We start from the raw sequence: 121,896 nt of genomic DNA, 5'->3' as shown, positions 1-121,896 counted from the left end.
TCCAACTATCCAGGAGGGGGCGCCAGTGCTTCATGCCTTGACAGGAGGGTGTGCTGACAGGCTTAACAGGAGGCACCTGAGGTTCATTACCATCTCCCAGGAGGAGGATATAAGCAGCGGGTTGCCAGCACTTCCCTGCCAGAGTGTTGCCTATAGTGGACCCCTACGAGAGACTCCAGAGAAGGCTTCTCAAGTTTTCTGGCCTAGGACCGTCTTGTGGAGGATCTCTCTCTAGTTGGCTGCCGCTCTGCCCCTCGGTCCTCGGAGCCTCCTACTTCGTCTACCTGTCCGCCCTCCAACACCAGCACCCTTCCTACGCCACCCCCCCCCCCCCCGGCGATACCCTTACCTGGAACCCACTCCTCTCTGCCGATCCTGAGCCTCAGCCTCCAACCATTCCGGATTTTCCTAAGACTTGTCATCACTCTTTTGCAATAACTTGTAAATTCTGTAAATAAACTATTGCATTTACTCCTCTCTGTGAGTGTTTTCTGCATGTGGGTTCGACTTTTAAAACCCACCATGACAATTATAATGTTATTATGAGATACTATCTTAATATAGTATCTCAATAACCTCATTATAAATATCTCGTTATAATGAGGTCATTAAAATTTCATTGTGAGAGAATTATAATAATCTAACTACTTAACACGAACAAGTTTGAAAAGACCTAAATGCTAACTAAATTTAAAATGAACTACTAAGTATAAAAAGACCTAACTAACCATTAACAATTATAAAAAGAACTAACTACTGAACATTAACAATTATAAAAAGATCTAACTAACCATTAACAATTATAAAAAGAACTAACTACTGAACATTAACAATTATAAAAAGAACTAACTACTGAACATTAACAATTATAAAAAAACCTAACTAACCATTAACAATTATAAAAAGAAGAACTAACTACTGAACATTAATAATTATAAAAAGACCTAACTAACCATTTACAATTATAAAAAGATCTAACTAACCATTAACAATTATAAAAAGAACTAACTATTGAACATTAACAATTATAAAAAGAAGAACTAACTACTGAACATTAATAATTATAAAAAGACCTAACTAACCATTTACAATTATAAAAAGACCTAACTAACCATTAACAATTATAAAAAAGACCTAACTACTAAGTATTAAAAAACCCTAACTACAAACTAAGTTTAACATGGCCTAACTACTAAGTTTAAAAAGAGCTAACTATTTAAATACTAAGTTAAAAAGAGCTAACTATTCTAATTTTTCCTAAGTGTTTCACTGGTCAAAGAGGCTGTTATTCACTCCGATCCACATTTAAAGCCTCTGCTGGTTTTTTCTCTGAGGGTTTTTTGTTGCTTACTTAAAAGCCTCTTTAATCAAAGTCAGCGGATTTCACTGAATAGTCTGAAGATTTGGACAGGTCTGTGGTGCGTTCAGTGGAGTCACCTTAGCTGAATGTTTCTGTGCAAATTTCCTGAAAAAGCTCTTGATGTTCCTCATCATAACTTTGAGCCTTGATTTTGGCTCAGCACTCGTCTTCTCCGTCTCTTTTTCTCCGTCTTCAGGCTGAACTGGGTTGTTGACAGTTACTGTCTTGGGTTCCTCATCGGATGTATGCAGTCTATCCATGAGGTCCTTAATGATCGACATTGATTCCTCAACCATATACCTGACTACGGCTTTCAGAGGTCCCTGGTCGGCATGATTCCTCGGAGGATCATCTGAGTCTGAGTCCAGGCTGTGATAGATTTGATGTAACAGATATTTCACAATTAGCCGGTTTAAATACTCTGCGTGCTCAGAGCGGTATTCTCCACCGACGCCCATAATTTCCACAAAGGTTTCTGGGACTTTGTTCCCCACGGCCGCCTCCAAGGACTCGATAGTAAATTGTTGTTTGTGGAGATTTCTCAGAACGTTGGACGTAAATATTTCTAAGATCTCTCCACAAATGTCCCCCAGAGTGCAGCTGGTGCTGGGTGCTGGGTTCCCAGCCTCCAGTCTCAGCCACTCCTCTGGGGTCATGTTGATGAAGAGGCGGTCGACCACGGCCTCCAGGGCTTCCACGGATACAGTCTCTACGGGTGCAGAACTGCTGGCCATGATTCCTCTGTTGGTGAGTTCAACTGCTAAGATAACTAGAACAAGAGATCTGAGCTTTACGACGAACAAGTGCAAAGTGAAGATGGAGACCAAGAATGAGCAACTATAGAGCCTGCTATGACGTCAGTTCACACGTCATAAGCATCAAGCGGCCCGAACTAGTCTTATGTCTTGCTGACGTAACAAGTCACGTTGCATCAGCAGCCTCTCTACTGCGCATGTCTCGTCCAGACTGTCTATTTCTGCGCGTCTGCAGCCATCAGGTTTTATTTCAGCGCCTGGTTTGTGCAGCTCATACTGCTTCCGGTTCAACCCCCTGCTGGTTCATTTCTCACAGTTTACAGTTTGTCTTCATGGATGCAACAGCATCTTCATTTTCCTCTGTTTGGGACCAAAAGAGGAAGAAACTATTTGTCCTTTTCCCGGTAACTATGAACTGCTGACTAGTCTGGTTTGGCTGAAGCAGTGGTCAGATTCGACCAGCAGGGGGAGTCTAGTGAAGAGCACCGGAACTTCCTCCTTCGAGCAAAAGCACCGTGTCCGGCTCTTTTCTTAAAATACTCCCCTTGTTCAGGTATGAGTATCTAAATATGTACACACTTGTAGATTGTAAATGAGTTTAACAACTTTCAGAAAGCTGTTAGTTCTTTTCGACGCTCCGAATGTTAATAAATTCCGTTGTTAGCTCTGCTGTTAGTGCCGTTGCTAAGATACCGCTGTCTGCACGTGCCTTTGCTAAGATACCGCTGTCTGCACGTGCTGTTGGTAAGATACCGCTGTCTCAACGTCTGTAAGCTAAATGGCTCTTTTTGGGGCCTGCCCTTAGCAATGCATGGAGGCACCTATTGTTCTTCACCTAATAGAATGTATTAATGTTAATGAATGTATTAACATTAGCACAAACATTAGCATTTCACTGTTCCCCACTAGGGCACTGCCGTGGACAGTGCAATAAGATCATTCTGCATGATCTTTTTCACTCAGTTAGAGCTCTGTCTTGCACAGCAAGGCAGAGCGTTAGCATTTTACCTTAAATGAGGTATTAGCTATTTCTCTTACTTATTACCCATGTTTAGTATACTGAATGCAGTAAGTCATGCTTGTGACAACAAGTCATGCTTTCTTTAGCATGGATGCTAATGTTTAGTATCAGAACGCTGGGTCCAAACCGACAGGCACACTTTGGAAGGCCGCGGTTAAATTTCTTCAGGAATTTTCTAGTTTTCACATCTATGCTTCCTTCTTACTTGAACAAATGTTGGTTTTCACTCAGTTTCTGTGTTCTCCGATCGACACAAAGGTTAGTTTTGAAGAATGTATAATGCCTAGTTGTACTATTAAGAGATTCTCCCATCTTAATGCTCTTGTTGAGCATTTTGGTCGGTTTGGAGCTATGCCATACTCTTCGTTTTCAGTTGATGAACGAAATGGCTTAACAAAATAAACCATCTCCCCATTTTGCCATGGAGTTTTTCAATGCTCAGTTTTGCTCAAAAACGTAAAACATTTTGAAAATTTTAAAGGTACCAATACTTGTGCAAGGTATCATGGATTCCAAAGTTTAGTCTGATGTTTTTGTAATTTGTCATGAGATTTATCCACATCCAGGGTTAATCAAAAATGAAGCTTCTGTCAATAAACTGGGGGATACATTTTATTTATGAGTGTCAGAATAAAGAGGGGCTGGATGTTATTGACATTTTTAAACTCATATATTTCTTAAATGTCAAAATGATTTAATACTCTGACTTATTGTCTAATTTAAATTGCATCAATACAAGAAAATAAATAAACCAATTGTTGTTGTTATTGCAGCATTCATTCTTTAAAGCAATAAAATGCATTTCTCCATTTCTATTTAATTAATGAATAATTAAAAAAAAGAAAAGAAAAACTTTATTGAAAATAAAACCCCCAGTATGTGGGGGGGAAGAAGTAAGACGACAGTTTGTGTTTCACATAAGTGGGGCATTGACCCACATTATTCCCATGGCTGTGAAAGACGCCTGCAGATCCCGGCGCTTCGCTGTGGATCCGGTGCCAACAACTCCAGCCACGTTTTTTCCTCACAGTCCTGCAAGCAGAAGGTGTGAAAACAAACAAAGCTGATGTATGGAGGATGGAGCATTTGGAAGAGGCATGTGTCTTTAAATGTAAGCTGTTGGAAAAGCGTGGGCTATAAATAGATTCATGCTTTTTTATTTTGTTTTATTATATATATTGTTTTCAACCCCCGTGGAGGATGAAGAATGCTGTTCAAATTAAAATTCCAGCCCGACTTGTTTCATAAATAACCTTCCACTCCAGTGTCAGGTTGGACTCTGCCTGGAAAATACGCGGTGACTCAGGCGGTGCATGTTCTCGTTAGGAGGAAACTAACGCTCGTATTCCCGCGACAGCATCAGCATCATCATCATCATCCCACATTAGTGGAGCTTCTCAGTCCTGCTCGGCAGCATCTCCGGGAGGCGCGCTGAGCCGCGCCACGAGAGGAGCGGAGCGGGCTTCCACCTGGACCCGCCGCCACGTCACATTAAATAAGAGAACAACAATAAGTGAGGACGCGTTTTTTTGTTTTTGCTTTAGGAGGAGCTAAGCCTCCACCGACTGGGGTGAAAAAAAAAAAAAAAAGAAAAAAAGGGATGCCATCCACGGATCGATCAGCTGGAGCGCGTAAGTTCTGCGTTTTCTACCCAAACAATGCGATGTGGTTCGTTTCCTGCGTGTCGGATGGCGACGTTTTAGTGAACAGAGTGCAGAGGGTGCGGGGTGGTGGTGGGTAAGGCCAGACGAGGGGTGCTTCCCACAGATCTGTTCATGTGGTATTACAACTGTAGCGATGTGTTTGCAGCGAGCATCGCTGATGGGGGGCGGAGGGAAAAGGGGGTCGGTCGATCTGGAAGCCGCTGTTTGCAACATCAGCACCAGTCTGAGCGATGCCCTGGCCGCAGGCTGGCGGCCAACCTTCAGCCTCCAACTCGGCGCTAACGGGAGAGCGGTCCGCAAGAGCCCTGGTTTCACCACAAAACACCGCAAGCGGCGTGAAATTCCACAACACAATTGCTTCATTTCTATGTCAACAGGATGTAGATGTCCGCGGACAAGACAGGTTACAGCAAGCCGCATGGAAACGCTCACACTGTTCAACTTATTCCATTTGGCAAAACACATAGAGAGAGATCAACCTGCCTGCGAGCGTCTGAGAAGTCCTGTAAAATGATCAGTAATTTTTTAGCTCATTTCATTTTTTTATTTTTTTATTTTTTCAAAGATCCTGGGGTGAGGAGCAGAGGATTTTTGCAGTGCCTTTGTTGAAGTTTGAAAGTTTTTACATTTTCTCGCAATATTTGCACAGCTGAAAATATATGTTGTGCACATAACTATATGAAGTGGTGGATACATGATGCTTTATCCTTTGCAGAACCGCCTCATGTAACAGTCACAGCTGCTTATGTTTCTATCAGCTCTGAAAATCTAAAGGCTAAAAATATTCGCAAAAAAAGCTGAAGCTTATCTACTGATGGGGAGATTTGGTGAAATTGGATTTGGATTCTCAATTGGATTTACGTCTGGACTTTGACAGAGCCAATCTAACAGATGAATATGGTTTGATCTAAGCAGTTTATCGTAGCTTTTGCTACATGTTCTGTTGAAAAATGGACCTCCAAATTTTTCAGAAGTCTTTTGGGATAGTTGCATGTTGTTGCCACTACCATAGCAGTTACTGCGTTCGAGAGACTTGCTACTGGCAGTCAAAGTACATAATGTCATCAAAGTATGGAAACCTGAACTTTTTTGATGAATATAGGTGTGAAGGATATGAAGGCAACTCATTCAACTGGCTTTAAAGCTTCAAATACAAAAATTCTTCAGTCAGCATTCGGTCTTATTTACATCTGATGTTGAAAAAAGTATATTTAAATCAAGCAACTGCCCACTGGCATTAATCTCTGTGTAATCTAACCAATGATTTGCATTATAAATCTGACAGCATTAACAAAGCCACACTTCCTTTCTTTTTGTCTGAGGACAATATGATTCAAAGGTTAACTTGTGTTTTTGTTGCTTGTTCAGAGGACAAAACAGAAATTACATCTTGCCCTTTTCACCAACAATGGAGAAGCCTGTTTGTTTGTGTACCTGTGCAGCTGAACAGCTTGTTTTGAAAGTCGAAGAAAAACAGTTGCGTGTTCACACATGGCTGAAAGTTTTAGCTGTGGCACAAATATGATGTTTTATAACTTTTTAAAATGTTTCAATAGTTTGCCAAAACTACTAATTTTGAAACTCCTTTTCTTTCAGTGTGGTTGCAATATTTAAGCAAGACACAGGCAGACATTGTGTTTACCCGGTCGAGTAAGTCTTCCCCTTGCTGCTGCCAGCGGCGATCAAGCTCTGCATTGTCGAAGTCATGAATCTCTCCTCCTCTAATTTAGATATTTACAGGCTGAAACCTTCTCTTTAGCAACTGAACCTCTCAGCTTGACGTCTTGAATGAGTCACAAAACTGTTGTATTAGTGATTATTTGCGCCTCATTTCCCATCGGCATGGGACGATGTGGTTTGGTACGCTATTTTAAGGTCCGTCATATTCAGAAAAACATTTCCACCATCAGTTCTACTGTCACCGGGTAAAACCCAAATGCCTCAAGTCATGTCATACCTGTACAATCACTGTACTGTGCTACGAGACAACAATTACTCTGTTTTAACCATACGATTGTCTTATGGACCTACGACTGAAGCGAACCAAAACCAGCCCCTGGGTTCAGTACAGGCTGGTTATATGGTTTGGTTTTACAATGGAAACAGACAAAATAGCATACCAAATGACATCGAATGGGGCATTGTGCTTTTGATTCTAGGTAACTACTGCTGACTCAAGAAGTTTATGTTGCCCCTTTTTATTGAGATTGTTAGGTGGAATAGAAGTGCTTGAGAAAAAGACGGTGTTGAATTCTGTTTGAACTGCATCAAAATGAAAACTTGTGGTTGTACTTAATTTCTGCTTGCAATATTGCTGCTATAACCGTAAACCAAAATTTTCTAATATCATATGGTATTATATCTACTTCTCTTCCCTTTTGGGACTGTGAATGAATGTATCACTGAAAATCTCTTTCTAATTTAGTTAAACATGCCAAACTTGTGTGCTGTGTCACTATCACCGTCAAATGCCCAAACACTCACATGCTCAATATCTCCCCTTTCAAAACACATGTATAAATAGGATGAAAATGGAAATAAACATTGGTTATTAATATCAACTATATTTTACTGAGGTGACCAATACCAATATTAATTACAATATTCTCTTCTTTCCTTGTTTGAATGTCTAAATGTGGTTGAAATGTTTCAGCATAATTTGAGGGACCTGTGTTGATGACGTGTCTGTACTAAACTGAAGTTAGTTCATTTTGTTAAGAAATTAAGTGATTTTTTTCTCCCAAGTTCTCATAGCTATTTGCAACAAATTGATTTGTATTATCTGTGAAATATTGTAAAACACAAAATTTCCGTCTCTGCAAAATGTAACATTTCTGTTATGGCCGAGCTTTTTCACCATGTCGGATATAGTAGAAGAGAACTAAAAGAAAATCAGCTTCTTTAGTCACGATTCTTTGTCAATGTGGGGGGATTTGTATTGATTGTTTTGACTGTGCCAGTCCATTTTCTACACATGAAAACAAAGAGTTTGTTAATCATGCGCAAACTCTGATCTATTTGAATCCAAATCAGTCATCCTCAGGGGGTTTGCTTGGAGTTTAATCTGTTTCAACGCTGTAGATCAGCCATGTGACGTTCTCTGCTTTATGGGAACCATGAATGAAGGCTAAAAAACACCAACAAATAAACAGTAAAAAAAAAAAAAAAAATCAAGTGAGGCTTTGATGAGGTCACGTTATGTCTATGTATGGTGAAAAAGAAGCCACAGACCTTCAGAGAGCCTGGAGCGTCATTGATCGAGACCACTTTAAGAGATTGCATGAAAAGTCTGGCTGCTTGGATCATGAGTAAACAGCTATGTGTTGCAGCACAGGCCCAGCAGACTCAGGGGTAAATAAGAAGAAACCACAAAAGAGGAGTAATTCAGCCCTCAATATTCATTGTACGTTTGTGAATCTCTGCAATCAAATAGACTTTTTAAAGAACTGAATATTTTAATGTGGCAGCAGCCTTTTACTGAGGTGAGCGGGTCACATGAAGAACCCCTCATTCTGAGCATCAATCTGCAGTTTCGTCACTTCAGTTGAACCATTCAGCCTCCTTTTCTGGTCCCCCGGGGGTCTCGTCAAAAGGAGCTAATTTAAGGTTGTGAATCATACCTTCGCCTCCTAATCACCAATCACTCAACAGACGTACCGCTCTTCAGTTTCCATATCGGGCCTGTGCTTGTTTTGCTGATTCTCTGCCTCTTTAATCTTGTTTATTTTCAACCTTGCACAGTTTTAAATTTGATTTCAGCAAACCCCTGTAAAGTTGAAGTTGGTGTAAAATGTTTTTTTTTTTTTATGGTGCTGATTGACATTCTGTGTGCATCTCTTTCAGAGATGCTCTGAAGCGAACATGTGCGTGATTTTGAATTGTCCAAGGACACAGTCCACATCAGCAGCGTGTGCTATGTTGAGTCTCTGTCGCTTTTATTTTTTATCGAAACGAGACAGGAAAGTGCTTTTATTATAGATGATTCACAGTCAGAAGCAAGCTCTTGCAGTGTTCTCTTGTGGAGACAATTAGAGCATGTTCAGTGGGGCTGAACTGTGCCAGCTGACCTTGACGAAAGCTGTTTTGGAATTACTCCGGTCTGAAGAGAGCGTATTCATCTGCGCTCGGAAAGGGGAGGTTATGCAATCAGACCGGGAACATTGGCACCTTTGACCGAACAGAGGAAGTGTTTTTTGTTGGCTCTTTAAACTGAATTATGTTGGTGTGAAATCTGGTATCTTTTTATTAAGATCTTATTTTGTGAACAAATAAGTACACATAAATGCTGTGGCAAAAGTAAATATGAGTACAGTTGTAAGTCTGTACGTTTCGAATGGCTTTGCACTTTTAGAGAGTCAATTTTCTATTCTTCTTGGATTGGATGTTTTCAGGTCTTCCCTCAGGTTCTTAGTTGGCTTTTGGAATGGACTTTGACTGGACCATTTTAACACATGAATGTGCCTTGATTCAAAGCATTGTATTGTAGGTTACCCTCAGTCTCTCATCTTTTGAAGTCTTTACTCCTAAGGCGTAAATCCAGAGAGAGTCGGGATGGGTCTGAATTGTCCCCCATGATATTTGTGCCTCAGAGGCAAAGGAATAATAAAACATTGACATTTCATTCCCTGGCAGCCACTTGATCATTCATTGTCAAAAAATTCTTCACACAACAGAAGTTACTAAATGATGATGGCTTAAAATGAAACCAACAAATAATATTGGCATTGAAAAATATAATTACAGCTGAAAATATTAACAATTACTCTGAAATAAATTTACTGAAAACTGTATTGATAGTAAAACAAACACATAAAAAACGCTTGAAAAACTACTTAGAACTCTAAATGTATTCTGTTGATTAAAATAACTGGCTTTCACACTGACAATTTTCTTTTCACTGACATTGCTATTGTTTTTTAGTGGTGCTATTTTTCAATTAAAATTTTCTCTGACTGTTTTGGTAGCGGAGGACACAGTTTAGTTATGCATATTATGTGCATGTGTTATATATTATACACACAGTGCTGAACCTCACACAAATCTTAGAAATATGACAGGACTTGAAATTTCTGTTAGTTTTGTTCACTTTTAGACGTAGCACGTTTTCCGAATCTGTATGAATGACAAGACACGTGTGAAAGCAGCTTATGGATGTGCATTTGGAGTGTCAGCAGGGGTAAAGTTTTTCTTATAGGTTATCTTTCTATGAACTTGACTACCTGTCACATCTGTAAATCTGAGAATAAAACTGTCTTATGAGACATTTAAAGAAAGGCAAAACAGCTTCAACTTCTTGTACCAAGAAATTCAACAGGCACTTATGGCACAACAGTTTAAGAAAATATTTAACAAGCTTTAGATTGAAGCTATTTAAGCTAAGAAAAGAAAAGAATCTGAATGCAATCATTCCTTATGTTCGTTGTAAAAACTGCAAAAATAATCTGTTTTCTCTATGCCTTGAGACCTTGGACTTTTAAGCCTTGCAGCTACTTTGTAAAAGATGTGCTCTACGAAAAGAAAAGTTAAATTGAAGAACTTCGAACACATACTTTCTCCTCCTTACGGTTACAAAATCATGTTCAGATGTTTCATTGTTCTCAGCAGTGTCACAGTGAAAATGGGTCAGCATGAATGAATCAGGTTTGGATCTGATGATGATTTGAAACTGTTGTTGGGAACATTATCATTTCCAAGTATTTGATTAGCAGTCGCTCCCGCCTGAAAAATAATGTTACTCAACAGAGCAGTGCATTTTTTAAAATGTGCTTGTACAATAAAGCTTTTGCTATCGTGCAAGCTCTGCTATCGTATAGTAGAGACAAAATGAGACAAACATATTTGGGGCTCATGCTTTGCTTTTCCTTATGCATACATAAAATGTGTGTGCATGGGGGTGCCAGTCTTTAAAGCTTAAAATGTGTTTGAATATTATACTGTCAGACAATGGCGTCACAATTGACTTTTCTTTATTTTCTTCTAATACTTTATACTTCAGTCAGTAGTTCATGGTTGACTTAATGAGTCCAAGGTGCATTAAATCCTGCAGGCTACAAAACAATCCCAGCTCACGATCCCTTCTTTACTTTGTTTGAGTGCTGGTTTGGGTTATATGTGCTGATATCTGTTCTGGTGTTGTGCATTAGTCTCATCTGTGGAAAAGGAGATTCTTCCATGAGGTTAGCGTTTTTTTTTTTTTTTTTTTGCAAAGGCAGCTTGTGGTGCCATGTTCTCATCAGAGAGCAAAGTCTCTTTTTCTGGCAAATTTTACCTGTTGAATACAAGACAGAGTTGGAGAAGAAATGCTTTTTAAATTTGCAGAGTAGTAATTCTCGAGGATTGGATTTCAGTACACCCATGTTGAAACATAAGTATGTACTTTTGATTAAATGACCAAAAGCCCTGTGTCTATAGAGGACACGCTCGACACAGGCCCTTCTCTTTATGTCGTTTGCATACTAAGGGGTAGCATAAATTGCTTCTGTAAGGTCATTGCTGATTTCTTTCCGTTTTGGCATTATGTTTCCCCATACATGTGAACTCCACAAAGTGCCTGCTTTCAAAGTGGGGTCACACCTGCTGATGACTGAGTCAGTCCTAATTTAGTGCCCCCTGACTTTTAGTTGGGCTAAATGTCTCAAGTGGTATGGTTATATCTGGTTAAAAAAAAACCCTGTTTTTGTCTATGTGATTTTTATATGGTTAAAATAGATTAAGTATGCTTCCTATGAAGGAACTTATTATTTTGACTTAGGAAATTTTTATTTGTTGCACTGATTCACATTTTTTAAAAATTATTATTCTTTCCAACCAACCATAATATTTTCTCATTAATCAGATTTTTTTTAGGTCAGGCTTTGCATAAAAAAAACAGACTATGTTCTCTCCACTGCTGGCTGGTGATGCTCTACCTGAGAGTCAGTAGCCACCACAGGAACAAGAGGTCATTTATCTTGCTTTGCAGTATCATTATTGGTGGGCAGCACACATTAGACACACACACACACATACAGCGTGTCCTGCCTGGAGACTGTGCTGACATAATTCACAGATTGATCATTTATGCAAAACCCTCGTTCACTCTCCTCCTGTGCGTTTTGCAACGCTTCCTTACTCACTTCTACGTTTCCTGCCTCCGGTTTTTGTCAAGTGACGCGCTACGATCATGGTCCTATGCATAAACACGGACGTTTATGTAACACACATACAGACTGAATCATTAAATGAAGAGGGTGGGCAAAGGCCCTGCTGGCTGATGGAATATTCATGGACGGCTTTCAAGGGTTGGAGGTGAAGCAAAGAGGAGACAGAGAGGAAAAAAAAAAGACAGAGTGACGCACTTCTCTGCCCCGGTCCTTTGAGGGAGTTGTACAACTGGTGTTTCCATTTGGTTCCTGAATAAGTCAAAGGACTGCAGCACCAGAAGCCACTATAGGTTTTATTTTCTAAATGACACATTTCTGTTTTAAGATTTATTCTTGGATTACTTTGTCTTTTAAGTACTAATATTTGACTTCATTTTAGACAAAAACTTCTTGGTTGACTAGAAATAAATGTAAACATAAATCTGCCAGAGGTATGAATATTTTTTGGCATAACTGAATAAACTGCAGATAGCTTCTCTTTTATTTTTTGTAGCTTCTAATGGGTAGCAACAGCAAGGCCAAATGGTTTGTTGTACATATGCAGACGATCAGGTATGCATGTATCTTTGTGTGGAGGTTTCCAACCTCCATCCATCATGGCTAAATGAGAGCGAGAGAACAGCCATGACAAGTTGCCACTCAGATTAGCGTCGTAATATAGGGAATTGATTAATTAGGAAGTTGGGTCTTGTTTTAATTATGTTTTTGTAAGGCGCTCACTATCAAAAGAGGCGTGGCGCTGGAGGTCAAATAGAGCAAAAAATATTTCCTGGAGGATGAAGAAAGAAAAAAAACTTTTTGGACTATGAACACTGATGAGCTCAGGCTGGCGAGTTGTTCTCTTTATAACCACTATCTGCATGTCTGACAATTCAACTCACTGTTGATAAAAACAAGCCTCTAACATCTGGATGTTTGATCCATGAAAAGAGTAATGGAAGATCAAAGTGGCTTTTAGTCTGAAAGGGGAGGGAAAAAAAAGATTTGTATTATTATTTATTTTTTTTACGTTTTATGAATGCTCCCATATTTATGTTGATAAATGAGAAAACATTTGGGAACCGCTGGCCTAACAGATGCCGTCAACGCCAAATGTTGTTGCTATTTATTAGATATCCATGACTTTCTGGTATAAATATGATGTGACAAGAACCCATATTTACTGTTGCACCATTTACAGTGAGTAGGAGGATAAAATACGTAAAAAGTTCACTGTTAGAGAAGTTCAGCTCTGAGTGGCATCTTGGGGTCACAAAGTCTGCATGACAGCCATTAGAAATTTTTTGCCTGCTGACTGTTTGTTTAAGGGGCATGCCAAGAAAAACCTTCTCCTTTCCTTTCAGCGCAGATCGAAACACGAGGTTGTTAGAGTCTGCCAGGACCTTAATTGGAACTGTTTGAAGATCACACTTTTTTGCATTAAACTCTCCAGGAAGGTATGTACTCCATTAAGCATGACATTGAAGATGCAAGGGGGCCAACTCGTCTTCCAAAAGTGTAGGAAACCCATGTTGGAGTGCATGGCGTGGCAAAGTCTTTGAAATGCCAGCATTTTTAGAATAAAAAATCCAAAAACTGAAAATGGGACATCATTCAGTCTTTTGAACAGGATAGGAATCTGAATCAAACATGAATCAACACAGAAATGACTCACCAGACAAAAACATTTGGCTATCTTCATCATGTCTTTTGTTGAATACTAGTGAAATTGTCTGCATGATGTGAACATTCACTCAAATATTTTCCTGCCTGGAATAGAGCTGAAAATACATTATGAATTGAAATATCTTGTTGCCTAACATGATTTTAGGCATTTCCAAATGAGCTTGACAGAAAAGGCAGATGGGTTCTGCCTTTTCTGAACTCAATAATTCAATAATTCTCTATCACCGTTTGTTCGTGATCTTGTAATTTTTGCGAAAATGTTGATGAGCTTTGCTTCGTACAATTTGATTACTTTATATTCTTCAACTGGGCTTGAATGATGCATAAAGTATACAGATGGATTATTCTGAATGCTCCAATCTAGAGAAATATTGGAGAACACTAAAGTAGGTTGTAAAAGCTTTACAAGCAGTGAAATTTATCCAGAAATAATATTTTGGAACACAGGCTGCTCCCACTGAGGTCTAGAGGTTAGAATTGTTTTGTATTTCTCAGTATGATAATGTGAAAGTAATTTATTGAAAGGATTTTTTTTTTTGTCAACTTGACAGTACATGTCTCAAGACAAAATCCATGATAGTTAGAAGTTCATACCAGACCTTCACATTCTGCAAAGTGAAAGCTATCCAAAACACTAAAATGTATATATATATATATATATTTTGTTGTTGTTGTGTTTACTGTTGTGGTAGACAACTACTCTGATTGAATATGCTTAGCATGTCTGGTTGTGAAGCTTCTTTTCTTTTTTTTGATACAGACATGATTTTGCTAATACTGTGTTCTCATTTATTCAGCTGTTTGTCACACTGAAAAATGCTTTGGTGCTTGAACAAAAGTAGTATCAGGAGCTGATTATTCTATAAAAAACAAATCTCTGCTCTTTCACTCATCTTTATTCCACTGGTAAAGTTTTTGTGGGCCAAGGGTGACCAAGTGAGGAAAATGAGAAATTCGATGGGCAGCACACCTGTATTCGTGTCCTACTCTAAACCAAGACTTTGGATTTTACGAGTCACTTAGCAGAAAAGAAAAAAAAGGCTTTCCAAACTCCTCTTTGCTGCTCCCAAAGGGAACAAACTCACACCTCCTACTGCACCGTCCCGGCTGTCTTCCATTGTTCAGTAGCAACCCCACTGACAGCGCCGAAGTCTTTCTGCAAGAGCAGAACTGAAGCACGACGGTTTGTTTGTAATGAAACCTTGAGCACTGCGTGACAACAGCAGAATAACATAACAGGGTGGTGGTTGCTGTTGGACACCTGCTGGACACCTGGTTGCTGGGGAAACTGGAAAAAAATGTGATGCAATGGCGATGCAACGCTCTACACCTACTCTAAACACAGTGCCGTCCAGTTCACGCTTATGTGCAGCATATGTCCAATACGTTAGTGATGGAGAATGGGAGTGTAGTACGTAAGGAATGGAAAGAGACAGCAGCTGTGTGAAAAAAAAAGAAAAAGAGGAAGAAAGTCCTTGTCGAATCCAGAGTCTTTGGACTCACTGGGGACTCGAGATTCCTTTTGTGTCACAGAAAAACCAGGTTACCCATTTGCTTGCCGCTCGTTACAGAACTGCTTAAACTCCCTGTGGTGCACCTAAAAATATCTGTTCACACACTCTGAAAATGGCCTACCTGTGTTTGGTGAGGAAATGTCTTGTTGACATATCCCAAATATATTTCTTTGTTGTTCCTGCAACTTCAAATTAATCTTGTGCTACTTTTGTTTTAAATTTCTAACCATAAAATGTGCAGAGGGTAATAAATGCCTTTATAGATATTTTTCTGTATCTTTGAGATAACACAAATAAAGTTGCACCAGTGAATCACTTCCACCATAGAACATGATTTCTGATATCCATATTTCTTTGGTTACAATTTTTGAAACGTTTTCATCATATTACAACCACGGTACTCGACAAACATATTGAACTTTTAAATATTTTGCCACATTACAAAACCAAATTTCAATGTGCAGGCCCAGGGTACTTTGGAGGAGCTGCAGAGATTTAAAGCTCTGGTGGGACAGTTGGTCGATAGTTGTAGAATCATGATATGTGCAAATACGCTGCGCAATACATCAAATTGCAATCACCAGCAGAAGTTTGCTTTCAATTTCAATATGCAATTTCCTAAGAACAGCTTAGAGGCAGTACAGTAGACGCAACTGGCTATATTGTTTCATGCAATATGGATTTCAAATCTACTTATCAATAATATATTTGAGCAGATGGATGCATTCTCATTGTCCTTTATTCCCAAATTTATATATTAAGAATTGTGATTAAGACATTAAATAATGAATGGGATTAAAAAAAATTTTAAAAAAAGCTAATAAATGCAGTGTACATCCATCAATATAAAAGAATAAAACAGTCTTTGTTTTTTTGGGTTGTAGGAGGATCCAGTACGTGTAAATGTGCAGTCAGATGATTCAGGTGTGTTGACGTCATCTATTGGAAGAAAAAAAGCCATCTTCTGTTTGCAATCTGACCTCGCTAACAACCTGTCACTGAACTGACTCAGGATACAAAGAATAAATTACATCTGCGGGATAATCCATGTGTTTGCAGCCGGGCCAGACTCGGCGCATGGATTTCCAATAAATAACGCAGCTGAAAAAACAGCGAGCTTCAGGCAGCGTGACACTCGAGACAGAAAGAGATCACTCAGGATCTGTCTGTGCTCTGTAAGCTGCTGCTTTTTCTACTGCAAAGCTAGATTTTTTCATCAACTCTTTGTTCTTCAGTTCAGTATATCCAGCTGCAAAAACCTTCCTTACTCCTTGAAACCAGAAGTCCGATCAAACAGTAGCAAGAGCAACAAAAGAATAAGCTCTGCCCTCGACAAACAAGCTGGTCGCCTTCCGTTTGCTAGTCTGACTTTGAGTTAACTCTGGTCTACATGCATGACGTGTGCAACATTGCATGACCTGGAACATATGGCTGCACCAGCCTAACAAGACTGCTGTGGAGCCTGTCTCTGGTAATTGGCTGTCAACGTCAGCTCTTCTTCATTTTCTGCTAAGTAGAAAGAACAGTCGACGGCAGCATGTGGACCTCTCTACTCAGATTCAGGCCTCAATCTGCTCTACCTGTTTGCAGTCCATCATCTCTGAGGAGATTTGCTGGAGCTGTTTCTTTTATCTTCCTTAGATGTTGCTGTTCCCCAGACTCCCAATTTTAATTGCTTGCTGTAGTTCTTTTACTCATAATTCTCATTCCATAGTTTGTGTTACCTTGCTTGCATTGCTTGAGTGTTCAATTTAAAATTTACTACTGCCTGGTACCATTGAAGGTCTTACAGCATGTATAGCACTATGTGCCTTTGAAATCCTCACTCATTTTGTAAATTTTTCTAACTACTTTCACATGCCTTCTACTTGAGTCATCTTGATTGTCACTCAAAATGCTTTTTTTTTTTTTTTGCAATATTTTTACACAAATTATGTTTTTTCATGTATAATTTACCATTTAACTGACTTTGTACAAAAAGAAAATTACATCAAAATCAGTTTTGCTGGCAATATTAAAACAAACAAGCTCAGATAACACCCACCCTGCCCCCACAAAATGCCTAATTTCATATTGACAGGAAAACATTTTCTGTTATTTTATCCACAATCAGCATTAGTTGTTATGTATGGGAAGGAATAAAGTTTAACACAATGTTGACACATATTTCTGACGAGCATTGTATTTGTATTCCAAGTGGCATCTAAGCCTCTTTATTTACACTGACGCACAGGGGGTAATCAAACTAAAACTAATCAGGACAAAAACCAGGAGACAACATTGGTAATCTCGTGGCGCAAAGTTGGTATGAATCTGCATGCACCGTGAGCCCATTTACATTTAGAACATGACATTTGCTCGTATCTGCTATTTTGCTAACTGACGGTCTCATCATAATTCCTGTAACATTTTGGTCTCTGTCCTGAAATCACCAAACATTTTGGTTCTGCTGTTGCTAACAAAGGCCATATAACAATAAACCTCCCAGCTGTCTGAGCTAACTTTCTGCTGCTTTTTCAGCCTCAGACATGTTTATATGTGCTTTCGCCTCTGTCTGAGCATCTCTCAGAGTATGACCTCTGTGCCAATGTGACATTCACATCATATCAAATATCTTACACATGGCTGAATTAATACCCTCAGGACAAAATTGGTGTTGGCTCTTCCATGACCTCCACTGTACATGCCGGTTTTATTATTTTCTCCGGCATCATGAAACCAGTCAGTGCTGGAGATGAAACGATTAGCTGGCAGTGAATTTGAAAACCAGGTAGGGAAAGAATATAAGAAAGTTCAGATCCACCTCCTAAAATGTGTGTTCTTTTATTTCCCTTGCTTTACTGTGTTGGGTTATTTTGAGAGCTCTGTCTTCTTGTTAAGTTATTCTTGGTCAGTTTCTGGATCAACAACACCATCTCTGTCAAAAACAAGTTTGTCTTTTAGCAGTTTATTGTTTAGTTTGTGGTTCCTGTGATATTTTCTATACAGAGGCAGTAAAAATCCAATTAATTCTTCTGCAATCATTTCATATGTATTTGATCAGCGAGCTTACAGATGCTACATAGAAGGAGCAATACCACCAGTAACTGGGGGGCACAGCTTAATGACCAGCAACAGGAATGAAGAAATAAGACAAAAACAGAAGTGATGGCCTTCGTCCATCCTTACGCCGCAATGTCGTTAATGGTTGCACAGACCGCCTCTGTCTACCTCTTTTTATCTCTCTGAGAATGATCACTGAAACTTTGCTGTCCGTTGCCTTAAAGGTAATGACAACTTAAATGGCTGTAGTATGAGTTTTCCAGGGACGCAATATAACAATCAAGTAACTATGTTACCTTTTGCTGTTATAAAATCGTTGTATATATCAAAATTTACTGAAAGAAACTTGGCTTCACAATTTGACTCCTTGAAAGTGGACCTGAGTGTCAAATCTCCTCCTTGTAGCACTCTGTCTTCAGCACGATGTCACAACAATGCTTCTTATTATGCAGTTGACAAGTGTTACAAGAGTTGGACTGAGAAATAGTTTGCATAAAGAGCTCCGCAGAGGAGCAATTCCAAGGAGGAGCTTTGTGGAAAAGGCAGCATTTTTTAGTCACCCCTGAATGGCTGCCACCAAAAAGTCAAGGATTCCTCAAAGATGCAACAAACAATCAAATCTTTTAACCTCATAAATGGGGCTGTGACTGCCAAATTGTCTTTACAGATTTAAATCCAGAATTATTTAATTCAGCCAAAAAGTTTTTCTTTTTCCAACTAGAAAAAACCTAAATTTTTCTAAGATCGCAAAAATAATATAACACTTGAACACACATCTTAGTACTTGAGGTCTTTCTTGTTATTACAAGCCTTCCTTAGAATAGACTTGGTTTTTGCATGTTTTCACTGATAATGCAACAATTATTGTTTGGTGGTGAGCTCCATGTCTTTGAGGTTGAACATCTTCTAGCTATCAAACTAATCTCTAGATCTCTCCATCAGATTCAAGTCAGGATTCCAGCTGGGCCACTCCAAAATGCTAATACTTATTCTGGGCAGAGGAAACATGTTTCCTCTGCCCAGAATAAGTTTAAGTAAGTTTGAGCTTAACTGTATCTATATTTTAAAGTATTCATATAGTTCAGCTGTTATGCAGAATCCAGCTGTCCACTTTGGAGCTGTGGAGCAACTCAAGTACTTTTTCAGTGCTCTTACTCCTTCCCCACCCCCTCAGTGTCTCTTCATTCCCTGAACACACACTCGCATACTCGCATATTACACACGCAGACAAAAAGACCCCTTCCTCATATAAAATGCAGCTTTCTGAAGATGATCATTCATAACACAAGTTTTAACTGTAGTGTGCCTCATTTTACATTTGCAAGACTTTCCTCAGGAGAATCAGATTCTGTTTCACACCTTTGTGTTTCACACTTTTTGGGTTAATGGATAGTCCTAATTTTCTCACCCTCGTCCAAACGGCTGTTTGAAGGTCATCAACTGAGAGGAGTTAGATGTTAGGGCATTCACTTGTTACCATGGAGCTCATTTTTGTCCGTGTCCTCACAGGGACAGCCAAATATGCAGCTTTGTCCTTTGCCGAGGACTGGGACTTCCATTAAAATAAAGCTCTGATGTCTTGACAAAGGGCACATGTGCCGCTTGAAGCTCGACACACATGCTTGATCGGTAAGGTTTACATCACCTGAATGAGCAGACGTCTTTACGCTCCAGCTGAATGACGCCACACAAGACGCACACACTCCCCCAAACCGCCGACTTTTGCGTTATCTCGTAGTCTGTCTGATCCGAGCTGCTGCTCTCTTCCCTCTCACACATCATGTTGTTTCATCCAGCGTGAACCAGCAGCACCAAGCTTCATTAATTAATCATCAACCTAAGATCATCATATCAGCTCTGAGAGCCAATTAAACACTTGTTTTTATTTTCTGTCTTAAGCTGGCGATGATCTTAATATCCTCAAATAATGGAGGCTGGAATTGAACTCATGTAATTGAGATATAGCAGAGGGGTGTTTCGATGAAGTGCCTCGACTCACATAAGCATGCTTGTTCTTTTTTCATGACTGTTCTTATGCTACGCTTATTTTTAATCTGTGTCTTAATTTTACTCGCCAAGTATCACATGTGCTCTTTGTCAGTCTTGAGCTTCTTTTGTAAATTCAGGCCCCTGGACAGGTTGTCAGTCCTTCACAGGACCACACAGAGACATGCTGGACAAGTAACTGTACACACGCGTTCAAATTTCATTTTACTCTGCATGATGAAGGACTTAATAGAAGCTAGAAGTCATAAATAGGTGAGTGAGCTATCATGGCAACAATAAATGGAAAGCTTAATGTGGAATTTGAAGTCTAAGAATCAGGGGCCAAGGATGAGAGAGAAGAAGCGAGAACTTAGGAAGAGACAAAAATCACAACCAAAGATTTTCTTGCACAAAGGATTCTTTCAACGCAGAAGAAATTGTACAATGGGAACCTGTTGTTAAAGGTCAACTTTTATACTAATTGATGTTTTTCAATAAATCAAACTTGCAACAGTAGTTTTTCTCTTGTACTGCAGGCCACGTTGACCTTTCGATTGTTGCCTAACAGCTGGAAGGATTCCAGTCTAAATCTAGTTTTTGTGGAGCTTCAACGTTCTCCATGTTATATGTGGGTTCTCTCTGAGAATCCTGACCATTTCCATCAGTCCCAAAATATGTGTAAGTTATCTGGTGACTGATTATCACCCTTATGTGTGAGAGTGAAGGATTTTTAGAGTATTTCCACTTTTCTTGCAAAAAAAGGAAAATGGAGGATGCCTGTTAAATCTTATTTGCGCAACTATTGTCTTGACAAACTACTAAACAGTTTATCAGTATCTGAATGCGGGTAGAATGTGGCCTTCAAGGTCGAAGAAGAGAAAGACTGAAATATTTCCCAATGCTGTCATAAAAATTCACATTTATTTATCTTTCTCTTCTTGATGTCATCATAACCAAATTTGGTGCAGATTTTGCTTCCTCCTTATAATGTCCCCCATTTTAGTGCCATGTAACTGATAAGCCTCCGTTATTTTGTTTACTTATGGACATTAAGAGCAGTGTACAGACTCTAGGTATGGCTTCCTACGTTGAACATGCAGCTCAGGCACTGTTGGTGGAGAGTGTGCTGAATAGTATCTTTTATTAGCTACACCTGCATCACAGATACTGCACCGGGTTGTGTGAGTCATAGGCAAAACAAGACGAAATGCTTTTTTCCCCCCCTTCTACTGTACAGACTACTGTAGACGGATATTGTTGCTAAACAACTGGCAGAATAAATGCAGGTTCTTCAGTGATAGTTTGTATATGCTGGCATATTTCCATCTATTTCTGAGAGAAAAAGGGGAGGAGACTATGCATTCCATCATGCTGTTCAAACATGAACGTGCTTTTCCTGTGGTTTAATGTCTTTTTCATTCGAAGCTAGCGAATGTGTAAAGTATTTTTTGTATCATAAAGCATCACAAGGAGAGAATTTATCAGAGGGGGGACCCCAGAGGTCCATGGTAACTCTGGAGGAGCTGCAGAGATCCACAGCCCAGAAGCGACAATCTGTTGGACAGGACAATTATTATGCATGTGTGCCACAAATCTGCCCTTTATACAGAATAGATAGTTTTTTTTTCCTCTACATGTAAATACTATTTGTGTAGTAGTAGTCCTTGAACACAATATCCTCGTGATGAAACATGAGCTTCTTTCGTAAAATACATCTAGATTGAGTTTAAAAACGTTTTTGCAATCTCCGTGTGATTTGTGAAAGAGACCAAGTGGGTCCAATGAGAGAGTCCCAGTCTTGCATCAGCTGACTTGTGTAAGCGTAAACTGGCTTTGTGGCTCAAGTTTCTAATATAGCAATTACAGATGGTCTGTGCAGCCAGCTGCCTGGGGGATTGAAGGCAGAAGCACACAGACACTGACTCTGTGAAGCTGCATATTTGAAGCACTTCATTTCTCGCAAGAAAATGGCAAGACGTTCGCTGAGACAGAAAATATCACTAGACTTTCCCCTTGGGTACTTACTTCAGTAGTGATGCTATTTGAAACTAGAACAACGCTGATTAGGCATCACAAGCTGCTGTTGTGCTTAACCCTGCAGGAGTGTCCTGACATTTATTTCATGTTTGATACTATATGCTGAACCTGTGGAGCTTCACCCCACATCCGCTTTCATCCCGCAGAGAAGGATTTTTCAAAGCCTGCATGTGTGAGGGATATGGCCCGCCTGGATTTGTGTCGCATGAATGGCCAAAGGGAGCACAAAAAATGGCTTGTCTTTGCAGACCCTAAGCATATATCCAGGTGTAGATATTTATGTGCTAGAATGGCCTCGTGAAAGTACTGACATAAATCCAGTAGATAATCTGTGATTATTCATGTTAACTCCATTAGCATGCACGTTTGAGATTGTAAAGTGACGTTTGAAAAAGCTTCGTAAGCTGAATGAAGGCCGTTTTTTTAGGTGCTTACTGTTGGTATTTCCCTCAGTTTTGTCAGCTTCCTCCACAACTCAGCTGGCGTTGTTCCCTTTGCTTCCCTTCGGGTCGCACACAAACCTGTTTGACCCTGAAAATTGCTGAAGTGCAGTTTGTTCACCTCCATTCCATCAGGTTTGTTTTTCTCCTGCCCTGTGCTGTCATCAGACGGAGCCCATCATTCCCAGCCAACTTAAGACTCACAAACAACAACAAAAAAAGTGTCTCGAGATGAAGTTGGAATAGTGGAGTCATTTTCGCATTCTCAGCCGGCTCATTATCATTTCTGTTTCACTTAATCATTTGGTTTACAAAGTAGTAAAAACAGTTATTAGAGCAGATGATCTCTGTATGACTTCCAGGCTAACTGTCTCCAGTACTCAGGCATATTTTTCTCTTCATCATTTTGTGCATCTCATCTGCACGCAACAGCCATCTTTCACTCGAGCCTGCTGGCGAGCCGAGTGTGCTGCGAGAGAAAGCATCGCGCTTGTCTTCCTTAATGCTCTTTTCGCCGACTGAGACCAAATTACAGCCTTTGTTTCACCGGGAAACACACGAGTTCTTGTGAGTCATCCAACTTTAGCTCACCCCCGTCAACAAAGTCTGAGAACACAGGATTTTTCCTCCAGTTGGGTTTGTGATTATGTTTGCGGCCATGATTCACATTTCTAATTGTTGGCAAATAAAATTAATTTTATCAAAAAGATTTTTTTTTTCTGTGCTTCTGGGCTGCAGCTTACCTCAGCTTTATCTCATTTTTCAGAGCAAGAGAATCCAATAATGCAGAGATTAATGTCTTTAGTGGGTAAAGTTCTCATTCAAAGTCAAGATAGACTTTCCTCCCTCCAGCAAATAGAGAGAGGTAGGGGGGGATGCGATGAACTTGGCTGGTGAAAGGCAAGATGGATGAATGTCAGGGAGAACGATGGGAAAGGAAGACAGCATGACGGTGGAGAAAACGGGCTGGGGGAGTTGACGTTTAACTTCGGCATGCGCAAAAAAGAAAGATTAGGGGAGCTTCGGTGGAGGAGGGGAAAGAGGGATTGAAAAGACAGAAAACTCTGAGTTGAGGGGGAAAAAAATACAGCAACACAACTCATTGTCTCCCTCCTGCCCCTGTCATCAATCTCCCAAACGGCAGCTGCCTCTCTCTCACACACGCACGCACTCGCACAAACGCATGGAGGTTTATGGCCGCCTGCGTGCACAGCTGATTCCCCTGGTGATGAATCATGGAGCAGCATGGCACAGCACAGCACGGCATTTGTTTGAGGTGGTGTTTTTCTGCTGCGCTGACAGGCTGCATAAGCACTTTTTACTGTGTGTTCCCCTGCATGTGTGTGTGTGTGGGTGTGCATTGTGGCAGCTGGGACCCGGGCTGTTTTGTATGTGTTTTAGCGCATACTTCATTTTTGCCTTTAAAAGAGAGTTCATGTTTTTAAGTGCAGTTGTATGGCATTGGAGTCAGTATCTTACTCGGAGTAGACAGCAGTCGGACTGATCTCATTTTGGAGAATCAGGCAGGAATTCTTATGAGAGCCAAGCAAAACGTACTGGTTCTCCGTCTACAACTACTGAAACCGAAAGCTCTTTCTAACCCCTAAACTACAAGAACGAACCATAGAAGATATTAATTAACACTGGTCAACAGTGTCTGGGTTTTTTTAACTGTTTCAGGGTCATTTTGGTGTGCTGAATCTAAAAAACACATTGGTTTTGCTCAATCAGGTCGACTTTCTGAACTATGGATTCAAACCATGAGCATCAAAATGCATGACTTGACTTGTTCTCACATCTGGATCGGTTTCCTGAGGATCACCGAGTGATGAGCAGGAGGAGAGATTACATTTGCACAGAAAAGATACGGAGATTTTAGCACAATGACGACGTAATGCTCCATTTACATGCAACTACCCTCATAAGTGTTCGCAATTTTGATTAATGTCAGAAACAGTCTAATATATTCTTGTCAATGCTCAACAATGCCTGTGCATTATTTTTGCATTTACTGTTTGAGGGTGCCTGTTATATTAACAGGCATGCTAAGTGCATCATGTTCATGCCTTTGTTTACCATTTCTCTGAGGTCAGAAGTTCGTCCAGTGTTTTATACCAAGGAGCCTTGAACACAGCCCACTGCTATTAAGCCTGATGTGATGTAATCCTGGTTCTTATTAGAATGTGTTACTTTAAAGTGACGACTTTGCAATTTTAAGCACCTTTATTTGTCTAATGATGGCAATGCTCTCACTCTAATTAGCTGCTCTCCTTCAAGTCTGTTTTCGGTATTATGAGCGATGACCCTGATGCTAGACATTGTGTTAAAGTGCAAAGTCTGGACCACAGCCACACGAGGTTCACTAATTAAGCAGCAGAGATGAGCAACTCCGGCAAAGTTTTGAAAAAAAAAAAAAAAATCTCAAGTATTTGTTGTTTATCTTTTTTTTATCATTATTTTTATTAAACTCCGGAGTTTAATAAAACTCTTTGAATTTCGGGTGTGTTGTTCGTAGTTAAAATTAGTTCCTCAATCAAAGAAGCCACAGTACAGACCTCGACGAACACTGATAAAATGTTACAGTAAAAGTCTCATTGATGCTTTTGTTTGTCTTACATGTGGAAAACGTTGTGTGAATAAATACTAAGTTATAATTTTATGTCCAATCCAGCATAAACCTAAAAAAAGAGCCATGGAAAGTCAGATATTAACTTGAAGTACATTATTACTCTGATAACTGAAGGGAGACAAATCCTCTTCTGAGCAGTGAAAGACTTTTGTTTTTAATTTTGTGAATGCCACCATCTCCTTCTGTGCACTCATTTATTTAATGCATTTCATCCCAATGGGATTCAGTGAACAGTCTTATTCAGCCAGTGATTTGATTATGTGTTATTATTATACTAAAGTACTGTTGTCACTTGATACTTAATAACATCTACTCAGGTGAACTTTGTGTCTTTTTCTGTTTGTAGTGGCAATATATATATATATATACGGACGGACGGACGGACGGACGGACAGACAGACAGACAGACAGACAGACAGACAGACAGACAGACAGACAGACAGACAGACAGACAGACAGACAGACAGACAGACAGACAGACAGACAGACAGACAGACAGACAGACAGATAGATAGATAGATAGATAGATGGATGTATATACATTTTTGCTGCTCTCCCATTCACATCCTTTTTCTCCTCTGATGCCATACGTTCTCTCTGTCTGGCACTGTCCACCTCCTCTCTGTGTCATCCCGCGATCCCCACAGCAGGCTGGACATTTGGCACCTCTGACTCGGACAGTATGCTTGTGAATGGCGAGATCAGGGCAGAGAGGTGGCGTTCCCTTTCTGATCTGCCAAATGCTCCCATAACTCATAGTTTCAGTCCAGAACACCTGCTTCACAGTAAACAGTGCCAAAGCTGGAAGGCATGGCACGTATGAGCCAATTAACCTGCCAGCAGGTATGATGTGACTCCTCAGGTTTTTGCGTTTGTGGACGCAGGCGTGAGGATGTGCACGGCAATGACCGAATCTCTGCAAGGACACAGTAGCAGCATTGCAGAGCTATTTTCTTGCTGTATGCTTTACTCTTATCTAAAAAGGATAATGATGCTGTTTTTCAATATCCTGGATCTGCATACTGTTCACAACTCATTAAAGCCAGAATTTGGGCCAAGTCATAGATTTTACACTCGATTTTCACTAGCCTTCCCTCTTCTTACATTAATCTGATAAACTACAGCACCGCACTGAGAAAATGCTACTGTAATAAAAAAAGAAAATTACGCAGCCATGTCAGGGATGCCAATAAATGTTTGCATATGTAAGAAATATATAAATAGTAATTATAGGAAGATGACTTTATTAAAATAGATAATAAATTTTATTCTTCTCAGTTTAAGAAGCAGAAATAAAATAGATTCTGTATTGCAATGTTTTTTCTGCACCATGAGAGTTAGGACTTCTGAAGTCTTTCAACAGACTGTCAGTTGAATTTAGGTCTGGATTGGACTAGACCATTGTGACACATAAATATGCATTTATCTAAACTATCCCATTGTTGTTAAGGCTGTAGGCTTGTTGTATCAAACCTTGCTTGCCTTTTAGTCTGCGTAACTCAGTGGTAGCATTTAATGTAGAACTGAGCCGTGTTGGAGGAAAATGTCAGGCTTGGAGCAGCTTTTCCAGATTCACACAAAGTGACCATGGGAGATCTCACTGAAACCACAGAACTGCGAATGCCGAGGGCATTAACTGCTCAGCGATACCTACGCAGTTCAAGGTTCCTTCGACTTTCCATTTACACAAAGCACAGCAGCGGTAGAAGGTCCTTTCAATACTGTAGACAATATCACAGAAGGAGGGGAGGGGTGGTCTCAAAGGAGAAGGGAAGCAAGGAAGGACTAAGAGGGAGCATGCAGAGAGGCAGTCTCAGAGGACAAAAAGGGGTGTGATGTGTGGGCCCAAGGAGTAAACAATCACAAAGACGCCAATTTTACCCTCTGAATCTTCGGTTAACGATTAATCTGCGCTGTGGATTCAGTCTCTCAAAGGGTTGCCCGCTAACTTTTGTGATTTAAAAATAGAGGTGGAAGTTTTGACTCCGAATCCGAGGTTAGAGGGTAACAGCGATGTGCAGCCAGCAAGTTAAGCTGTGTGAGTGTGTGCGAACTGCACTGTGTGGGGTAAATTATGTATGTTAATTTGGAGAAGCACAGGCATGAATATTCCTTTGTCCTTGTCTTTTGTTAAGCAAATGCAGCCACATCCATCAGCCTACACAATGTTGTCCTTACGACGGATGGTAGCAAAGAGAGTCAGATGTGTTCATTTTTATTCGGACTCAACAAACAACCAGAGACACAATGGTATAGTTGATACTTGAAAATGAAAGGGTGAGGTACTCTGAAAAAGACTCGGTAAAATGCAAGTAATAGTTTTAATAGTATATTTTTCTTATGGCGTTTTTGGCATTGATGTTTTTGTTCTGCTGTATATTTAATAAACATAGCATCTTCTGCTTATGTGCTTTTCATATAGTAATGCTTGAAAAATCTCTTTGCTGTGCATCTTACTGAACAACCCTCATGGCATGTTTGATTCCCACAGCAATTTTGCAGACTTTAAGTGGATAAATTCAGCATCCCAACTGAGCTTTTTGGACCTCATCCAAGTCCTGATATTCATACAGTCTGAGAGACACATTGCAACTCCAGGGGTCTGGATTATAAAACAGATTTATGGTCAAATTCCATCATTAAACTCTCATTTCCTCTGCATTGCATGAAACAAAGTCACAGGGCGGATGTAATTTGTTTAAGTTAATTTGAGATTTATGAAGGTCTTTAATTGCACACAGTATTCTTTGAAATTCTGATGTCCAGTTGGTGTACATTTAGCAACAGCAGGTGTCTGGCGGTTGGAAAACTGCAAGTTTGATTCCAGCTTCCCTTCAACTGAACTGTAACTTGCCAGCTGGTTTGCAGTTCATCTCATGCATGTCTGAACAAATTGGTGAAATTAATCATTGTAATAGTTCTGATTTACTCGAGGACTATTTAAGTTTAGTTTATTTACATTTTTACAAGAAAACACAATTTTTGGACTTAGTTTTGGACTAATTGATCAATTAGGCTTAATTAATGGAAAATCTTATTTTTTCAGCCTAAAAATTTCAACAAAAACAAGATGATAATTTGAACCTGTTGAAGAGTAAAACTACTTAATATTTTTCTACTTTTACGATTAACCAGGTGTCTGCAGACTGTTTGACCACATAGGCATTTTTGCCTGTGTTTCACCTGCGTTTCAGTCAGCTTTGTGTGCACAGCCATGAGTTTGTGTGTGCGCCTGGGTGGGTGGGAGTGCTGTTGTATCATCCTCCTGAAACCGGCGTGGATGAGAGATGTGGATTGGCTGAGGTTTTATTCCCCTCACTCTTAGAAATGTAAGAAAAATAGCACAGTGGAGGAAGGGAGTAGATGAAAATAGCTCAGTAGGCAACCGCTGACTCACAAGGCAAAGCTGGGAGTCAGGATGACATCTATTCCAATATACATCAAAAATCAGCTTGTGTAACTACCTCTGTATCCAGGAGCTGACAGATCTCAGTGCCCCTTGCCACATCCTGTATGAATGTGGTGCACGTTTCTCGTCTGTGGCTGCATTAAAACAGGGAGGTGACATTACAGGTGTCATTTATTTCTTTTGACAGCTCAGAGTCTTTGGGGCATGAGGGCTGGCTAGATGTGATGTAGCGTGATCAGCTAACTTTGTGACTCATTCATCATGCCACTCATGGAGGGCAGGCTATCAAATTTTAAATTTTTTTTGTAAGCACTGTGAAATGGAATACGAACATGAACTGAACTCATATTTGAATCAATCCGATTAAAATATCACTTCAAGCATTAGTTTCTCATGCAACCACAACTGAGAAAGTTGCAGGAATTGCAAGGAGGTGTGGCATGTTAGGAATTTTAAATGGGAAATGTTTTCATTAACTTCACTGTCTGGCATATGATAAAAATTTGATTGATTTTCTGATATTTTGGAAAAGAAAATCAAAAGCTGGAAATGTCCTCACACCCTCTTCAGGCTGACAGCACTTTAAGAAAGTTATTGAAACACTTTGAATCCCACCCCACTGCTGGTCTGGCTGCGATCAAACGCATCTGACCAAGCAGCTGTGATGAACAATCCACAATCTCCACCTTAAAGACTATTCATTAGTCTTTAAGGTCTTTAACTTAAGTCTTTAATTTGACTGCTTTTCCAGTCAAGTTTCTGCTTGACTGGAAAACTTCAGTGACATAAATTTTGTTATGACTTTTGTTGTTTGATTATCTTCCAACAACAACCAGTCATCACTTGATATAGCTTGAAAGTATTCTGCAATTTTTGTTTTAGTATTTTCAGTTGGAATATTTTACAATCGATGCATCAAATTTCCAACAGTTTAACTTGGGTTTTATTTTTTGGAAGCAGCTGATTGGTGCTTTCAGGATGTGTAGCCTGGCAGCAGCACAAAATTCTGGTTATTTTGGGGAGTACATCTAATTTAAAAAAATAATTAAAATCTGAGTCTTAAATAATTCATACCCCAATAATGGCTTTCTTTCAGGTTGAGGCTCAGAACGATGCAGTCTCTTTTTGGCGGTGGGGAGCTCGGGCTGCTGGGAGGAGGAGGCAGCGACGCGGGAGGCCTAAAAGAGGACGGCTGCGGCAGCGTGGCATGGAGGACCTCGGCTCTTTCTTCGGACGACGTGTACTCCGCATCCCACTTCACCCTCATCTCCGCCTACCAGGAAATCAAAACAAGACTGGCCAGCCTGGAGCGAGAGAACACCAGCATCAAGAGGAAGCTGAAGATCTACGAAATTAAGGTGAAAGCATTTTCAAGTCCAACATTCGGCTGCCTAGAACAAAAAAAACAACACAAAGAAAAAACTAATCAACCCGGTTGTTTTTGTCCTTTGCGGTGTCAGATAGAAGGACTCCTGGTTTGTGCTGTTGATTTACTGCCAAGGCTCACACAACCTTTTTCAATTTTTATGAAGGTGGTGAGAGTTTCAAAAAGAAAAAAACAGAGTCCAAGCCGACAGCTGGCACAGAATCTGTGGAGGAAGCTAAGATTAGGGTGATGGCAGGGAGGCTTTCCAAACTCAAAGACTTGGAGCTCATAACCAAAGACAAATAATCAAAAAGCAGTGGAAATGAAGCTGGTTTATTGGCATTACAGATTTATTGCTGTAATGCCAATAAATATTTTTCTGTTGGTAATTGGTAAGGATCGAAAATAAACTGTAAATACAACCTGATTAAAAAATAAAATTAAAACTCTTGTACATTGCCTTATTATTCTGTCAGATACTACTGGCTGATTGTAATTTTTATATGATTGAATTTTATGTAATGTCTGGAGAGTAGGTTTAAAGACTACAGAAAATGTTCATATTTATTCAGGGATTGGTATGTTTTGAAATGAAAATAATACATTGGTTGCTTTTGAATTCCTTTTATTGTCCAAAATAAAAATAAGAAATGTAATGGAAAGCAGTGTGAGAAATGAGTCATATCAGTTGTTTTTATGCAGGCAAAAACAGAAAATCAACACTAAATTTTTGTAGGTCAATTGAAAAAAATAAAAATAAAACAGGTCAGATACAAACCAGGAGGGAGAGTTGTATCGGCGCATTTGCAGGTGCAACAACTTCTCCAAATGGCCAACATCTGCACCTGCCTCCACCAAAATCAACACCTGCCTCTCTGTGGAACCGTCCCTGAGCAAACGGCCACCTGTGAGTGAGTCAACAGCAGTTTGGCAGCCTGAAGCCTGCAGGAACAGATGCTTGCTAAAAGCATCCAGGAGTTCTGACTCTTTCCTCCTTAAACTTCATTTGCACATATTTGAAATTCTCCAATACTAATACTGTTTGGGTGTATTTGTTTCAATCATGATGTTTTTGCGACTTTCTTTTGATTCCGCTTTAACCTACTTGATACAGTTGTAGACCATATTGAAATCCTTAAAGTAGAAAAAAAATGAGAAAAGTCTGCTCCTGCATAATTCCTAGAATAAGCAGAAAACCTAAGACTAATGATTGGTGGGATACTCTTTTTTTCTTTTCTTCTACTAATCCTCCTTTGTTCTTGATTTCAACAATTCATCTCCCCCTTGCTGCTCACATCATTATCTCCTTTTGCTCCCTCATGCTTCATCCTTTTTTGTCATGCAACACACTCCTCCTCCCATGTAGATCTTTTTTTCAACTGCTTTTCCCATTTTTATTTATTTTCAGTCCTCCTACATAATTTCTTTCCACTTCTTTTCCCTAAAGCTCTCCTGATTTAATCTGTATGCCAATTCAGCGATTGCTGAATCACCTGCTGTCTAATTGAACCAACAAGTCTCATCTCCAAACATCAAACATGCCGGTCAGACTGTACTTTGAATCGAGCAGCTCTGCCGACACACTAATTAATCCTGGATACTCAAACAGGTGATTGAATATGTAAATACCAATCACCTCTTAATGCAAACATTGAATTGACCCATACAATGGCAGCAAGTGATTAAAATGTATTTATGTTGCACAAGAGCATTAGAAGTGACAAATAAAGAAGAGCTAAAAGCAAAACATGAATATGATCAAACAGGTCATAAAAATTATTCATAAAGTCAAACTGATTAATTGCCAAAATGAAAAACAAAAGAATTCCAGTTTTACAGAAGATTTGATTTGCAAAGATGAATGCAACACTTTCTATATTGCCTTTAAAAGACTTTGTCTCAAAATGAGTCAGAGGCACCATTATGACCCCAGACGACAACAAGGGATGTAAACCTCTGAGAGATCACAGATAGAGGGAGCGACAGCACCATGAATAAATTTAGAAGACAGGGCTAATATTTTAATATGGATTCCTAAATGTACACAGCCTCAGAAATACTGATACCTCTTTCAGATTTAGAGATAAAGAATGTGGTGATGCAAGTGAAGCCTTCTTATCTCAGAAATGAATCATCAAAAATATGAGTGGAAACATGTAAAGGATGGCTTTTAAGTACATATTTTCTGCTTTTGTTTTAATATTAAAACAGATTTATGTATTTTTTTTGGTCCTGACATTGAATGTTGAACATGCTTGACAGAAGGTCTGTCTAAACACGGTGGCACTACAGTCACTTCACATAGGAAGTGGAAAATTTGCCACGATTTTGACTTTTACACAAATGACTTTTTACCCCCAAATGATTGACTGCAGAAGGAATGGGGGATTGACAATGAATTGAGCTAATCTCGACAACAATCACCAATAAACCAATCAGCAGTCTCTGCCTGCAAGGTGCTCTGCAGCCGACCTCCACCTCAGACTTTGCTATCAGACTGTGGTTTAATTAGTGATGTGCTAACTGTGTTATCATTGGTGTTTCTGTGTTCTGTACTCCAAACGTAACAGGAGATATTAATTACCAGGAGCTGCTGCTATAATTACAAATGGATTTAAATGACTTAACACTTAAAGTGAAACTGATTGGGCACAGTTATTAAAAGTCCTAAGATTCCTGGGCTCATATGTACCTAACAGTGAAGTTTGGCTTCATCATTCATTTTCCGGACGCTCCAGATGGTTTGTTACATAAAATCATCTGGGAAGTCATTGTTGGGAAGGATTTTTTTTTTAAACAAGCCAGGGTTTTTTTCAAAAGGAACTTGGCAGTAGATTGAAAGAACATAACAGCTCAACAGAGAGGAGCCAGTTGGTGTAATCAAGCCAGTCAGGAAAGAAAGAAATACACTTACAAAAGTCACAGCCATCAACACTAATGATTGTAGTTAAAACGGTCGTATTATGTAAAATTTACCTTTTTGATCTTTACCTCATGTTATAATGGTATCGCCTCATTAAAAACACACCTGGATTCCTTCCTGCATCTTTGAGAAATTCTTTAATTTCCCATGGCAACCATTCAGCTGTGGAAATGGCTGAATTTCCACAGCCCCTTTGTGCCTCAGAGGATCTGATCCTCCTCAGAGCAGAAGTTGCCATGATGCCACTCTTCCATCTCGCAGAGCTGAGCAGCTCTTTCAGCCTGGCAGCACCAATTAGCAAACACCTGGAAGAACTTTGCATCAGCTGAGCTCATTATATGAGATGCTTCTCAGTGCAATGCTGCTAAAAACTTTTTGAAGGGTTAATAGAAGAGCATTGTTGTGGTGACTTCAGTATGAGGTTTCAGAAAGAGCAGGAGTTTTTAAAGAGATAGAAGACCAAGTTCAAGGCATTAAATTATGAAGCCAAATTTCTTCTAATAAATATGTTATATAAAGCATTTTTATAACAACTGAAGGTAACATGTTACTTGAATGTGCTATGAAATGGCACTATTTGTGCCTGGAAAACACATAATACTGACATTTGCCTTTAGTTTCTTTTTCAAAAGAAAACAGGCTACACACATTAGAGAACCATATTCCTTCAGATGGATGGACGGACGGACCGACCGACCGACCGAATCTTGTATTCATCCTGTCTGGACCCTGTGACAGACTTGTTCTTTCTTACATCTTATGTTTAATCATTATTTCAGGTTCGATAAGGAGAAGAATTTCGACTAACACACTCGGCCTCACACAACCCTGTTAGTAACAAAGCTGCAGCAAACAGAAAACTCCAGAGCGCAGCTGCTGCTATGATGGATGGGAACACTTCCTGCTGCTTTGAACACGGGCTGAAGCGAGGTTCCTCTCCAGTTCAGAGTTCCTGAAGCTCAGCGCTGTCAGAAAACTCTGGCCCTCGGGGGCGACTGCACATGTTTACCCCATTTACTGTTAAACCGAGCAAAGAGAGATGCTCTTCTAAATGGAAAAGGGTTGTTTTCTCCTCAAATAGACATTGCATCAGTGCAGCAATGACTTCACACAGAAAATGAAAAGCCCTTATGGTAGGCACTCTAAATGGAAATGTGTTCATTTAGGTTGAACGACACTGAGTTATATAACCAGCATGTCTGGATCGCAGCGCTCTGCTAACAACCAGAGTTTGGTTTTGTAAGCCTAAAACCTTTAGAGTTTAGACTGAATCTGCTTTAGCCTTCAGCTTATAATTCCCAGTTTTGCTTTCACTCAGCTTAAATACATTTTTCATTAATTTAAATCAAAAACGAGACTTTTCAGAAGTGACCTGATTGAAATAAACAGCCCCTCGACAGCAGGTTGCACTCACGAATAGATGTGTAGTAATCCTCAAAAGTGGATTGAGTGGCCAGTGCTGTTGTAGCTGAAGACATAAAGCTTGATTTGACAGAAGGGTTCACAGTCTAATTTCTGAGCTACAGGAAGCCCAAAGGAGCTTGAAGTCCTTTGGTTGTCTCGGCAGATTGCTGATTTACCTACGTTGATAGGAAAATGGATGGAGCTAAATACAAAGCAATCCTAGTAGAAGTGGGATGAAGGTTCATCTTCTGGCAGCTTAACATGCAGCCAAAGCTGCAATGGAAGGATTTAGATCAAAGCATGTGCATGTGCAACCCTGGCTCAGCCGAAGCCTATAATTAAACCCAATTAAGGATCTCATGTAAGGATTGAAAACTGTTGCTCACAGATAATCTCCATCCGATCTGAGTGAGCTTGTGAGCTATTGTGCAAAGAGAAATGGGTAAATATTAAGTCTCCAGACACAACACTGGTAGAAATTAACCCCGCGTGACTTTCAGCTCGATTAAGTTTACCAACTGTGTCAGAAGTTAGAAGAAGATACAAGATATTCTGTCCAAAAGATTACCATTAAGCGAGCAGAATAAATACTTCATGTTACTGAAACATGGCAGGAAAAGCAGCATTGTCATCCATCCAATTTCTGATCACCCTTCTCCCTAAAGGGGTCGGGAGTTGCTGGTGTCAATCTCCAGCTGCATTCCGGGCGAGAGGCGGGGTTCACCATGGACAGGTCGCCAGTCTGTCGCAGGGCAACACAAAGACAAACAACCATCCACACACACTCACACCCAGGGAGAATTTGGAAAGACCAATTAACCGGACAGTTATGTTTTTGGACTGTGGGAGGAAGCCGGAGAACCCGGAGAGACAGACCACGCATGCACAGGAACAACATGCAAACTCCGTGCAGAAAGACCCCAGCCGGGAATTCAACCCAGGACCTTCTTGCTGCAAGGCAACAGTGCTACCAACCGCGCCACTGTGCAGCCCGCATTGTAGTCTTTACTGCAATATATTGTTTTAATGAACATGAACATTAATTAACTGTCTGGTGTGTCTTTGTTTTTGCAGTTCCCAATGATCAGTGAGTTTGGGGAGGATACCAACTCCTATTGCTCCTTTGAGAGTAAAGACACGGCGCTGCTGCAGTCAGAAAACGGCAACCTGCACCAGCGAGTCAACGTCCTGACCCATGAGGTATAAACCCAGTAAAACAAGGGGGAAAAGAGTCCAATTTTACATGCGTTGCTTATCTTTTGATGCGGTGGAAAAAAGAAAAGCCTTATCAGACGAATGTATTTTTTAGAGGACTCATTCAGTGGAAATCCTTCTTCCATTAAAACCTAATTTAATTACAGTAGAATTTAGGTCAGGAAACGTCCAGAGCTAATTAGGCTGCTGGAGCTGCTGTCTGGGCAAAAATGACGAGGAATTGATACAACCGGAGAGCTGTTCAAGAATGAAGTAAGACACTGGAGCTTCAGGCTGTTGATCTTGGAGATGCTTTAGCGATTACTCTGCAGACGCTGTCTTTGGAAAAGTTATAGCAGAGGATGACGGCAACATCTTTGTTAGAGCGTGTGCATGCGTCATACGAGCACATTTTAAGAGCGGGGCTTTGAGTGTTTTTCTGCTCAGCTGCCGCTCCAGTGCTCTCACCACTGTGTGAACGAGAACACGGGGAAACGAGAGGCGGCTCGCACAGGAAGGCCGTGGTGAAACTGGTAGCAGCAGCGGTGAAAAAAAAAAAGAAAGAGCAGCGTTAGAGAGCGAGGAAATGGTTTATAAGAGCAGCAGAGATGATTAGCGTGGGACTCCACAGGTCATGGGGTTGTCTGACACCTGGCATTCCGACCGATGAAATGAGACAAGGCACTGTGAGCATGCTCTGTGGGAACCAAACAGATATGGCACAGAGAGCCTCAATAAACACAGTACATAGGCTGCACTCATGTGTCTTTGCTGATGGGTGAACTTTAGTGACATCCTATTCTTAATTCATATGTTTCAAAGGGGACTTATTGCGCTTCCTTTTAAACAAGTTATTATAGGTCTTTATGAAATAGAAAACATACTTTTTGCTAAACACAATTCTCAAATCATGAGATTTCTGTCCAGTCATTTCAACCTGTTTTGAGCTCCATTCAGAACTTGTTGTTTTAGGGCTGTGTCACTATTATGCAATAAGCTAATTCCTGCTGCGCCTCCAACTCAGATTTCTTCCAGCACTACGTTTTATCTAATTTCATCAATCTCCCTATCAGCAGGTCAATTTTCCTGTCCCTGCTGAGGACATTCAGTCTCAAAGTATGATGATGTCACCACCATTTGTCACTGAGGCAGTGATGTGTTTACTGTCGGTTTTTCTTCCCATTCCCATGTGTAACTGATTACTGACTCTTAATTAACCACAGATGTATGATAGTAACTTCTAAAGGCAGTTTTATTTATGGGTGGTAGTGTAATAGAGCTCTATGGAAGGGCATGTCACATTTTAGATTTATCCTTCTGAAGAAAGCCATGAATTGCTTTACTTCTAGTTGACATCTATACAGGGTTTTCTGTTGGTCTGTCACACCGAATCCCAATAAATCACTGCTGTGCTCTTTCACAAAGCTTTCCACAAGCCATCCATGCACCAGTGCCAGATTTCCACTCGCATATGTTCCAATCGACACATTGAACGTCCGTCCCTGCTTCGGCATCCACCATTAGTGTGTCCCTGTCTGTTTATCTCAGTCCCTCATTGATGCTCCCACTCAATTGCCTAGAAGTGACCATGTTTTCTTTCCACATGCTTCGATAAGCTTGTTCCCTCTCCTACTTTGAAAATCCCTTAATTTCACTCAGCTTTGGAGAATCTCAGTGCTCTCAGATCTGCCAAATAAGATTATGTCTCATCGCACCACACTGTAAGAAAACTAAGCCACTGAGATGTTAAGTGGGCCCCTTTTTTTAAAAAAAAATCCCCGCTTGTGACATTAGGAAGTGCTGTGTTGCACATGCTGACGTATTAGATATTCGGTGTCCCAATTTCACCCGGTTACAAAACGTCTTCTTGAGGGACACGTTTGATGACTCTCTGAGTTGAAGAAGTGTTCCCTTCATTTTCTCCTTTGTGGGGAAGTTTGAAAACTAAGAAGGGAGGAAATGTGTCAACTTGATTTGTTGTCTGTGTGAGTCTGCCTGCTTTTCAGCTTTTCTTTTTTTATCTGTCTCTATTTAGCTGCAGAAGAGAAAGGAGAGGGAGGAGCAGCTGGAGGATGTGATCCAGGCCTACGAGAAGATCCACATGGAGAAAAGCAACCTCCAGAGGGACCTCGACAAGATGGTCAGAAGCGACACTCAGATAGCTTCACACTGGACTCGAATGGTTTATTCATCAAGTGTTGGTTTTACACTTGAGATTTTAAAAAAAGCAAGAGTTGATATCATTAATTGTTAATGAAATATAAATTTAGATGTAAAAAATATAACTTAGATGAATACAACGAGTTTTTCCAAACATAGCAGCAGTGTTCTTATTTCTGTATCCTGAAAGCTTGAGAAGATAGTGTACAGATTTACCTTCTGCGTTTTTTAGATTTTTTTCAATTACTTTCAGCAACTTGATGGCAACATACTAATAAATATTTTTCAAGTTCGTGCCCCTTGAAATCTCTTACATTGCAGCCACAAACCTGTGTTTTTCAGCAAGATTTCCTGTGAGAGATCAACAGAAAGAACGTAGCTGAAGTACGTCACGGAATCATTGTATTGTACCCCACGACTAAATATTTTGTAGATGAAGATGGAATTGCATCTTTCACTCCACTTCGATTGGAAGGGGAGCATCTGGGAACATTAATTTTGAAGTCTTTTTTTTTTTTTTAGCCCTGCAACTGAATCAAAGACAGAAAAGTTGAGAAAACTAAAAATCCAGATGGCTTTGGGGTTTATATCAAGACAGAGATTGCAAAGAGCTTTATTAGAACAACAGACCTCAATGTATGTATTTTTAAGGATTTCAATGTACAAAGAACACAAAGTAATTCCTGATAGTAAAGCAGGACACAAAATGTTTTTTTTTTAATTTTGTGCATAATGCGACTGTCTTACTGGCTTTAACCAAAGTCTTCACAAGGTTTTTCTTCTGTGGTCAATCTGCACATTTTGGACCAAAATATGTTCATATCTCGAACAAAAATTGTCTGATTCCTGAGCTTTATGTGGTTGTACAGCTCAGGATACAGACATATAAATGTCTGTAATTACTTATTATAGTTTGAACAGATGAATGTGGCAGCTTCAGGGAACTGGAAGTTGTTCTTAAGGTGGAACCAGACTGGTGCAGCTCCACAATTCTCCTCCTGATGTTGAACTTCTCTTGACTTTTCAAACATGTTGTAAGAGAAAACTGTGTTTCAGGTGTGGCCTGAAATACTCCCAGAGGTCTCCCTAACATATCCAGCTGGATATGTTAGTCAGCCTATCAAAGCCATGACATTTTCTATGGGCATTCTCTCATTCCATAAAGATTCTTCTCATTGTGAATTTTCATGAAACACTTTTAGAGAATTTGGTTTTCTTGATCATTTTAGAAACTTAAACACCTCCCAACAAAGCCTTGCTTGTGAACCAAGTTCATTAACATCTAGTCCAACATCAAGTTCGCAGTTTCTATGAACTGGAGGAGGGAACATCCAATATTCACAGTAAAATATGCTACCGATCATCAAATCTTTCACTGTTGGCGATTTCTGCTAAGGGACAGTATCTTTCTTTTTACACAAAACAAAACAAAACATGAATTTGCTGATCCTGCAAATTATAATCTGGCTAAAAATATTTTTGGAAGAGAAATTCTTCTCTCAGCATTTGTTTTAATTATTCCCGTTCCCCCAAAGAATTAAGCCGCATGTGATTTAACTGTCCTTTGTGTGTCGCTCCACCGCTTAAAACCGTGAGAATCTCATTTATTCTGAGTGGTTACAAATCAACAACGAGGCAGAGCTGTCCAAACGAACAGATTGGCTGGCTGAACTTTCCTCAATGCCCTTCTGAGGTAATAAAGCATCTCACTTGACAGTGGAGTCCATCTCACAGAGTATCTTCAGCAGCTTTAAACTGTCAGAGTGATGAGGGAATGAAGTGTGCCAAAGACGTTGGAGCCGCCACCTGGCAGGGACCATCATAGTGTCACCTGCAGCTCATTAATAGGACTTCATCAGAAAACTGCACGTCGCTCACCTTCCAGCCTTTCGCTCACTTACTCATTAACACGTCTGTAAAGGGATAGAGAGATATAGAGATTTAAAATAGGAAGGTTCTTTAAAAAACAGTAAATGGCATAGTTCAATGATTTGCTTCTTGTTTAGATTTAATTGGCAAGGATGTGGAGAGTGATGACTTCTTGAGAAGCTTTCCTTTCTCTTTGTTCAGAGCTATGCTGCGATTGCATTTTAATCTTTGGCAAAAGTAACCAGAGTAAATACAAATTGTGGTTTTCGAGAAATGTTTTCAATTTGGGAGGGAAACAAGCTTTCCAATCCAACGAAGTCTTTGTGAAGAATTGACTTCTACGTCTGAAACCAGTTTGGGCAAATTTTGATGTCCACAAACATCAAGCATTCATGTTACCTTGCAATTGACTTCGTCTGGTACCTTTTCCATGTAGAAAATTTGCCTCCAATATTGTCCTTTGGCATAATTGCTTTAATTCAGACACAGTTAGTGTTATTTTTGCAGATTAATACCAATTCCTGTGTTTGAGAATTAATTCAAATATCACAGGATTGTTCCATGTGCCATACAAATAAAGACAACATTTTACCTTGTTCACAGCTGTGCGACAGATTGGGCTGTCTTTTCATGATTTATGTGTGTGATTTCAGACGAACCTGGTGGAGAAACATGTCGAACGGATCCTGGGCCTGGAGTCTGCGCTGAGGCAGAGGGATGAGTCTCTGCAGAAACTCAACATCCAGCTGCACAACAAAGACATGCAGTACCTGCAGCTCCACGCTGGCCCCGACAAACACAGTAAGCAGCTTTGACCCCTCAGTTACAATTAGTGAACATGTTTTACTGGACAAATTAAGAAATTGAGAGGAAGACATGTAAAGGGAGTCAGCCTGCCTCTTGCCTGCTGTTGTAACTTTTATAAATCAACGAGTGTGCATTGTTTCCTATTGGCTGCTCATCTGTGCAAGAAAACAGACTTTTTGCCAGAATGCAAATCTTTTTGTCGTTCTTTGTTTGATTTATGACTGGTTACAATGTGCAGATTTTTTACATGACTCAGCACTGCACTTTCTTTTTTTTTGTATTGACTTTTGCTATAGTCATAGATATATGTGTATGTTTTTCTATGGGTTCTATGGGTTCTAATTGTTACAGGATTCCTGATAAAAGATTAAAAATTTCTTTATTGTCGTGCAAGAAAGCACAATGGAAATGGAAAACTACTAAAATGCAATGCGATTAAATGTTCAATAATAAATAAATAAATTTAAATAAATATAAATAAAACTTAGCAACACCAACGCAGATGTGAAGAAAAAATAGCAGCTTCTTTAACGTCAAAGTTCCCCAAAAAAGTTATGTAATTCGTAAAAATTACATTGGTGTTAAACTTCAGTCATTCTGGCTCGGAAGGCTTTTGGCATTGTAAGATGTGTGCTGTAAATCGGTATTATTCAGCCCATCTGCACCACCAAATGATCTCTGCTGTGGGTAATCTGCACGACTAAACGTGTAAAAAAAAAGCAACTCAACAGAGAACAAAACAAATTCCTGCAAAAACAAATGCAGTGCAGTGGAAACAACACTGCTCAATCTGCCGTATTGCAGAAGGACTGAAGGAGATGGGGTTCTGTTGACTTTAATTGCTTTGCATTGTGACCTTGTCAGTGACGTGGGCGGCTGAAACATGGAAGAAATGTAGCTGTGCCATCACAACAGATGCCTGTGCCGTAGTAAACCCTGATGAGGAGGAGTTTTCATTCTGCTCAGGCATCAGACTGGCAGAAAACTCATGGAAATGTGCATCAAATCTGTTTGTCTTCCATGTATTTCTTTTGCTTTAAATTGTGATGGGAAAAAAAATATGTGTAGTACTAAGTTTGTACTGTGTATTTGCACCTGTGACTGCACATACAAGTATTTTATTTAGGACGCAGGAGCAACGATAAAAGATGATGCTGCTGTGCCGTTGCTATGTCTTTTGTAGCTCAAGGACTGTGTGAGCGGAGCTGAATCACTAGCCAGCCCACACAGATCACATCACCCAGGTACATGCTGAAAGATGCTGCCCTTGGAAGAAGTCAGCTCTTTGGCTCTTTTATAGTCATCGATTGTACAACCGTGGACAGCAGGGCGGTGCATTACTCAGGGAATCAAAAAAAAAAAGAAGAAGAAATAGAAGCTCAATGTTTATATATTTTTTGTGCTGCGTGTTTACACCCTTTCCTCTCACTTCTTTTGCTTCCTTTCTCCCAGTGCTGGATTGCCCAGCTCTGACCCTTCAGAGCTCGCGCAGCCTGGACACCCTGTCAGACCTGAAGCTGCAGCGGCTGGAGGCCGAGCTGGAAGGGGCGCGGCACGAGGCCCAGGGGGCGTGTCAGCGAGAGGAGGAGATGAAGGCGGAGGTCGAGCGGCTGAAAGATGAGATCAGACAGCTGCAGGACGAGCAGAGGGAGAGGGTCAGTGTTGCTTTGTTTTCAGTCTGGTGCACGGTGTCTGGACCATTTAAACAGACAGAAATGTACTGAACTGTAAAATCCGAAAGAAAAAAAAAACTCACAATAAAGTTACAGTGCCTTGAAAAAATATTCCTGAACTTTAAACTTTCTTGCACATTTTTTCACATCACAGTCACAAACTTAAGTCAATTTTATTGGGATTTTAACGGTATTTCAACACAATTTGTTGTGGCTGGTATTTGTGTTCAACCTCCTCTGACCTGACACCCCTAAATAAACTCCACAGCACTCACGTCCCTTCAGATGGGTTTTACAAAGAAATTATGATTCTGGGTACTCTATCAGAGACGTTTCTCAGACAGAATCATGACATGTTTGGTCATTTCTTTTTCAGCAGATTTTGTACAATTTGTCCACATTCTCAGCAGTAATTTTACTTTTTTTTGGCAGTTTTCTTAGTTTGTCTTTTGTTTACACATATAATCTTATCCTTAAGATATTTTTATCATTAGTACCCAAACTAATGTAAATCAAAAAACAACCTGAGTGTGGCGGTGAAAGTAAGTATAAAACTCAATAAAATTATAAAAACAATATTTTACTACTATAAATCATATTACTATTATTATTTGGGTTTTTTTATAATAATAATCATGATAAATTTTCTAATTGGTACATCCCAAAAAGACCAAAGTTTTTTTTCTGAATGTACAGCAAGGACAATAGAGGACCAACCACTCAAAGATTTTGCACAGTTTTTTTTTTTTAGACTCTCTCGATGGTTCAACAACATGCTAAGCTGGATGATGAAAGTCCTGGGCCTCAACTTGACAGCTACCACTGATCTCTAGTTTAAAGCTGGAGGCAAAGGGGCGAACAAAGGCAGAATTTAAAATTGATGTGAGATTGACTGTTCCATGGAAACATAATTGCAATCCTCAGCGTGTCTGCATTTACCGCGTTTTCTTTTGAAATAGCGATAAGAGCCTCACTGTGTTATCTTATTTGACATATATTTAAGCTGTATTTAAAGAAAATACATTTTACATTACATTACATACATTTTAAATGAAGCTGTCAGTTTAAAAGGAAAATAAAAATTCCTGCCACTTTTTCTTTGTGACAGTAAAATGAATAACAGCCTTTTGAGCTTGTGCTCTTCATTCTGAAAGTTTTCGTCCCGGCTGTCTCTATGCTGTCAGATGTTGTCCAATATCCCACCAGCAACCTGCATGGTAATCTAATTTCATGCTCTACTTCTGCAGGAAATGACTTCTCCGTGCAAGCAGTGCGATGTGGAGTGGATAAAGAAGGTGGGAGATGAGCAGTAAGTGACCACCAACAATCTCTTAGCAGGGGCTGAAGGGAGAGGAGCCCATGTGGAGACGGACACGGAAGGAAAGCGAGAGAGTGGATAAGTTAGCACGAAGGAATACAGGCTGAGCAACGATCATACAAAAAGAGCAAGATTGAGAAATGTTTCAGCAGAAGCTCATCTCTGCTATCCTGCTGGGATGTGCTCAGGCCTACCTCTAGGGGCCTCATTAGGAAGCAAACAAGTTCTCCAATCACTGACTAACTGGGTTCAAACAGCATTAACAGAGAAGTAATGTTGTTTGGATGCTCTGGCCTGGTGAATCTACTATGCAAGGTGCCTTTGGCTAATTTTCATTAAACAAAGTTTGCGAGGAGCCATCAGTAGGCAGTATTTTACTCATGGTCAGAAGTTTGCTGAGCTCGTTTGGTGAAAACGAAAGAAAGGCGAAACATTCTAACTGCACGGAACAACTGGCCCCAATTATTTAGTCTAATTTTGAAAAATGCTCTCGCAGGCAGAGCAGGTGAAAGATGGAGAGAGAGCAAACTAAAAGCACAACAAAGGCAAGATGACCAACAAAAAGAAATAACAAAGCAATTAAAGGAAAATAGAGACTTGATGAATAACAGGGTCTCAACAGAAGCCATGAAAAGAGAGATGACTGTTTGTATAATGAGTCAAAAAATGGCATCTGACAGCATTAGCATGAAGATACTAATAGAGAAATGTTATATCTGTAAATGTGAAAATGAAGAATTTTTAGAAATTGACGGAAGACTTTTGGCAAATAATCACCCTGAGCAGCAGGGGGCAGTGTATGCACAAACCAAAACGTTTTCCTGTCCACTTTGCACATTTCAGCAATGTATTTTTGCCTTAAAGTCCTAATAAAGTGTTGACTCTCTCCTCATCTCTGCGCAGTTACCCATCAGAATAAAATCTTGCACTGTTTATAATTTTATCTCTGTTTCTTACTGGAAGCGAGAGTGGTCTCTTATCTTCATCTGCGTCTAAAGTTGTCCGTGACTTCTGATGTTTACAGGGTGCTAGGTATAAAAAAAGAAAGAAAAAAAAAAAGCCACAGCAGGTTGGGCAACTGACTCCCACACAATGAAACCCCAGAGTTGTTTCGATGGGGAGCAAACAGAAAGTAAATGGTGCGACAGCAGTCAGAGGCTGAGTTTTTTGTGTGTGTCGAGTGTGCGGTGGAAGACTACTACTTTTTTCCAGACCTTGGTCACCTTTTGGTTTTACTCAACAATATTGCTCACTCCCACTGAATTGCCGCTGCACTTTTTCCTGGAGCATTTTCTTGTAATTGGGTCTGTTTAATGTAAACTGCACAGATTAAAAAAGGAGGTTTTGTTAAGAATGTTGGCACAATGCACAACATTTATAGTTAAGTCTTCTGCCTGTTAATTAATGGTGATATTTAGAAAACCTCTCCAGTATGTAAACGTTTTTTTTTGTTGTTGTTTTATTTGTAATTTTTTTGTAAACATCAACATAATCAAAGTAGCATTACAAATATTATTTTATCTTCAGTTATTGTTGTTGTTGTGTTCATTTCTTCCTATTTTCATCCAGTGGTTCCACTTCGCTTCTTGTAACTGCATTTGCGGACTCGTTTCCCTCAGATGGAACCGTTGATTCGCGAACAAGCTACCCTCGTCAACCACAAGCCACAGCACCGTAGGCGCCAGCAGGCACCTGGCAATTACCCCCACCCCACCCTGCCTGGCTCAACCCCCACTCTACCAATTCAAAACTATTCCTTTGCGGAGAGACTGACTAATCTGTCCTCATTTTACAGAAATCGAGAGCAATTTCGAATAAATCACGGCCTGTTCGGGTGGAATTCCCTCTTCGAGTTGAGAATCCAAGCAAAAGCGAAAATTACATCTTGTGTTCCGATTGTTCGCAAATTCTCAACTTAATGAATTTGTAGCTTTTCAGTCATGTTTGAAATGCCAGTTGTAGCATTAGAGCTCAGCTGTCTGTTTTGAAATATTTTGCAAACTGCAATGGCTATCATTTATAACGTTCTGTACTAAAAATATGCTAGTGCTATCGTTAGGATGCAAATCTAAAGTCAGCATTCTAATGTCCGCAAATAGTTATTTACTCATAGGTTGAAACTGGCAAACTAAACTCTTAGGAAACTCTTGTGTGGATGCAATTTTTTTCTGGGATTTAGATAAAACGTAGGACCAATGATGAGTTTTTATAGTGGAGGCTGAAATTCTGAAAGGAAATTCAGTCCTTTTGTATAATGAACACAGCTTGCCCGACTTCAAAGACGTACAGCATCACCCCGTAACTGTGGCTTGGTGTGAGAGCAGTTTGACACCTTTCTGTGTTACACTAAACAGTTTCCAACAAAATTCAGAATATGGACTGCAGAGTGTGGGGGGGAAAAAAACATTGTTACATTTCTGAGAGACCCCAGCCCTTTCCAGAAGGTCTAAAAAAAAAAAACCCTGTCAGCTTCCACTTCTTGTAATTTCTCTCATTCTCAGTTAAGAAAAAGAGAAGGATTACGTGCACCACTGTGCACAAATAGTTATTTACTCATAGGTTGAAACTGGCAAACTAAACTCTCAGTCATGTTTCCCTGAGTGTGTGCCAACAGTGAGGGATCCCAGAGGCAGGTGTGGAGACGGCCTTTCCTTTAAAACATCAGATCAGGGGTCAGATTTCAGCCTACACTCACCTCCTACTCACTCGCGCACACACACACACACACACACACACACACGGTACTCTTCTCCACTTGATCAATCTACTTCCACAGCACTTTCATCAATACTGCATTGGCATTATCACACCCCTCCTACGCACTGTAGCATACACTGTACAAAAACGTGCACAATCGTATTCAAGAACGAAAAGAGGGGGGGGGGAAGGACCTTATGCACAAGAGAGGAAATGCATATAAGCAAATGTGAGAAGCATTTTTAGCTGCTTGGGAGACAAGCAAACAATTTATTACTTCTGTGCCTCTTTGCTCTCTGAGAGTGTGTCGAACCAGGACTGAGAGGTGTTGCGTTTTGGTCAGGACCCGTTTCAAGAAACTGCTAAAAGACATGAGCAAATGTGAAATGTGACATGGCATACGTGTGAAAAGGAAGAAGTGCGTCAGTTTAAAACTGTCAATAAATCCGCAGCACATCAGCATTTAGATATGAACAGCCGAAGCGGGGGTAAAAGGAAGATAGCCACTTAGTTTCAGGGATGCTTTATAAGACAACAACATTGTGCCTCCCACCATGTCAGTAAGTAACGCAATTGATTGTTATTTTCCTTATGCAGCAGGTTTTAAAGCCACAAACAGCGATGGCCCTACTGAGCTGAACCAATTTGAACTAAAAGGAAAGATGTCTGTTGCCAGACGGTGGGCTGATTGGGGGTTAGATACCCCCACCCTGTGTGTGAGTCACAGTAGTCGGTTGAGAAATTAGGTGGGCCATTAACAGGCACTAACTAACCATTGGAAGTTATGAGCTGTTCAGTCGCTCTTCTGTTTTTTTCAGTGCTGGTTTCTCTGAAACAGAGACCCTTATTTTTATGTTAAATGAAATTGGAGGTAAACTTGTTGCATTCATGGACGTGAAGCAGCAAAGAGCTTCCTAATCCAGCTTTGAGAATGGATTTCTGTAAAAAAAAAAGATAATAGAAGTAAAACCTAACAGTCTGTTTGTAATACTAAAAAAAATATGCAGGAATAGCTAAAGCTAAATTAGTGTGTGGGTGTGCTGCAGAACATATGTTAATATTTTACAGTTTGCTAGCTGTGTAGGAAGGATCTTTGTTGGGTTTTTTTTCAGGGAAGTTTGTGTCTGTTCTGTTTCATGCTGAAAAACTCCCCATGATATGCAGAAGTTCTAGGGTTTTTTAGTCCATCACAATCTTTATAGAAGAATGAGATCAGTCAATTATTTTTTAGCAAAGTCATCACATCAAAATTGTTCAACGGCGCTTCACGGCCTTGAGCACTATTTACATCCTCTTTTCAACTCTGACTTTTTCGTTTATCTCAACGCAGATCTGCATGTTGCCCTCAAGAGATGCTTCATGGTATGTTGAAGCTTTCGTGTAGGTGTGATGTTTTTCATATGACACACACACACACACACACTGTTGTGTTATGAAACTTTCAAATAACAAATCTCTCGATGCAACTATTGATAACTTCGGTTTTCTTGAAGTGCAAGCCGTTGTATAAGAAATTACTCAGATTTTTCTACGTTATCTTTGTAGATTATATGCTGGATTTTATGGTTTTGGTTTGAACCCGATAACAAGGGTTGGTATTTATCTCCTGTGCCCAAATGAGTCAATTTCAGATCAAGACTGAGGAGTTTATAAAAACAAGCTGCCATATCTGATCTGACTACCTGTTCGGTTTTATATCTAATTCATCAAACGTCTTAGTTGGTTTTATATTTATTTTGTGAACAGATTAACTTACTTTCGACTTGCATAATAAATTTCTGTCCCAATCTGTTCTGATTAATTTCGCTGAGAGAACGACGTCTCGTTGCCATGGTTAAAATACGGCACCTCGTAAACCAATCCTTCTGGCTTAGAGCTTTCGACAAGGCACATCTTGCAAGAATATGGTGTGATTTTAAATTATGCGCTCCGACATGCAATCTAAAAATATGTGCTTCTCAATAAGCCACCTGATTTGTGTGTTGCTGCAGCAGGCCTTTTTCTATTTCAGAGCAGATGAAGATTAATTCATGTGCAGTCCCTGGCTTGGAGGGGGGGGGGGAAATTATTTGCATTTTGACAAGAATTTGACTGCAATTATAGTTTAAATAACCACACAGTTGTAACACATTTACATTGTGCCAACACTTTAATGTTCTGCTGTAACAATGATTATGCTAATGACATAATTGCCTTTCTTCGTTCAGGGTAAATTTGGCTCTGGCCTACACAGAGTTAACAGAGGAAGTGGGACGCCTCCAAGCGCTGTGCTCCAAGCAGACGGAGATCCTGAGGAAGGCGGCGCAGGAGCCGGCCAGTCCAGGTTAGCGTTTATGCGTTGAAACGCTGCACGTCGGAGAAAATCTGGGTCGAGACGATCCCGGTCATTTTTATGTGCAAAACCATTGCAGCAGCACTCTCTGAAACACAGTCACCACAGCTGTGTATTCATTGTGAAACTTAAACATGCAGTTCAAAAGGAAAACCTCTCCGACTCAAAGCAGGATCTCTAATTTACTTACCTAAAGCACATTGCGTCATCAGACTGTATTATTATGGCACAGAATGTTCATCCCACTAATGTCCATAGAAAACATGTTGAAGTTTTCTCTGCACCCTCCAGTTTTCTGCTGAAGAGCAAAGAAAATTAAATAAAATTAAATAAAAAATCCTATAACTTTTGTGTTGCTCGCCAGTCCAGGGTCAACCCTCACTCCTGTCTACTGGCTTCTGGAGATGATCACTTGCAGGTCAAAACCAGCCACTGATACAGCAGATATAAGAACATCAAGTTTGTACTTATCTATTTAGTTTCAAAGATTTTTAAAGTGGGCAAATTAGTGTAAGACAACACCTTCTATTTATTTATCTATTAAAAAAAAAAAAGTAAATTGTGAATTGAAAAGATGTCCTCAGTGAATCTATCGCACCTACATTCCTTGCCACAACAACAATGTTTGTTGTTCCTGAGGGAAAGAGACTGAAAATTAGTTATTTTCATCCAGCAGTAAAAAGAAATCAGAAAGGAAACAATGCTTTTTGTGTGAACCGTAGGCAAAAGAGCAATAGTTTCAGCAGATAAGAGTAATAATGAACAGAAATGTTTCCATGTTTTATTTAGTTGAGGTTTAGTTTCTATCTGTCATGTTTCTGTCTGTGTGTCTAAAAAAATTGTATAATTTCACAGTGACTGCTCTGAGACACAGTCTGATGTAATTTCTCCTCCTTATCTAAATTATTGCTGACTGCTGACAGCAAGGAGACATGATAAAAATACATGAAATTTTGTTCTTATATCTTTGTGTTTTTATGAATATTAAAGATAAAATTGGTGTCTGCAAGACAGAGTCACAAAGCGAGCGGTCAGTTCATCTCTAAGAATCATTAATTTCAAAATAACCAATTAAATTAAATTATAATTTAAAAAACACCAGCTATCAGAGATAGAAACTGTGATGATCTTTGTTAGAACTGATTCATCAAAGCACCTACTAATTGATCGGCCGACTATAGTGGGTATAAAAACTACATTTGGCTCATGCTCACACGCTCCTACATTTTTTTTTCTAGTTTTTTTTTTATCTACTTACTTATTTAATAACTAATTTATAGGTAATGTTACAATAAACATGTAACCTGATGTGTGACAATTTGAAATTATTTATCATGAAGTATTTTTGTCACATTGTCGTGGTATTTTAACAGGGGTGTGTAGATTTTTTTTATATCCGATTTGCTCTACATACACATCTGATTCTTTCACTCAACTCCTCCTATTGTTTACCTGTTTTTATATTGTTTCCATGCTGGTTTGCCTTCACTGTTCATGCCCAACTTAGCCTTTCTGTGTTTTGCCCTAATTCCAGCTTTACAATTAGTGTTTTAGATGTTCTTTATTATTAAATTGAAATTGTCACACATTCAGCCAACTTCTGGCCCTCAAGCGACACTGGGCACGATAGATTCCTATTTTTTAAATATCCCCCACATATTAATAATTTCTGAGCCATCTTAAAAAGCAAATTTAATGTAAATCAAATTTGATTCAATAATTGACATCTGCATCGTTTGTCAGTGCTGGTTGTGATTTGTATGTGTTGTTTTCACACTTAAAAAGTAACGATAGGAAATCCGAGACGCACGTTGTGGAGTAAAAGTAAAGAAGTGCTAAACGGTAGCAACACCTTTTTCTGCATGCACAAAGTAACACACGTTGTCTCACAAGTTTGTGTCCAACCACAAACCAAGTTCATAGAACAGAACCTGAGAAGATTTCAGCTAAAGAAAATAAACAACAATAACAAGGAAAGTGCAGATGATATGAACGCCTCAGCCATCTATAACGAGAAACTGATATTCTTGGCGATTTGTTAGCATGTTTTGGGAAATTGTGTGCAGCCATGGAAGAGTTCTTGCATGTCGAAAGCGAGTGAACGTATTGAATTTACCCCCTTTTTCTTCTCATTTGGAGAAAAGTCTGAAGAGCACAAACAGCCCCTCCCCTCTTTAACACCCTGAACCAGGCAGCCAGAAATGATGTTTCCTCTTTGTAATGGGAAGTGTTGCTGAAGTGGTGACTGCAGGGCTGACTCACCCATCAACATATCTTGTAATTACAGGAAACACTACAACTGTACTTGTGCAGATAAATCTTTTTATGGACCAATAGAGGAACATAAAGACCATTTCTATTAACTGAATATCTTGTTGCAACGTCTGATGAAAATGTCACTTTGCAGCAGCATGATGATTTCTGATAAGGAGAATGCATTTTAATAAGTTGCCACCAATATGACAGCAGAAAAAAGAACAACAGTTTTTGTAACAAAAAATATAAAAATGTGCTGATTTATTATTGAATAGTATGTGAGATGAAAATAAGAGTTTCTCTGCTAAGCCTACACTGACTTTAAAACAGATGTTTAAATTTTTTTCTTAGGGTAAAACAGAACAATTTGTTTTTGCAGTAGTTGGTTTGCTGTACAAGTCTTTGATATTTTACATAACTAAAGTTATATATTTCATATATGTGTAAAAATATATCCTTAACAGATATGTTCTTCAACATATCTGTCAACATTCCAGCCAACATATCTGGCTGGAAGCCAGCCTCATTTTGTTTATATATATATATATATATATATATATATATATATATATATATATATATATATAATATATATATATAATATATATATATATATATATATATATATATATATATATATATATATATATATATATTGCATCTTACAGGTCAAATGATTCACCTGTGAATCATTTAAGTTTAAAAAACACTCCAATGCTCAAGGGATGAACAAGTGTTGCGATACGAGTTTCACGTTCTGATTTGGCATTTTTAATAATAAATTACATTTCTATCAATATTCTAACTTATTTATGTGCACTTTGTTTGACTCAGTGTCTTGACCGACTATTGATTATAACTACTTCTCATTGAGTGAAGAATGACATCATTGTAAATCTGTTATTATTTTCACTTTTACTGTGACATGCACTCTATAAAATTTAACAGAGTGCATTTAACAAAAATAGAACCGTGTAAACGACATATTAGCACATCCTGTTCATCCTGGAACTACGTTAATGAAACACATGACTGACTTTCAGTATTCAGTCTTCTTCGGTAGAAGTCTGTCAGCAACTCACATCTTCACTTGGTTGTATTTTTTTCAAACTCTACCGTGTAAATGTTTCTAATCTATCATATTGAGAAGACATTTCTTGTCCACAGCCCTCTTTTATTCCTTTATAGATTCTCTGGCTATAGGTTAAGGGTAAAAATGAATGGAAGAGAATCTCACTATGAATATTAACTCTATTTCAGTTTCACTAGACTCACTATAACTGGTGACAAGGGCGTGCCCAAGAAGACCGAATCCAAAAAATGTATGCACATATTCTCCAACAAAGTATTAGACTGAAGATGTGCACATTAATGCACCAAGGTGGTTGCAGATTTGTTCTTTGAATTTTACAGAATAAATGTTGAAAAACTATTATTAACTTTATCCTGGCCAGAAGTTGGCTCATTGTTTCACATCTTGGGAAAAACCTGAAATTGTCACAGGACTGTGCAGGAAGTCTATCTCCACTTAATCAAATGATGTGCATACTGAACTTTATATTGTGCTTCTACTTGGATTTGGTCAGTGTGCTGAATCAAAATTTGGAAAATCAGATTCAGATTCAGAAAAAAATAAAAGTAGAGGCAATACATTCAACACAGGCCTCCACTTCTAGCAGTCCTACTGTTTCATCACTTTACCAAGAGGCAAGATTGAGGAGTCTAATTGGAGGTTTTCCGCCTTTGTTCCCACAGTGCAGCTCCATTCTCCGATCCACCACCAGCGTCACTCTCCAGTTTCCCAGCGCCACTCTCCCATCTCTCAGCGGCACTCGCCAGTGCCGCCACATCACTCCCCGATCCAGCAGCGGCGCTCTCCGGTGCTGCAGCGTCTGTCCCCCGACATGCACCGCCGCTCCCCCCTTCTGGATGTCAGCGATGGACCTGCCTCTTATTCCTACCGACCGCCCACCCAGCACCTGAGAGCCAGCTTCCAGGGACGCCGCAGTTATTCAGAGGTGGCTGACCCTTCAGCTTACCAGTGCCCGCCTCGCTTCTCCTTAGACCCAGTCTCCACTCTGCCAAAGCCACGGCCCTACGTTGAGGGTTACGCAAAGCAGCAGCCCCAACACGTCGGCTCCCCTCACAGTGGACTGCAGCACCGCGGGTCCCCGTCGCCCCTTCAAGCTGTGGCAGGCGGAGACAACAGTATGGCAGAGAGCTCCATGCGCCACTCCCGAGAGATGCCTTTCCCCCTGTCAGAGGTGGCACACCTCCATTTTGAGCCCCCTCCTCCTTCCCAGCCTGCCCCCCAACCGCCTCAGTCCTCTGAGGATGAAGAGGAGTGGACCTGCCCACATCCCATCAGCCCCCCAAGGACTCTTGGTGTGCTCTCTCCTGGTGTACCCAGCAGCGTCATGAGGGGCCCGGCATCCTGCACAGCCTTTCCCATCCCTCAGAGGCCCAATAACCTCACCTGCCATCCCCAGCAGGGGTACGCGACATCAGAGCATGCTCAGTCTTGGCCTTCCATTAACGTGAGTTAATAAGAAGTTAATTACATGCCATTCTTCACACTTATCTGTTCAGTCAGACTTGCTCTTAGGAGTTCATCTTGAATTTAAATGATCCAACTAAATATGATTGATCATGTACAGAAAGTACATAAATCTAGTGGTATTTCTCAATTTTAGCTCACATTTTTTCTTTTTTTCTGTTTTTTTCTGTTTGTTTTTTTTCCATTTTTTACAAAGTATCCAGTACTTTTTGAGAGGTTTGCATCTTGGTTATTTAAAAGCAGGGACAATTCTCATACTGCCCTTGCAACCAATTAAAATGCAAGAAATTACAGGACAGAAGTCTATTCTCAGCAGTAAGTACTTAGCACACGGTGATGCCAACTTCCCATTAACTACATGCATAAAGACAATGAAAACTTGTTGAGGGCAAAACTTACAAATACGTTATATTTTATTTCCTGAATGCCCATGCATTCCCCTTCTTTCAGTGCTAAACACATAAAAATATACATTAGTTACAGTTTATAATTAAATACAACTTTAAATCATGTTCTGCTCATGGTTTGGCCACAATGCTTATTTCGCCCTTCTGGGGGAAAAATATTCTGTCTTGGTCGAGAGGCGATGACAGGGTTGCGTCTTTAGCTCACAAAGTCTTCATTGCAACCATTGGATGCCATCTACATGTCAAATGGGTATCTGGAGGACATGCCTGAAAAAGTATTCTCTGTCCTGAGTTACGAAGCGAAATCTGTAGAGTCCACTAAACTTTCTTAAAACAAAGATTGATTTGCTCTGCCGGAATCCCTTCAGGCTGCTTGGCATGAAAGAATATATGGAAAATGATTTCAAGCTAGCTGTACAGTAGAGGATCTGTGGTGCTGTGAGTTTTTTATTTTCTTCTTCAAAAGCTATGAGAGCATTTTTGAAATGCATAACATTTCTTTGAAATACCAGGGGTTCCTAAATAAATAATTTTTGCAAAGCGTAAAATTACTTATTTTACAATTGGCAGACTAGTATTGCAACTAGTTCCAAGTATATAGTAGAAGACATTTTGTTCAAACCAGTTATTGGTTAATGTGAGTTTTTTTCCCCTCAGTTAGATACATTTACTCAAATTACAGATCGAATTGCATCCTTTACATTTCTGTCACAGATTATACACCTATTATATTTTTCACCATGTGCTGTAAAGTGCGGAGCGATCTGTACCACTGCAGCCACATGTTTCAGGTATTCTGAAAGTACAGAGTCGCACTTACAATTGTGTGACTCTGCAGCTTACCTTTGAAATGCTGAACTTGGTTGACCAAATACTAAGCGGCTTTCCAGCCCTCAAAAGTTTTCTATTAAAAATAGCTTTCACACTACATTTCACAATCTTCTCAATGCCTTTTAGTTTTATTAGGAGACTCAGCCAGCACATTGTGAAATCGTCTTATTTTCAGAGAGAAGAGAAGTTTGATAAAACTCTCATGACTGTGCATGATGTACAGAGATGGAGTCAAGATGTTAAGTCTCAATTAGCATGCAAAACAAGGAAGCAACCTTTTTGGTTCACTCCAGAGCACCTACAGATACTTTAAAGCAACTCAAAAGTACAAAGGTGTGCTGTAAAATTGGTTAATCCATAATTTAGGAAAGAAAGAGCATAGAAACCCATCCATAAAAAAAAATTATAAATGCAATCAGCAGTACTTATGTATCAAATCCGTTAACATTTTCCATCCCATAGCTTCTATTGTTTAAAGTGTTTTTAAAGAACTGTTTAATTAGTGTGAGAGTGGCATGAGTTTAGTTTACGTTTTTTGAAGAACAAAGTAGGTTCATGGCCCCTTCCCTACTTATTGCTGTAAATTGCTTGTTACCGCCACTTGAAAGAAGGCCGCTACACATTTTCCACCTCTTACAAGAAAGACAAAACCAGCCATTTTGTTATATTAATAGCACCACCCATCAGTCTTACTAGGATAATGTCGCTTTGAGAAGTTGAAGAGCTACACAACTTGATCCAATAGCCAATCTAGTTAATGTCTGCTTGTTGTACTTGTGTTGGGATTGAACGTTTCGGAACCACCTATCATATCCGCTACCATCTATGCAGAAGGAACAGAATGGCTCAGGAACTGGTTTCATCTCTAAATTAACTGAAACTTATTTCTGGACCTGTGCAGTAAAAAGAAAACAGTCCATCTTAAATCAATTAACTGGGTGAATCTGAGCATGATGGGGATGAAGGAAAAATAAAAGAAAAATGTTTCCAGGATCCTTCAAATAAAAATTAAAACGGACAATACAAAAATATTTATCACGACTGAACCTCCAGAGGGTGATCTGTGCTTGGTTCTGAATAGTTTCGGGTAAATTTCTTGCTAGTTTGGTTTATTTTACTAGTCTTTTTCATAACTATTTGGTGAAGGAGTTGACATGAGGGTCTGATCAGCCATTCCGAAGCCAATGAGGGAAAATAATTTTATTTTGTTTTTGCCCACCATATTCTAAAAACTAGAGAGAAAAAGACTCAAAGACTATTTTTGAAAAGAATCTGCTTGGAGCTTCGTTCACATTCAATGTTTCAGCATAAAACTATGCGACTGAATACTATAAAGGTTCACGATTTAGTGTTTCATACCTTAAGTTAGAAATTTTATTATGAATGCAATGGGACTTTAACACATACTGGCAGCAATTCAGGCAGGCATTTCATTCAGCATAACACTTTGAGATTATTAACACCTTGATAGGATGCTGTGTGGGTGAAGAGATTGTTATGATTAATTGAAAAGTTCTGTCAAGAATACAAGTATGTTAAAGGTGACTGGTGAAACAAAGTCCTGTGGGTGAAAGGTCAGACCTGGTATTTTTTTCACTGCACTTATTAAACTGTGAGATACTCATCACTCATTTATGCACATCCTGCCCCATGCATAAATCTTCAGCTCTGAATGGGACAGTAAATTTCTTTTTTTTTTTTTTTCAAAAAGTATGTAAAATGAATAGCTTTTGATTATTGCATAAAAACCTAAATTCACTCTTTACCTCTTCATATTTAGCTTGTAGGCAGACAGACTTTTATTACATCCAGACATGTGCTACTCAGCAATAGTCTTAATGGTTTAGCACAGTGTTTCTCAGTCCAGGTCCTCACAACCCCCTGCCCTGCATGTTTTAGGTGTTTCCCTTCGGCCACACGCCTGGAGTGAATATTTGGGTACATAACAGGCTACTGCTGTACCTGATGGTCATGCAATCATTTGAGTCAGCTGTTCTGGAAGAGAGGCACATCTGAAACATCCAGAGCATTGTGGGGCTAGCACAATGTAGCCCCATGTGAAGTAGAGGATTTTGCTTTTTCAACACTGACTCAATTATCCATGCAAGTGACTTAGCTGCAGTTCACATGTGACGGTTGGGGAAAGACTGTCTTCTTGTGTGTGAGTGTGTTTGTTTTTCTCTGCAGCTCTGGATGGAGAGTGAGGAGAACGACATGAGGAGCTGCCCTCTCTGCCAACTGATTTTTCCCGTCGGATATCCCGACGACGCTCTCATCAAGCACATTGACTCCCACCTGGAGAACAGCAAGATATGATCGCCATGGGCCAAACAACCCACACATCTGCTCTCTTTCCTCTTGCAGGTTTATGTAAGAGTTCAGCCGATCTGTCCAAATAGAGAGACACATGTAGGAATCGCATTTATGGGGTGAACCACTTAGATTTGTGTCATAATCTGTAGGAATAGGAAACAGAAAGTATTTTATTTTAGCTTTTGGAGAAGTTCTGAACACAGATCCGTCTTGGATTTGTGGGCCCATCATTAGAGTTTTTTGGAGACAGGTCTGTCTCAATAATCTCTGGATCTGATTGTTTGGCTCTTAGTTTGGTTGTGAAGTTTGAATAAAGTTTCAGATACCCTTTTATTAGTCCACTCCGCAGTGTAGTACCCCTTTATTTAGCCGAGTATGCCAACCCTGATGCATGAGAGGCACACTGGCAAGTTCAAGGGTTAAGCACGCCTTAAAGTTAGTCTCAGTTTTTATCAGTATTTAATCAGGGAGATTTGAGTAATCAGTCTGAATACCATGTAGATTATTTTGCAGTTATCCTGTTTAGCAGGAGCCAAGGGCAAACAAAGACGTGTAGGAATGTGCTTTTTGATTGTGACAGAAGTTTATTGCTAAGTGACACGGGTAGGGAAATTTAGGTTACTTTTTTTAATTAAAAAAAATCAAAATGAGGGAGTTACAGGAGAATAAAGCATTCCAATTTCACATTTACCTTCGAGCAAATGACTGGACAAGCTGGAGAAAATGAACCTGAATCCATCCGAGTGCATTTATTTTCCACAAAAACAGTTTTGATGATGCCCTGCGGGGAAGGGCTGCTGTGAGGAAATGTCTTCTGTCTTTTTAATGACAGAGAAGTTTTAGTCGGAATATTCTTTTTATGCTTGCGGCCTGTTCAAAAAGTATCCTAGCACTTTAAGTTAACGTAGCCTAGAAAACGTAATTGTGTCAGTGTCCATATACATCAATCAGCCACAATGTTAGTGAAGTCTGATTATCTTTGACCTGGGAGCAAGAGAATGGTGAATTCTGCAGGATGGTAATCTAAATTAGCTGAAGAAATGATGACTCTATCAGAGAAATGTCAAGTTATTCCATGCAGGAACAACTTTAGCTTCTCTGGTTTATGTAAAAGTTAGTTTACATTGAAGGTCAGTAAATCCACAGGAGATAAATATGCCACCAAGACTTAAAGGTGAGGAGCAAAGGTTGACCTGTTAAGGGTTCTGATGCATGTCAAACATTAAAGAGTAGACTGTATAGTCACAAATCAGTCAGGAGCTTAAAAACGGGCTGATCTGCGACTGGACCATGGAGCAACAAATGGCTAGGTGCATAGTTCTTTTTCTTGTAAGCAGATGGCAACAAAGTAAGATGGAGAGTGGGAACTTTCGGATCTTGTGGTACACAACACATACCTAATCGTTGTTGCATGTTCTTAGCAACAGCAGTGTCCTCTTTAAGAATGATTACATGCCCCGAAACATCACCTCTGTGATGTGTTGGACAATTACTTCCTCTACACCTACCTTACATCCTTGTGAACTCCTGCACAGAGGGCACCCGTACCGCATTAGGGTGGTGCTTGGACAGTTGAGACTGATTGATGTGTAGATTCTCAAGCGTCTAATTTACTTTTTATTTTGTCTACATCTACAAGACAAACTCTGTACATGAAGATATATTTTTGCAATGTTTAAATGTTTATACACCAAATGTGTGATATGTTGGTGACAAGTTTCTCTCATGTGTTTGCACACCACTATGAATATGAAAGGGGAGACAATGGTCAAATTCCCACCACATGAGGTACTTTTCTGTACAAAGGCAAAATTATCCAATGGGGAATCTCCTCCGTCTTCCTCGTGTTCCGATCTTCATCACAGTTTGATGTCAAGCGGCCCAGACCACCTAACAAAAAAAAAAAAAAAGTCTAAAAACCAAGCTGCATGAGATTTCTATCTGAAACACTTTAACCGAACAGATGAAACGGCTCCTGGCAGCAAAGTTATTTTTGCAGGGTTCAAGCAAAGACAGTACTCTTCTTTTGATACCTGGATTTATTTATTTTTAATCACTAAGGTGACTTAGTTTAAGATCTACTTGTGGTACTTGCTCTTTTTAAAAAGAAAAAGAAATAATATCATACTGATGTCACTTGCTCTGAGGTTTTCAGTCACAAGCATTTTGTAACATGGGATGGTCTCACACAGCAGCCCATTTCTTTCGACTGGCTGACCGTCTTTTTTCTTCTTTTTTTTTTAAGAGATGAAATGCTGTGGACTGGAGTTTTGCAGAGCAGTGATAGGGGCTGAATAACCAGCAGCCGAAATGATTTGAAGTATTTTAAAGAACATTGCAGAACAAACCTTTGCTGATAAAGGTTTGGAGAAAAAAAAAATTCCTTGATAGTTGTATTAGATTTAAAGACAACTCTGCTTTATTACCTCTATTATTACCTTCAGTTTATGTGGCCACCGGGATGGCCAAACGTTACTCAGCTTTTCCACATTAAAACCATCGGCACACATTATGTTACATCTATTTGTGAACATGCTCCTTTACTCGTTGAATGTTAACAGCACCAAGAAATACTCTATCATCTGATTGTAAAAGCAACAACAGCTGTCACATCCTGCTGCTGCTTTGACTTTAAACTGGAGCGTTGTTAAATTGAACACGGTTTCCCATCTCCAGATTCCTATTACATGTTTCCAGTTTCTCATGAAACATAGAATTATAAGATGGCCTGAACTGAGACGGCTAATTTGTAAAAGCTGCCTGGTAATTATCCAGCCAAGTTGTTAGAAGCACTAAAACAAGCTAGCACTACGTTTTTCATTTTCGCTTCTCAACTAATGTCTTGGAAAGTGCTATTGCTTCATTACAATGCTTTGATTCAATGCTGAAGAGAAATATCTCAAATTGTTGTAAACCTTTTGAGATAATGACTTGCCACAACTAAAACCAAAATGTCAATATTTTAATACGTATCTGTTTTCAAACTTTTAGTGATCATTTTTTATTATCTAAGTCCAATTTCAAAGGCTAATGAAGCATCATTAAAACTGGTTCATCTGTAACTACAGAGCTGTAACATTAAAGCTACCTGCTAGGAATCAAGCTTATTGAAAAAGAACTAATGTTAAGTCACCAAACTGAAAATGTTTTTCAAAATAATTACTAAACAGCACTTTAGCGGGCTAAATGCAAAGTTTTAACGAGCTGCGCTTTCGCAAGTATACAATTGTTGCTCTATATTTTCTTTTTGTAGCAATAGCTAAGGACCCATCCAGTTTTCATTCTGAATTTTTAACTTAATTATTAAAAGTAAATACATTTTCTGAATTTTTACTAGTTTTTCATATAAAGTAATGTGCAAATAGCTGAAAAGTTATGCCCAGAGATTTAACAATACTGAAGTTTAGATTTTTTAGTTGACCTCTTGAAGTGACAATTACACAATGAAGAATCTGTGTAAAGTACAGTTTCAGTTTTATATTCAAAACCAATGCCAAGCTTTAGAAATCACAGCTCTTTGTTATGTGAAACCCTCTTTTTACAGAAATGACAATAAACATCGTCAGCCTTCCATATCCTGTGTAAAACAAACACTTGGGACTTTCTATTTCTACAGTATAACCATAAGATTGTCAAGCAAAAGCTACTAATGTAATTAGCTGAGATACACAAAAGAATCTTTTGCATTGCTTTCATCTCCTAAAAGTTCAAGCGTTCCGGGGCAGACAGAACAGAGAAATCTACAAATAACAACCTCTCTTTCCTGCTTTTCATTTTTTGGGGGACGTGGGTGGTGAGGAAAGCAGTGTTCACCACCGCCGCCAGCCAGCTTCCTGGGGGAAACCCTGAAAACTATTCTGAATTTCACAAGAAACAAGTGAAGTTCGAAGAAGTCGCAAAAAAAAAAAAAAAAGAAAAAAGAAAATCACTCAATTTGGTTACTTTTACATCAGCCATAACCATCCCCGTCACCTCATTACAGTTTCTCTGGTTTATGTGCCATTTTCTTTTTCTTTTTTTTTTGCAGTAGCTATGTAAATTGATCTGTATTAAAACAGAATTGTCCTTCAAAGCCTCCCCATAAGCTTGAGGCTATTTTTGACCCTTAATTCAAAGGGGTCACCATGGCTCACGTATTCTCAGCTGTATGTGCAGTATGTTCTTATATTATTATGTGTGAAAATATTTAGAATTTTGTACAGTAATTTTGCAAGTGTTTTAAGACTGATGCAACATGTACTTTATTATTCCACAACTTCAAATTGGAGTGTATGTAAATCTATATATCTATGTGTAAATCCACAAGAGTAAACATGAATTATATGCGAGTAAAATCCCTACAATCTTCCACTGTTACTCACTATGTAGTGATATGTCTTGTAGTGCATTTTTATCACAGCCAGAAGGTGAAATGTGTTCTTGAAAGTTTCAAACACTTTAGAAAAAAGTTTATGATTCAAACAACAAAAAAAAACAAATTAATTAACTGATTTTCTAAAAGCTTAAGCTACAGGATGCACAGTGCCTTGCAGAAGTTTTCATGTCCTTTACAGTTTTTTTCACATTTTGTCATATTATAGTATTTATGTATTTCTTTTGGTTTTTCTATTATTATAACTGCCATGCCACTGTACAGTGATAGCCCTAGATAAAATTCGATGGAAACCAGTTGCCTTTAAATGCCACCAAAACTAAACTTTGAACTTTACTGTGCTGAAAACATCAAACTATCCTAATCCTGTGGCAGCATCACACTGTGGGACGCTGGATTGAAATGCACGCTGCACTTTTCTCAAAAACCATCTGCCCTTCTGCTTCATAGTTATGCAAAAATTTGTGTTGGTTTATGAAAAAAAAGCAAAAAGGACGCATTAAATAGTTTGGTTTTAATGTGACAAAAGATGAAAAATGTCTATGAAGGACATCACTCCTTTTGCCAGGCACTGTAACTGTTCTTTTTAAATACCATTTGATTCATTTCTTTTAAAGGCAGAAAAAGATGTTTTGCGGTTTCAGATTTTTGAACACTACATGCATTTCTTGGCCTCCAAAACACAGGATCTAGGTCTGCTCCTAACCAAAGAGAACAAATGGTTCCCTGTATATTTTAAGCAAAGAAAAGTCATTGTCTTAGGCGTGTGCGAGTAAAGATGCTGCACTGTGGTTATTGAAACTGGAAGGTTCACGACCACAACGCGCTGGCCGGCAGCTGCAGCGCAGAATGATTGTGCCCCTGCATGAGCTCGTGAAGTGATGCACATGGATGTTTGTACTGCTGCACATCTGCACTTATGCAGGCCTTGCTGAGGTCAGTACGAGTGGGGCTTAGAATCGCTGCTTTAGGTTCAATTATTGGTGTTCAATTACAGAACTCTAACCTGTGACGCAATCTTTTTTATTATTATTATTATTATTATTATTATTTTGATGTGCTTAAAGCAAGCTGACTTTGTAGTTTACTCAGGACAGAAGGGATATAAAGTGCAGTGTGAAGATAAGTGATGATTATTCATTTATTTTTTATGAAATTTCACTTGGAATTCTGCTCAGAGATTCTCAGGAGACAAACAACACGGTCCTTTAAAACGCTCGAACAGAGAGAAAATAAAAAGTCGAGACTTTTCATATTCTTCTAAAGCTCCACTCATCTATAAGCACCTCTGTGAGTCAGACTGTCTTCAGTTTCTTTTTCTGTGGGGTAACCTTGAGCGCACACTGAGACCTCGGCACTAATGAACTCTCCACAAACACTAATGAGAAATAATGTCTGTGTATAAAATTAATGTGTGAAAAAACAACACCACTGGCGGCATTCACCAACTTATATATATATATATATATATATATATATATATATATATATATATATATATATATATATATATATATATATATGCTACTTAGGTCCACAAAATGTTTTCCTTTATATATCTGTAAATATTCCTATTAATAAACTTGCACTGAAATAACATGCACACTGGCTTTCTTTGTAAGCTTTTTGTGACGTTATGGCCTAGCAGGATGCATCTCACATCCTGTTTTGTTTCATGCAGTAGCAGTATTTTAGACGCACACGAAGCCTTCCACATTTATTAGCAGCACTGGTACTGTTTTAAAAGCCTTCAAACATATTCAAGGTTTGCTTCATGCTCACAAAGTCATTTTCGCTGCAGTGCTTCAACAATAAGCTTCAGAGATTTTTCTTAACTCCTTTACCATCTAGCTCACCGTGTGTAATGGAAAAATAGACTTGGGTCCTGCTCCAATCTTGCAGTTTCATGTATTTTAAACTTTTTGATTTTTGCTGTGCACTGTACATTTTTTTTCTCTACTGTACACATGGGTCATTTCAGACAAGCATTCATTTTCTCCTGGCTGTTTTGAACAGTGGCTACTGCCACATTCGCACTCCAGAGAAAAAGAAGACTGCAGAGCAATGCTGAAAACAATGTTATAATTACAATGTACAAGTTGTTTGAGAATAGCAGCACATTTAATTTGTGACGTAAAGTCAACATGACCTCTGACACAATAAGGTTTATAGCCTTTTAATTGAATGTGCATTTAAAAGGTAATTTGTTGCACAATATTATCTAATGCTACTGGAACTGCAGGGGTGCTGCTATTTTTGCCTCAGATAGAGTGATATGGCGTTTACACAGCAAAACTCTACAAAAACAAGAACTCCTAATCAGCTGTGTTTATCTGTTCAAGGAGGCAGCAGTGAGAACTGAACATGTTTTTAGTTTCAGTCAGGCTTGAAGCCGCTGCTGAGAAGAAGCAAGAATAATTAAAAAAAAAAACAGAATCTCGTCTCTCAGGTATGGCAATACTCTGCAGAAGTCAGATCAATGTCAACAAAGAAAAAAGGAGAGAGCCTAGATTGCAGTTACAGTTTAAAAATATAACCATAAAACCTTGAACAATATCTGTTTTATTTATTCATAAAAAAATAGAGAGCGAAATGTTAAACATACACAAGATTTTTTCTACATTTTGTATTGTGTTTCACAATTTGGAGCAAAGTTGGACTTGTAAATAAATGAGATCACATTTAGATGTTGAAGTACATGGTTGAATGACATTCTCATTTTTTATTTTACAACCTCAAATCCAAAAAACTATGTAAAACCACCTTTTGCTGCATTCACAGCTGAAATTCTTTTGGGTTATGTTTCTTCCAGCCTTGCAAATTTTTCCATCCTTTTACTGAGGATGGATTGTTGACTGCAATGTTCAGTTTTAGGTTTTGGCTGCATACAATGCTTTGCACCCAGACCTAAACATTCAGTGTTGATCTCATTTGTGCCCCCCATGAGGCTCATGGCAATTATTGTTGGATTGCATAAAGCACAAAGTTGGTCTTTCAGAGTATAGTAGAAATTATTAAATATTGTAAGACTACTTATTAGCCATGGTTATATACCCAGCAGACATTATCTTTGACTCAGATCACAGCATTTTTAAATTTTGTGTTTTTTGGACAAAAGCGTCACTTTTAAATAGACCCGTCCCTTTACTGGAAGTGCTTCTGACGTAGAAAACGCTGAAACTGTGTTTTCTAAGAAGGCTGCTCTCTTTACCCCGGGTCATAGCTGCCATCCTTTTCACCGGGCTCATTTCCTACATCTTTAGCTCTCTGCCGCTAACCTCAATACTTAGACTACATCAGGAAAAAGAAAAACGCGCACACCCATCCGGGCCACAAAACCACAAACACCGCTGGGTTTACTCGTAAAGCTAAAAGGCAGAGAGTGAGCCTGCAGCCAGAAGTAACAGAAACCTCACCAGCTCTGTCAATAATTATGAAAAAAAAGACGTTTTCTGTTCACCGACTGAAAACAACAGTTGCCTCCCTGCGCTTACATGACCTCCCAGATGCAGATAGAAATAAAGTACGCACCTTAGCGTTCTTTCAAAAGCTCACAGACACAGGACTTCAGACAGACTGATCTTAGAAGTAAAACTTCTTCAGTCACCTGTATTTAAAATAATCTCGACTTCAAACAAGCAAGGACGTATTTTCAACATCATGTCCATGTCCAAGTAAATTGGAGTATAGTTGAAATGTTTGTTTATTTCTATGAATCTGAAAGTGAAACAGTATGTAGAGTATAGATTTAGAGTAAACATGGTTGGGAAGGCAAAATCAGGTGGAGAATAATTTATTAAGCACCCAGAAAACAGAAACTTGGAGACTGATAGCATAAACAAACCAGAAATGGCAAGATCATTCAGAGGTCCACAGAAGAATCCACTAAGGAGTGAAAATGAGATGCAATGCAATGGTGTGTGGAGCCTAACAGGAGGAGCACAGCGAGAACAATTGACAGGTAACGGATGTACAGAAATGAAATGAAAGACGAATTTGAAAACCAAATCTAACAGCTAAACTCAAAGTCGACAGAATGATCCATTTCAGAGTTATATTTCTGTTTGTTCCAGTGACTGTAATTTATTGCTAATTAAAAAAACTAATTTTGTATCTCAAGATATTAAGACTTCACATTGGACAGTCTACGAACCTTGGTAGTTTTTTTTTTTTTTACATGAATTATAACTCTGTGTTACGGAGGTGATCAGCTTGCAGCCCTGCAGAAGCTTGTTGGTTTGAATATCTTTTGTCTTTCACTTCCAGTTTGCTGACCTGTCAGTCACAGTGGCACCTTGGACATTTCAGCTGGTAATGGAAAAGGAAATATCCATTGCAGAAGGAAGCATGTTGGGCTTTTAGGACTTGATCAAACAAGTCCACAATCCGATTAAACGGATTGTGGAAACCTCTCATTGGACTTCAACCTAAATTTTGTGTCACTTCACTCTTCCTTCATACACTGACTGACATCTTTTTATACCACAATGTTTCCTTCGAACAAACGTTTCATTGTGCATAGTCCGTAGTCACTCTCTGAACAACACTTTTCTTTATTAAAGTGTAGGCCAGGACACGACCACAACGTTTCTATCATAGAAATAATTTTCAATAGTGTTATGTAATATTAACATTTTTGCACAAAGTGAATTTTTGGGTCTCGTCAGCTGTAGGTCATAATCATCAACAATAACAAAATAAACAATGCATCGTTCTATGTGTAAATTCACATTATAAAATAATTACATGTAATGATTTTCTTTTATTTACATTTATTTATTTATTTAGATGTTATTTAGATGTTCCTGTATTTGCAGAAAAGCTGCATGAGTTCAATACAGTAGTAGAGAACGATAGCAGCAGTATGCTAAACTTGAATAACTTTAGCATCAAATTACTCAGTCTGATTCATGATGCGAAAAATGCACTGCTATATTTAATGCTTTACTTGTACCTGGAGTAAAACCACTCAAAGCTTTGACTTCTCCTCTTTTTAAATTTCACAATAAACTACAAGACCCTCGAAACGACTCTTGACTGGCCTGTGTTACACAATAGGGTAGGCTTTTTCTGTATCCAGCTTCAGAAGGAGGAATTAGAATTGTTTTATTATTTTGCTGAGTCCAGAGATGTGATTCAAAATCCAAGCAGAACAACGAAGGAGGAGAGGTAGCAGTTTTATCGAGAAGGCAGGAAACGCTGTGGTTGCTCTCAGGTTGTTTGTTGTTTTTATTGACAGTAGAAAAACACCCACTTCAAGGATCAGATGTGAAAAAATGAGATGGCAGTAAACATTTCTATACGTGCTCTAAAATCTCAATAGAAGCACTCAAAGTTAAAGAAAAAAATTAAAAACACATGAAATAGATCGAATTGACTGCAATTTTTTTTTTTTTCAGATTCACATATTCGTTTTTTCTTGTTATTTCCTCTCAAGCTGCCAATATTTTGAAAGTGGTCCAGATCAATAATTCTTTGGGCTTTCTGAAAACCTTCAAATGTTTTTTGCTTTCAGTCCGTAATATTCACATTATGTCTTTTTTTTTTTTTTTTTTTTGCTTGCAAGGACACTTACAGAGTCACCTGCGAATAAGTTTGGCATAAAAACTATGCAGTGTTTTGCCAAATGGACTGAATTTATACAGCGTTTCTCTGATCAGTCTGATGATTCAAAGCACCTTAAACTTCTGCCAAATTCATTCATATGTACACATTTATTCACCACTTCACAGGTTGGTGGGCAGCTTGGGGCTCAGTGACGTGTCCAGGAGAACATCTGCTTATGGAAGAGGACAAAATTGGAATTGCACCCAAAGTTGTTGAGACATGAAAGACAACTTATCAAATACCCTGCTTAAAATTCCTCTTTTAGCTGAAATGTTTAGTTTTTTTTTTTATTATTATTTTATTTTATTTTTTGCTACCTTGGACTTTTAACCTGGACTGTTTGTCTAGTGTTTGCATTTGTTTTCCTTCCCTTTTTTTATTTTTACTGTAAAATGCATTGGTTGCCATATTTATTTATCATTAAGCAATATATGGATCAAACAATTGTTTTGACTTCAGTGTTGTTGATTTGAGTTACACCTGCTGACATAGCTGGTTGGCTGACTTGCTTACCTTCTGTGTCTGATTAAAAAGTAATGACTGAGTATTTATTCTGGGCTGCTCCAGTCTATAATTAATGCAAAGTGACAAACTGTGAAAAAAGAAACTGCAACTGTAGAAAGTTTAAAATTCATTTCAATGATGCAGACTTCTGCCTTCAGTGCATTTGTAGGAGGATACTCTAGTTCATTTGGCCTGAGTGTCTGGTTTGTTTAAGGAAGTGAAAATGCACAATCAAACTCTAATAGGAACGAAACTCTTAGGTTTTTAGGCAAACTCTGGTCTCTCTAGAAGTTCTGGTGTTGTTCCAATAAATACATGTGTCTGTCAAGTGGACGGGAGAAAGAGGAAACCGATTACAACACCGGGTATTCTGTCTGAATGCAACCAAAGCAAATGAGCAAAGTCTAGTGCTAGCCAGAGAAACTGCTTGTGATCTTTTGCCAAAGTCAAAAGAGAAATCATAAAAACACTCCAGTCTGACATCACTAATTTTTTGTTTACATTTTGTTAAGAAGGAGATTCTGCAGAGGCTTTTGTGTCATTTCCTTTAGTGGTTCTTGGTGCAATTTTCAACCCCAAACAAAAAGAGTCTACTGGACTATCAGGTGTGAAAACACTCTAAAATTGAATTGAAATCTCTGATACTATTTGACTCAAAAGATTAGTCAATTCATCCACTCTTTTGTTTAAATTGTGTTTTTTCTTCCCTTTAAACTGGCCTTGAAACCCCACTGACTGAGCTGACAGTGTGCTGAAAAGTTTTTGAAAAGTGAAACAAGTGGGAAAATGATAAATACAAGAACTCCAGAAAGTCAAATTAGTTAGGAGATCTAAAGACAAACATACCGTTACCGGTAAAAGAAACAGGGTTAATAGATCATAATAAACCGTTAGCTCACTGGAAGCAAAATATGATGGAAATTAGAGAGGCTTGAAACTTTACACTTTAATGACGAAACATGCTGGAAACAGTTTTAAATTAGCATGAAAATAAGGTTTCAGCTCAAATCTGACACGACTTTCTCAAAAAAACATTTTTTCTAGAAACCTTTTATCGGAGTGATGAACAATGTAATAAAGCATAACATTTAAATCTTGTGTGCAATGTTTCACTTTCAACCTAAGCCAGATTTAAACCATATAGTTACTTATAAAGCACCTGTGACTCATCAGCACTCAGCTTGTGTGTTAAAAACTTGTGGGATTACCCATTTGTAGTTCTGGAAAAGATTTTCCATGCTGTGTTTTGCTTCCACGTGGGAAGTGTTGCAGGGGTCCACTAGGTGGCCACAGAAACCACACAAACCACAGAACATCGTCTGACTTTCCCCTGCAGCAGACTGGAGTCACATTTTATTAGTGCAGAGTTCATCGTGGTACTGCAAGGCTAGAGGACCCCAACTGGTCTGCATTACTCCTTTTTTGTAATATGCATATCAATTCATTTTTATATATCAATTCAAAGACAGGGCCTTAAAAATTCATGTAAATTAGCCTATTTTTTAGTCTGAACTGTTACCCCAGCTATACTTATTTTTAATTAATTTAAAAATTATGATTTTTTTTATTTTTACAATTTGCGACATTGCAAACAGAAACTTCCATGTGTTTTCAAGTGATAAACCAAGTCAAAGTGGTGCATATCGACTGCTGCGCGTAATTTCATCTCAGTATAAATGTAGCTGTTTTATGAAGACCTCTGAGGTTTGTTAGAGGATATTGGAAAACAAACTAAAATAATTTTGACCAAGGAATGCAGCAGAGAGGTCAGAAATAAAACTGGACAAAATTAAAGTAATGTCCCAAGCATGTTTGTTGTGCATTCAGGTGGTATTCTGCATATAATGACTGCATCAGAAAGGATATTTAAGCTACAGTCTATTAGCGTGAATCAGCCTGCAAATTCTCCTCTGACTTCCAGCGTCAGTTTTCTTCAACACAACTGTTGCTAACATTAAAAATGAATCAACCAAGTTTGTTTGTATGCCACATTTCAGCAGCAAGGCAGTTCAACGTCCTTCATGTCATAAAAATACAAAAGTAGAAAGCAGTAAAAGACACCACACAGTGAACAGCTGCGTGGAGAAAACCAGTAAGCATTACATTTTGTCGAGCGTCGTCTTTACAGATCAAAAGGGTAGAGCTGGTTAAAACTTTAGGGAGGGACACATCCTTATCTACCAAGATCAACTATACCACATTGTAAGTCAATTCTGTTTTTTCCCCCATTCTGATGCTCAGGTCAAACTTCAGTAAGTCTTCTCCAGCAGGCCTGGGTTAATAAATTCATTAAGTTGCTGTCATCTCATTGGCTAATTCACCTTTTCTGTTTTGCAGGATATGGACAGGTGTAGCCAATGAAGTGGGCTGTGAGCATGTGCTAAGAGGTAGGATTATTGATCGTTTAGCAAGTGTACAACACTGGAAAACCACACAAAGTAACAGAAATTCAATAATCCAGACACATGCAATACTGTCATTTTGTTCTGCTCTGGTCCTCTGAGAATTAAAGTCTTAAAATGATCCATCGGTTCATGGAGTGTTCTTACTCACGGCTCTGATGGCTTTTTACAGCTACATAAACATATGCATAAACAATAGCGAATGAAGTTAATCAAAATCATGCAAAAACAGAGGAAAAGCCGATGGAAAATGCAAATGGACTCGCTCAGAACGATCTAATCAGCTTTTACAGAGTAGATTTTTATTGTGATAAAATATTTGCAAAACTACTGGAAATATTGTATATACTGATACTGACTTTAGCTGATTTAATTTCTCTTTAAAAACTATAATGTAAGATGTAAAAACGCCATGGATTTTTTCTCTCTCTTTTGCCATAGTCATGTTTCACTCATTTACATGAAACAGAGCAATTCTGATAAATTCTGATCATTCTTCTCTATGCCGCGCTAAAATTTACTTTCACTCACTTAGTAACATCATCCACACTAAAACATGTTTGTTTTTACTGCAAGCTGGGGATGGGAGGCACCACAGAAATAAGGCCAGATTCAGGCGAGAAGAGTACCGGTTGACTGAACTGTCATCATTTACCATAGAATAGAATAGAATTGAACAGAAACAATCTTTATTGGGCCAGTGTAATGAGCTTCACATCATGTTAGAATGTTATTCTCTCATCAAACACATACCTGGAGTGTTGGACACATTTAAACATGTTTCGTCCATGTTTAAGAAATCATTTTATCATCCATGACACCCATTCAGTTGTGCACAACTCCAGGGTGGACCCAGCACTGCAGCTCCAAGAAGGAGGAGTTTACCGTTTCCACCACACATTCCACCGCAACTCTCCCATTCAGTTCCTTCAGACTAGCAGCATCAATTAGCAAACACCTGGTGGAACTGGGCACCTGCTGCGCTCTTTATATAAGCTACTGGTAACAAGGGTTAACCCTTTAACCCTTGTTCAAGGGATAATTGAGGAGCGTTGGATAATTGAGGAGCGTTGTTGTGATGACTTCCTGAAGTGTTTCAGAGAGATGGAGCTATTAAAGAGACAGAGACTGTAAATATCGAAGTCAAATTTTTAAAAATTCATATTTGATGGATATAATATTACTTGATGGTTCTATGAAATGACATTATGTGCCTGGAAAACACAATACAACCCCTTTGACAATTTTTTCAAGTGTATCCAGAGTGGAATTGGAAAATATGCACAAAAATGATGACATGATAAAAATATTCACTTGCCTGATAATTGTGTACACAATGTATACATGTAAAAATGTCATAGTTTTGTCAGTTTAAGTTCATCTTCATCATATTTGTTTTTGTTTGTTTGTTTTTTTTAAAAAGGCAAAGATTATTTGGATTACTTCTACTGGCTGTTAATGCTGTGCTGAAGTGTGTTGAATAAAAACATGTGACCACGTTACTTTGCAGGAGTTTTCAGACAGTTTGGGGGCAGCCTTGCACTCTGAACAAATTCCCTACAAAGCAAAAAAGCAATAAATGGTTTTGCCAACCATTTGTTAAATTACAGTTACCTGTGAGGGCCCTGTGATCCGAGAAATATTAGCCAAATTAGTTTTTACTGTGAGATCATTATTTCCACATTGTATATCAAGGCAATGTGATTTTTGAGTTGCAAAGACATGAGTTCTCTAGCAGCTGTTATGTCCAAATGTCATGTGAGAGTTGCAGCGTTCATGCATTGGACTATTTCAATGTCCAGAAAGACCAAAGGGAGAGCAAAATGTTCAGCTTGTCAGCATGTATAATCTGCAATTATATCACTGCTCTAATTTAATTAATGGGCACGCAAATGTATGGAAGAGAAACATTTTGCCAATAACTAAAAGGCAGTGCTTGGTTGGTTTTTCTTTTAAAAGATAAAGATTTCAGATATTCAAATTACATTCAGGCACAGCAGCCTCTACTACTGTATTGACTGTTGTGACATTTCCTCTCAGATGTAAACAGTGATAGTGCTGATCAAAAACACTTTGACCACCTGCTGTTCATGCAGAAATCAGTGCTTGTGTCCCACATGCCCTGCTGACAGCATGTTCATTATGTTGGCTGCCTGAAAACAGGGCAGAGATCGAAGCCCCTGGTGCTGTGGCTGAGTGAGTTAACACGCAAACTAAGAGGGCAAACTGTCTGAAGATACAAAGACACGGTAAGCATTGTGTATTTATACATGGAGACAAAGTCACATCCGAGCAGACACCCCCTGCATCTGCACACAGATGCAACACAAGCACACACTTACACGCTCCAACACTTTGCCAATCTGCGCGGGTAGAGGCGCAGCCAGTGTCGACGAGAGGCGGTGAACTGCGTTTGAACCGCTGACCTCTGTAACTCACCCATATTGATGGCAGGCAGCAAACCCGTTCACAACACAGCGCTTCAGCAAGCATAGCGCTGCCCCGGGGACTGCAGGCGTCAGAGGGGGGGATGGAGGACGAGGTGGACGGACGGATGGATGGATCAGGAGGGATGACAGATGAGTAAAAAAAAAAATTCTAGTCAAGTTTATCTGTTAAGGTGTAACAGAGGAGTCACAAAGTGATGAAGAGTGAAGAGGGAAGATGACGAGCCTGGGAGATATGTTTTCAGAATTTAGCAAGAGAGATAAGGCTCTGTTTTCTATTTAAATGCTTTTATTATTTATTAATTGTAGTGATAGTCCGTTCATTATTTGGCCACATAAACATTCATATTGGTGCTGTAGTCGCCTCAGCTAAAGATTTAACTTATCAAGTCAGGGTTTGGAGGAAGAGGAGAGAGATGCGGTGTAGACAGGAGGCAGGAAAAAACAGCTATTTAAAGGAGCAGTGTTATGTAAAATTGACTTTCTGAGCTTTGCATCATGTTAGAATGTTATTCGCTCATCAACAACATACATGGAGTTTTACTTAGATTCTTTCATGGTTGTTTGAGAAATCCTTTAATCTCCCATAGCGTCCATTCAAAACGCCTGGGAAGACCTAGCACCGCCTTTGAGGATGAAGTTTCTCCTTGGAGGAGCTGCAGTTTCCAAGCTTTTGAGCTTCTGCCTAACAGAGCAGCCGTCCCCTCCCTATAATATCTATACATCTTTAACTTCTGGTGTTGGCTAGCTTTGCTGCAGTACCATTATCTTGCACATAAATAAAATCAAGAATAGATGTCTTTTCCATTGTTATTCTTGTAAACAACAAAGAAATTGGAAAACATTTTTAAGCCAATTATTTTCAAACGGTTTGGACTGTTTTAAAACTTCCTGGACTTTGGTGCAGTGCTAATGCTGGATTGGATTCAAACAGGAAAATAAAACATGTAGTTTCATATAATATTTGTCTGGTTCCTTTTCAACTGTGGTATGATGCAAAAATAAATACATTTGCTCTCAGCTCGACCTTGAAAATGCAACATAGTTTGCTGCTGCCACTTTGTCGAGATTAGCTGCAATCTCCTATAGCCACCACAATTAGCCTGTACCCAAAGTAGTTTCAACTCTCCTTATTTATTTATTTGTATTAATGTTGCACTGTAAGCGACTGCCTTACATTAACATAATCAGCTTCCAACTCTAAGCTTATGTGTTGGTTGGAACAGTAACAAACCTAAACATGGTCAAGTTTTTACTTATGTTAAGCTTCGTGGTTTCCAATAGTTTTGTCATTCCAGGTACTTGTAACTAACTTTAGAACGTTATAGAAAGATTGTCGAAGTATTTACAATTTTTAAAATTACAATGCCATTAAAAAAAAAAAAAAAACTCCATTACCTTTTTGCATACAACCACACATGTAATGACTGTACTACTGCCACAATTATCAGATGCTCTGGGCGACACACCGCAATATTTATTTAAAAAGAAAATCAAAAGCAACCACTCTTATGTATGTAATTTCACATGTGAGGAGAAAGATTTGAATAATTTTTTTAACAAACAGTCATGTGACCGATTTTGGACCACAGATTGGTCCTGACTTCAGGATTAGGGGTGACACAGAGGTGAGCCACCATCTCCATAAATCATTTATTTCATTTTCATAATTTCACATTAACATTTTACTTTTAAACTCCGTATGTCCCACAGAATCCAATATCAAGCGTTTAGCTTAATTCAGTGTCTTAATACGTACACGCCTCTGCGTTAGCATGTTCGTACTCGAAACACATTATCAATATTGGATGCCAAAAGGTAACTGTAGTCTGTATTAGAAGTGAGCTGTTTTATGTGGTACCAGCTCTTACAGCCAGCTATGGCTTCTGCTTTAATATTTAATCGAGAGCAGACAGCCACTGACATATTACAAGGGTCTTCACTAGAGTATCTTCCTAGATGCCAAACACACAGTACCAGGGAGTTCATCTTTGGCCCACTGACATGGAAGAAATGACCTTTTTGGAGGCAGTCAGAGCATGTATGATACCTGCTGAGATCACTCCAACAACAAAAAAAGGAAGGTTGTAAAGGTTACCCAAAGGTTTCCAAGCAGAACACTCAAACAGTAAACCCGTGTACTTTCTCTCTCTTCTTCTTTTCCTTTTTTTTTTTTTTTGGAACAGCTTATGCCTAATTTCTGATCTGCTGCTTTGAGGTTTCATCCTTGTGGCTCTTCCCATTCAGCCAAAAGACTTGCACTAGGAGAAACTGGTAGATGTCATTAACATCAGAGTGATCTTATATATTAACTCTAAACATCTAATTTCCACTTCCTGCTCGTTGATTGTTTGATGAGAGTTTATGTTATGGGAATTGAAATGCAATTACAGCTGCAGGTATATTTTTCCCAGCTTTACATGTCTAGAAACTCACATTTTTGCCAACTTTTTCAAATTAGGTTAAACTCAGTTGGATTGAGGATAAAAATAAATTAACATTTCCATCCATCCATCCATCCATCCATCCATCCATCCATCCATCCATCCATCCATCCATCCATCCATCCATCCATCCATCCATCCATCCATCCATCCATCCATCCATCCATCCATCCATCCACTGTAATCGTTCTTTTTCATGTTAAGAATTACTTACACCTGTAATCAAAATGTTAACTCAATCTTACGTGTTATTTTGTGGTTAAATGTGCCAACACACCCAAAACATGGCTATTACTTTCCAACAGCTGTCAATCATTAACACTTTGAGCAGCAAAATGAATTCGGATCTGTTTTCTGCCCATCAAACCACCACGACATGAACAATGGCAAAGTGTCTCTGAGACAAACAAATGAAGGCAGGTGCTGAAGGGTCTGCCAGATCCACCATATGCCCCTCCCCCAGGTGGGAGTAACAAGAAACAGTCTTTAGCTGAGCAGACTGTGCTCAAGCTGTGGGTTTTGGTAACAAAAGCAGTGGAGGTGTCACAGCCGGTGGCGGTCCTATTGACCCCGGACGCTTTGGGTGAGAATGTGAACGTCTTCTTCAAAAAGTGTTGATCCCATTTCAACACTTCTATGTTTATTGTCAGTTACAATATGGAGTTGAGCAGCACCGCTGAAGAGCGAGTCTCTAAAACTCCGAGACGTGAGGGAGTCTGAGAAACATCTGACTGCGGAGGCTTCGGCCCGGTGATTGGTGGGCACATTGCTCGACTTGGGAACTTTTCATCATTAGACTCCACCGCATGGCAATGGGTGGTGTGACCCCTTTTTTTCCTCACAGGCAGCAGTATCACAGCTCTGATCTGTCACCCTCCGCTTGCCTTAATGTGTGAAAGCAAGACGTGTTGCGCCTATTAGCACTTCTTGGCAAGGCTGGCATGCTGATCCCTCATCCCCGGGGAGCCCGGCAATATGGTGCCGCGTGGTGACCGCCCGCCAGCCCTGGCTCCCGCTGTCACAACACATCACGCATCCTCAGCAACCACCGCCAGCGCCTCCACTTCCACCACACCTCCGTCACTGCGTTGGGATGAGTGACGGGAGCGCCGAGCAGGAGGAGCCGGGGGTCCCTCGGGTGGATTAAAAACTTTTAAACGGAGAGGGCAGTTCAAGTGGACTATTATCTTAATCATGATGAAGAGTTGGGTTCAGTTCGATGGATTGCATCCGATCCATTTTGAGATTTTAGGGTCTACATTACGTTTTATTGTGAACTGTTCACTTTTAGTCTTTTTCATTTCTCATATTTCTCTGGAAGTAACTTAAACATTTGAGCTTAATTTGTTTTTGAATGTCTTTATTTAATTTTATCTTACACCTACTTTTTATATATATTTCACTTATTATTTAAGTGATTTGTTTCTTGAGTTGTTTCAGTGGGTGTACATCACCTTGGTCCCAACTAGCTTACTTTTAAATGCCGTTTTAAATCAAATTAAATTAAATTAAGTCATCATGGTGCTTGTGTGGGTATGATTAGTGTTAAGCTTGAGAACATATAATACTAGTTTTTATTAATACATTTCATAATATGAGAAGCTTTGTTAGCTGGAAAACAAACAGAACAAACCTAAGAGTAGAGTCCTACAAATAAGAAAGTCATGAGAAAATGGCCAGAATGAAGAGTTTCAGTTTGATCAGCCCTGACTGGTGATTGGTTTGCTGAAATCACATGATGGTCTTTATCAATTACTATGGTTACATTCATGGCTTCAGGCGGGTTGAAACTCTATTTGTGTCTTTACACAGTGCTTTGAAAAAGTATTTGATTTTTATTGCAGTTGATAATATGCAATAAAAATCATATTATTTAAGTGTTGTTTTCATATCAGGCAAGGAAAAGCTTAGTAAATGATGATGGTTTCAGTTATGAACGGAAAAAGCTACTCAGTCTGTTCCTCTTTGAAAAAATTAATGCCTCCTAAGCCCAATGGAAAGTTGGCCCACTCTTCCACACACTGTTTACATTCAGACTGCAGCATCTCTATCACATTCAGCCCAGACTTTGGTTTAGCTCATATTTTTGTCTTAGTTATTCAATCACTCATTTGAAAACTGCTTGTCTTCATGTGAAATGTGCACATTAGGGGAAACAGTTATAGGCTGCTACACTTTTACCTCGCAGTAAGACGCTCCTGGATTCAAATCCTGACCTGGGATCTTCCTCAGACAGTCTGAAAAATGTGACAGGTTAATTGGTCAATAAGTTGTCTTTTTGTGTTCGTGTGTAAACATGGTGATGTGACCTGTGTGTCAATATGTTGCCCTGTGATGGACCAGCAACCCGTCTAAGACATGCTCTACCTCTCACCCAATGACAGCTGGAGAAAGGCACCAAAACCAAGGATGAATGGATCAATTAAATATTACTATATATGTTAGAATATCTATCCTGAATGTTTTCAAATGAACCATTTTCTAAACACATGCAGTGGTATAATTTCCAGGTCAGTGCCATGGCTATGGCAGACTGAGTGACGCTGCTGTCTGGGTGAAAAGCTGATTGAGGCAGTGGTCTGCGCCTCTCAGACAGCACAGATACCGTAGCTTCTGACTCACGAGGCTTCCACTGACTAAGTTCGAGTCTCGGCGACCACGAAGGAGTGTCGCAGTCGTACGTGTGGGTGGCATCTACCCACAATGTCTGTTTTTGTGGTGCAGAAAATAATTTACAGTGAGAGGTCTTCAGCATGTGTATAATTTAGTTCATTGGGACATCACAACCAAGTGAGAAACGTTCTTGTGATCTTTGGGCAAGGTCTTGGTCAACGGTTCTCCAGGACGTTCATGGGTTTTATTTGGACTTCATCTGCGTTCTTCAAAAATTATTCAGTTTTCTTTTGCTATGTCTGAATGTTCTGAATCAGATCAGAACATTCAGTGAAACATTGCATCTGAATGGAAACCCACATTAATCCAGATTTCCACAACACAATGATAATGAACAAATTTTATTGTTACATCATGTGAACTTGATTGAAAATGTCTTCATGAATATTAATGCTACTGATGTTTAGATTTAGATTCTTTATAAAATCTGCTATCATGGTGAAATCTGAGATCAGCGTCTGCTCCAGCGTTCTGACAGTTTTGCAAATCAGCAGCACTTCGGTCTTCGCCACAAAGCTGTGATGTTTGTCGTCTACGTGGCTCCCTGCACACAATGGTGTATTTTGAAAAGGTCAGGTTAATGGAGGATCTTCCTACACTATGTGACAGATTTAGTACCTGGCTGTCACTACCATAAGTGCCCGTTCTGCATGTACACCCGTCGTATATGTACCCAGTTATCGCCACAGGTTTAGGCTGTGACACTATGGCTGGGGATGCCTGTGAGGCGCCTGGTGTCAGCCCTGATCCTGTGTGCCACCCCAGCAGTGCCCACCGGCCGTCTTCTGGCCAGCAGTGATGCATCGCAGCCCGAGCCCCACAGACGTCCAGGTTCTGACCTGAAATTAAATAAAAACCAGATGTGCCAGGGGTGCCGCCCGGACACTTAAAGGATATTTAATCGCTGTGCTGAAGGCAGGGAGGCTGCAGGAGAAGGATGTAGTAGGGTTTTCGTCTGCTGATCTCCACGCCTGGCTGCTCCTGCTCACATTCACACTGACAAGACAAAGAGGCGACACATCTCAACCTGCAGGGGCTGGGATGCGTCCCATGGACATGCACATGAGCACACACTGCTGTTAATTCAGATTCTCATGTGCAATTACATGTGAGCAGGAAAAAAATGTGTATCAGTAATATTTTAAATTATACTTTTAATGTGTGATGTTTTTTGTGGTTTTCTTTCAAAGTTGAGTAGTATGGTAGTTCTTAAATCTTGCTGATGGCCTTGAGTTTTAATCTTGAGATTTAATTACTTTTTCACTCATTTCTTGCGCAGAACCTGATAATTTTGAATTGCAGGTTTTTTAAGAAATAAGGTTGCAAACCCCTTAGAATCAGTTCTTGTGCTAAAATCTTGTCCTTTTCATTGAGTAAAAGAAAGAAAATGACTTGTTTTGCTTTCTGAACACCTAATTATCACAACTGCACCTTGTCAATAGTCAGCCTCCCTCAGCATGAAAGCTCCCTGGTTGGACTGTCATTATTTTTGGTCATGATGTCATGACATAAAAGAGGCACTGAAAAGAACAAAAGCCACTTTAAATTTAAGCACTCATGAAGTGGAGTCCATCCTGGTTCACAAATGAATCATCTGACTGATGAGGGGTGGCAGAAAGCGAATCCAAAGCAGATTGAACTTTGGGACATCTCTGCTTTGAACAGCTTTAAACAAGCAGAGGGCAAGCTGCGGTCACCGGGGGTAAGGCTTCGGTCAATGGGGGCCACCGCAACATCCTGCGGAGGTGAGGAGGGTGAGGATGACAAGGAGGGGCTCCAGGGTGGGAGGAGCACACGAGGCGTTGTGGTGTCACCGTAATGTCAGCCCGTGTCAAGTGGAATCATCGTTAGCCGTAATTTTCTGAGCAATTAGAGAGCTTATATTGAGAATGCCTGCCAGATGACAAACACACAGATTGGTTGAAGGAGTTCCTCGCAGCTACAAGGGACACACACACACACACCCACACACACACACACACATGCAGGCTTCTCAAAGAACCACGCACACACACTGAACAATAGCCAACATTTCACTTCTGTTCTAATGATCCTCCAAACAATTAAAAGAATATTCACCCAAATATTTTACATATTAAGCTATTTAAAATAATAAGCAACACATAAAAAGAATTAATAGAGTGATGCGTAATGACAATGACAACACTGTGTCCGAGTTGCTTTAACACTTCAGATGAAAGTTCAACGCTTCCATCAACATACCTGGAGTCTCATATTGTAGGCCAGGATCAAGATTCTGAAGCCTCAGTGTGTGGGTTTAATATGTGCCTTAAAAAAATCTAATAAAAAAGGTTTGTCATAGTCCCTGTTATCATTACAGTTTGTAACATTCAAAAGAGGTGCAACCTTTACTCTGATACCCCTAAATAAAAATCGGTCCAGTGAAAAGAGGGAGCTGCAGAATGCACAACAGGAAACTTTTAGTCATCCTATTACTTAGTTTTACCTTCCACATGTCTGACAAAATGGATATGCAGAAACATAGTTTTATTTTTAGGGATTTTTTTTAAAGATCTTGCTATTATTTTTTTGTCCCTAGACCTGCGTGTTGAGCTTCATTCCTTCATAGTTTCATATTCTGTGTTTGAAAAAGGACCGTTAATTCTCTGAATGTGTAGAGCATTGTCTGTTTTTACTAAAATATATATAGCTGCCTTTCTTTTCCCATTATTTTTTTTTTTAGTTTTGTGGCTTAACTGGGCTTTATTTGTTAATAGCTGAATAGAAGTGGAGCACAATGAGAAGTGGAACACTGAATGACTTGTAGTCCAGACTAATTTTACGCCAAATGTTAACCTCATCGCTCACATCTGGTATCTGGAAAGTTGTTTTCTGGAAGGTTTCAGCTTTTGTCTCGTCAGTGGCTGCTCACTAAGATGCTTTTAGGGAAATCTGAGATGGACCTTTCTGTTCTTTATGGTCAGGCAGGCCTGATTCTGCTGACAATAATCATGATTTTGAAATTTAATTAATCTTTTCCCAAAAAATTAGGTTAGTCACGATCAATTCATGACTTAACAATTAATGGTTTGCATATGATTAGTGAAAATATTATTGAAAATGATCATTTGAAAATATGTATTTTTTTAAATTGCACATATTCTTTGTCTAATAAAATTTCTGTTTGCGATTTGAACCATTTAAGTGTGACCAAAAGTCTACCAGCCTCACACAGCTCTGCATATGTCTGTCTGTTTTTCTTTTTCTTGACTCTTGTGCAGACTTTCTTTGGATTGAAATAGACTCACTTTCTGTCTCAGTCCCACACGCAAACACACGCACACAACCGCACACACACTCAGGCTCTTTCTGATACTTTCAGAAAGCTTTAACATCTCCCACCACATGGGCATCCTCCAGTGTCACCCACTGTTTTACTGACACACGTCTATCTGGGACGAGCTGCTGCCCACATCCTGTCTGCTCTCGTTGGCTGGTCCCTCATCAGCAGGGCCACCCGAGCACAAACATCTGTCTTCACCGAGCTCGGACAGAGAGAGAGGATCAGGATATGACACCAGAATGAAACCCAGGCGGAGATACAGCTGTGGTTTCTGACTGAGAGAAGCAGCCGAAGCAACGGGCAGCTGCTCAGAGAGCGAATCTCAAAGTCTGCAAAATATCCCCAGACGCTATTTATATCAGATTTCTCTGAAAACAATGAAACCTTTTTTTTTTTACTGATTTGCTAAGACGACAATATAGAGACCTCAAGGGTATTTAATTATAGATGGTAAAATAACTATAAGTTATCCAAATGTCTTTGAAAGAAAATCTAAATCAGTCTGGAAATGTCAGCAGACAGTAGTAACAAAAACAAGTTTTTTATTACAAATTTGTGATTGGTTGCCCCAAAATATAGTCATAATTAAAAGAAAATATTGGATTTAAAATGACATCACAAGCTTTGAACACCTCCACAAAGAATTGCTCAATCACTAGAAATCCTCCCAGATGTCAGTGGTAACTTTGGAGAAGCTGCAGAAAACCACAGCTCAGAAAATATGTCAATGAAACAACTTTTTGGTTGCTTCATTCAACATTCATTAAAAATTGAGACATTCCAACAAAGTAAAAGTAAATTAAACATTCATCTCAAAGGACCCAGCATGAACTGGTGGAATTCCGAAGACGATGCGTTGCTCCGGACTGAGCTGCACATCCCTGTCGACTTGTGTGTTCCTTGCTTCACTGAGACAATGGAGGTGAGAACAAGGCGGAAAGAGACCTACCGGACAAAGACAGAAGAAGGTAAACAGAGAAAGAGAGAGGATGTGCACCAGAAAGAGGGAGCGGAAAAGACTCTGGGCTGCTTTTCTCCTCCACCTCCCCTTCCATCATGTGTAGGTATATAAATACACCGTTTTCCTCTAGGGTAACCCTCAGCCCAGCAGGACCCCCTCCCCTCAGCCTCCTCTCTCCTCCGTGTCCAGCTCTTTCTTGTGCCCCCACCCCTTCCCCCTTATATTGTCTAATTAGGGTCTTGGGCCTCGTTAGGGCCAGCAGCCCCCCCAGGCCCCAGCAAATGCAAAAAGCTGATTCCATCTGACGTAACAAGTCAATGCCATGGGGACAGATGCTAATTTTAATTAATTAAATGGAACGGTCAGCTCATGACAAACATGGGCCAGAGGGAGGGTCGGTGTGCTGGGACCAGCCAAACCCTCGCTCCTCTGGAGGGTAAGATCAGTCCTCTGTTGTTATTGCTGTTGTTGTTCATACCACAATGTTTTCACAGGGCATTTGTGGAGGAGGCTGAACTCAGCCCAACTTTGCCTTTTGAAAAGGAAGAAGAAGAAAAAAAAGCACTTTGAAAAGAAAGCCATCATGCATTTCTTTTCATATATAATTTTCTTCACAGCAACCTGCATTTGTTTTTAAAACAGCGCTAAGCTTTGTCTCTTTAGTAAAATATTAAGTTCAGTGTCTCAGAAGATTGAACACAACATAGAAACAATATGTAGAATTTTTAATCCACTGAAAAGGGTTCATACATTGTTCCAAATATGTCCTCTCTGCTTGGTCGGGGCTCCTTTTGCATATTACCCTAACCCTAACCTTAACCCCAACCCTGAATCAATCCCATGTGGCAGCTCATCGGGAGAATGAAGTCCTCTGAAGTTTTTTTGATTTTACAGAACCCAGTGGACCACCCCCAGCAGACGATGTGGTACCCCAAATCTTCACACGTTATGGAAACTTCACAATGGATCTCAAGCAGGTTTGAGTCTGTGCCTGTTTTCAAGACTCTGGGAACTTGATGTGCAACTCAAATCCAAGACTGGCCTCAACTGCAAATATGACTTTCAACTGAGCAAAAGTCCCTTTTCACGTTAGCCCAGAAAACACGATTCTCTTATCTGGTGAAGGAGCAGCTCACTGCATGCCTGGACACCTGGATGTGTGTGTGTGTGTGTGGGGGGTGAGGTGGCTGCTCAAACCTCTCAAGACTACAGTAATCCTAGTGGAAACTACACTAGAGGAAACTTTGTACATCACATGTTTCCCTTCCACCAAACTTTCTATTAACTTTTTCATTGATGTACTTTTGTGACTTACACATGACAAGACCAGCTGACAAGTCAGGAGCCGTTCTTAATGCATGTGGGTCTTTACATCATATTTTTGCTTAAAAAGTCTTGTTTTTGTTCAGTAATATAATATGCTAATCAAATGAGACAGCTTTGGGTGCCATCAGCTCTGTACACAAATTAAAAATTATTTCTAGATACTCAATGAATGTATGAATTTCACGCCTGAACTCAATTTATGTACATGAACCTGTGTATGGAGTCAATTTCCCATATTCTAATCCAATAAAACTGTAAATAAAACATGTTTCAGTGTTTCTGCCTCTCATATGTAAATAACTGCAAAGTTTATTTGCTGCAGTATTTTCTGTTTGTTTGCAAGACTGTGGAAAACCACAAGTATCTACTGAACAGTGTGGACCAAACCAACACTGGCACCCAAACCACAAGACATCTGATCTCCATTGATGCATGTCTGATAAAACTCTCAGCTCTGACTTTGACTCAAAGCAGTGGATGGTTGGATGATATCGGTTCTCTCCACACATTAAGGTGTTCATCACTTCTTAGCAAAACAGAATCTCCCCCCTTTGCCTCCTATCTCCCGTTCTCTTTTCCCCCTGACCTAGTTTTGGCTTTTGATCTTGACTGGGAGATCAACCCCTAGAGGGTGCACAGTGTCAGCCTGGTACCACATCAATTCCCCACACAAAGGGCACCCATTGTCACTTCATATTTTCAAAGCTCCAAAACCCTGGATTTTTTTTTTCATTGTTTCTGTTGCTGGGGTCACTTCCTGGTGGTGGCCGCGCCTCCTGGTTGATCCTCCCCACGGTGCACCTGCTGCCGTTGTTGACCATCACACAGCAAGGAGCCAAATGTCTCCGTTCACAGATTATACACTTGAACTTGATCCAAATCATTAATGATGGAGAGAGAGAAAAAAGAATTTAAAAAAAACCCCATAAAAACCGGAATGTAGTATCTGATTTCAACCTGACCAAACTGGTACAGCGAATCATTGTGACAGGTTGAAGTGACTCATTTGTAAATTACTTTTTCAGAGAGTAAGAATAAGATAACAGCTGGGCATATTTAGTAGTCAACAGGTGAGTAGGATACAAGTGCTAAGCTCTGACCTTATGTGACCATAGCACTAAAGTTTATAGTAAGATACAGGAAAGTGTTTCTCAGACTATTCTCTTAAGCACTCCTTTCACCGAGTCCACAATTCTGTATTAAACATGTTTTTAATTATCTGTTGTAATATTTTCAAATATTATGTTTTATTAGATGTGAATCGAAAATCTTTAAAGTTGACAAAAATAAAGGCTTTCAAACATCTATTTGTGTGTAGTTGGTCTACATAAAGTGTTTCACTTAGAGATAAATATTCTAAAATGAACAGGATTTTCAATAACATCCTAATTTCTTCTTCAGAAAGTTGGACAAACTTTATCCCACAGTGCTCTCCAGGCTCCCTTTTCATTGCCTCTATGATTCAGAGACACGGGGGCATATTATAACAAGGTGTCCTTGATGATGCCTCTCCCAAATTAACCAATGTGCCATCTTCCCCATCGACAGCAGGAGAGTGAGTGGCGCTCCTGGCAGGAAGCGAGCCCAAAACCCGGTATCATTGGTGGCCCGACTGGCCAACTGACACAGCCAATGCTTCGCCGGGGGTCAGCAGCCATCACGCACGACGGCCTAATGCTGCTGATGAGAGAGAGCCTGCCTCCTGGGCTCACGCACCCCCAAGGTGTGGCCACTCGGCATCGGGTTAACCTGAGCTGACAGACTGTCGGCCCTCACACAGGCGTGCGCGCCCTGGCACATGCGCCAGTTCATAAACACACACACACACAGACACACACACACACAGACACACACACACGCAGACACACAGAAGATGCACCCCTAAAATACAAGCACAAATGTTCATTACGAGAAGCCGCCGCCACACCAAGCTGCATGCTGACAAACACACATAGACACTCAGTCAAGTTGTTAAAGAACTAAAACAATCTGATAATGTAATCGCAGAAGAGTTTTACATAGCTGTTACAAATTTTACCTAAAAGCTAATAATATTAGCTTTTAGTAATTGCCAGGCCTGAGTCAGTTTATAGGACAGAATAATTTTTATAATCCCAAGTTCCTAAACATCATATATAAATATTTGCTTTCTTACAGATTTCTTCTTTTTATGTTGATTGTTGCATCTATATGTTTTATACAATCAAAAATATTGGCTTTAAACCAGAAAAGATAACCTGAGTGCATACAACAGGCAGATATCAATTTGGATTTCCTTTTTCAGGAGCTGCAGCTCAATCAGCTCCTGATCAATAATATGAGACAATTAATTACATCCTAATTGTAATAAATGGTTGTTCGCACTCCCACACTTCTCTGCAGAATAGTTTTAATTTAGCCAGCATTGTTCTTGACCATGCTTGAACTTCAGACTTTGAGTAGGCCATTCAAAAACCTTTATTGGACTTCCTGGTGTATTTTGCATTATTGTCCTGCTGTACAACTTGGTGTACTTTGGCTTAAAATAAAAATATGGAATTGATTCTGATTATCTCTCTGCAGATTACAATTTATTGCCCTGCTTGCAGACCTTTGCAAGCACTAACCACGTGGTTTAGATGTATGAGTAAATGCATCACGCTTTTCCTGATGAGCTTTTTGAAGTTTAAATTGTCACTTTTGATCTCACCACTTGGGTCCTTAGCAAGCATGCAAAAACTAGTGTGAAACTAAAGTTTTGGCACCGACATCATTGGCATTTCCATCATGTTGGATAGCACTGACACGGCTTGAGCTTGTCATTGCAGCCAGTCAGTTCCAGCAGCTTCACTTTTTTCGTGAATGCTCTACTGCAGTTAGGTGTGTCGTCACTTGTCTCAGAAAAACACACCAAGATTAACAGATCTGCAAAATGTGACGAGACAGAGCTGTGAAATTTAGTAAGTGATGATGTGTGGGCTAAAGAGCAGACAGTGTGCCAAATTTCTTCGAAGTAAAAAAAAAAAAAATCCCAGTATATTTGAACTGCTACTCGATTCATTTACAATTAATTTTAAAAATTCTTTGCTGTGTCAGACTTCCACCTTAAGCCTCATATATACAAGCATATATATATATAGATATATATATGTATATATATAGATATAGATAGATATAGACATAGATGTTTTTTCTGGTGTTTGTCATAAGAAAAATGAAATCATTCTTGTGGTATTAGGAAAAATTGCAGATACTTTCTGGTGGATTTTCCTTTTTCTTTTCAGTGACAAATTTCAAGACCAAAATTAAAACTTGATTTCAAGAAAAAAAAAAAAAGTAAAAATGTTGAGAAAAAGATGAACATCAAATATTGAGAATGACGTGAAAATAATGTATTAAAAAAACATGTGAAATCCTGAAACTGCAGTTTGCTATGCTTCGGGATGGTATATGTGCAGACACAGGAATGCTGGACAGCACTGAGGAAACAATGGAAAGAGCTCATTGCAGGACAATCCTTAAAAAACACCACAAAGGAGAATCACGTCCAGTCAAAATACAACCCTAAACATCCAGCGGATTAACTTAAATCAAAACATATTGGTGTGTTAGAATGGCCTACTCAAAGTCATGACCTAAATCCAATTAAGAATCTGAGACCTAAAACATCATGCTAATCCTTTCCATCCAATTTAATTCAATGTCTCCACATCTAAATCCAATTAGCTAGAATTGTAACAAACTGTCATTCTATAAGAGGTTTCTGCAAAGCCAGTCCTCAAATGCCACTATCCTGCAACGTTTAGATGCATCCATGCTTCCACACATCTGACCAGAAAGGCTGAGCAACCTCCTTAGCATGTCAACAGGTTTTGCAAAGGCTTGGAAATCAACCACTCATTTGAATTTGGTGTGTTGGAGAAGAGATGCATTCTTAACTTGCAGGACAGTGTCACTCAAGGAATGGAGTCGCAGACCCCTGAACTACAGCTCATCAACCCAGGGGACAGAATACATTTCTTTCCAACTTTTGTTGCTCTGTCACAAATACCCTAATGACATTGATAAAAAACTTTTGTAAAATCATTAGAAGTTTGAGAACATCTAATTCAGGCAGATTTGCAACACAATCAAAGTAGATAAAGATGAATCCCTCAGAGGCTTTCCAAGTCTCTTCACCTAATGTCAGTGACATTTATTATGTAATTGTAATGATCTTTCCCTAAGATAGATTTAGATGAGTGACAATGATCTGTTGATATCCTGATAGCAGATCATCCTCTCTCAAGGAGCTTCTCACTATCTCCTTGCTGCTGGACGCCAGCAGAGCCGTGGCCATTCCAACATTGCTAACACATAACTGAAACATAACTAAAAGCTGCTTAGTGATTTAAGAGAGTTCACAGGAAGGCAGCATAAATTTGAGCAGCACACTGGCTGACTTTTGTTTGTTGTCAGTTTGAGGTTGGCATCTTCAGCGGAGCTTATTGCCTTCCATTTAGCCACAAATGGAAAATTACCTCTGCTTACGTTCCTGTAACAGTGAAACTTTAATAGCAAAGGTTACAATGTAAAGCAGGTGCATTGCAGATGATTAGAGAAAAAGTATCCTTGTTAGAAACTTAAGAGGTTCGCTTCTGCTTTCCTTGCTTGTTTTGCACATTTTAAAACGTTGTGGACTTAATTTACATGTTTAATAGCAACTGTGCAGAGACTGAGGCAGGCTGGAGGGGTGAAAGGAAACACCGTGGTGTTGATCTCCTGGAATGCAGCATGCCAGAGGTCTGGCTCGACTGGCACCAAACCAAATGCCTTTAACCCCACCACCCACCCCATCACCATTCCCACCTCCCTCCATCCAAACTTTACCCCACTACTCCCTCTCCTGCTTTTCTGCCCCACTTTCTCTTCTCTCGTTCTCTTCCACAACCCGCGAAACAGGAGAGCCGCCATCTCCGCTTCCTCGGATCAGCGTTCGCTCTGCCCAGGCCTCCTGACAGACAGCATTCCTTCCCCCTCGCCGCTGCTGCTGTTGCTGGCCGGCTGTTGTACCACGCATCTAGAATAGATCTCTGACGTCCGCCTGGTTACTAGAATATGCCAGTGTCCTGAGAATCAAAGGAACATGCAGCACAGATACATACACAGAAGCAAATTCATTTATAACAACACCAGAGACAGAAAGCCAGCTCCGCGATGCTGTCACAACTAACTGCTGTGAATGCTTAAACCATTATGGCATTACATGGAACGGCAGCTTTTAAAAAGTTATGTCAGGCCAAGCAAACTGAATGGTGGGGGAAGGGAGGGGTTATGACCTAAAAAGTGACCTGACATTGACCCCATAGGCTAATTGTGCATATCAATGTGATCAATACAACAACCCTGTGAAACATGAACTTCTATAGCAGGGGTCATGCAAAGGTGCTAATGAGATATTTCTGATTTCTGACGTAAACATCTGGACTATATATGAGGAGACAAGAAAAACTACATCTGTATGTGCAGCGGTGTCAAAAGCACTTGCCTCTTTACATATTTATTATGTTTTTGGCTTTTTATTAAATGTTAACGTTTCACGTCAAACTTTCTTTGTGACATTAGTTGCATTTGTTCACAGTTTGACGTAAAATCAGCAGAAAAAAGAATAAGGAAGATGGGCAACAAAAGAACAGAAAGAAGAAGGAAGTGAAACACTTTCTCACAGCGCTGAAGCCAGGTACAAAAATCTGTATTTTTAATGCTTGTTAAAGAATAATGATCGCAATGTTAACTCTTGTTTTCATAGTAATATATTTAATAAAAAAAACAAACAAAAAAAAACTTTTTTTTCAAATTGGTTCAAAGAAAAAATATGTACTGTAGTTGGATAAAGACATAAAAGCAAGAGGAAAAATTAATCCTAAAAACTTGTATCGTTCTGAAATAGTAATTTGGCAAAGTGAAAAAGAATATCTCAAGATGTAACATTCCTTTCAGATGCGTTTGACAAAAAAAAACACCCAAAAGGGTAACTCACAGGCGTTTCTTTGTAACAGACACTTGTGAGGGATTAGGAGGAAAACAAGTGAGAGATCTGGTGGTAAATTGCATGGCTGTCACTTTTGCTGGCGTCCATTTGCATGATTCATGTTGACTGCAGCCCTGCGTTTGTCAGGGGAGGTGTTTGCAGTAAAAGTGCCACAGCCCTCCAGATTGACACTCATTAATGAGGGGCTGTGAGGCAGAGGGACCCCACAGGGGGGCAAGAGGGCAGGGAGGAGGGTGAGAGGCCACATCCCACTAAAAATAAATGATTTTCAATGATTGATACAGACAGCACTGGACTGATAGGGCCAGATGAATCATAGGGTTTAGGTGGTGGTAGTGGCAGGCAAGACCTCTGGGTGGCAAGCCGTTGTCAGTGGAAACGCCGCTTAAAGTCACCGCGTCCAGCTAAACACACGCACGTACACATCTGTAACCCTCGTCCTCCTTCACTTGCTGTGTTTGACCACCCCGAGCCGTGCCCCTCTGCCTGCTGCCATTCAGACCACTGTCACATACACACACATTACACACACCGTGCAAAATGCCAGCGCGAGCCCAGGAGCAAGTGAAACAAATAGGAGCTAGCCTGCATCTTCTGCCGTGCTTCAAGCCCTGCTGCACTTTCTGTGCCTTCACGTCCCCCAGATCGCTGTGTCCGTCACCGTGTTTATGCAGCTCAGGTCATTCATCACACATGTCTCCAGATGCCAATCATTCAATCAATTGTGGCTTCATTACAGTGATTGTAATATCAGAGCCGCCAGCATCGAGAGTGCATGACGTTAAGGAGCAAGGAGGCAGGTTTATTTTAAAACAGAGCTCAGATCAGATTTCCTTCAAAAGTGATCTTCAGCTACACCTTTTCAGGCAGTGATGTTTTATTTTCTTATTTTTACAAAAGTTTCAAGACGGGCCAGAAGTTTTTTTTTTGTTTTGTTTTGTTTTTTGTTTGTGTTGTCTTGCAGACATTTTGTTTTTTCCTGCACCGAAGCATAAACAGCAAGTCTGTGACTCCAAAATCTACCAGAAGAAGTGGCTGGACAGAGGAAAGTTTGAGTCTCCCTGCTTTTGATTCAGGTCCTGGATAAATGAAGAGTGATGGACGGACAGAGGAATGACTACTATGGTTTTATTAACAAATAAAACTTCATGAGGGGGTGCATTTTTTACCAAATGTGCAAAAAAAATCATGTGCAGTCCATAAAGACACATCTAAACATGTAATAAGTCACGTTCAAGAATTCAAAATAATTCAAAAGCAATCAAGGTTTTGCGTCATTAAGTAATAACACAACAGCTTAAAAATGTAATACAGTCATTAATAACTAAAGTTGCAACAAATTTTTAAATCAGTCTAAAGTTTCTCAGTTGAAAAGTCTGTTTGTGCATAAAACAATGACCTGATGAGAAAATACAGTGTGTCACACGTTGAGGGTCATTGCGTTACATTTGTTTTGACTTTATGTTCAGTAAGAAAGCAAAAAGAAATTAAAATCAGTAATATGGGTTTTAGAAGACATCTGGCTATATACCTCTCTGAAACCTCTCAGAGCTGTGCTTGTTTGAAAGTCAAAGCTGCTGCATAGGTTAGAAAAGCATTGCTGCTTGTCCCTTCAATGGCAGCAGTGAAGCAACATTTTCCAAAGACGCTTCACATTCCTGGACACTGTATGATGGCTGATTTAATTAGCCATTAAATCAATCAATTAATTAGCCAGTGTGTTTATAAAATAAACACTCTGTACATGTGTGTGGAGAGGTGACACAGACCCATGGAAAGTCCACTGAGTTGACAGCACCTGACTCTTCTTTCAGAAGGATTTATGGCTTTGCAATTGGACATTTGAAGGAGACCATGTCCACTGAGGCAGCTGATGTACAACTGACACTCTGGATGAACGGAAATAAGCTGAAGGAAAATTTGTGCGTGTCCTAGACAGCTTCATCAATTTAACCGGGCAAGCATACAATGAATTAAGTTTATTAATCTTTGTATGAATCTTTTGGTAAATCATTGTGTTTTGTGCCGTGACTGAGGGAACTGAAATCAAAATATCAAAACCGACTTAGATTTCTGATACTGAAACAAGTTCAGTCATTGTCTTTCTTTGCATGTGGCTCAAATGTTTTATTACTGGCAAACCACACACACAGTAAATTTGAGCCATGTATCGTGCTCAGTTTTTAATTCACATTTTTTGATCAGTAGCTGATCTCAGAACCACCTGACCTGTACAGCAGCATCCAGTACAGTGAGCACAGCTTTTAGTGATGATTTCTTAATGTAGTGGCTGAGTTTGCAGAGTCTGAATGAGGGTAGGAAAAGGGTAAGGGAAGTCTAGCATTGGTTTTCTGAGGTGAATGTGATCATGAAGCAGGCCTGAGGAATGTGAGGAAATGCACAGCTGCCCTATTTTATCATGTCTGTGTGCTGCGCTGTCTGTCTGAGTAACATAAAGCTCGTAGTGTTTTTGCCTCCAAAGAGTCTGGAGCACAGAGTTGCTCAACTTAACATGGACCTAATGTCTTTTATGAAAGTTTTAAGCCACCTTTACGTTCTTTGCACAATGCCTCTGAAAATATTTTTGTCCCTTTAGATGTTGCCATTCTTTAAGTACTGCTGTAAATGAAATTATGGCCATAAAAAGTTTACAATAACTTTGACAAAGCGTGGCAAGTTTTCAAACTTTATAAACTGATTTCAATTAACTAAAAGCGTGAAAGGGAACGCATCTTGAGCTCTTCCTCATAAATAAGGCAAGACTATAGTGAGAGACTGTTAGGCAGATTGGTGTGGTATTTGACTGAATTTCAGGTCAGTCTACCTCGGCCATCCAGAAAATAGAGCTGCTGTTCCTCCACACTGAGAGGATCCAGTTAAGGTGATTCAGGCATTTGCGTAGGATCCCTTCTGGATGTTTCCTTGATGAGGTGCCAGTCCCACAGGCATGGGAACATTTTGGGATTCCCCCAGAGGAGCTGGCCCATATGGCTGGGGAGAGGGATGTCAGGGCTTCTCTGCTTTGGCTTCTGGCCTTGCAGCCCGAACCGGTATTTAGCGGATGATGGACTGATGTACTAGGGAAAGTAAATTACTTCATAAATATGTATCCCTTTTCAAAGTGTCTGACCTAAGTCAACAGGGATTGAGGTGGTTGATGCCAGCAGAGTCAGTGAAATAGAAATTTCCTGGCAACAGGTGATATGGGTCAAATAAATATATTTTATAAAGTACTACATGTGCTGCATATCTGTGTCTGTGAGATCCACTCAGGTGTTTACCAGTGTCCCTACTCCAAATACAACATGAAGACAAAAGCAGACTCCACTCGACTTGAAGAAAATATGTCTAAGATGTTTCTTTGGGAGTGTAAAAGGTTTTCCAACTTAGAGTCGAGCTAAATCCAACTGTAGGAAATTGAAGGAGTGCAAAAATTGTCCAAATCTTCCCAAACTGAGTAATTAGACAAATGGAAGACACCCAAAACCAGTGTGAAATAGTTAAAAGCTTCGGTGGCTCACATGGGACAGGATATACATACAGCAAAGATTCTTTCCAAGTCAAAACTGTTTGAAATCAGGGAAACATGAGCATGAAGCAGACATAATAAAGGATGTTTGGATTGGACATCACAAATTCTGTATGCCATTACAACAAAGGAGTGCTGTTTCTTAGGAGAAGTGGTATTTGTGAACAAGAGTTGTGTTTTTGAACGACCATCCCAGAGTTGAATTCTTAGGATATGTACAACATCTGAATACAGAATGTTTTTTAATCCCTGTCATAATGTATATACAGTCATATTCTATGGTTTTGCACATAGGATTGATAGGATTGGTGCCAATTTGCTGACATACAGCGATTATCTGTGATCATGCAACAAAGATTCATCCTCTGAGCATGACATGACACCACTTGAATTCAGTCCAAAACCTACGGCTGCCTTTGCACAGGACAAAGAACCCCTAGTGCAGCTGATGACAGTTGTTAAGCTGCAGTGCTGGATTTCATGGGGTGTTGTACTAAGTCCAATGCATATGTCTAGATTGTAGTGTAGAGTGTCATGGTTTCTCAAATGCTTGGCACAAAGTGCAACAGTCTTCCCTGGAGGTGGTCTGTCTTAGGCGACTGAGACCTTAATGGGGCATGTGTTACTGTCCTATATTGGTATTCATATGTTCCAACATCAGGCCAGTAAGATTTCTGCAACTCTGCTTCTAACAAGCACCATCAGGGCTGGCAAAAACTGTGCATTGTTTCAAACGTTCGCCTACTTGATAATGACCACGTGCTATTTTCTGATGACGACTTCCAGCATGTCAAAGGACGATGACAAAAATCCAATTATAAATGGCCTCCAACAAGCCAGAAAAAAATACAAAGTTTACATGGGCTTTTTACTTTCATACCACACAAAAATGGGGCCGTCTGTATTGTTGATCCACCGTGGTCAAGTTTGTTTCCACAAGTCAGGTCTGATTGTCTTAAGTTCACCTCAAGATCATAAAATAAAACTCCAGAAATCTACATCTGCAACAGTATTTTTACTGATGAATTTTAAATTGCAGGTGTGTAGAATTAGAGAGAGACTCAATAAATTAAACTTTCATTAGAGGAGTAAAACTTAGCTCTGTAAAAAAAAAAAAAAGCATGACGTTTATCAGAAAGAATGTACGCACTGACAATTTCTGAATGGATAAATCTAAAACTGAATTATACAGCCACCAAAATGGAGAATATGTCTGGCACAAATATAATCCAAGTAAACCATTCCCTGAAAAGAACATTATATCATCTATGAAGCACAGAGCTGGGAGCTTCATGGTTTGGTTAAACTGGCAGGATAATACAACCTGTCACAAAGCACAGATTCTCTAAATCTGGTTTCTGTAACGTACCAACATGGACTCTGCAGTCATCAGATCTCTCTCCAATATGGAACCTGTGGATGTGGTGGAGCCGGAGATTTGCATTACAGATGTTCAGCCAGTAGTTATGCAACAAGTGTGTGTTGCTGCTGTGTCACCACAGGTCAAAATCTGTTAGGAATGTTTCTGAATCCTTGCTGAAGCCATGCCATAAAGAATTAAGCTAGTTCTGAAGCCAAAACGAGGTCCAACAGAGACTAACGAGATGAGTCAAATAAAGTGGGTGTTGAGTGAAATGAGATTGGTCTCTGTTCCAAAACAAATAATTCAAATGGGTGAGAAGGGCCCATAGCATGTAATAAGGTTCTGTAGAGGCTCGCTAATGACCTACTGATTTAGATCAAGTCATTTTAACCCAGGAATTATCTAAAAATATCCAGAATATGCCCCACTTCCCCAGGCTGGAACTGGACACCACTGATTTAGTCAAAGTGTAAATATTTTTCTTATGAGACTGACATACTAATTCAGAACAACATAACTGGCAAGCTGATGCCTCTTCTCGTGAGTCATGAAGATATCTTTTCAGACACAATCATCACATGAGATGCATTTATAACACAAAGATTGTTGATGTCAAGCACTAATCCGGCTGCCATACTTAAAATTATATGGACTGTTGAAAACTCTTGAGAAGTTCATCAGTGACGCTACGACTAAGACGCCACTTCATATGTTTACAGATGACCTTTTGTGTCTTCATAGGGGTCACTTAAAGTTGAGAGGTCAAGCACAGAGTGCCAACTGTCCCATTACTCACACATAACACAACACCCTCCATCTCCCGCCACCTCCTCCCTCATCTCCAACCAGCACTTGGTCGATGTGGTAAGTGTCTGAAGAAGTCACACCACGACATGTGTCAGTGGAGATGTCCGTGTTCTCCACCGGGGATGTGACGTCACCTCAAAGGTTTTCCTCAAAAGGTCACCAAGGAGAACAAAGCCCCACACGCTTAAGTGGATTTTGAGCAGGATTAGAGTCTGCCCAGGCTGTTTCTGTCATCCCCGATCCGCACTGGGTGATGAGGTAAACCACTGCAGTTTGCCTGTTCTAATAATGGTCATAAATTGAAATGAGTATAAAAAAGCTCTCTGGGAGAAGATGGTGAAATCATCACTCACTGAAACTTTCCTGGTACATGATCAAAATGATAGGTTTCTCTGATCTGAAAGGAAGACTTTTGACCACTGAGCAACGGTTTTGTTGTCTGGCCAGTTAAATGGCTGCAAACATCCCTGCTGCTTGTGTACTTTTTTTCAATCAGTTTTTTTTCTTACACTCAACTTTCCAGTAATATAAGTTGCCAAACCAACTTCTGGAAGATGCCATCTATCACAAAAGATAATATTTCTGTGTTAATTTTTTTGTTGTTGTTGGATTTAATGTAACATTGATATTTCTGAGAAAATACATTTAAAATTTATATTAAATGGATATGCCCCCAGTTCTCTTCTCAGAGAGTGAATTGAGCCAACGACTTGCTTAAAGGGATTTGGAGAGAAAAACTCTGGCCATTAATGCTGAACAATTTTTTTTTTAAGTCTAAGGCCATCTGAAGTGGTGCAAGTCTTGGATTGCTCTTTCATTCTATATTTTATAGTTTGATTATGGTTTCTTGTTATTGATTGTTGACAGTGCAGCTTTAATGTTTAACGACACATTAGATAAACCAGTGCAAAATATACAGTAATATAAACACTTTTCATTTATCTTCATTATCACGATTCTACATCTTTAGTTTGAGTAAAACATGTAAACTATATTTAGTGAAACAACTTCTATAAGCAAATACAATCAGAATTTTTGCTAAAATGAAAAATTACAGTCGAGACTGCAATCTGTACTGAAGGATTTGTGAAAGTACCAAAATCCCAGAAGTAGCTGATTTTCCATACAAAAATAATAAATTGCACCATCAATCTCCTACCACTTCCTGTCATCTTTGTATTTTCCACCAGTAATGACATTCGGTTGTTGATCACATGATTGTGTGATGGGAGAAAAATGTTTCTATTGAAGTTTTGCGAAGTACATTAATTTTGATATTGCAAAAAAGCCTCTTTTTTTAAAATCAAAATACATAAGTTGTTTTTTGAATTTGTATATTTTCTGTAGTTAGTGCAATCAGAACTATTGCAGGATGTTAAGCAAATACATTGTTTTCCTCTTTTTTAAACCACTGAATATTGAATAGACCTAATAATTCAGCAACTGATCTACATTTCAGATCAACAATAAGCACTTCAACATCACTGCTTGAAGCTCTTTTTGCTGGATTGTCATTTGAGCCCTGAGAGTACAGCTGCTGGCTTAGTGTTCCCCTGGACGGCTGAGGATGTCTGGCAGGACAGAAATCCATCCAGCATTGATTACTGGTTAATTATAGGGCAAAGAAGTGGCAGCTTGTTTGTTTCTGGGTTGCTGAGGAATACATTTGCACTTCACCAAGAGTTCATCAGCCATTGGGTGAAAATTCCACTCAACGCTAAGTGTTGTCTTTTACAAATTCACTCTGTGTTGGGAACGCACAAAATCTTTCCATTTACTCCTTCGCCACTTATTTCCACCACCCTCTGCTTTCACAGTGGGCGGTGCCTCCCTAGGCCCCCTTTCGCACTCGTTCACAGATTTGAATAAACATATGCTATGCTAATTACGAGCCTGCCTCAGACAGGAAGATGTTTTTCAGGCTGTGTCTGAGTCTTAGATCCAAACAAAACAATCCGACTACAATCTGCATGGTGACTGTCAGAGGTCAAACCTGCATCTAATGTCTCTTTAATGACCCATGGTCTGGACCAAACAGCCGGACTGAGACCCACGTTTTAAGGTGGTGAGATTCGGTTCGAGTGTGAATAGGCCTTGATACAACAGACTAAGTGCAGGAAATATATATTGGTTTGTCCTTCACAAGCCACAGTTGCAGTGGTAAAAATGAGCCCTGCAGTCTTGCTAAAGTTACAAGTGCATGAAGTGGTTGCACTGAAATCGTGCCATTTTCTGCTTAGTAATACTGCTTCTAGCATGTTGTGGTAAGGGCACCCAGAGCATCTCGTCTCATTCAGCTCGGAGCACACATTTTATGGCACCGCTCCAAAATTACTCTCACATTGCAAAACCTTGCGCTGTGAGAGTGGCAACCATCACAGTGATTAATTAAAAAATGTATGTAAAAATTAATTTAAAATAATGTAGAAGCCATTGAAGCAAGTTTTAGGGCGTATACGCACTAGAAAATATTTTGATTCACCTGTTTCACCTATGGACTTTTTCTTTAGCTCTCCGAGGTTTGATTTAACATTGTCCGCATTTGCAAGCGGATAATAATTAATAAAATCAAAGCAGGTGAAGATCATTGGTCCCATTGACAGAAATGATGGAAACAGGACAGGTCGCACTCCCGAAAAGAAAACAAACATGGAAGTCCTGCTTGCTGCATTCATGTTGTGCACATTTTGTTATGTTATTGGAACTGCAGTATCAATCTTCATGTCGACAATAACTAACCTTATGTTTTAAGTTTTGTGAGGTTATATTATTGCTGACATTCTGGCGCAGCCCTAGGATTTTCATGAGGCTGATGTATTGTCGCCTAAACGTTATTGTCATCAAAGTACTAAAGTAATTCTTGCCAAAACATTTCCTCTTGCGAGAAATCTGCTGTGCATGTCTCTATGTGATGACAACATCCCAGTTTTCATTATTTCTGGCTGCAGCAAGCGCCAAACTGGTGCTCCAGTGAAATGAACGCCACTGCTTGACTGGTAGACAGGTTTTGATTTGTCGCTCTGTGACAGGTCCACCGTGCCCACCCACCTCGCTGAAATGTCAGGACCGGATATTTAGGGCTGAGGGGTTAAGCACTCAAAAGTCAGTTGACTTAAAACAGAGACGTTGACAAAGATAATAACATAGTAACTCAAATTATTGTGCTGTTAGGGTTGATTGCTTGTGAAAATTTCATTAAAAGGAGGTTGGTGGTAATGACGAATATCTATGCTGTTAACATAGTGAACATTGTGGTCATGCTTGCCTCCTCGGGTTTCCAGTGGGGGTCAGAAGGTCTTCCCAGTGCAGATTCAGCAGGAACATGTAGTAAACTAAGTGGTGTCAACTTGAAAATTTACCCTTTACCTAATTTCAGGGTTAAATGACTGCAGTGTCTTTCAAGGACGTCTGGGATAGATAATGTTGAAGTTCACACTCATCTGAAGAGGCAAGAGGGATGAAGTGTGAGGGACCCTGCTGGAAAAGCCCAAAGGGATAAAAAGACATGTGGGACAGATGGACAGATGGATGCATCCCTTAGCCAGACACTCACCTGTTTGTACCTAATTAGTACTGTCCATACTTAATCATTGGTGTTTTTTGTGTAAAATAAAACAATTGTTAGCATGCTGGGAATTAATCTGATTAAAACCAACTACTATATGGAAGTATAGAAGCTTTTAACCATTTAGTTTGCAGCAAGCCAAAAATAATAATGTTTCTATGCTGGTGATCACAACACAATTAAGTCTAAATAGATCAACTAGTTATTATTATTATTATTGAAATACCATATTGACCAATATTTGTATTCAAGATTTTTAACTATTAAGTATAATATAACACAAATTATGATGACCATTTTATTAAAAGTTGGGTTATACCCAGTTAGTTTCTTGGTTCCAAAGTTGGAGGACATTTTTCTGCTGGTATGGTCTCACCTTTTACAATATGCTTTTCTGAAAATGATTCACTTAGTGTAGTAGGAATCTGTTTTCCATTTTTTCCCTTTGGAGATAAAAAATGAGTTCAGTTGGTGTGACCAGTCTTCCAGTTGTTCTCTAAGATTACTGATGGCAAAACTAAAATGGAGAGATGGCAAAACTAAAATGGAGAGATGGTTGTTCTAAAGACGAAGAATCCTGAAGAATCGCTGCCAGGACATTTGACCACGGGAAAAGTGAGTGGTTTCAAAATAAAAGTCCTGTTCATAATAATAAACAGGTTTACGAAACAGAAAGAGAAGTCAAGTTCCTCAGAATTGTCCAAGATCACTTCAAGAGAAGCCTTGATGCTTCAAAAGCATAATTAAACCAAATGTTTCAGAATATAATATGAAACATTATATCAGGGTGTGAACTTCATGAGATTGGAGTTTACACCCTAATATAATGTTACAACCATAAACTTCAATACATGTCATCAGGATTAGGAAAGAGCTTTACAACCTTGAACTGCAAATAAATTTGTTTTCTGCTTTGATTACACTTTTTAGCAACTGATTTTATTTAATGGGTATCAGGATAAAGGGGGATAAATACATACATGTATCCTTCCTACACTTTATTAGCATGTTCTACTTGTGTTGGTCTTTCACATAAAATGCCCTTAAACACAATGTGGTTTGTGGTTGAAGTTCAAGAAGTATGGAGACTTTTGTAGAAGCTAATGTTTTCATGCAAAATGTTGCTGAGTCACAACATGCCCTCGATTTTAATGGAGCCGCGCTAAAGGGGCCGTGTTAATGAAGACATTAGGACATGTGATGATAACCCTGTATATAGCATGTCGAAGCTGCTCAGAAGCCAGCAACACTAACTTTTACTGCATTCTGTTGCATCTAATAACCCTTTACATGAGTGTTCAGTTTCCAGCTCTGAAGATGAGCGAGAGAGTATTTATAACTCCTGCTCACTAACTCACTGTCTCCGTGTTACACTCATTACAAAACAGCCCACAGCTGCAGCTTTTTGCTTCAGAAGATAATGACCAAAAATTCTAGAGATTAAAAGACACCAAAACACAGTCAGAAGCAGCTGACCCGCTCCTGACACAAAATGAAAGCTGGTTTCATCTGAACGAGGTGACTGCCTGAGGCCTCGAACCGGAAGCGGGGAGAGCGGAGCAGAGGAAGTGGCGACTCCAGCCCCAGGAGGGGGGGTGGACACGCCTGGCTGGCCGTGGCAGTGACCGTGTCGCTCACACCGTGGCCCCCTCGCCACCCGTGTCAACTCTGATGACTTCAGCAGGCGCCCTTGTGAGCTCACCTTGCTAGGAGAGACGCAGGAAGTGGGATCAGCACCGTGACAGTGTCAAGGGGGTTTGAGTGTGTCATACCTGCTCTGGAGGGGAGGGGGATTTGTCCATGATTGTGTGTGCAGTCCAACACATGCAGCTGCTAATACCCCAGGGTTATCTGTTTCATCTGTGTTTATGAAGCAGATCCTCTGTCCAAGCTGAGCTGCAAACAACTCAGAACAAAGTCTCGAGCAGCACAGCTTATTACTGCACCAAGAGCCAAATCACTTTCTGTTTCGGCCAGATCACACAGTCATGGTCAAAAACAGAGTGCACACCCTCTGTCAGTCATAAATGGTCTGGGTTTCACCAGTCTCTAAACCTGTTTAGAGTTAACCTCAAGAGTAAAAACAAAGATCAGCAAAGATCAAGCCCCAGAAGCCCCAGAAGCCCCAGAATATGAAAGACGTTCTTCAGCTTTTGGCCACGACGGAGCAGGTGCAGCTGAATAAATCAGAACATCTATTCAAACAGTCAAACTGTGCTGTCATTACTCAGAGTGGGCATAATGCTTTTCAGTAGGAGGAACCATGAAGTTGGATTCTGTGCCTCTGCCCTCTTCCTACAAAATAGATGTCCACAACAAAAAGCAAACTTTTACTGTCATTTAAAAAGAAGATTTTGGAAATGGGAACAAAATTCCCATTCTTTTTCTTCTGAAGCCGAGACATTTCTCAGGTGGCTCCAAGAAGTGCAACCGTTGTAGACGATGACCTGGATTCATTTGTGGCTGATTCCTGCTGCTGTTCAAACTTTGTTCTCCCCAAAACTGAATGTGTTCTGCTTCGCAATCCTCTCGGTGATACAATTACCCTGTTGCTTGGGTACCTTTTACCTTCCACTAAATTTTCCACTATTATGACTGGATACAGCAGAGGGTATCAGCTACCTGATGGAAAATATCAGTCAATAAACTTTCTCAGTATTATGAAGGCCAAAAGACAACAAGGGTTGGATTTTAATTTACTGTAAAAATGAATGAATAAATAAATAAATAAATAAATAAATAAATAAATAAATAAATAAATAAATAAATAAATAAATAAATAGCACAAATAAAACTTTAAATAAATTGCTTTGTAGGTTTCACTTTTTAAACTGAATGGATAAAATAACTCAACTTTTTAGATAATTTACTGAGTTATGTCTGTATGTGATTAATTGCAATTGAGAAAAAAACTTTTTTTTTCTAATGACAAAAGCTTTGATTTGTCCAGAAATTAAAATTATTATGAAAAACTGTAAGAAATGTTTGAAAATGAGAATATTCAAGCTTCATCGTGGATTTTCTGATTCTGGTATTTATTGTAATATTTCAAAAGATTCAACTGTTGAAAGTTTTCCACGAGGTCAAATCCTTCAGAAATGTCAGCTTCTTTTACCCCAACGATTTTAATCATGCTGTTCGTAATGTCATTAATTTGTTTTAAAATAAAATAAAAAAAAGAAACAAGAAAAAATTAAAGTGCAAAATTACACATTTTGCACTTTAGGACTTTATGTTGGAGGAAATATTTTAGATTTTTTTTTTAATGAAATCCACTGTTTTTGCGCAAATTTTCAGAACAGTGTAACCAATGTCATTACCAGATGTTTAGAAATAATAGTTATAATAATACTAACAAAACAAGCTTTTTCTTCAGGTGAATCGGAAGTCAAATGGAAAGCGAAAACCAACCAAATTTTCTGATTCGATGATGATTCACCCTGTCGACTGGCTTATGGCGAGGAAAAACTAAGAAGGAGAGAAACACGGCCACAAAAAAAGACAAGAAGGCAACTGAAAGCGAGTGGGCGACTGTTGCTTGTACACCCAGGCATTCAGTCAGATTACAATAAATCCCAGTTTTAAACGAATTAACACTAGAGAGAGGACGGCTGACGTCAAAAAGGACAATGACTACAAAGCACATTAATTAAACGCGCAGATGTCTCTGAGGAGCGCACGAACTAAGTTGGAGACAAGTTCGGAATGCAAAATGCATTTAATCGAACTGCGCAAAAAAATATACCTTTTAAATCCCTACTTATATTAATTAGAAACAGTTTGGTGAGGTGTTCGAGTCCGTCACAGTGTGTGTGCCGGTGAGTGTGTATGCATTATAATGGAGAGGAGGGGTGGCTCTGTCGTGTCTGGAGCCTATCGCGTCCTCTCTGCGCGCTCCTGACACTCCTCCAAAACACGAACACTTAATATATGTATGTCACAGGTTAAAAAGTGGCGCATGTGTTTCAGTCACTGTTGGAGTCAAATAAAAGACATCTACTCACTAGTAGTAGTAGTAGTAGAAAAAAAAAAAAAGAAAAAGAAAAGAAAACAGAAAAAGCTCAAGTTTGGTGTGAACGGAGATGTTTTCACCTCTGAGCGGCGGACAAGTTTAAATGTGCCGCGTTTCTCTCCTAGGTGAGGATAAAACAGTCCAGACTCTGCTGCTTTTGTTGTTATTTTTCTTCTTTTTTTCTCTCTTTTCCTTTTTACCGGCAGTCTGAGTTAAGCTTATGACTTTTGACACACTCCGGGAGCGACGCTGCAAATGGGCGGCATAGGTGGCAGCCTCTACCTCAGCATGTTGAATGGGACTGAAGCGCAAACTCTCGGAAAGAGCGTCGACATCAGCAGCCACCTCCACCGCGGCGGCAAGGATCTAGCCGAGTTCAAGATGGGCATCCAGGACACCCGCTTCTACTATCCGGACTCGGTTCAGGGCGGCCAGGACCCGCTGGCCCTGCCCTACCACACGGACCAGACAGTGGGGGGCTACGGGGCGCCAGCCGGCAGGTTTTACGCGCAGAGCTTGAGCGGCTGCCCCTACGGCGGGGTGCGCTCTCCGCAAAGGAGCGGCGCCGGGCAGGGATACGTCCCCGCGGCGGGAGAGGGGTTCCCCACTGGAGGTAAAGACCCGGTGTACTCCCCCTCTGCGGAGAACTACCCGGGCTTCCAGCACGGCTATCAGCGGCCTCTCTACCCTTTACCTGGGCTGCAGGTGTGCGGGAAGACCCAGGTTGTGCTAAATAACTACCCGCTGTGGGCCAAGTTTCACAAGTTTCAGACCGAGATGATAATCACCAAGCAGGGCAGGTAGGTCTCACCCTCATTGCTCACCGTCTTTGCACAGACACTTGTAGAGGAAATTACACATTTTGCACTTTAGGACTTTATGTTGGAAGTTTTATCTGTTCAGAGCCGTGCAGGCGGAAAAACCATCACTGGTCAGGTGGTAGAACTGTTGCAAACTTTTTGTAATTTATTTATTTGTTTTTTTGGTGTGACTTTTTCAGATTGAACGCTCATAATTAACAAAGATTTCCAGTTTTGATAAGACACAAACCAACTTTCAGAGATTAGTTTCTCTGGCAGCATCAGTGCAAGCCAAATACTTTTTTCTTTGCCACTGAACATTTTTGAGGTTTCATTGTTAAGGGTGAAAAAATGCTTTTGTGCGAGAGACACATGTTGAGAAATCTTTCTGAAATCATCTGAATTAGCTTTCTAGGAGCTCGTGTTACCTCTTCTGAAGTTAAACCATCTGTAAAAAGATTTAGAAAAAAATTAAATCACACATTGCTGCTCAGTCGAGACAGAAAGAAGGCCTAATAATAATGAAACCGCCACTACTGCGGTGAATTAAACTGTTAAAGCGGATGCCAAAGTTGTGATAAACACTAGAAAAAAAAGAAGAAGAAATGTTTTAGTTGCAGGGCAGAGGGGAAAGAAAAACACAGAGAGTGAGCGATAAAGGGAGAGAGAGACGCTGCCGGGCTTCTCTGCAGGTCACCGAGCATTAAGATGCAACCACGTCGATGGGGATTAATTCTCTAATACGCGACACTTGTGTTTGACAGAAGGTTTCAGGCCAAAGGTTTCTCATGGCTCAGATCTGCACCAAAAAAAAAAAAACAAATCCATGTCACCATAATAGCAGTGATATTCTCGGCACATCTGTAGACTCTTCTCTTGTTTTGTTTTGGGTTTTTAAAAAAAATAAATTTCATGCAAAGGTTAAAAAAAACCTTTATATAAGACAGAAACAAGAAGAATTAAGGTGCTGCAGCTCTTCTTGCAGATTAGTCCCCTTTGACCTTCTTTGCTTGTGTCTTTGCTTTCTGGTTGAGTGCAAAAAAAAAAAAAGAGTTGAAGAAGTGGAGCACAGTTCAGGCTCCTCTTTGAAGTCAACAAAAGCTTATTTTAAATGTATGAGTGCCATTTGCAATACCTGAGCAAAGAAATCAATTTAACGGCTGAAATCACCACTCACTCTTACACCTAAACTCCACGTTTCCAAGGGTTATGATGTCGCAGTTGTTTCTGATGAGCGGGACGTCAGATTAAGGTTGTCTTAGATAGTTAAAGCTTCACGACTGAAAAAGAGATGGAAGATGCACTTGCATTTGCTCAAAAGTAAAGCAACAACAAACCAATTTAATGGTTAATCTCAAGAATTCCAGTATCCTACATTTGGGTTAAACATCATTTCCTGAAGTCTTCTCCTCCCACTGTCCATTGGCTCTTAATGGAGGCAGTGGTTAAAATATCCCACTTATCCCATGCACAGTAGACGTCAACACTCTGTGTTCTTTCTGCTTGGTAGAGAAGAAAAAAATGTATATTTCCATATTTGTTGCCAATAGAGCAAAGAAAAAGCTCTGCAGTTGGTCTAAAACCTGCGAGCATTAAAAAATAACTAACTGTTGTGCTGATAAAAATGATTTTAATCAGAGAAATTGATATGGTTTTTTTTTTCTGTTAAAATTCAAATGCAATATATTGATGCTACTCAAGGTAGACATTGCAGCAGTTATGATGTAATTCAAAATATGTCATATAGTTTTTTAGGTTTCCAAGCATATTGGCAGAAAACCCTTGATTCCAAATGAACGATTGCTAACTGTAGGCTTAGCATGAGGGGCAATGAGAGAAGTAGGATTTAGGTATTTTTATAATTTTTTTATTGTTAATCATCACGAAAACTGCAAATATATTATTTTATGTTCTGATATATTATTAAATAATTGAAACATCACTGATAATAGCATCACATGTCTTTGCTTAAAAAGCACTTCCACAAGAAATACAATTCGAAAGCCGCTGTGTCTGGTGCATTCAGATCGCCACCTACATATTTTCTATTTGCAATGAGACTACATCAAAGTATGTCTGAGGATTTTTGTGCACAGAAAGTCACTCAATCTTTTTCTTGGGAAACTGTCAACACTTCACCAGAACTTATAAGATATTTAAAAAGTCGATTTAGTTTTTATTTGGTTACACTTGGTGCTCTGTTTCTCCTCTTTCTTAACAGACATTAAAAAGCTGCTTGTGTGTGTTTACATGTTAAGAATCGGTGTGAGATGATGATGCATCAGCTTCTGGATGGAGAGCCCCATGCCTCAGCGCGATATTTGAAACTCATGTGCCAGGGGACGTGGGTTGGGGTTGAGGTGTAGAAATAGGGTTAGGCGATTTTGTTATAATTTTGGTGACTCCTTTTATTGCATCAATGCATATTTTGTGCGTGCATGCAAAGATTCAGGTGAAGATGTGGCTTTTCTTTCCTGTTGTTTCTTGTTATTTTTACCCAGGTGTGTGTGCGTGTGTCGCCGTGTGTGTGTCATTTGACAATAACTCCCCTTGACAGCTTCCTCTCCAGAAACACTCACTGTGGTCAGAAGATTTTAGTCCACCAGGTTATGTAATTAAAATGCATTTTTATTTTTGAAGCCGCTATTTTTTTTAAATAAAAAAAAGTTATACTGACAAAAGACATTATGCACATAGGGCTTTTCAATCCACACGTGAGAAAAAGCCAATTTTCATGTGTGCAAAAAACCACAGACCTCACATTATGAAAATTTCAATTCCTGACGATGACTGTGCTGTTTGCCTTTTACCTGTGTAAACAAGAAAGACATTTTCTCAAGAAACAGAAGAAGATTTTAGAGAAGTTGAGCAGAGCAGCACTAAAAGAGAATCTTTTTTACCTGTTTTTTTTTTTCAATATCAGAGGAAAAATCCTCGTCAAATTTTAATCCTGGGTTCAGGCCTCCAAAGTAATTTTACTGTGATTTCAGAGAGCAGTCCGAGGGTCTGCAATGTTAATCAAAACATCTTCAGGAGGAAGGGTGAGAGAAATGTGAAGGGAAGGGTCAAACACCAGCGAGGCTTCAGATGGCCACACTGAGGAGCCGAGGTACCTTTGAAGTTCAGGAAGTAAAAGAGGAGATTCTCCCTCTCTCTCTTTCGTTTTTTTTTTTCCCTGCTTTCTTCACCTGATACATGCAGGGTGCAAAGATCTCTCAGAAGTTTTTACTCATGTACCACACCTGGCCTTTGAAATATAGATGCATTTTTGTGACCCCGTGGCAGAGCGAGGGAGAGTTCAGCCGCTCTTCTCACGAGCCAAATTCAGATCGCTGCACGAGCCGTTGCCATTTCAGGTGCCGTGTTTGTGGCAAAGTTCAGGCGTGCTGGGTGCCGTCGAGCCGCCGCGGTTCAACATCCATCACTGTTTCAAATGTATTCAGTTTGGCTCCAAAACATAGGATTTTATTCTGGCTTGGTTTTAGTTGCAGCGGGCGACTAAAACTGAAACAAGAAAGTGAAATTTTCTCTCCGTCGATCATTGCTTTGGCCATTTTTATAATCTCACACCTGTGGGTGTTCTTTTTTTTTTTTTTTTTATTCAGATATGAGTCAAAAAAGAAAAGTTTTCCCTGCAGTGGGTTTCTCTCCATCGAAGGGGGAAATTTGGTGGAAAATTAAATATATTTTTTTTCACTCGTAAAACTTCTAAAACATGTTTGTGCTGTTAAAAGAAGGCACTGAAATGAGTATTTAGGAGCCAAATGTAATATTTTTTACAAAATTGATTCTGAGACTTGTGGCTGTTAAAAAAAAGTTTGCACTTATCTCAGAAACCTGCTGCATCAAGTGAAAACTGTATATCTTAGCTACAATAAGTGCACTGCAATAAAATTTTAGGAACTAATTTATGATTCAAAAACAATTTATTTTTTAAGCATTAAATGATAAGTCACATTTTTAAAATTTATGTTTCTGGCACTTATTTCCTGTATCAGGTTTTGACTAATCTTACTAATTTAATTACTAATTAATAATTAGTAATTAGTAATAGCTTGTGCTATTCTCTACCACAAGCTATTACTAATTAATAGCTTGTGCTATTACTAATTACTAACGCAGTGTGTCTTCCAGGAAGGAGAGTGAACTGACTAAGATCTCACTTTATAACATGTTTTAGGGAAATCTGCTACAGGAGGATTCATGCTCATCTGCTCTCTTTGCTCCCCTGAGTCCAAGCAGTGACACACTGCAGTTTAACGTCAGCTCTCTTTGCAGAAGGAAACAATCATTTGATTTTGTTTGCTCCCAAGAATAGAAAGTACAAGTCAGTACTGAAGGTAGCTGCTAAGGCTAAATCATATTAATAAGCAAGATCTGACCCAACATGAAACGTTATTAAAAAAAAACAGAAGAAGAAGAAGAATCACTTTTGAGCTTAGTAATTGTGTTAGAATCTGTTTTATTTGATCGACATTTTCGAGTAAATCAGAGTATGTGGTCAACGCTGCAGGTGTTTTCCTACATTTGTGCTAAAATATCATCAGATGAACCAATAATAAAGCAATATTTAGGAAGAACGTTTGGAAGTGACGTTTATTCATTTTCTTGCTCGTTGTTTAAAAAGCAGAAGCGGGACCATTTCAAGGTTTTGACAGTATGACCAGTCATTTCCTGTTCAGCTGTCTATGTGTGCCTTTGCAGCCTTTTCGCAGAAACATCTAGTGCCAATATTTTCACATAGCCGAGCTGAGAACTTCCTCCTTTCGTGCAAAAAAACAAAAATCCTCCTCATTCAATGGCCATTCGAGAGCACCGCAGTTTGAGCCGCAGGCCTATTAATACAATCCTCACTGTTGCTGTTGATCGCAGAGAGAAGTTCTCTATATTTGGTATTAGTAAGGTCAATAGAAATGCAAAAGAGTTCTAAAAATAACGTTATCTGGAAGGAATTTTAAATAAAATGGGAGAAGGCATGTTTTTGACAGGTTTTTTTGTGTGCATAACTGAAGCCACAGCGCCGCAGTCTAATAATGTCTAATAATTCATCAAGTGTTGTGAAACAACCATCCACTCTCTACCTTCTGCTTCACCCAGGTTGGGTGGTGGAGGCAGCAGCCAGAGCAGAGAGACCCAGACTCTTGAGTCATCTCATACAAAGGAATCCCAAATTTTGTTTCAAATAAGTGTTTCTTGTTGCAAATATGAAATTTGGTCCCAGAAGCAACTATATTTATTTATAGTTTAGTGAGAATAGTCGGTTTTGAGTGAATCTAGAGCTTCTTGACAATGATTTGAAATCTGATCTCTTTAACAATAAAATATTTGAGATACTAATTTGTAAAACAAATATCCAACTTTGAACCCAACAAGCACTTCTTGATTGTAGATTTGAAATTTAGTCTTCAATAAAGTAATGTAGTAACTTGTTCTTTTTTCTTGTTGCTTTTTTGGGGGGTTGTAATATAACCTAACTATATGTATCTCATTTTTATAATAGTTTAATTTAAGCGGAATCAGAGATCCTTGTTGCACATTTGGAATTCAGTCTTTAATAAACTGCTACAATCACCTTTATTTTAAGTATATGTGTGTGTGTGTGTGTGTGTGTGTGTGGGGGTGTGTGTGTGTGTGTGTGTGTGGTGTGTGTGTGTGTGTGGTGTGTGTGTGCGTGTGTGTGTGTAAAGAGAGAGAGAAAGACAGATACATATGTTTGTGTTCATCATGGATACAAAATCTGAAAAAATTTCAAGAGATATTAATACTTTTGCAAGGCATTGCACAAAACTGTAGATTCAGCCCCATGAACTCAAGCCTCCCTCTCCAAAGTGAAGCTAAGGCAATGCAATAAAAAGTCAATCCTGGGTCACTAAAATGAACATCCTTACCTTGTTTCAGCACCACTGCTCTCTCACTTCCTGTGGCAGATATTTGTGCCCGTTCATTAGGCAATGTTTGCTCTCAAAGACACCAATGCCATCAGTCAGCTTGTGTTCACCTCAAGCACTTTGACGGCTTTAGACCTTTAATTGTGACCCATCGGAAGGTTTTGCAATAGAAATCTACTGGAAGTGCTCATGATCACAGAGACTGAAATGTATCAAGGACAAATTAAAACTATCATCTCTCAGGACACGACTCAAAACTGGTTTTTTTGCACTTCATTGCTGTAGGGACTCATCCTTGGTGGTTTCTGGTCACAGTTTATCCAGGTGTTAAATGAAGGCAACTGGACTTGCTTCACCTCTCATCCAAAATCAGTCAATACAGAAACAGGGGTTGTCTACATGTTAAGGGAGTGATTGTGTCCGGCAGCAGCTGTAGACTGGCATGTTTTCGTCACAGATGATCAAGCGCACGCACGGTGACAAAAACCGGACCTGAGCTCCTGTCCGGATGCATCAGCGCATGCACTCGTGTGGAAAAGTCCTCTCCCCGGTGAATAGCCGGTGCCTCTTCTCCTCTCAAGCTCCTCTCTCTCATCCCCAGGATATAGTCGTCCCCCTTCACCCACCCCCTCTTTACTCCACCCTTTTCCTTTTCTCTCTCTTTCTCTAACCTCACCTTCCCCCCTGCGGTTTCCCATACTTTCTGTCAGCTCCTCCCCTTCCTCTTTCTCCAGCATCCACACAGTTTATTGTAATTTTTTATGTATTTTTAAATGTCTGTCTCTGTATTACTGTCTGGTTCAGCACACTCTTCTGTCTCCGTGGTATTATGTCTGGATGCAGTCTACAGTCATGAGCCCTTTTGCAGAGATACACGACATTTCATGATCATTTTTTTGGGTTTATGAACTGCACAGTTGCAGGTCTAAGCTCCACTGCCGCCAAGGCAAGTGGAGCTACACGTAAGCATATGCTGGCTACATAAAAGTCAATTCATATACCATCAAACTAATGATATTGTCATCAGAGGGGAGTCTCATGACTGTACTTCTTTTTTCTACCACAACTCTGGAAATAGCTGCTGCTGCTCTGATGTCTTCACTGTTTTTCAGCTTCTCTGTTCTGTACATAAAACCCAAGCCCGCCTGCGTATGCAAATACCCCTCTGTGTTGTGTTTTCTATGGTTTCCCCCTATCTCCAGTTCTGATTTCCTATAAAAGGCTCACTATAAGTAAATTGCCAATTTCAATGTAGCAAGAATGATAACTGTTCATACACTTTCTAGATTACTTTCACACTCTGTAGGTGGGTTGAGCCATTCATATGGGTTTCTGTTTTCAGTTGTATTAAACGCTGCAGTGGAAGAAGAGCTCTTTCACCTGTTGCACGCCTCTAAAGAGCTGCTGGCATGATTAGGTTTCATAGAACTATGATTGATCGTTAAACTGGACTCGCTGTGTTGTTGGAAAAACCCGACTGGCACCGAGCAGATGAGCTGTTCTCGCTCCCTTACAGATTTCTTTTGTTTTTGACTTTGTAGTCATTTTTGAATGTTTCCGGTGATCAAAAAAAAAATTATATTTTATATCAAAAACATTATGTGAAAAAGGAATCATCATCAGTGTTAAATAATACATTAGCTGATCAAACACGTCATTTGGATAAATGAGTTCAGTTTCACCATCAATGTCAAGGCTTGGTTCTGCAGAATCAGATAACAGGGTGTATTTGACAGCCTAAAGTGGGTTGAGTAAAATTCAAAACAGATAAGAAGTAACACTTGAACATTCATCATTGGTTCATTTGCAGGTCTTGAATTTGTGCATGTTGTTTAGCTTTTTTGAGATTTTTTTTTTTTAGCCTGCTTCATATCATCAGACGAGTCCATTTGAGTGATGTCAAGTCTGGCAGTATGAGGTCATTATATGAAAACTACATTCTGTATGTTCTCATCTTTGATATTTAACTTTAGCAGTGACAACAAAGCAAGGCGGAGACGACTGTAAGAGGCCAAATGTTTGTTTTTTTTAAATTGTGGCAACCAGAAAAAGATGATAGTGACACATCAATTCATATAAATATTTATTCAAAATGTTTGCATGAATGCAGCGGACAGGGTGTTCTTGGTTTCAAGAATAAGAATAAAACAGAGTGAAGCTTACAGACAGTCTGCCAACAGCTTCTCAGAACAAGATCAATTCAGAAACTTAAGAATTTTCCTGTGTGTTAAATCAAAAGCTAAATAGGGAATGGCGAAGAGGTATTGTTTTATTTTGTCTCACTGAGTAGTATACTAATGCAAACTTAATAAGGCATGTCAGTAAAAAAAATTTTACTTGAAAAGTAGTCAGAAAGAGAGGAAAGGAGATCTTGTAAGTATTTAGTTTGATGTGCTTGTGATTGAGACTCTTGAGTTGGTGCACCTTTGTGTTGAACAAATAAATATGTTCATCACTCGGTTAGAAGTACATTGAAAGAGACTAATTGCTACATTTAATATTGATATGGATTAATGTGCTACATTGACTTGATATTTTTTTTTAGGTACAGCAAGTTTTCTCTCTGTTTTTTGAAAAAAATATTTCCAAAATGTCAACTTATTTATGGAAATCCAGTATTACATATGAAGTTGTACTCTGGATGTCGGGTCACATGACTCGACATCAAGTAAGCAGCTGTTTCATTTAAAAATAGTGAGGCATAAAAGTAGTGAAATCATCATATCCCCTGATTAAAACGTTTTAATTTCCTGTTGTTTAACATGGTGAAATGTGAACTGGACCCTTGACTCCTCCTGGTGATTTCCATCTTTGTTTTTTTACAATTATGTAAATGTAACTGCTTTTTACAGCACTATCATACATTTTAATAAAGCAACAATAGCCTCTTAAAAATCCTACTAAAAAAAAAGAAATATTTAATTTGTTGCTGTTGTTTCTAGCCCTCTAGTGCTCAGAAGATGAATTATTTTTCAAGACAGAATTTGCGTTTCCATGTGGTGATAATTTCATTTCCACTCAGTCATGTAAAAGGGTTGAGCTGTATTGTGACACAGCATAGCTCTGCTAGTTGTGGCCACAGTAAGCTTGTTTTCCGTCAGCTGTGGTTGCTCAGATGCAAGTCTGCACCAGTTGGAAATATTAATCAACAGAGCTTCTTCACCAGAGCTGCACACACACACAAAGTGTTACTGTTTTGCCTTCTGATCTACACTGGAAAGCATTGAATACAAAGGAAAATCTATTGCATCATCTTCCTGTTTTATGGCACGCCAGTGTTTGCATCTGGATTTATGCCAACAAAATTCAAGCATCTGCTTGAATTTTAGAAAATGCAAAGTTTTTGCAAGGAAATGGGAGAAAAAAGGCCAAAGTTAAAATTCTCTTGAAAAGTATCAGAGGCAATGTATTTTTAAAGCCCTCTAGAAGTTGTATTTGTTACAGAAAGGGAAACTTTCAATTGTTTTGTTCATTTTGCAAAAGAGATCAAAGAAAATCTGAATTCCAGTTGAGGAAATAGCAGCTAACAGCTAGTGTTGCCTCCACTCGGCTGAAATATCTTCAGTGACTCACTGTTTGCCATCGTCTCCTTGTTTTTTCGTATCTGAGGAACATTTGGCCCAATCCTCACTTGTAGCTGGGAGATGTTTGAGAGGCTTCAAGCCGGTTTCAAGTTACGTCACAGCCGATAAATGAAACCAAAATCTGTTGACTCACCCCAGAACTACATTTCTTAGTATTCAAACAGTCATTGCTGAATTCATTGGCATGTTTTGGATTATTGTCATGTCGCAATGACCGGTTCTGCACCTACCTAATTATTTTTTCTGATGGTCTTATTCTCCTCAAGCATTCAGAATAATGTGATGATATTTGTGGCACTTCCTTTCTTTATGGTATTGAAAGTATTGAATGGCGTATTAAGTCAGACTCATCTGTCCACAGAACATTATTGTAGAAGAGCTGGTCTTTACATCTTTTGTGGCTAACTTTGCCTTTTTATGTTTTTCTTAGAGAGCATAAGGTTTTAAACTTAAACTTGTGAAGTCGCATTTTGATTACATGAAGAAACTTTTGCGTAACGGTAACAAGAATGAGGTGTAGGCCATGTGATAAAACTTTATATTTTTTGGGAGCTTCTTTTAGCATCTTGCCGTCTACTCTCAGGGTGAATTTTCTTGGTTGTTGGCAGTTGTTTCAAATATACAAACTATTTTTTGTGCAGTGGGAAAGCTGAATTAAATTCTTCTGAGACATCTTTAGATTGTCTCCCAGACTCAGAAAGTGACACAGACCTCTTTCTGGAGACCTAGTTCTATTTTACTGTTTACTCTCATTTTTAACATTCTGTTGCACACCAGATTAAATGTCTGAGGCTCAATAAGGGCAAACCTTAATCAAAATGTGGGGTTCGGTCATATTACGGATGTAATATCCTTGTCTTTAATGTCAGCCACTTTAAGTGTGAATAAATGTGTTTCTTTCGTTCTTATTATGTATATGCGTTGACTTAATTTCTCAATATTGTTGAAATTCATATTAAATATTTGCATGTCCCGTTTTGTTTGAAAACACATGGGGTGTTACAGAGTGCCCGAATTTTGTATGTATTTCATTGTAGCCAGGAAAATGAATGAATGAAAATAAATAAGAGGCAGAGAGATCTAAAAAGAAAAGTCATCCCACTCTGGAAAATTATTCATTTGGAGACCATAAATATGGTGACTGCTATAATATTACAACTAATAAAAACTAATTTACTCTTTAAAGAAATTTGCAACACTGAAAATCTTGGTGTCAAAGACAGACACTTCATATGTGTGAATAAATTTTCACTTTATACTAATGCAAACTTAATGCCTCTCTGCTTTGTTACGGCATAATTTAAATGCAGTAGATCTCTATCTTGTTTCGAAGAAGCCATTTCTGTAGGTTAATGGTGTTAAGCCTTAGTTTTATCATAAGAACGCACCTTTTTACTGTAAAGCAGCAAGCGCATTCACAATGGATCTTATCTACACCATTTGTTCCACCCACAACAAAGTGCCTTAGACAAGAAATAAAAGGGTGTTCCTGAAAGGCCGATTGTGTATGTTTGTATCTACCTTTCTCGTCCTACATTAATGACTAAGCCATGCAATCACTTGTACTTATCTACTATTTCACACATTAGTTTATATACATGTACAAATGCAAACCTTGGAAACCAGAGGGGATTCATTAGAGCTGAACTTAATGCCATGAGATGTGCAGCAAACTCACTGCATAATGAGCGACATGTCATCTGAAATAGTTAATTCCCCTCCTCCTGTATCAGAAAGAATCAAAAGTAGAGGGAATTACCTCTTACTCATCACAAATTTAGCAAAACCTCGAAAGGTGTTCAATCGTTGTAAAACAGGCAGGTTAAAGGTCAAACATTTGGCCCTGCTTTATGCACACAGCCACTCCAATACGATGCATATCGCTTCAACATTTTTATGCAAGTACATTACATTTATCACCTGTATTTTACATAACCAGTCATTTGTTTCTCCATCCCAGTATTATTTTAATCACTGTTATCTTGAAATGATTGCTCATTAGCTTAGCTTTAGCCAAATATAACTTGGAATTAGCTAGCATTGCTATTATTATATATATATATATATATATATATATATATATATATATATATATATATATATATATATATATATATTATATATATATATATATATATATATATATATATATATATAGTATTAATATATTGTAATAGTACAATATATTAACACCATTGTAAAATCTGATCAAGTTGCATGTTGGTTTGTTTGCTAATAACAGAAGCACTTTTATCCCTTTAGCATTTGCATTTTATATGATTATGTTTTATTATGTATGCACTGGAGACTGTATTTATTCCTCTGCTTTTTTAGCATTATAGTAATTTTCTTATAACTTCTCTATGTTAGCATATTATTCACTTAACCGTAGCTGTGTATCATTTTGAGAGCCTTAATTCACTCAATTTTACAGCTTTATGTTACCACACTTTTTAAATAATGTTGATTCTCTAGATAATATTTCTTTTGCTCAGTATTCTGTGTTGGCATAATCTTTGGACTGTAAATAACTAGTTTGGGTCTTTTTGAAACCCAAAAGTACAAATTTTGTTCACAAAACATTTAATGTAACATTTATCCAAATGTAGTATTATTTTTCTATATGAAAACCTTCCTAAACTGTTAGTCATGGCATATAAGGTCTGTTTCCATTACATCATTACTAAAGTGTTATAAATGGAAAATCTTGCATAGTGTTATTCCCAGACATTGATCAAAAAAAGAAAGTCCTGGTGGTTATCAAACTGATAAATTAAGTTAAAACAGGAACATTTGTGGTAAAAGTAGATAAATTAAAATAAAACTATAACAAAAATAGACATCATTAAAGAAAATATCTTTGGTGAAATCTTTGTACAATTAATTTTTGGTATCTAAATTATCCCATTTTAAAAACTCCTGTGATTTGTAATCATTGTCTTAATTCAGTTTCAAAACAAAGCATCGTTCTTTCAGAGTTCAGTTCATCTCAATAAACTTCACAGCTGCTGCATTTGGATTTCTAAAAAGTTGTGTGTTGCGCTTGTGGAAGATAACGTCTGTCTGTGAGTGCAAGACTGTGACAGCCAGGGGATAAATATGTAAATTAAAACAGATTGAGTCATGCAGTTATATATATTGTTGCCTTGCTCTATATCTCAGTTTCACAGGAAAACTAATTTTATAGCTTCTTTGTCGTGACTCTGACCTGTATTTTGGGTGCTGAGCATCAGCGGGCCCCGACTGCGCCAGAGTGTTTGTAGCCACAGCTGTGTGTCATTTTGATTTGGAGTAACTCAGCTTTTTCCGCCGCTTTCCCTGGCAGTGAATCTGGGGACGCCCTGACCTCCCAGTTACCTCGTCTCACTGAAACCATTGGTGGTCAAAATGAGTTCAACATGTAAAGCCCCGGCAATCAAGAGCATCTTCTGGGGCATCTTTTATTAACAGCAGCATTAAATATTCACCCACAGACTCAGCCTTCTCTAAACCACCACCTCCCCACCCGTTCTTCACTCTAATTCTAAGGAAACAAAGCGAGTATTTGGTATACTGACGCCACCAATCATTTCTTTGGTTTAAAATAAAAAAAATCCCTCATAATAAATTGAGACTATTTCAGATTTTCATGTAATTGTCCCCTCTGTTCGAATATGTTGGGATTTTTTCTATTTACACTGACTAGTTATGATAAAAGTAAGACAGTATATGTCACACAAATATGTTTATTGAAATATAAGTTTTTTTAAGATGGAAAATATGTTTGAGACTTCAACTATCGCTTTAAATTGAGTGAAAATAGCCAAAAATCCTTCTTTTTGTTGAATAGAATTGTTTTAATGACAATTTAAGTTCATAATGCAAAACAGGATTTTTTTCACACCCAGAGCTCCAAAAGTTTAGTGGCTTCTCAGCTTCTTTGTTGGACAAAAGTTCTCTCAGTTAAATGTACGTTTGACCAGAATCGATCAGCCACTTCAAACATGGATATTTAGGTAGCACACAAGGGGCGTGTTACCAAGCCAATAAGGAAAAAGAAGGAATGAACGTAGCTAATAAGGAAGAGTTAGGCCGTTGTGATACAGGAGCGTTTCACAGATGTACACAGCAAAAACAATAAACCATATTTTTAGTTTAGTTTCTAGTGCAAATATCTTATTTACACTTAAAACAAGACCAACTAACTTAAAATAAACTTTTTAGAGAAATGTAGAGGTTTGTTTTAAGTAAATAATTCCTTAATATTGATGAAAAAGTACTTGTTGTTTTCAAAGAAAATTATTATAAGATGTGAAGAATGTGTTGCTATGAGTAAAATAATCTGCTGATAGAACTGATACTTTTTCATTAATATCAAGAAATGCTTTGCTTAAAACAAGCTTAGTTTTGGCTTATTTCAAGTTTACTAAGTCATTGGCGCTAAAAACTAGACCAGAAATACTTGTTAAGATTTTATATTTCTGCAGTGTGCTGTTTATGTGTTTCTTTTTTATTCTTCAAGTTGTATGAGTTCAAGAAATGTCAGATAAACATTCACTTGTGTTTATCCAGGAGGATGTTTCCCTTCCTGAGCTTCAACATCAGCGTGTTGGATCCGTCCGCCCATTATAACGTCTACGTAGACGTGGTTCTGGCCGATCAGCACCACTGGAGGTACCAGGGAGGCAAATGGGTCCAGTGTGGGAAAGCAGAGGGTAACATGCCAGGTGTGTATAAAACCATCGCACTAAAGAAATCCACTAGATGAAATTTACATTTTCAAATCTCAAAAAGGTGAAAAAAATGCAAGGTAAAAATTACACATATAAAAATAAAAATTAAAAGTTTTTCTGAAATTTTTACTAACAGATATTGTTGTAGTTTTTACTTATTTAGAGGATTCAGGCTGAACTTACTCTGTAAATAAACTAAATTGGTTTAGATTAGTTTCTCAGTCAAGTTAATTTGTTAACCACTTTTACTACGAATGGCATTAAAGTCACACTTATGTTAGAGCAGCACAAATTTATTCCACATCATACTTTATGCTGAAACTGTTTTTCATACATAATCAGCAGTTTTCACTTTGGTATTGAAGTGTTGAAAGCAGCATATTCATCCTCCCAGTAGTAATAAAGTAACTTTTGTCTTGAAAGTGGTTCTTTTTCTTCCTCTTATCTTTTCAAAATGATTCATTTCAAGTAATGTCATAAATCTCAGAAGACGTCATAACGCTCTTACTGCTTCACAAACAAAACAAAAAGAACCTGCACCAGTGCCTGCCAATAATGCACTTACCCCACCTTCAGCCACAACTGATGGAGAAAAAACTCAAAGTAATCTTCGTGAACCCAGATTTTCAGCTGTAGATTAGATAACATCAGGTGGAGCACAAAACCTCTTTTCAGGCTCTGGAGAGCTCAGAAGTTTTCATCTCAATGCGTGCAACATGGAGGATCTCGAGGAAGTGGTTTGTGTAGCAGCACATCCACAGGCAATAGAGGCAACCAGAATGTGCATCACGATGCACTGGTAGGCACTTTCTTGTGGACGCTCTGGTGTTGCTTTACGTCTGCCGCTTCTCTGCAGGTTCTGTTTGGTTTGATGAAACCGACTTAAATCATAGCTGAAGCTACAGTTCACTGTCAGGACTTTTAACTCTTTAGAAGCAGCAAAAAAAACAGGCTAGATGTGCTATTTCAATGGATGGTAACTTTACTTTTATGGTTTTTACAGATTTAATTATCAATGTCAGCGCAATGAAGCCACAAGGTTTTCCACTTTAGCCTATAGACGTCACTATATGTTAAAATATGGATGTCTTTTTAAACAATACAAAATTATACACTGTATAAAAATGATATAATGCCTGTAAAAATTAATCACAGCAGATCCTCCTGAAAGCACTCTGCTCACAGTGATGCATGTTGGAGGCAGCATCATGCTGTGTGAAGGCTGATCTGATCAGATTTGGTGGGAAAATGAGTTAAGATAAAGCTTTTCCACCCATTCACCTTTGACACTTTATCGTGCTACAAACACAAGGAATGAATCTAATGTATCCAAAGATTCATTCTATCCAACCAGTTTTGGATAGAAGCTGAATTTTTACTCAGTTTGACCGAATCATTCTAAGACACTAATATGATGTATGTATTGGAAACAAATGAATAGTTCTTTGGCAGACCTGTGCAGAACCTGAAGACATGCTGAGGATGTAACTCAACTAGTTGCATCTCTCAACAGTTCAGTGAGAAGTCTTCAAAGACAAGACCCTTGCTGAGGTTCCTCTGGTCATTCATAAACCACAGAGTAAAGCTGCCACGTTCGTGTGTCACCATGTGAATGGTGTGTTCAGGGTGAAGCAAAGTGTCACTTTCTCTCTTCACACTGTATTTTGTACATAAGAGGAAAAAAAAACCTACTTTGGTCTGATCTGATAGACCAACCCCTTCCACCATTTTGGTGCCTTTTGAAGGATTTGAGGGCATGAACTGCCTTCACATTAAAATGTATATTTGCTATTTTGGTTCAATTCAGTTTATTCAATTTAGTTAATGTACATGGGGCCAATCCACAACAAATGTCATCTCGAGGCACTTCAACAAAAAGATTTATTTCAGTTCAATCACTCCTGCATTCCAGTTACTCCTACTTATTAAACAGCACAGAAAACTCTGTTCATTTTTCAAAGTACCTTACAAAGGTTTTGAGGAAACCCAATAGATTGCATTGATTGCATTCACTCCTCCTGGACCAGCAAGTATCGGCAATCGCTTGTGTTGTTGACTTTACATTAATCCCCACCAAGCACGTATTTTAAAAGTTTTCTTTAAAAGTTAAAAAAAAAATGGTTTTATGTATATTAACTTAGGATATGAGCAAAACAATTGGTCCATGTGTTTAGATCCTCCCAGTCCTATTTGGGGCCCACTTCATTTCATTTGAAAAGTTTTTTTTGGGAAAGAATTTTTTTTCCCTACATCTTATACTCCTTGATCTCTTCTCCTTCAACTCCACTGTTCTTCCTGTTCTCACTTGAATAAAACACATACACATAAAAGCAAGTTGAACCTATGATTGATGATAGACAAACCACATTCATATAAATGACAGAAACTCTAAGGTGTTGTCACACGTTTGCCAGTTGTTGTGGAAAAGGCAAATGATGATGTGCTAAAGTTGTGGAAACTGTGGTGACACAGCTTTTCTCAATTAGATTTAATAGTGCACTTCATGTGGTATGAACAAAATCAGGTTAGAAGGTCATTGTGGTGATGCTGTGAAAATTCATGGCGGTACAGTTTATGAGAGCAGTAAAGTATCAAAGGAATTAGAAAGCATAGCATGGCTGATTACAGGATGCAGCACTTAAAGTGGAAATGTGTTAAACTGACAAAGACAAAAAATCATAATAATATTGCTTTTTAAATTATTTTGCAAACAGAAATCAAATGTTCTGGATTTTTTAAGCGGTACAAAATGGATGGATGGGTTATGTGACCTATAAATTTCTTAATTTATCTATTAATCTATTCGAGTGCCTTGGAAAAATATTCAAAATAGTTCAAATGTTTCATATTTTGTCTTGTTACAACTACAATCCTCAGTGTATTTTATTGGGTTTTATGTAACAGACCAGCAAAAAGTAGGGCCTACCAAAACATCCACCTAAACTGACAAGTCAGACGAGGTCAGCATTACTAATCTGAAATTGGAGAATCTCTTGATAAATCTCGGATTAGTCTTCAGATTTCAGACCTTGGCTCACATTCAAAATGCAATGTGTGGACGTCACTGCATATCATCTTTAAAACAAACTATAGCAACAGTAAAACAAGAGGCAAAGTCATTCTGTGGGGATGCTTTTTCTTAGCAGCTTGACTGGTTTTCCTCCAGCTTCCCTGCTATCTTGTCTAGCACATGAAATCCCAAACAAATAAAATGAGGTCAGTCAAGATAAGAAAATGTAAAAGGTCAAGTGGTAAAAATACTTTTGTAAGTCACTGTCAAAGTGCAACTAAAACCCTTGTTCCTGTGGCTGATGACTTCCTTTGGTGACTCCAGGGAATCGGATATACATGCACCCTGACTCTCCCAACTCAGGGGCTCATTGGATGAGACAAGAAGTGTCATTCAGCAAGCTTAAGCTCACCAACAACAAGGGCAGCACCAACAACGTGGCACAGGTATCACCTCCCTCCTTCCTTTTCAAATGATCCCTTGAAAATCAAACAGTTTGTGTCAATATTTTTTTACATTTGCTAAATTGAGCTTTTTGTCACACAGAAATGTGTTCTAGTGTCTCGGTCCTGACATGTTAAAATCCCTGAATCATTGTGTGAAAGTGTTCTGGCATCATTTGATTTTTTTTTTGTCCTAATAAGGTGATTTTGTGATTTTTTTTTCCCCCTCAGATGATTGTGCTCCAGTCGCTCCACAAGTACCAGCCACGTCTTCACATAGTGGAGGTGAAGGAGGACGGCTCAGAGGACCCCTTCCTGTCCTCTAAAGCTCAGACGTTTGTCTTTCCTGAGACGCAGTTCATCGCCGTCACGGCTTATCAGAACGCAGACGTAAGATTTATTTTTTTCGCACACATTGTTCACTGGAAGAAATTAGATTATATTATTACTTAGCTGTTATAGTTCTTTTGAAACTGAATGGATCTGATTTTTGCATGCATGCATACAGTGGCATGGAAAAACTATTTGCACCTGTCCAGAATTTTTCTGTTTTTGCCTTTTTTTTTCTCTCTCTTGCATGTTTCAAATAACAAAACTAATTTTAACAGCGGTCTATATGCAGTATAGACATACTGGCATCGATTCTGTAGGTATGATCACCCACTTTGTGATTCTAAATATCAACTCTTTCCAGCATGTTGACTTCGTTAATTATTACTCAGTGACCTCCTCTCTAACTGCTCTCTTGTTTCTTCATGGTAGTTGCTTACTCCTTCTCTTTTTCCTGTGCCTACATTCTCTCGCTGCCCTCCTCCTGTTCCCTACACAGATCACTCAGCTGAAAATAGACCATAACCCCTTCGCGAAAGGTTTCCGCGACAATTACGACACGTAAGTAATTTGGAAAATACTTGTGTTTGTAAAGAGAGCGCAGCAGCAAATCCTCTCCTTTTTGCTCTGGTTTGAGAACATTGTGTGAACTCGGCCTAAATAATGCAACTGGATCAGTGCTGTCACTGAAATGCCCTGAGTGCTCATGTCGCCTTTTTAATATTAGAATAGGTGCAATTACTGCGCTGCTGCTGAGCATGCTGCAGTGAAGGGGTGTGAGGGGCTCTGAGATGTTTGATAGTTGTTTGAGGTTTGGGCAGGAAATAACACCTTCTTCTTTTTCCTCTTCTTCTCACACTCTCTTCTCTTCCCCTCCTCCTCCCTCCTGCCTAGGCTCTACGCTCCTCCCGACTCTGATCGCCTCACCCCTTCCCCTACAGAGGGCCAGCAGTTGCTACCGGGGACCTGCTACCCACAGAGCTACCTTTCTGAACAATATATTAGCCCCCTGTCGCAGACCCGCTTCTATGG

General features: G+C 39.2%; 2 protein-coding genes across 4 annotated transcripts in view; both read left to right on the top strand.

Annotated features, from left to right (window-relative positions):
* The first annotated feature begins 2,377 nt into the window (after positions 1-2,377).
* tbkbp1 (TBK1 binding protein 1) lies at positions 2,378-61,121 on the top strand. Of its 2 annotated transcripts, none has more exons than XM_055042973.1 (10): positions 2,378-2,668; positions 29,761-30,022; positions 35,432-35,557; positions 37,587-37,691; positions 40,234-40,381; positions 41,840-42,042; positions 43,308-43,369; positions 48,283-48,398; positions 52,419-53,200; positions 56,646-61,121. In XM_055042973.1, exons 2-10 carry the CDS (start codon positions 29,777-29,779, stop codon positions 56,772-56,774), a joined length of 1,917 nt encoding a protein of 638 aa, XP_054898948.1. In that variant the 5' UTR covers positions 2,378-2,668; positions 29,761-29,776; the 3' UTR covers positions 56,775-61,121. The 2 variants fall into 2 exon arrangements, with proteins under 2 accessions (XP_054898948.1, XP_054898947.1); XM_055042972.1 differs by lacking the exon at positions 2,378-2,668 and adding an exon at positions 4,539-4,767.
* Positions 61,122-102,073: 40,952 nt separating this feature from the next.
* The window catches only part of tbx21 (T-box transcription factor 21), a 24,199-nt gene continuing 4,376 nt past the window's right edge, over positions 102,074-121,896 (top strand). The window contains exons 1-7 of one of the 2 annotated variants that reach the window (XM_055043162.1): positions 102,074-102,222; positions 102,304-102,897; positions 116,921-117,075; positions 120,416-120,537; positions 120,766-120,924; positions 121,364-121,425; positions 121,759-121,896. The exon at positions 121,759-121,896 is cut by the window's right edge and continues 4,376 nt beyond it. In XM_055043162.1, coding sequence (XP_054899137.1) covers positions 102,353-102,897; positions 116,921-117,075; positions 120,416-120,537; positions 120,766-120,924; positions 121,364-121,425; positions 121,759-121,896 — 1,181 coding nt within the window. In that variant the 5' untranslated portion in view covers positions 102,074-102,222; positions 102,304-102,352. Of the gene's footprint in view, positions 102,898-116,920; positions 117,076-120,415; positions 120,538-120,765; positions 120,925-121,363; positions 121,426-121,758 lie in introns of both variants that reach the window. The other variant, XM_055043161.1, reaches the window with a different exon arrangement.

Source organism: Poeciliopsis prolifica, unplaced genomic scaffold, assembly GCF_027474105.1.
Source record: "Poeciliopsis prolifica strain line A6 unplaced genomic scaffold, Auburn_PproV2 SCAFFOLD018, whole genome shotgun sequence".
NCBI classification, from domain to species: domain Eukaryota; kingdom Metazoa; phylum Chordata; class Actinopteri; order Cyprinodontiformes; family Poeciliidae; genus Poeciliopsis; species Poeciliopsis prolifica.
Note: the sequence above shows the minus strand (reverse complement) of the source record. Positions and strands in the feature narration are given on the sequence as shown.

Excerpts from the sequence above, each read along its gene's own strand:
- tbkbp1 (XM_055042973.1), top strand. The coding sequence starts at position 29,777 with ATGCAGTCTCTTTTTGGCGGTGGGGAGCTCGGGCTGCTGGGAGGAGGA. Across the intron at positions 30,023-35,431 it reads TGAAGATCTACGAAATTAAG|TTCCCAATGATCAGTGAGTT; the intron begins GTGAAAGCATTT and ends TTGTTTTTGCAG. Across the intron at positions 35,558-37,586 it reads TCAACGTCCTGACCCATGAG|CTGCAGAAGAGAAAGGAGAG; the intron begins GTATAAACCCAG and ends GTCTCTATTTAG.